At 44.6% G+C, this 115,248-nt stretch overlaps 1 protein-coding gene and 1 pseudogene across 1 annotated transcript; both read left to right on the top strand.

The window, feature by feature from the left end:
• Positions 1 to 10,142: 10,142 nt before the first annotated feature.
• On the top strand, positions 10,143 to 20,993 carry LOC118394707 (serine/threonine-protein kinase Nek8-like; annotated as a pseudogene).
• Positions 20,994 to 21,135: 142 nt separating this feature from the next.
• LOC118365170 (TNF receptor-associated factor 4-like) lies at positions 21,136 to 70,474 on the top strand. Its single transcript, XM_035747190.2, has 7 exons — positions 21,136 to 21,737; positions 58,669 to 58,720; positions 62,182 to 62,286; positions 62,638 to 62,799; positions 65,904 to 66,065; positions 66,948 to 67,103; positions 67,856 to 70,474. The coding sequence occupies exons 1-7, from the start codon at positions 21,595 to 21,597 to the stop codon at positions 68,486 to 68,488; spliced, it is 1,413 nt and encodes a 470-aa protein (XP_035603083.1). The 5' UTR covers positions 21,136 to 21,594; the 3' UTR covers positions 68,489 to 70,474.
• The last annotated feature ends 44,774 nt before the right edge of the window (positions 70,475 to 115,248 follow it).

Raw genomic sequence — 115,248 nt, 5'->3', positions numbered from 1 at the left:
GTCATTTAGCAGACGCTCTTATCCAGAGCGACTTACCATATGCTGGTGCGGTTGGCCCTGGGTTCCTCCTAATGCAAGACAATGCTCGACCTCATGTGGCTGGAGTGTGTCAGCAGTTTCTGCAAGAGGAAGGCATTGATGCTATGGACTGGCCCGCCCGTTCCCCAGACCTGAATCCAATTGAGCACATCTGGGACATCATGTCTTGCTCCATCCACCAACGCCACGTTGCACCACAGACTGTCCAGGAGTTGGCGGATGCTTTAGTCCAGGCCTGGGAGGAGATCCCGCAGGAGACCATCCGCCACCTCATCAGGAGCATGCCCAGGCATTGTAGGGAGGTCATACAGGCACGTGGAGGCCACACAGACTACTGAGCCTCATTTTGACTTGTTTTAAGGACATTACATCAAAGTTGGATCCGCCTGTAGTGTGGTTTTCCACTTTAATTTTGAGTGTCACTCCAAATCCAGACTTCCATGGGTTGATACATTTGATTTCCATTGATAATTTTTGTGTGATTTTGTTGTCAGCACATTCAACTATGTAAAGAAAAAAGTATTTAATAAGAATATTTAATTCATTCAGATCTAGGATGTGTTATTTTAGTGTTCCCTTTATTTTTTTGAGCAGTGTATATAGGCCTGAGGCATACAATGTTGGCTATGACATGCTGTGGGTGTGATTTTTGAGTGTCTTAATGCCTATTGGTCCACATATTTCATTATAGTGATTGTGTTCCCCATACTTAGGTTCCCGAGTGGCGCAGTGGTCTAAGGCACTGCATCTCAGTGCTAGAGGTGTCAATACAGACCATGGTTCAATTCCAGGCTGTATCACAACCAGCTGTGATTTGGAGTCCCGTAGGGTGGTGCACAATTGGCACAGTGTCGTTTGGGTTTGGCTGGGCTAGGCCGTCATTGTAAATAAGAATTTGTTCTTAAAACAATAAAATGCAGGTCTTAGTAGTAAGGTTCCTTTTCAAGTGTGAGCAGCCGTGTAACCTGATGCTTGAGTTTCCTGCTTCAGCACACTCCCTTTGTCATCAGCCTTCACACAGCGAGAACTGCAGTATTGCTCAGGGCAGATCTCACACTGATAGTATCACCGAAACCTACCGGTGCTGGCTGTCTGTCTGTCTGTTGGCACATTTCTATACAGGATTTACCCTGTTATCGTTACTCATTGTGTACTTTTCTATTATTTCTCCATTTTCTTTCTCTCTGCATTTTTGGGAAGGGAAGGGGCTGTAAGTTAGCATTTCACTGTCAGTCACAAATGTATGTGATGAATAACATTTTATTGAAATGTTTTATTTAATCGGCTTATGTTTAAAGTTTTAATGTCACATGCACATGTAGAGTGAAATGCCTTTCTTGCATGCTATTTTACAGCAATGCAGTAATCGATAAGAGTAGTGCTATGAAGTAAAGTAGAACATAAACATACAAGAAATAGAATTAAGAACACAAGAAACCCAAAAGGCTCACACTTTTCTTTTTCCATCTTTTTCCATCACTGGGCCATGGCTCCGGCAGACCTGCTCTGACTTGAAGCAAAAGCCAGGCCACTGGTACTTTTCAGCTTTCATTTACTTAACAGGGGCTCCTGAGTGGTGCAGCAGTCTAAGGCACTGCATCTCAGTTCTAGAGGTGTCATTACAGACCCTGGTTTGATTCTAGCCTGTATCACAACCATCTGTAATTGGGAGTTCCATTGGGCGGTGCACAATTGGCCCAGCTTCGTCCGGGTTAGGGTTTGGCCGGGGTAGACCGTCACTGAACATCCAAGATGGTGTAGCAGTCAGATGTCTTTGTGCTGTCTTGTCCCGTCCCACGGATAATCGTTTTCTTCATATATATTTTGTATTTATTAAAAATCTAATATACAAATATTAAAAGTCTCAACATACCCTCCTGCAACCTGCCTCACCCAATGTGGTATGGATCTGCTATTTTTTTATACTTTAGAACCGGAACCCCAATCAGCATCTAGCCAGCTAACTAGCTACTAGCTAGTAGTCAGTTAGCCACTGCTAGTGGTCATCACCGTTAACTAGGACATCAGCCAGCCTCAGCCCAGTCAATTCCTGCCAGTCTGCACAGCGTGATATCAACCCAGAGCATATTGGACTGCTTTTTCTCTACCTCATCTCTGGATTCCTACCGCAAGCTTTGAACCTTTACACCGGATCATCGCAGCTAGCTAGCTGCTATCCGAGTGACTACTCCTGGCTACCGTCTCTGTCCCGAAGCAAGCACCAGTTAAGCCTGGAGCTAGGCCCATCTCCCGGCTAGCCAAAAATATCCATCAGACAATTCCTGGGTTTCAATAACTATTTTGTCAATTGGCCTGGACCCTTTGCTGCCGACACGGAGCCCCGCCGATCCATCGTGACTGGTCTGCCGACGTAGCCATTCGAGGGGGTTTCAACAGGCTCTCCCTTTGCGATGTCACCCTAAGGCCTGTTAACCTGCTAGCCCCGGCCTGCTAGCTGTCTGAATCACCATGTCTCCAGCTCGCCTAGCTACTCACTGGACCCTATGATCATTCAGCTACACATGCCTCTCCCTAATGTCAATATGCCTAGTCTATTGCTGTTTTGGTTAGTGATTGTCTTATTTCACTGTAGAGCCTCCTGCCCTGCTCAATATTCCTTAGCTTGCCCTTTTGTTCCACCCCTCACTCATGCAGTGACTTCACCTGGCGTAAATGGTGCCTCTGGAGACAAAACCTCTCTCATAGTCACTCAATGCCTAGGTTTACCTCCACCTCCACATCCTACCATACCCTTGTCTGTACCCTTGTCTGTGCCTTGAATCTATTCTTCCACGCCAAGAAATATGGGCAATTTTACTCTCTGTTCCGAACGCACTAGACAACCAGTTCTTATAGTCATTAGTCGTACCCTTATCCTACTCCTCCTCTGTTCCTCTTGTAGTGTCTTAACACTTAGTACTTATTTATGTAATAAGAAAGACTCTGAATACAAGCAATTGAACTGGAGCTTCACATTTACTCAAACTAGTTAGTACCAGAATAACATAGAACAATACTGCGCATGACCAAGGGCGCTCCATCCTTAAAGGGGACATCAGTAATTAACAGAACATAACATTCCTTCTCTTATACAATCAGAGTTACTTTTACCAAACCACAACTGAAACATTTCCCAGAACTTGTTGTAGTTATTTTGCATCTTTTAATTTGAACTTGAACAGTTAGTTTTTGTTTGTTTGTTTATAAATCTAGTCTGTCTGGTGGACGGTGCCTTCGTTCTGGGTAGCGCCTCAGAATGTCTGGAGGCTCCTGAACATCCTCAGTGTCTCCTTGTTCCATTATAGCGTCTGCTATAGCAGCACCTTCATCAACACGTTCCCTTCTTTCAGCCTGGAGTCTCTCTACTGCCCCACCGTCCTCTACAGTTCCCTGTGTGTCACTCTCAGGAGCTCTCTGTGCCTGTTATTTCTCGATTGTTGTGCTGTTTTCCGTGGAATGCATTTGGTTAATGTGACGCCGCCACATTATGTCTGGGCTCACTTGAACCTGGTAAGTTCTGGGTCCCGTTTGTGTGTGTACGGTCCCTCTTGTCCATTTCCCTCCTCTTCTGTAGTCTCGCACCATCACTTCCTGTCCTGTTTGGAGATGGCGCTCCCGGCCACCGGAGAGCATCTTGGCTTGTTTGTTCAGCACTTCATTACGCCTGTTTGGCTTCATGATGTCCAGCTGTGTGCGGAGAGGCCTCCCGAACATCAGTGCAGCTGGGCTTTCATTTGTTGTGGCATGTGGGGTGTTTCGGTAGGAGGCCAGGAACTTGGCCAGTTTTGTTTGCAAAGTCCCTTCGTCTCGTTTTGCTGCACGGAGTCCTTGCTTTAGGGTTTGCACAAAGCGTTCTGCCAGCCCATTGGTGGCAGGGTGGTACGGAGCTGAGGTTGAGTGTTTGATTCCATTTACTGACATGAATCTTGTAAACTCGTCACTTACAAAAGCTTGCTCGTTGTCACTTACCAGCTGCAGTGGCAAACCGAAGCGTGCAAACGTTGTTCTGAGACACTCTATCGTCTGAGCTGAGGTGGAGGAGTCAGTGCAAAACACCTCTGGCCATTTGGAATGGGCATCCACTATAACCAGAAACATGTGCTTTTCAAAGGGACCAGCGTAGTCCACATGAATTCTCTGCCATGGCTCTGCGGGCCATTCCCATGGGTGGACTGGGACAGGAGCAGGCATGTGAAGGGTTTCCAAACATCCACTACAGTTCTTTGCCATATTTTCTATCTGTTGGTCCAGACCTGGCCACCAGAAGTGGCTCCTTGCGAGCAGCTTCATTTTGACAATTTCAACATGACCTTCATGTAGTTGCTGTAAGACTAGATGTTGGCATTTCTGGGGTATCATGACTCTCATTCCCCACATCAAACATCCTTGGTACGTTGTAATTTTGTTTCTCCGCTGGAAATACGGAGTCCGCTCCTTTCTGCAAGTAGCTGGCCATCCTGACATGGTGTAGGTGTACACTTTTGACAAGGTCACATCTTTCCTTGTCTCATGTTTGATAACTGTGCCTGTGACCGGTAGTGCCTCAAGCTGAGCGGTATGGAACATGTCCACTGCATCCACACTCCTTTGTCTTTCTCTTGTACACAGCAGTCTGGATAATCCATCTGCATTTGTGTGGAGGGATGACGGTTTAAACTCAATGTCATACATATGACTGGCAAGGAACAGGGCATATCGCTGTAACCTGGCTGCTGTCATTGCCGGAATGCCTTTCTTTGGACTGAAAATGGAAAGCAACGGCTGGTGATCTGTAACCAGTGTGAAACGCTTGCCATATGGGTATGCGTGGAATTTCTTGACGCCCCACACTAGTGCCAGTGCTTCTTTGTCGATTTGTGAGTAGTTTTTCTCTGCATCATTCAATGTTCGTGACGCAAATGCAACTGGCCTCTCTGACCCATCTTTCAGTGTGTGTGAAAGGACTGCCCCTAATCCATAGGGGGACGCATCACAAGCCAACTTCACTGGCATTTCAGGGTCGTAATGCATCAGGACCTGTTTAGATGTTATGAGCCGTTTTGCCTCCAGAAATGCATTTTCACACTGCTCTGTCCACCGCCATGTCCTATTCTTTTCCAGGAGCTGATTTAGAGGCTGGAGTACTGCTGAAAGGTTTGGGAGGAATCTTCTGTAGTAATTGATCAGTCCCGTGAAAGATCTCACTTCTGTGATATTTTGTGGTCGTGGTGCCTGTACCACTGCCTCAATTTTGTCCTGTGTTTTGTGCAATCCATTGCAGTCAATCTCATGTCCACAGAAGACAATCTTGAATCCTGGCTTAGGAAGGCCACCAAAAATCTTGAAATGTCCATCCCTAACTATAACATTTCCCAACTAGATAGAACTGCCAAAGGGGGTGGAGTTGCAATCTACTGCAGAGATAGTATGACAGAACTCTGCAGGCTATCCAGGTCTGTGCCCAAACAATTTGAGCTTCTACTTTTAAAAATCCACCTTTCCAGAAATGAGTCTCTCACTGTTGCCTCTTGCTATAGACCCCCCTCAACCCCCAGCTGTGCCCTGGACACCATATGTGAATTGATCACCCCCCATCTATATTCAGAGTTCGTACTGTTAGGTGACCTAAACTGGGACATGCTTAACATCCCGGCCGTCCTCCAATCTAAGCTAGATGCCCTCAATCTCACACAAATGATCAAGGAACCTACCAGGTACAACCCTACATCCGTAACCATGGGCACCCTCTTAGATATCATCCTGACCAACTAGCCCTCTAAATACACCTCTGCTGTCTTCAACTAGGATCTCTTCGGTCACTGGCTTATTGCCAGCGTAACGTAATGGGTCCACTGTCAAACAACCACCCCTCATCACTGTCACACGCTCCCTAAAACACTTCAGTGAGCAGGCCTTTCTAATCGACCTGGCCCGCATATCCTGGAAGGATATTGACCTAATCCCGTCAGTAGAGGACGCCTGGTTGCTCTTCAAAAGTGCTTTCCTCACCATCTTAAATAAGCATGCCCCATTTTTAAACAAAATGTAGAACTAAGAGCAGATATAGCCCTTGGTTCACCCCAGACTTGACTCCCCTTGACGAACACCAAAACATCCAGTGGCATTCTACATTAGCATTGAATAGCCCCCGCGATATGCAACTTTTCAGGGAAGTCAGGAACCGATTTACTCAGTCACTTAAGAAAGATAAGGCTAGCTTTTCCAAACAGAAATGTATTTCCTGTAGTACTAATTCCAAAAAGTTTTGAGACACTAAAGTCCATGGAGAATAAGAGCACCACCTCCCAGGTGCCAACTGCAATGAGGATAGGAAACACTGACACCACCGATAAATCTACGATAATCGAGAATTTCAATAAGCATTTTTTCTACGGCTGGCCATGCTTTCCACCTGGCTACCACCACCCCGGGCCAGCATCTCACGCCCCCCTGCAGCAAAATTCCCAAGCCCCCCCCCGCTTCTCCTTCACCAAAATCCAGAGAGCTGACATCCTGAAAGAGCTGTAAAGTCTGGATCCCTACAAATCAGCTGGGCTAGACAATTTGGACCCTCTCTTTCTAAAATTATCCGCCGAAATTGTCGCAACTCCTATTACTAGCCTATTCAACCTCTGTTTCGTATCGTATGAGATTCCCGAAGATGGGAAAGCTGCCGCGGTCATCCCCCTCTTCAAAGGGGGAGACACTCTAGACCCAAACTGCTATAGACCTATATCCATCCCGCCCTGCCTTTCTAAAATCTTCGAAATTCAAGTTAACAAACAGATCACCGACCATTTCGAATCCCACCTCAGCCACGCTCAAGGTCCTAAACGATATCATAACCGCCATCGATAAAAGACAGTACTGTGCAGCCGTCTTCATCGACCTGGCCAAGGTTTTCGACTCTGTCAATCACCGCATTCTTAACGGCAGACTCGATAGATTTGCTTCTCAAATGACTGGTTCACCAACTACTTCTCAGATAGAGTTCAGTGTATCAAATCAGAGGGCCTGTTGTCCGGACCTCTGGCAGTCTCTATGGGGGTGCCATAGGGTTCAATTCTCGGGCTGACTCTTTTCTCTGTATATATCAATGATGTTGCTCTTGCTGCTGGTGATTCTCTGAACCAACACTAAGCAGACGACACCATTCTGTACACATCTGGCCCTTCTTTGGATACTGTGTTAACAAACATCCAAACAAGCTACAACGCCATACAACACTCCTTCCGTGCCCTCCAACTGCTTTTAAATGCTAGTAAAACTAAGTGCATGCTCTTCAACCGATTGCTGCCCGCACCCTCCCGCGCAACTAGCATCACTACTATGGACGGTTCTGACCTAGAATATGTGGACAACTACAAATACCTAGGTGTCTGGTTAGACTGTAAACTCTCCTTTCAGACTCACATCAAGCATCTCCAATCCAAAATTAAATATAGAATCGGCTTCCTATTTCGTAACAAAGCCTCCTTCACTCATGCTGTCAAACATACCCTTGTAAAACTGACTATCCTACCGATCCTTGCTTCGATGTCATTTACAAAATAGCCTCCAACACTCTACTCAACAAATTGGATGCAGTCTATCACAGTGCCATCTGTTTTGTCACCAAAGCCCCATATACTACCCACCACTGCAACCTGTATGCTCTCGTTGACTGGCAGCGTGACACTAAAGACTTGGCAAGCAGAATCAACAACCTTTGCATCACAAGAATGTTGCTTTGTGAGGTGTTTAAGTTCAGTTAGCCATTGTTCTGTAAATACCAGCTGAAAAGTACCAGTGGCCTGACTTTGGGCCTAAGTCAGAGCATGTCCGCATAGATGGAAACAGAAAAGTCTGAGCCCTTTGGGTAAAAAAAACACTGGGGTAAATCCTCAGTGGAAATGTGCTGTGATTGGCTTTCTTGTAGAGGCTAATGGAAGAAATACCTCTTTGTGTCTGTCCAAAGTAGGTGTTCCAATCCTAATATCATGTGGTGCGGCTGAATGGAATCTTAGTGCCTGGTTCAGTGCTCATTTGGCTGTATTGATTCTAGCGTGTGTCCCAAATGGCACCCTGTTCCCTATACAGTGTACTAACCCATAGGGTTCTGGTCAAAATTAGTGCAATATTATAGAACAAAACGTGTAATTTGGGACGCACCCCTAGTGTCACAGAGAAAAAGTACAATGGAGATTTTGAACAGCCAATGAAGTGAAAAATTGAAGGGTTCATTTATTTCTGAGGGTCGTTAGTGCATTTTAATAGACAAACACAAATAAGCCTGTTTCAGTGGAGGATGGGGAAGATTCATCCGAATGCACAGCTGCCAGATTTACCACGGAAAACATAGTCAGTGCCTAATGTAGTGTGTGCATATTTCTCTTAATTTGATGTACAGAAAGAAGGCCTGTATAAAAATCAATGAAGAAATTTAAATGATAGCATTAAAATCAATGAATGCCACATAAAAGGTACTCAGTGAACGTCAATTGATTTCCCAAATGGAGTTCCAATGAGCAAAGGGTTGTTATGTTTGTACTTTAAGTCACGGGTGAGCTGATGGAAACAAACGTGACACATATTTCTCTGCCTGTTAATGAATGATGGTTTCTTTTGTTAACAGACTGACAAAGAAAGGTGTTTAGGCTGTAACAATGTTGTTGACTGAAATCAACAGAAACCCATCACTCCATGAACACACACATAAGAGCTAAACCAACTCAATAGAGCCCTCACTTCACTGCTGTGAATAGAGTCATACCCCCATGAACACAGCGGATAAGAACACAGCGGATAAGAACACTGCACCTCTATCATGTAGACAAAGATGTAGGTAAACTACACATTGTCTGGGTCAGCAAGTCATCCTCATTATAGACCTGAACCACTAACGAGACAGGCACTGGCTGAGTTCTAAATGGCACCCTTTTCCCCTACATACTGCACTGCTTTTGGGCTCCAGAGTGGCGCGAGGTCTAAGGCACTGCATCTTAGTGCAAAGAGGCTATCACTACAGTCCCTGGTTAAAATCCAGGCTGTATCACATCAGGCTGTGATTGGGAGTCCCATTGTGCGCCCAGGTTTAGCCAGGGTAGGCCGTCATTGTAAATAAGAGTTTGTTCTTAACTGACTTGCCTAGTGAAATAAAGGTTCAATTAAATACATTTAAATTGACCAGAGATATGGCCCCTGGTCAGAAGTACAGTAGTACACTATGTAGGGAATATGTACCATTTGAAATGTAACGACCCTCTCTAGTTTCCACATCTAGTAAACAATCTGCAGTGGGAAGTGGATGTTAGGTAATAACATATTTTGGATTTGATTCTGACTTCCACCCATTGATTCCTGGCACTTTTATGAGGTGTCTCTCATCTCATGAGATCTCATAAATGTGATGATCTCTACAGATTGATTTACAACCAGTCAAGCAGTTTATTGTTCTTATCTTCCCACTCAGGTACATACTACGTGATTTAACGTCCGTAGTTTCGGTGTGCACACTACACCTTCAGATAGTGCATTCCTGGACATTGACATCCATCCATCCAGTGACACATACACAAACACCCCCAGTGATAGCACACAACTCAAAACAAAATATGTCACCCAGCAGGTCAAATATGTCACCCAGCAGGTCCAGGTAGTGTGAGAGAGAGTGCACATTTCAGTTCAGCAAGGTCAACAAACAGTGTAAAAAGACATTGATTACAATGATTTTCAGATCAGCATGTGGTGTTGGAAGATGTACCTGAGAATAAGCAGAAAATGTGCTGCTTCAAATGAGGGCTGTGATGTGTAACCAGAGCATTACAGACCTGACAAGGCCTTGTCATTGAGACTACAATATGTTTGTTGTGGCCTGCATTAGAGCAGAGGCGGAAGCAGAAGGGACAGGAGCAAAGCTTGCCAGCTGCCTGCTTATCTCAGCCAAAGGGAAGGCGCTCCATAATTACATGCCGTCTAGACACTGTTATCTACAGCCCTACCTGGGAGAGAGATAATATGGGAATTAACACTCACTCACTCACACACACACAACAGTATTTATGATGACAATGTCTAATTTAGTAAAATGATATGAAGGAGCATTCAATAATAGCCTACAACAAAAAGCCTTTGTGTAACCACAAATAGCCCTAGACTCAGGCTCAAGGAAAACAGAAGAAGCTCGCTTTCAGACTTGCGTGCCTTTTGTCCCTAGTTGATCTCTGTAGGAGCAGAGGAAGTGTTACCTGGAGACGACTTTGGATGTTTTTTTACAGCCTCGTCTTAACAGAGATGGAGAAGTATGAGAAAATCAAAGTGGTCGGAAGAGGAGCTTTTGGGTAATCCGAAAGCATGTACTTTGAACTTCTAGATGAAACTACATTGCTAAGGCACAGTACTCTTATTCATACTGTAATGAAACAGCAAGAAGCAGATATCGAACCCTCGACCCCGAGGTCGGGTGCGCTATCGACTGTACTGCAAAAGCATGCTCGAGCGCAGAGTCGATTTCCGCGCTTAAAAGGCCAGGGTCGTTACACCACTCACTCCCTTCAAAGAGCGCGTCCTCGAGCTAGTTTGCGACTCTACGTCTTACAGGAACGCGCTCACTGGCCAAGTACACGCACTGTCGTGGATGCAAGGTCCGATCACTTCTGACACCAGTGTAATGAAACAGGCAGGGAGCAGGTCACAAACACTCGACCTTCTAGCCCGAGGTCCGGCGCGCTATCGACTATGCCGCAAAAGCATGCGAGAGCGGCAGAGTCGATTTCCGCGCGTATAAACCCAGGCTCGTTACAATACTTTGTGATGTTTAATTTCTCTCCCTGTCAAACTTAAATCACGGAAAGCATGCACATTGGTTCAGGCGCGCCCATCTTTAATTAAATGTCCCGCGCTCATAGAATTCGAATTATGCCCTCATTGTATTTCTATCGCTGCCCTTATCAATATTGTACAATACTAGTACATGACGAGTGCAAAGCTACTGTGTTGTCTTTTTAGTCATAACTAACTGTGATGTGTAATGTTATTTGCCCATTATATAAATGGTCAAATTCTAGTTCTAATGCCCACATGCATGAATGCATTCGTATTTATTACCCCATCTTCCTGGGGTCCAGCAAAATTAAGGCAGTTTATACATTTTTAAAAACTTTACAATACATTCACAGATTTCACATTACATAGCAATTTTCAATAACATCTGCCAAACACATGTGACAAATACAATTTGATTTGATTTAGCATCCACATCAGTAGCAATAATGTACAAGAGCATACAAGCAAGTAGGCCCACTGTAAGGGGATAGCCTACACCAAAACACACTTTCCCAACTCTTCACCACGCTACTCATTCTCCACCTTCCCATGTCATGTGTGACAGGATAGTGCACCTGTGTCGACCTGCGCAGTGACAGGGCCTTTGTGATCCTGAAGGAGATCACAATAGATTAGATGTTCAGTGATGAACGCCTCAACGCCCAGAACGAGTGCCAGGTGCTAAAGCTGCTCAACCACCCCAACATCATAGAGAACTATGAGAACTTCCTGGAGGACAAGGCTCTGATGATCGCTATGGAATATGCACCAGGTACTGTCACATTACCCCCCCATTAGGTACATAGCTCACTGATCTCATGAAAGTCTGACACCTATGCTGTAACATAGGGTGTCATATGTTTTGCTTGTCAGATGTTCCCCATGAGGTCTCATCAGATGTCAGTCCCTGTTATAAAGCTTCAGAAGATATATGATAAAGGGCACTGCATTATGTTATAAAACTCGGTGGCCTGAGAGCATGATCTATTCTACTGTAACTATTATTTCCCTGGTTTCTTACTGTAGGTGGAGCCCTAGCTGACTACATTCAGAAGCACTGTAACTCCTTGCTGGATGAGGACGTCATCCTGTAGTTCTTAGTCCAGATCTTGCTGGCCCTGTACCATGTGCACAACAAATCCATCCTACACCGCAAGCTGAAGACCCAGAACATTCTGCTTGACAAGCATCAAATGATTGTCAAAATAGGCGACTTTGGAATCTCCAAAATCCTTGTCAGCAAGAGCAAAGCCTACACTGTGAGTGGACATGATCTAGTATTGGTCACCTGACTACATAGTAACAGCAAAAATGCTTACGCTGATGATAAGCATAGTCATAGGCAGCACTGAGTTTATCCTTTGTTTTATTTCCATTCAGGTGGTGGGGGTCCCATGCTGCATCTCTCCGGAGCTGTGTGATAGAAAGCCCTATAATCAGAAGAGTGATATCTGGGTCCTGGGCTGTGTTCTATATGAGCTAGCCAGCCTCGAGAGCCTTTGAGACTGCTGTACACATTTCTTTCAAATGCACTTCGTACATTGCCATTACAAGTTCATAAACTGTCCTTGCACAGGATCCAAAAGATCCAAAAATAGCATTGAAGTGAATCATATCTCACATTAGTTTTTGAAGCACGTATCTTTCCATCTCCATGTAAAATGTATTTCATTTGTTGGATGATGCATAAAGCTTACTGGTCCAAAAGTAAACCCATAAAGAAATCAAGGCATTAGTGTTGTTTTAATATTTAATTCCTCTCCTTGGTCTTCTTTTACAGAACCTACCTGCCCTAGTGTTGAAGATCATGAGCGGTACCTTTGCCCCCATCTCAGACTGGTACAGTCCAGAACTCAGGAAGTTCATAATGAACATGCTCAACCTGGACCCATCCAAACACCCACAGCTCAATGAGATCATGGCCCACCCCGTTTGCATCAAACCCCTGCTCAACCGCTTCACTGATATAGGCAGGTGCAGGTAGGGAATGCCACAAAAGTCTATCCCAAATGGCACACTATTCCCTATACAGTTCACTATATAGGGAATAGGATGCCATTTTGGACACACCCAAAGCCTCGAGCTTCTAGTCACCAGAGTCATCGTAAGAAAACAACTATTTATCTCATGTATACATACATACATTACCATTGATGGAAGTGTATGTATATAATATTCAAATACATTTTGATTTCTGGTCCATAATTGAGAAACCACTGTCCACCGTGCAGTCAGGAGGTCATGGTAAACCGGGAGGGCGAATGACCGGCACAAGGTCCTTCAGAGGTCAGTGACATTCCTGCCACATCTATGATTGAACCGGTTCTGTAATAATTAACACCCTTTAGTATAATGTTTTGTCCTGTACTAGATGGACAGATGGGAACAGGAAAATTGCACTCCCTCCTGCTTTCATCAGTGTACACATGGGGCAGTGGCATCCCTGCGTCTGCCCATGCTCAACACAGAGGTGCTGTAGGTGGCCCTGGGACGCACACAGAAGATGGGCGTCCCAGGGCCATAGGGCTCGGGTCAAAGTAGTGCACTATATAGGGAATAGGGTGCCATTTGGGATGTACACCATCGCTTATTGTTTCCTGCTGGGGGGCACAGCATCTGTGTCAGGTCAGTAGGGGAGCTTCACTATAGGAAATCAATATTTATTCACTGTGTGTTTTTGCTACCGCACACAGACACTGCAGTATATAGTACTATCATAAAGCACTGGAGCAGCATTGGAATGTAAGCTGCACTTGGAAGTGTGGATGTAATCACCTCTTTTACAGAACATTCATCAATGTTTGTCCTCCCCTACAGAATGTAATCTCCACACTGCTGACCTGGCGTTTAGTAGGTATATTTTCTCTAACTGGGATACACCGTTAGTCACAGTCATAGTCTTGAGTGAGCTGTCATTAGTCCAATACCAAAAGCAGATAACACAGGATTAAAGTCCCAGCTCTATTTCCTGCTCACTTATCACCATTTATCACTGTGGTGGAGCAGATTATTATTCCCTTGTTAGGGATTAAAACACACACTGTGCTATAGCCACACCCATCAGCTCATCGTACCTATAATCTCCTCTTTTTATTTTCAATTTGCAGAACGAGGTGTTATTATGACGTTTGGAAGCGGAAGCAATGGCTGTCTCGGACATGGAGAATTTTAATGATGTAACACAGGTAAATGTCTATGATTTTGAGGTTTGTTATAAACGTTGTCAGTCGTTCTGGGGGAAAGCTTGATATTATTTCTCTATATGTATGTATGCCCAGCTCAAGATTGTGGAGGCCTTACTCGGATACGAGCTAGTCCAGGTGTCATGTGATGCTTCCCATGTGCTTGCTGTGACCAATGACAGAGAAATATTCTTCTGGGGAAGAGGTGACAATGGTAAATGAGTAAGTTTATTTTGGGGGTCGTCAATCACTCTGTCTTCTTTGATTATGTCAGCAGTGGCTGTGGGAGAGCTTGGCATTCTAACAGAATGTTTTGCTTTCTGCACCCTCATGTTCCCTATCTGTTCTGTTCCCCTCTGTGTCAGGTCGCCTGGGGCTGGGCATCCAGGACTCCCACAACTCTTCCCAGCAGGTGTGTGTGCCAGGGGAGTTTGAGGCCCACAGAGTGCTGTGTGGAGTGGATTGCTCCATGGTTATCAGCACCCATAACAGCATTCTGGCCTGTGGCAGCATCGGGTAAAGTTACCTTCTCTTATAGGCTACTTAGAATATTTGAGTTCCAATTTAACAGTAAGCAAAAATCCTCTAGTAGGATCAAGATATGAGCTATAATGCATGTAACAAACTAGTCCACATTTAAAATCAATTTCCTCTTCTGAACAGATGCTTGTTTTATAGCCTAAATATTGTGCATTCATTAGGATAAACATTCCCCTGGAATGTAGTGACAACAAAATTAACGTTTTCAGTCATTGCATGAAAGTGCTGTGAAATTGTACTGGCATTCCACAGAGGTTACTATTAATGCGATCAATCCTTTTCATTAACAACTCACTAAAGAGCAGCGCTCACGTTAAAGGTGAAACATGCCCTTTATTTCCATTGCACCACCCTGCTTGCTTAAGCACTGACATAGCTCTTCATTGACATGCTTTTTTTGTGTTAAACTAATGCATGGGTTTATAGAGGTGGTGGATGCCATTTTCCTCTGGGCCAATATCCAGTGAGGCAGCATTCTCTTACGGTGACAAACACTCTCTCTGATAGTTAACCCATCTACCAGAAATCCTCATGGGCAGGAAACAGGGTTCTATTAGAGCGAGGGTTAGGAGAATGAGCACAGTGATATCTGATCTGGGTTCAAATACTATTTGAAATAATTTCAAATACTTGATCTGTGCTTAATTGAGTTTGCGTGGTTTAATGGACCAATATAATATTCTCAAAACTGCTGTATATAACTATAATATTCTCAAATCTATCACTACAGACAGGTTAAAGCTTACAGTCATAGTATTTGAAAGATTTCAGATAGTATTTGAATCCAGGCCTGAGTGCTATAGCAGGGCATAGTGTGATGCTGAGTGGAGACAGCACTGCCCAGATACCTGTGGTTTACCTACTTCCTGCCCTCCCTAACTCTCTTACTCACTCTACTCCGTACTGAATATTTTCTCTGCCTTGAACACAGAACAAGAAACTCCCCCTCAATGAATTCTTACAGAACATGACACAGCATTTCCTCCTTACACTTTTGTAGTGTGAAATTGTAGAAAACACATTTCAGCTGATAAGGTCAACTGGATCTAGTTTACTTTTAAGATATCAATGTTTCCCTTTTGATACGATTCAAACATTATTTTTAATTAATTGACCAGAATAGTAGATTGATATTTTCTTCTAAGGCTGTGTTTACACAGGCAGTCCACTTGTGTTAGTTTTCCAATAATTGGGTTTGGACCAATCAGATCAGATCTTTTGCATTTGAGCAAAAGATCAGAATTTGGCTCCCCATTATCATTTACATTTAAGCCTATAAATGTGTTGCCATGAAAACAATTGTGACTCCTCTAAATGTGCTTGGTTAGGTTCAACAACCCGCAGTTGGATAAGATCAATGCTGCAAAGGGGCCAGACCCCTGTGACCAGATTGAAGAAGTCCACTCGTTCAGTCTTGTCCAATCAGCACCGCTGAATGTGGACAAGGTTCTTTACATTTATATTGGAACAGCCCACTCTGTTGCTGTCAGAGGTTAAATTATATTGTGTCTCCACCTGACACGTCACCATGCAGTTCCTGAACCCATTGTAATTAGAAACCCAAAGTTCCTATAAGCTGCAAGGACGTGACATCCCCCCCGTGTCATGCCTAAATAGTAAAACATCTAGATGTATTGTAATATATAGTATTATCTAATATAGGATGCTTGTGCTTCTATGTGTCTTTTGACAATACAAAATAACAATCTTCTTCACACATTTAATTCCCCTGTTCCGTGTGTCCAGAGGAGGGTCAGTGTTTCACATTTGGTAGTAACCAGCATGGTCAGTTGGGCTGTAGCTCCCGTCGGACCAGTCGTGTGCCCTTCCTGGGCCTACAGGGAATCACCATGGCAGCCTGTGGGAAAGCCTTCACTCTAGCCATTGGATCAGGTGTGTAGGGGGCATTAGCAATCAGGGAATATGCTTTAAGCGGACATTTTCAATTTATATAAAGTATTGGAGAAATGTGATGTCCTCAGTACACTTTGGATGTTAGATAACGCACTTTATTAGAAGAGCTAATTGAACACTGTACCAATCGGTTTCTGTGCTTTCAGCAAATGCTTTAACATATATGTATTCAACATTTTCCAAAGGGTAGAAAGTTGTGGAGAATGCATGTCAGAATGAGTCAATGATCAGCATGACCTCTCATAGGGAGATTGCAGGCACAGTCACCTCATTGTTTAGGGCTGTCTTTGTTCAGCTCTGCTCTCCCAGGGATAGAGCCATTATGCTGGCATGGCAGGAGCAGGGAGGAGAAGAGAGGGCAGGTAAGACGAGGGAGAAGAGAGGGCTGTCTGTTAAGGATTGTGCAGATTCATGAATCCTGGGGTGTGCGCTGAAGAACGTAACTATTCTCTTCACTCTATCTTGGTGTAGAAGGGGAGGAGTATATCTGGAGAAAGGGGGCCCATGGCCGCCTCGGAAGAAAAGAGGTGGATTCTGGGATACCGAAAGCAGTGCAGCTCGACGAGAGCCACCCGTTCACTGTGACGGTGGCCTGTTGTCATGGCAACAGTCTGCTGGCAGTGAAACATAATATTTTTCCTATTACCTTTTTGTTAAACAAAAGTATGTGAAATTGCCAGTAGCACATACTGTTTGTGGTGAAATCAAACAGAAGTCAAAGGTGAAACTTGAGACAAGCTCCCTTAGATGATGCTGACAGAGATCCATGTTTTTTTTCCTTGTAGAACAGAAGGTCTGAAAGAGCCTATTTGTTAATATCTTGATAATTAGCTAACCCCACCATGCAGTTTTTCCTGTAGCTTTCTCACAGTCAGTTAATTCAAAAGTGGCCACCAAGCCCAATGTTTGGCTTTTTGTGTCTCCATCGCCTCAGGGTCTGTAGTAACAGAGGCTCATTAACGTGGATGAGGCAATCAGTTGTGCCTTGCTCTCCACAAGCAATAAAATGAACAACAGGGGCCTGCCTCCCTGTCATGCTTAGCTCATTAGGCATTGGGGAGATGAGCTGGGGTTAGCTATGTTTATAAACCTGAATGTAACAAACCAGTGTCTCTGATAATAGGCATCCTCTGCCATCTCCACAAAACCAGGCAGAGGGTTGGTTAGGTTGAATGTCTGTATCCATTTACACCAGTAATCATTTACTCACATTTCACTATTTACTATACATAGTGCACATTTATAGTTATTGATTTCAGTTTGCTTGCATGCAGTGTATGGATCTTCATGTAATGTGAATATTTCCCCAACCTCAACAAGAGAATGTATTATCCAACCTGTGAAAATAAGGAAAAGCAAACAAGCTAGCAATTCCTCTGCTTTAAAACAATCATGGTTTCACAAATGGCACCCTATTCCCTTTGTAGTGCACACATTTTTTTATTTTTTATTTTACCTTTATTTAACCAGGCAAGTCAGTTAAGAACATATTCTTATTTTCAATGACGGCCTGGGAACAGTGGGTTAACTGCCTGTTCAGGGGCAGAACGACAGATTTGTACCTTGTCAGCTCGGGGGTTTGAACTCGCAACCTTCCGGTTACTAGTCCAACGCTCTAATCACTAGTACTGCACTATATAGGGAATAGGGTGCCAAATGGGACGCACCCAATATCTATTAAAATGCAACCCTCCCATTGAAAATATATGGCTTTTGTTATTTTATCAGTATATGAGTAGTACATTAGTCCAGATACAGTATGACTAAATCCATGGTAGACAATGGCAGTGTGTGGGCATTCAAAACATTCTTGTGCCACCACACCTACTGCATTGTGAAGTAACCAAGAAGAAATGTGGGTGTATCTATATCTAAAATACAAGAGGGAAATAATTCAATACCTGTCCTGAAACCTTTTACAAGACCCAGACCCCTTATTGCATGCAACTGTACACATGCATGCATTGGGTAAGATGGTATATTCTTGTCTGTCTTTAGTGCTAATATAAGTGATACGTTGATGGCTTCTCTGTTTCCTCTTCTTTTTCTCAGCTTTGCTTGAGGAGCCCGTCCCCAGATGATACAGCTCTGTTAACCATTCCACCACCGTCCAGCCCCTCGCTAGCTGTCAGGAGAGAAACAGTGGCACATGGTGAAGGACTACTAGCCTCTCCTGAATAACCTCTTCCAGTGGCCTGTCCTTTACTAAGCCTTTAGAGGATCCCTGCACATCTTAAATAGTTTCAGTTGCTCTGTCTCAAGTCAGTTTGTATTAACTTTTAATGTTGTGTTTTTCATATAGTATTGTGTAAATGTTGGTACCTTATTAATGGCACAATTTATGGAACAAATGCAAATCATTCCATTTTAGAAGCTAAACTCAGCAAAAAAAGAAATGTCCCTTTTTCAGGACCCTGTCTTTCAAAGATAATTCGTAAAAATCCAAATAACTTCACAGATCTTCATTGTAAAGGTTTTTAACACTGTTTCCTATGCTTGTTCAGTGAACCATGAACAATTAATGAACATGCACCTTTGGAACGGTCATTAAGACACTAACAGCTTACAGACGGTAGGCGAATAAGGTCACAGTTATGAAAACTTAGGACAGTAAAGAGGCCTTTCTACTGACTCTGGAAAAACACCAAAAGAAAGATGCCCAGGGTCCCTGCTCATCTGCGTGAACGTGCCTTAGGCATGCTGCAAGGAGGCATGAGGACTGCAGATGTGGTAAGGGCAATAAATTGCAATGTCTGTACAGTGAGACGCCTAAGACAGCGCTACAGGGAGACAGGACAGGCCGTTGACCGTCCTTGCAGTGGCAGACCACGTGTAACAACACCTGCACAGGATGGGTACATCCGAAAATGACACCTGCGGGACAGGTACAGGATGGCAGTAACAACTGCCCGAGTTACACCAGGAACGCACAATCCCTCCATCTTGGGGGAATGTCCTTACAAGCCCTTAGTCGAGACTCTTTTTTTGCTGAGTTTATTTAGCTTCCTAAGCTTGTGTAGCTAATATAATGCTCTACCAAAAGTATTGGAGTGAGATTGCAGGAGGAGGTCATTGGGGAGCTGTCGTGCAGTAAGGTTTTGTCTTCTCTCACTAGTGAGGTTAGCATGATACAACACACAGTCCCAGGATGTCTAACTGGTTTGGTAGCTTTATTTACCCAGTATTTAGTTAGACAAAACAATGTTTAGGACTGCCACTACAGTGTGAGCCTACTAACTGACTTGTCAGTCAAATGAAGCAAACAAGTACGACACTTTAAATCTTGAGCACATTATCAGTGGCTCTTATTGTGCTTTTAGGATTAGTCCTCATCAATTGGATTAGTAACTTTTGTTTTCATTTACAATGACACGTGGTTTGTGTCATTGTAAAGTAAGGTACTTACACAACACATGAACAGTGAACGTTTCTTTAAGGCTGACTAAAGGAGGCCACTGCTATAGTAAATGCAATTCAAGACACATGGATCTTTCGATCCTCAAGTGTTCATAGATTGTTTAAGTTTTTGATGTGGAAGGGTCACTAGCAAAGCATGGCACAGGTATAAGAGACACATTAAGAGTCAATCTTGTCTCTTCAGCTGTGTGTGTCATAGGCATGAGTCCGTTTGATATGATGTGCTTAATTATAACACTGGCTTCATCCCGAAGGTCACCCTATTCTCTACATAGTGCACTACTTATGAACGGAGCCATATAGGCCCTGGTCAAAAATAGTGCACTATATAGGGAAAAGGGTGCGATCACTGGCTTGATCTTACCGTTGGAAAGCCTCCAAACAGGCTGAGATGGTGAGTAAACTGTTGTGCAAAAAAGGTGGGTCACTGTCTAGTATATAGATATGTACATGGTTATTAACGTCACGCCAGGGTAAGCCTACACAAAACACAGTCCTGATTTTAAGTGTTTCTAAAATCCCATATGGGAAAAATGAATGCTGGAAAAACGATTGCAACCATTTCCCTGTTTGACCGCTAGGTTGTATGGGTAATTATGATTCATACTGTGGTACTATATTGTTGACAGGGTCTATGATTTAGTAATACTACAAGGCTGTAGCGGATTTTCGCCAGTTATTTGAAGAAAGAGTATGTGCCTGTGTGATGATGTAATCCTGAAGCAACAAGGTTGGTGATGACAACCTATGGCTATTGAATATTTGTAAATGGACACAATTGTAAAGGTTGTAAAGACAAGTTATTGTCCTGTCATTCGAAACCACTTCCGACAATTATCGAAGTCAATGTTTCATATTGATGATCATATTTATCTGCAACCATGAATATCAGGCTCTTCTTTTTCAGTTTCACCACCAGAGGGCAGATTTTCCTAATTAGTTATTAATGTGTCTACCTAGGGTCAATTCATCAATACATGTCATGTTTTCTGTGCAGACTTTAGGATGTCAAAACATTTCACTTTGTGATTGAACATTAGATACTGTACCTGTACCCTTTTTTAAGTGAACATGCTCCTTTTCAAGCTATTTTATTAAAGTCACAATTTGCAGGTGAAAGCATACATTATTTCCATTAATTTTTAGATTATCATTCATTTAATAAAAAAGAGAGTTGAATTAAATAGCTGACAAATAAATCAAATCAAGGGAGGAAATATCATTGACCCATAGCATAGAAAAGCAGATAGGCTATGTTGAGTTCACTTTCGACTCCTCCCGCAAGAAAAATAGTAGGCGGGGGTATGTACCTAAACAGATGGGATGAGAGCATTGTCTTTAATCTGTCACTGTTACCTCTGCATAGAGACATGCGGACGATTTTCCTGCATTTATAGACCCAGATGAATATTGTCAGAAGAAGACTTCGCCAGGTTTTGATGCAATAACGTTTATACTTTCGAGGATTCCCTTTGTTTCCATGCACTCGGTCACCCGGTTGCTGGAGAGACAGCGGAGCTGAATCGGTCAATAATTTCGTCTCGCAAACCGATCTGTCGCTGGCTGGCGAAGGGGACGTGAATATCTGAGAATCTCTCTGGTGACGGCCATCAGAAGAGAGACATCGGTGGCATCATACCACAAATCGCATAGGTGGACAGGACACGGGGGCGAAGGGAGAGACATTAATCAGCAGTGTATTTCTACTCCTCCTGCAGCAATGCCGGGGTTTGATTACAAGTTTCTGGAGAAACCGAAGAGACGGTTTCAATGTCCCTTATGCAGTAAAGCCATGCGAGACCCTGTTCAAGTTTCTACGTGTGGCCACCGATTTTGTGACACCTGTCTACAAGAATTTTTAAGGTAAGCTGTTGGTCTGTGTCTGTGTTTCTGTATGTCTTTCTGCGTGTGTTTGTCTCGCTCTCTCTCTCTCTCTGAATGTATATGTGTGTGTGTGTGTGTGTGTGTCATATTCCAGATTCAGAGCGATTAGCCTATTGGATTGTCATAATGATATTACATTGTAATGTGTTCTGTATACACAAAGCCTTAAGGGTAAGTCAACACCACTTCCTTTTACCTATAATATAGTTTCACCTGTGAGTGCAAAGGCCTTACAAAGGAAGGACACACCTACATGATATGTTTACATATATACTTTCCAATTGAAACTGAACATTTATGATTAGTTCCTAGAGTGTGAGACTAGACATGTAGCCTATACACAGAGAGAGAGGTCTAAAAGCAAGTTTTTTCAGTGTTCTTTAAAAAAAAAACACATATATATATATATATATATATATAATGTGCATTCGGAAAGTATTCTAACCCATTGACTGTTTTCACATTTTGTTACATTACAACCTTATTCTAAAATGTATCCAATTATTTTTTCCCCCACATGAATCTACACACACTACCCTATAATGACAATGCAAAAACAGGTTTGTAGAAATTTAGGCAAATGTATTAAAAATAAAAACGGAAATATCACATTTACATAAGTATTCAGACCCTTTATTCAGTACTTTGTTGAAGCACCTTTGGCAGTGATTACAGCCTAGAGTCTTCTTGGGTAAAACGCTACAAGCTTGGTACACCTGTATTTGGGGAGTTTCTCCCATTCGTCTCTGCAGATCCTCTCAAACTCTTAGTTTGGATGGGGAGTGTTGCTGCTCAGCTATTTTCAGGTCTCTCCAGAGATGTTTGATCGGGTTCAAGTTCTGGCTCTGGCTGGGCCACTCAAGGACATTTAGAGACTTGTCCCGAAGCCATTCCTGCTTTGTCTTGGCTGTGTGCTTATGGTTGTTGTCCTGTTGGAAGGAGAACCTTCACCCCAGTCTGAGGTCCTGAGCATTCTGGAGCAGGTTTTCATCAAGGATCTCTCTGTACTTTCCTCCGTTCATCTTTGCCTCGATCATAACTGGTCTCCCTGAAAAACATCCCCACAGCATGATGCTGCCACCATCACCATGCTTCCATGTATTGATGGTTCCAGGTTTCCTCGATGTGACGCTTGGTATTCAGGCCAAAGATTTCAATCTTGGTTTCATCTGACCAGAGAATCTCGTTTCTCATGGTCTGAGTCCTTTAGGTGCCTTTTGGCAAACTCCAAGCAGGCTGTCATGTGCCTTTTACTGAGGAGTGGCTTCTGTCTGGCCACTCTACTATAAAGGCCTGATTGGTGGAGTGCAGCAGAGCTGGTTGTCCTTTTGGAAGGTTCTCCTATCTCTACAGAGGAACTCTGGAGCTCTGTCAGAGTGACCATCGAGTTCTTGGTCACCTCCCTGACCAAGACCCTTCTCCAATAAAGTTGTAGAAACATCTCAAGGATGACCGATGGAAACAGGATACACCTGAGTTCAATTTTGAGTCTCATAGCAAAGGTTCTGAATATTTATGTAAATAAGATATTTCTGTTTTTCTTTAAACCTGTTTTCACTTTGTCATTGTGAGGTATTGTGTGTAGATTGCTTATAATTTATATATTATAATTGTTTTACTCAATTTTAGAATAAGGCTGTAACGACTCAAAATATATAATATATTTTAGATTATTCAGTGGCCACATTTTGCCTTGATGACAGCTTTGCACACTCTTGGCATTCTCATAACCAGCTTCATGAGGTAGTCACCTGAAATGCATTTCAATTAACGGGTGTGCTTTGTTAAAAGTGCATTTTTGGAATGTCTTTCCTTAATGTATTTGAGCCAATCAGTTGAGTTGTTTCAAGGTAGGAAGATAGCCCTATTTGGTAAAAGACAAAGTCCATATTATGGTAAGAACAGCTCAGATACCCGCAAAACACCAGTCTCAACGTCAACAGTGAAGAGGTGACTCTGGGATATTGGCCTTCTAGGCAGAGTTCCTCTGTCCAGTGTCTGTGTTCTTTTGCCCATCTTTTCTTTTTATTGGCCAGTCTGAGATATGGCTTTTTCTTTGCAACTCTGCCTAGAAGGCCAGCATCTCGGAGTCGCCCCTTCACTTTTGACATTGAGACTGACGTTTCGCCTGTACTATTTAATGAAGCTGCGAGTTGAGGACTTGTGAGGAGTCTGTTTCTCAAACTAGACAGTCTAATGTACTTGTCCTCTTGCACAGTTGTGCACCGGGGCCTCCCACTCCTCTTTCTATTCTGGTTAGGGCCAGTTTGCGCTGTTCTGTGAAGGGAGTAGTACACAGCTTTGTATGAGATCTTCAGCTTCTTGGAAATTTCTTGCATGGAATAGCCTTCATTTCTCAGAACAAGAATAGACTGACGAGTTTCAGAAGAAAGTACTTTGTTTCTGGCCATTTCGAGCCTGTAATCGAACCCACAAATGCTGATGCTCCAGATACTCAACAAGTCTAAAAGACGGTTTTATTGCTTCTTTAATCAGAACAACAGTTTTCAGCTGTGCTAACATAATTGCAAAAGTGTTTTCTAATGATCAATTAGCCTTTTAAAATTATAAACTTGGATTAGCTATTACAATGTGCCATTGGAACACAGGAATGATGGTTGCTGATAATGGGCCTCTGTTCGCCTATGTAGATATTCCATTAAAAATCAGCCGTTTCCAGCTGCAATAGTCATTTACAACATTAACAATGTCTACACTGTATTTCTGATCAATTTGATGTTATTTTAATGGACCAAAAATGTGCTTTTCTTTCAAAAACAAGGTCATTTCTAAGTGACCCCAAACTTTTGAACGGTAGTGTGTGTATTTTTTCTATATTTGGATATATATACACACTACCGTATATATACATAGACTTCGAGCGCCAGCTATTCTGAGGGAAACTTCGTAGGGAACCAGCTACTAGATGGTTCGATTAGTCTTATAAATATATATATTGGAACAGAAAATTAAGAGGACAGATTATTCTATGGGAAAATATACAAGCATTTAAAAAACTTAAGTGTTATTGAGTAAATGTATTTATTGGTTCCTTCTAATTTTGATAAGAGATACAAATGTAATGAGTTTAAGGTTATTTGTTCATGTAAAAATCGAAATGTACAGATTTTAAGGTTGTCATTATATTTGAGGTGGGGGTCACAATAAATTATTGCGGGAAAATAGTGGCGTATAAATGGGGAAAGAAATGGGGTCCCCATTGAAAAAGTTTGAATACACTGCCTTAAACCTTAAGGTATTTCACCTACCCAGCCTATGGTATTGAACATGTTTTTAACATATTTCAACATTCACTCCTTGGAAAGTTTCACCCATGTCAACTTTATTCCTTTAGATTAAATGTAGCCAGCCGTTGGGGGTGTTCTTTATACATGCAAATCTCTCATGAAGTCAGATTTGTTTTTCATTACTGAATTCAAATTGGCCCAACTGGCAGTATTCTGGGAGCCGCCAATGAGAACTCAAGCTCCAAAAGGCCACAAAACAGAAGAGAAAACAATTGCTTGCTTATATCATAATTTGGCCCAATGCAATTGTAATATTATACATATATGTTTCAGATAATAAACTGTCAGAGATTCAGTGCTGTGATGAGGGAGAAATGTTTCAGACTTTGCTGCCATTCTAGCTGTAGTCCCCTACCATGACACATTATCTAATGTTAAGACCTCAGGATCCGGGACAGAGAGAGGGGAGAGGCACTTTGTCTGTTTATGTGTGTGAGTCTGCATGGAAATATGTCTGCGTGTATTTGTATTTGTCCACGTGTGTATGCTTGTTAATATCTGTGTGTTTTCAACCAGGCAGGCAGAGGGGATCCTGGCCTATCTTCCTTGTCTTCTTGACTGTCTTTTTGCCCTTAGGATGTATGCCTGCCTGACTGCGTTTCGGGTCAGGGGAGGGTGCAGGGTGGTAGAGGTGCTGGGTCCGGGGCAGTCAACAGTGGCGCTGCCTTGGATGAGGGGGGATTAGACAGATTCCTTTATTGGAATCAGGGAATCAGTGTGCTGAGAGATTGGCGGACCATTCACTCGGAGGTCACCAAATTCATATCTCTTTGTAATCATTTTATTTGTCACTTGCTTCATAAACAACCAGTGACATGCTTACTTACAGGCCCTTCCCAACAATGCAGAGAGAAAAATAGAGAAATTGCACCCTATCCCCTATATAGTGCACTACTTTTGACCAGGGCCCCTTTATGGCTCTGGTCAGAAGTAATGCACTGCAGTATATAGGGCAGTGTATCCAAACCCTGGTCCTCGAGCATAACAGTACACCTTTAGTGTTGTAACCCTGGACAAACACACCTCATTCAGCTCATTGAGGGCCTGATGATTAGTTGACACGTTGAATCAGGTGTGCTTGTCCAGGGTTACAATAAAAATGTGTACTATTGGGGGTACCCAAGGACCAGGGTTGGGAAACACTGATAGGTAGGGTAGGGTGCTATTTGGGAGACATACAGTGTTTAATTTTGGCAACTATTTTAGATTTAGTTTTGAGCCACTTGAGGTTCTCATACCCCTTCACCCCTACCACATCCCTCCCAGCCCCCATTGAAAGATGGCTGAAATACTTGGGGGTCCTATTTCATGTATATTTAATTTGATTTCAATTAAACCCTCATGTAGTTGGTTATTGCAGGATGCAGGAAGCAGAGGTGGGTCTACCTGAACTTTGTGCTACGTCATCTTGGAACACAGCTTGTGTTATTGTTTGAGTAGACAATGGCTGGACATATTTCAGTTATGGCAGTTATGGTTCCCCTTTATGTTTTTGCGTTTCACTTCATTGCCAGAGACAACCAGAAGTGGGATGTTTTTTTTCACCGTATAGGTCTTATCTAGTTCTCTACACATATTTAGACTATCTTGGGCTACGTCCTAAATAGCACCCTGTTCTCTACATAGTGGAATACTTTTGACAAGAGACATTTGCACCCTGGTTGAAAGTAGTGCATTATGTAGGGAATGGGGTGCCATTTGGGATGCGTACCAGGAATGACTTGTCTTCCTCCCTCCCAGCTGCACACTGTGAACACGGCTGATGTTGACACTCTGTGTCAGTCAAATAAATAAGACTCCTAGTCGTAAGCACAGGTTTGCAGCTAGTTTGACCACTAGCAATGCCATGCTGCTTATTCATGGTGCTGTAGATATTATCATATCTCTGTACCCCACAAATGATCTGTATAGTCCCTCAGTCGAGCAGTGAATTTTAAACACAAATTAAACCACAAAGACCAGGGAGATTTTCCAATGCCTCGCAAAGAAGGGCAACAATTTGTAGATGGGTAAAAAAAACAATTAAAGCAGACAATGTTTATCTCTTTGAGCATGGTGAAGTTATTAGTTACACTTTGGATGGTGTATCAATACACTCAGTCACTACAAAGATACAGGCGTTCTTCCTAACTCAGTTGCCAGAGAGGAAAGAATCCGCTCAGGGATTTCACCATAAGGCCAATGCTGACTTCAAAACGGTTACAGAGTTTAATGGCTGTGATAGAACTGAGAATGGATCAACAACATTGTAGTTAATCAACAATACTAACCTAAATAACAGAGTGGAAAGAAGGAAGCCTGTACAGAATATAAATATACCAAAACATGCATCCTGTTTGCAACAAGGCACTAAAGTAATACTGCAAAAAAATGTGGCCAAGCAATTCACTTTTTGTCCTGAATGCAAAGTGTTATGTTTGTGGCAAATCCAATACAACACATTACCACTCTCCATATTTTCAAGGATATTGGTGGCGGCTGTATATCATGCTATGGGTATGCTTGTCATCGTTAAGGACTTGTGAGTTTTTCAGGCTAAGAAAGAAACGGATGAAGCTAAGCACAGGCAACATCCTAGATGAAAATCTGGTTCAGTGTGCTTGCCACCAGATACTGGGAGATTAATTTACCTTTCAGCAGGACAATAACCTAAAACCCAAGGCTAAATCTGCACTGGAGTTTCTTACCAAGAAGACAGTGAATGTTACTGAGTGGTCTAGTTACAGTTTGACTTAAATCTACTTAAAAAATCTATGGCAAGACCTGAAAATGGTTGGCTCGCAATGATCAATAACCAATTTGACAGCGATTGAAGAATTTTGAAAAGAAGAATGGGCAAATGTTTCACAATTAGGTGTGGAAAGCTCTTCAAGACAAAGTATTGTCTCAGGGGTGTGAATACTTATGTACATGAGATTTCATTTTCAATAAATTTGCCAACATTTCTAAATGGGATATTATGTGTAGATGGGTAAAAAAAGTAAATCAATCAAATACATTTTGAAATCAGGCTTTTACACAACAAAATGTAGAATAAGGCAAGGAGTATGAATACTTTCTGAAGGCACTGTATATAAACATATTTTAATACATTTTTTTTTTTAACTAGGCGAGCCGGTTAAGAACAGATTCGTATTTACAATGACGGCCTACACCAGCCAAACTCTGATGACGCTGGGCCAATTGTGTGCCGCTCTATGTGTCTCCCAATCACGGCTGGTTGTGATTCAGCCTGGATTCGAACCAGAGTGTCTGTAGTGATTCCTCTAGCACTGAGATGCAGTGCCTTAGACCGCTGCGCCACTCGGGAGCCCATCTTAATAAGATGTCTGAAGGCAAAGCTCTCCAAATATACTGTATCAGGATGACAAGCTCGTATATAGAAAGAGAGAGACCGTTGAAGAGTAAGAGATCATTGGTGGTCAATGCCTTTTGCCTGCGGCTTTGTGTCTATCTCAGAGGCCTCCCTATCTGTGTTCAGAGAATACAAATCCTTTACTCCCTGCATCCCACGCAATGACTCTTTTTAAAACACGAAGACGCACAGAATATAGATTTTTTTCAAGACAAAAAAAGACCAAGCCAGTGGTTTTTGTAATGTAGTGACGACTCGTGATCATAACAGACAAAGAGAGCACGATTCAACAGTCAGTTGCAGCTGCAGTATACTGTGAAGTGGGGACAACCAGACTATCAGGGAGAGCAATCATCTGCACCTATTTTGTGGATGCGTAGAGTGACTAATGTTACTACCAGTTATATTCAGAGTTAATGGGGAATTGATTGCACTATTTGTTCAGCTCAAGTTTTTATCGCTTTCCATTTCAATGTTGGTGACCTAGGATACTTCCCAAATGGCACTTTATTCCCTACATAGTGCACTACTTTTGACCATAGCACTATGGGCTCTGGTCGAAAGTTGTGCCTATATAGGGAATAGGGTGGCATTTTGGACACCCACAATGTCAGTGACTTACAATGTCAGTGACATTATTGACTTGGTAAGCTTGCTAAACTGTAGCGCAGCCAAGAGAGGGGGTTTTCAAAACACATTGTTTTCTCAGGTAGCCTAGCAAACATCACACTGTTATTCTGAATGGTATTTTGTCTTCTAAAACATTTCAGTGCCTCAGAGGTCTGTCCACAATGACTTTACTATTCATCTGTCGGGATCCTATTGGTCCAGCTGACAGGGGTTTAGGCTATTTACCAGCCAATTCACCCTTCCATCGATCTCACACAGAAATGAATCTAGTCAATTGATTAACACAGTAAAAAGCCACACGTAGCAGAGTTCACCGAGTGTGTTTCCATTTTTCCATTGGCTTAATTAGAACACTGTGCAAACTGAGGACACAGACAGTTGAGCACGCAGGGATTGCACAAAGGGCAGTTGGGATCATTCTGAAGCAAGCACAAGTAAGCCTATACCAAAGCTCCCTGAGGTAATTTGTATACATTTTGAACACAGAGTGGATCCCCTCCCAGTGAGTCCCAGCTTTTGTGTTCAGTATGTGAAATCAGTCCAGGCTTGCCAGCCAGCTTTCACTTTGACACTGATAGCTCTGCCAGCGTCTCTGGGACCCACCGGGATTCACCACTCTTGTGTAACAGGCCATAAAAATAGTTTATTACTTTAGAGCATAAATCACCAAATTAACACTTCCACATACTCAGAAGTATGAATGATCTATGGTTACATCTCAGCAGGTCTCTCCTTCATCTCTATCCAAGTTTAATCTCATCTTCAACTTTTCCTCACGGTATCCCTTGAAACAAGTGGCCTCCACACCCTCGCTTCAGGTTTAACACTTTTCATATGCTATCGTACAATAACTTTTCCCTTTTCTCTGACAGACACACTACTTTTGAACTAACACAATATTTTTTTTTTTGCTGAATTATGCCTAAATCTGTCATTCTGCCCCTGAGCAAGGCAGTTAACCCACTGTTCTCCGGGCACCGACGACGTGGATGACGATTAAGGTAGCCCCCACACCTCACTGATTCAGAGGGGCTGGGTTAAATGCGGAAGACACATTTCAGTTGAATACATTGTTGGACAACTGACTAGGTATCCCCCTTTCCCTTTGTGATGAAAAGACTTAGCTTGTCTGTCAGCGTGTTAGCATGTGATGCTAATGGGCTGTTTTCTCCGCCCATGGAGAGAGCGAGGGAGTGGAGGAATGTTTAAATACAACAGGCCAACAGGCAGAAGCCCTGGAGGCTCCCTGGCCCAGCCCTGATGTAGAGTCATGGGGTAGTAGAACGAGTACAGCCCTGAGGCTTATCACTTCTGCAATCAACTGTAAGTCGCATGCCTGTATGCTGATCTTGGTATGCATCCCAAATGGCAACCTATTCCCTACTTTTGACCAGGGCCATAAGGCTCTGATCAAAAGTAGTGTACTGTATAGGGAATAGGGTGTCATTTGGAACGCAGCCCTGGTTGCTAACGGCAAACCCCTTATCATAGGCCTTGGCAATTCGCTCAATGCTCATTAGCAAAGGAGAATAAAAAACTTCTCCCCATGATATAGGGTAAGAGCGGCCTTACATGCCAAACCCATCCCATACATGGTGTGATACATGGAGTCATGTATCTTGGGTTAGTGTGTGTGTGAGCCAAGGCAGGGTCACACTTGCACAACTGTGTCATCTCTGTGGGAATACTACAGTGCTCCGGCCTAGCCTTGACTGGATCAGTGATTGGTTTATTCTGCCCCATAAATTCTTCCTGGATGTGTTTCCTCAACAATATGATAGCCTACTGTAACTTCTTCCTGGATGTGCCTCCACAACACTATGGTAGCCTACTGTAACTTCTTCCTAGATAAGCCTCCCCAACACTATGTTAGCCTACTGTAACTTCTTCCTGGATGGGCCTCCACAACACTATGGTAGCCTACTGTAACTTCTTCCTAGATAAGCCTCCCCAACACTATGTTAGCCTACTGTAACTTCTTCCTGGATGGGCCTCCCCAACACTATGTTAGCCTACTGTAACTTCTGACTTCCTCTACTGTCCCGAGGCGCTTATGGTCTAATTGTTATGCCATTTTGGAACATGATGCCATTTGGATAATTGCCATGGGGTTTATACATGTGATGATTAATCATCCCCACCGGCCAAGGAAGTATGAGTTTGAGTGTTATGAGAGGGAAGATGATTAATTTAACATTGGCAGCATAGTGTCCATGAGATGTGGTGATTGTGCTGTTTTACTGATGCAGGCTATAGGCCTACTCCTCCCTGACTTGTCTGTATGGCTTCTCAGTCTCCCACACATGTAATAACACTGAAGTCCATTTTGATGCAGCATCACCAGCAATCTCAGTGCCTCTGCAACCTCCAACTTCCTCTCTCCTTCCCCACATCGCTCTTCTTCCTTCCATCCCTTCCGCCGTCTGGGAAAGCGAGTGCACAAAAAGCTTATTGTGAATGAGGAAAGAGTTTGGAGGGAAGAAAAGGGGGATGATTGATGTGGTCTGAGACAGTGGAGAGATAGAGGTCAGGCTCTCGTCAGCCAAGGGAATCTGGATGAGTGGTCTCCATTAAAGCCAGATGAATTGACTTCTGTCTATTGTGTGTGCAGTTTGATAGGGAAATGCAGAATAGAGGCACTTTTGGCCAGGGATTTAGCTAGTGTCTTTTAAAGGACTAAATGGGGTCCGGGAGCACTGGTGCCTTTCTCTGTGTGTAAGCCAGGCCTGCTCTGTCAGCTGGGCCATAGAAAAAGTGTGTGTGTGTGTGTGGGTTCAGCCGGACTAATAATGAATGGCTCAGTGAATGAGGATCTCTAGTTCCAAGCCCCACACCCATCCTCTAGTCTCTTCACATAGGCCTTCATAGAACCTCACAGGTGTCCAAAGACATTCATGTATGTATGGCACACAGGGATACAGAAGGGGATGCGGAAGGAATGTTTTTCTTTTGCTTCGTCTATTGCTGAGCAAAGCATAGTTCACTGTGCTTCGTTGAAGGGGGTTTAGTTAGCGGAGTGAAAGCCCCCAGGCCTCTGCTCTGGTCTACTCTGCTCTGCTCTGTTCTCTGGGTGGGTGGTGACGACCTCTCAAAGCTGAGTAGTGCTGTTCAGGCCAGCTGATGAACTGGGAATGATGAAGTTTAGAATCCTTCAAGAAACACTGAGGCAGTAGTAGCCCATACAAAGGAGTAGGGTGAAGTTGCTCCTAGACAGTGATCTTGGTTCAGTTTCCCCCACTAATGGTTCCGGTTAAGATTTACGGAGGGGAAGCTGATTATTAGACCTGTACCTAGAGGAAACTTCAACCCAGAGCTAGTACACAGAGGCAGTTCCTTACACACTGTAAAAGGGGGGCAGGGTGGACACACCCTGGAAGTATCCCAATGTAGGCTGTCACTATTGAGAGAAACTAAACCAGTACTTCCTCACACATGCATGGACTTTGAAGTAATCCATTGTGTGAAAGTCCACTGATCTTTTAAAGTTTAACATGTCAGTTACACTTCCCCACTACCTGAGCTAAGAGGCGTACTGCACCTGGTGAATCACAAATAGAGCTCTGCAAACATACAGTATGAATTATAGCTCTGCCCTTCAGAATAACTCAATGACCTATATTGTGCTCATTCACCCAAATCAACTGGTACAGTAGTCGTTACTGTACATGAATGGACACACTGATTTGATGGCCTTGGACTCTATACATACACTACCGTTCAAACGTTTGGGGTCACATAGAAATGTCCTTCTTTTTGAAAGAATAGCACATTTTTGGTCCATTAAAATAACATCAAATTGATCAGAAATACAGTGTAGACGTTGTTAATGTTGTAAATGACTATTGCAGCTGGAAACGGCTGATTTAAGAGGCCCATTATCAGCAACAAACACTCCTGTGTTCCAATGGCACGTTGTGTTAGCTAATCCAAGTTTATAATTTTAAAAGTCTACTTAATCATTAGAAAACACTTTTGCAATTATGTTAGCACAGCTGAAAACTGTTATTCTGATTAAAGAAGCAATAAAACTGGCCTTCTTTAGACTAGTTGAGTATCTGGAGCATCAGCATTTGTGGGTTCGATTACAGGCTCAAAATGGCCAGAAAAAAGTACTTTCTTCTAAAACTCGTCAGTCTATTATTGTTCTGAGAAATGAAGGCTATTCCATGTGAGAAATTGCCAAGAAACTGAAGATATCGTACAGCGCTGTGTACTACTCCCTTCACAGAACTGTCTCTAACCAGAATAGAAAGAGGAGTGGGAGGCCCCGGTGCACAACTGAGCAATAGGACAAGTACATGAGACTGTTGAATTTCAGAAACAGACTCCTCACAAGTCCTCAACTAGCTGCTTCATTAAATAGTACGCACAAAACACTAGTCTCAACGTCAACAGTGAAGAGTCGACTCCGGGATGCTGGCCTTCTAGGTATCCAATTGTTAGTAGTTACTATCTTGTCTCATCGCTCCCGTACGGGCTCGGGAGAGACGGAGGTCGAAAGCCATGCGTCCTCTGAAACACAACCCAACCAAGCCGCACTGCTTCTTAACACAGCGCGCATCCAACCAGGAAGCCTGCCGCACCAATGCGTCGGAGGAAACAACTCCGCCACAGGAGTCGCCAGTGCGCGATGAGACAAGGATATCCCTACCGGCCAAACCCTCCCTAACCGCTAGGCCAATTGTGCATCGCCCCATGGACCTCCCGGTTGTGGCCGGCGGCGACAGAACCTGGGCTTGAACCCAGAGTCTCTGGTGGCACAGTTAGCACTGCGATGCAGTTCCTTAGACCACTGCGCCACCCTGGAGGCCAAAACGAGGACATCTTTAAGTGACCCCAAAGTTTTTTATGGGTCAATAAAAAAAAACGATTGGTCTCTATTCCATTAGGTTATTCAACATTCGTCTTACTCGGGTATTCTGGGGAATGCGTGAACCCTTTGTTTGTTGTTCGTTTTGAATGACCTCATTAAAACAACAAACCAACAAGGTTGTATTTTGTCAACATCTATGGAATACAATACTTGGAATGGAACTTACAACACCAGGATATTTCTATTGCCCTGATAAGAGGTTTCTGTTGTGGGTGCAACTGAAAAACACCATCTACCCTTGCAAGGGTGACGTGTGCTTGTGTTCAGGTGTGAGTGTGCGGCTGGGTGTGAGTGTGTGTTTGAGAGAGTATTGTATACTCCCTGAACATTTGTGTCACTCACGTGGTGTGATATACTGTGTATGCTAGAACCTGAAGTCACCCATCCATTTAACTTAAGGGCACCATCTTTTCTCATTCAGCTCCTTGGCAGAACATGAGCCTTACTGTTCTCTAAGGGTTCTCCCATAAGACCTACTGTACCATGAGAGGAGTTATATGGGTGTGAGCCAGGACGTTGCAAGATGATATCATTGAATGGGGTCTCATGGGAGGAAGCTGAGGGGCTTTAGAGGTCCAGCTGTGATGATGACATCGCTGAGAGAAAGTTATCGGGACTGTTTCACACAGATGCAAAGTTGCAGAGTTCCTTCACACAGACTGTCTCCACATGGACCGGACAGCCCAGTTGTTATTGTCAAACTCCCTGGGGGTCATTTGGTTGAATGTTGAATGGCATAAGGCCTTGCTGGTGCTAATTGCTGGTCTAAGCTAGGCAAATGTGAGCAAATCTATGTACTTATTCTGGGACTAAATTTCACACCTCTCAAAGAGGGAAAGCACTTAAAATTCTTTGCTGGATTTTTCTCCCCCATTGAAATGTCCTTCCTCTCCAAACGCGCTGAACACATTCCTGAGTCAATGTCCCTATGACATTGTTCTCTGTATGTCAACTCTTTATCAACATTGTTGGTTTTATACAAAAGGAGAGTTTACAAACAAAGTGTGCACAAAGCATCCCTAGAGCAGGTTTGGGACTTGCTGAGACTTGTCTGTGGCTATGGGAGGTCTTATTCAAAGGACTCAGAATCTGGCAGCTCTTCAGGCCAACAAAGGCGATAGGCATTCCAGTTATGCAGCAGAGCACCTTGCCCCTCAAACAGAGAGCATGTTGGGGCCAAGCTGCCAGAGTCCCAGCCTTGTCGCTGGAGCCTGGCCAGTTGGCAGCCCTCCCCAGCATTGCCAGTGCCTACATGTGCATGGGTATGCATGTAAGGTGTTTATTGTGAAACATATTAGCCCTCGCGTCAGACTACGCCATAGCCACTGTCTGCCACACAACATAGTGTAATCTGCTGGAGCTTCTTCAGACCAGACAGAGCAGACCCAACCCAGGATGTGTTAGCCAACACAACAGCAAATCCAGAGAGCGCCATCTTCTCTGGGCCAGTAGTTTTTACGATTTGTACCATTTAATTGAGATCAGGATTAATGGATAATGTAGAGCGGAGAGAGACTGGGTAAAGGATTGTGGGAACTGGGAAGCGATGAGGGCTGTTAGGAGGTGGATGGATAGGAAGATTACCCAAGGTTACACAGCGGACATGGGAGGGCCTGCTCGGCCATGGCACAGCTTGTGCTTAGGTGTTCGAAACCCATTCCACTGCTCGGCAGACTCGGCTACATCTGTGCACTGCATCCTGTTGTGCTAATTGATTCCCCCCAATCTGTCTGAGTAGTCCCTGCACTGGCAGCCCCTCTGTATACGCACGCACACATACTCAGACTCCCACATATATTAATCTAGTATAATGCATTAATTAATGGATAAAATTCAGTTAACAATTTCTTCCCCCAAGAGAGGCTACTGGCTACTTTCTATTAAACCCAGTAGTCCTTAGAGCTATTAGAAACGTGTCTGTGAGGGATTGTTTATGTTGTGAGGCTCATTAGCAGTAGGCAGGCAGCTGACTGACTGACTGACTGACTGACTGACTGACTGACTGACTGACTGACTGACCACTGGGTCTGGTTGCCGAGTGGATGCCCAGGCATGTGAGGAATTTGTGTCTGGGCTTTGAAAGGAGAACAAGGGGACAGGAACATGGGGAATGGAGCAGCCCGGTCCTGCAAGGCACCTGTCTCAGTGAAAGGCTCCACTATGGAGCAAAACAGGTGTTTGCAGAGCAGTTGAGCTCTTCACTAAAAGCATACACACATCCTGAATTATAGTATTTATTTGGGAGAGGCCCCTTCAATGTTAAGGTCATTGCCATTCAACCCTAAGCCATTCCGTCCTGCCCCCCTCCCTCTGGCCAGTGAAAGGGCCATTGTGATGATGGCTCCCTTCCTTCCTGCCCTAAGTCTGCTGTCCCTTAACATCAGCTAGCTGTACTTATTGTGTTGGTCAACTAACTAAAAGCTCAATGACCTTCTCAAGTCCACCACTACCACTCTCTGTCTTTGTGGTCTCGTCCCTTCTCTCTCACAGCTCATTTCAGATATGTCAACACGGCACAATGCTCAGCCTCCTCCCGTCCTCCCATCTCCTTCCCCTGCACAGACGGGCTATTGATCCTATGAAAGAGCCGAGTGGAGGAAGTGACTAACTCACGTGCGTGGCCAGATGCATCATTCACTACCGCTCTGTTCGGGATGAGAGCGCATTTGCCTCGTTGTAGCCTCTCGTCTCATTCATATCTTAATTAATTTCCAATTTCATCCCCTCTCAATTTAGCTTTGGTTCCGTGTCTTTCCTTTCAGTCGTCATCCGGACCCGTAAATCAATACCGCTGAACAAGAGAATCCTGCCGAAGTGTTCTCTCTCACACTCACTCACTGACTTATGTACAGGAATAGTGTCACACCAAACTGGGCCATTGTGCTTTGTTTTTGTTTAGTAAAATCCACATGGCTAATTGTCCGCTCTGTTCTCCCTTGTCTCTGCCCCTCTGATTCCAAAAGCTTTGTCATTTACCTCAATGGTGTCACTCCTGGCAACAGGAGCAGCTTTAAAGAATGCATGCAACAGGAGCAGCTTTAAAGAATGCATGCAACAGGAGCAGCTTTAAAGAATGCATGCAACAGGAGCAGCTTTAAAGAATACATGTAACAGGAGCAGCTTTAAAGAATGCATGCAACAGGAGCAGCTTTAAAGAATGCATGCAACAGGAGCAGCTTTAAAGAATGCATGCAACAGGAGCAGCTTTAAAGAATGCATGCAACAGGAGCAGCTTTAAAGAATGCATGCAACAAGAGCAGCTTTAAAGAATGCATGCAACAGGAGCAGCTTTAAAGAATGCATGCAACAGGAGCAGCTTTAAAGAATGCATGCAACAGGAGCAGCTTTAAAGAATGCATGCAACAGGAGCAGCTTTAAAGAATGCATGCAACAGGAGCAGCTTTAAAGAATGCATGCAACAGGAGCAACTTTAAAGAATGCATGCAACAGGAGCAGCTTTAAAGAATGCATGCAACAGGAGCAGCTTTAAAGAATGCATGCAACAGGAGCAGCTTTAAAGAATGCATGCAACAGGAGCAGCTTTAAAGAATGCATGCAACAGGAGCAGCTTTAAAGAATGCATGCAACAGGAGCACTGCTTTCGTTTCGAGACAAAGGAGTCTTTTTGACGTCACTGCCTCGCCTGGCTAAACAAAGAAAATGCACCCTCGAAATGAGGAGTGGACAGCAGCTTGAGCTGCAGCTGAATGCTGGTTTCAAACATGTATGGCTCAAGGAGAAGGGGACAGAGCGAAGGAGAGGATTGGATTTCTCTGGCAGGTTGTTTTTGTCTCTGTCTGAATGTATATGAGCTTCAGATTCAGGCTGATAAGGGAAATGGGAGCAACAGCATGTCTGGAGACAAGCTACTGGGTTTATCGTGTTTGTGTTTGCAGTCGGTGTGTGTGTCTACGTCGCTGTTTAGATCACAGACAGCAGCCCTCTGACGGCTTTCTGAGCTCACTTCACACAAGTAGCCTTCCTTCCCTCACTGTTACCATGACCACAGCCAGCACAGGGCCCTCCCAAACTGTCACCATCAGCGAGGTGCACAGCTCAAACACACCCACTTGAAATGAATTGGTTTACTGAAAAAATAAGAAAAATAGCTTTTTCCTTCATGTCAGATCAATGGAAATGCAGGTAGAGCAGAAATATAAATTACTATTATGTAACGCTGTTTTTACTCTGAAGTGTCCCTGTAGAAAAGTGCCAGGATAAGGCATCCTTTTGATCACCTTTTTGAAGGCAAGCAGCATTTAGCGAGGGCGTTTGAAGAAGGCGATGAGGAAAGTTTGGACAGTTTTGTGGCTGTGAGCGAGGAGGAAGCCTGTGATGAGCGACTTATGGCGGATGAGGGAAGATGGTTGTATTCTGTGCCATCCGCCGCAATGATGACTGGGTGCATCCCAAATGGCACCTTACTCCCTTCATAGGCCACTACTTTTGACAATGTCCCATAGGGTCTATGGGCTCTGCTCGAAAGTAGTGCACTACTGTTACTTATGCAGAGGCAGGTCACACTGCCAGGCAGGCACAGGGAGAATCCACAATCATTAACTTCTCCCAGTGCACTCCTCCTCAGATCACCACGCCCTCACACAAGTTCTTCACAGCTTTACTTCTGTGGAGATGTTGAAGAAAAGTAAACTGCATGTTATCAGTTATCTACAAGCTACACCTTCAAGGCACATTAGGACATAAGTTTCAGCAGTTGGGGTTTATCATTTTGCCTATTTATTTGTCATGGTGAATCTTTGTGGTGTTTTCCTGATTGAAAATTCTCTCCTTCTCTTACACAACCTGCTAATGAATGAGTTCAACAACATTAAAGGCTTGGAATAATTTTTCCCCAGATGTTCCATTGGGATAAATTAAGCTCCCAGACACCACATGACATGAATGAACACACCTGGTATCTCACTCACACACATTGGCCTACTGTACAGTCAGGAAGTGAGATCAAGGGACAGAGAACAAACCCTCTGACCTCACTGTTGGTTTTATCCATAAATAATATCAATCTCTATGGGTAAAGCATTAAGCTTTGGGTAAAGCATTAAGCTTTGGGTAAAGCATTAAGCTATGGGTGAAGTACTAAGCTATGGGTAAAGCATTAAGCTTTGGGTAAAGCATTAAGCTATGGGTACAGCATTAAGCTATGGGTGAAGCACTAAGCTATGGGTGAAGCACTAAGCTATGGGTAAAGTACTAAGCTATGGGTGAAGCACTAAGCTATGGGTGAAGCACTAAGCTATGGGTGAAGCACTAAGCTATGGGTGAAGCACTAAGCTATGGGTGAAGCACTAAGCTATGGGTGAAGCACTAAGCTATGGGTGAAGTACTAAGCTATGGGTGAAGCATTAAGCTATGGGTGAAGTACTAAGCTATGGGTAAAGCATTAAGCTTTGGGTAAAGCATTAAGCTATGGGTACAGCATTAAGCTATGGGTGAAGCACTAAGCTATGGGTGAAGCACTAAGCTATGGGTAAAGTACTAAGCTATGGGTGAAGCACTAAGCTATGGGTGAAGCACTAAGCTATGGGTGAAGCACTAAGCTATGGGTGAAGCACTAAGCTATGGGTGAAGCACTAAGCTATGGGTGAAGCATTAAGCTTTGGGTAAAGCATTAAGCTATGGGTGAAGTACTAAGCTATGGGTGAAGCACTAAGCTATGCTATGGGTGAAGCACTAAGCTATGGGTGAAGCATTAAGCTTTGGGTAAAGCATTAAGCTATGGGTGAAGTACTAAGCTATGGGTAAAGCATTAAGCTTTGGGTAAAGCATTAAGCTCATTAAGCTATGGGTGAAGCACTAAGCTATGGGTGAAGCACTAAGCTATGGGTAAAGTACTAAGCTATGGGTGAAGCACTAAGCTAAAGCACTAAGCTATGGGTGAAGCACTAAGCTATGGGTGAAGCACTAAGCTATGGGTGAAGCACTAAGCTATGGGTGAAGCATTGGGGTGAAGTACTAAGCTATGGGTAAAGCATTAAGCTTTGGGTAAAGCATTAAGCTATGGGTACAGCATTAAGCTATGGGTGAAGCACTAAGCTATGGGTGAAGCACTAAGCTATGGGTAAAGCACTAAGCTATGGGTGAAGCACTAAGCTATGGGTGAAGCACTAAGCTATGGGTGAAGCACTAAGCTATGGGTGAAGCACTAAGCTATGGGTGAAGCACTAAGCTATGGGTGAAGCACTAAGCACAGTAGCTCACCTATATTCTATGTAAACCGTATCAAGGTGAAGAAAGGAGAGCAAATTGGAACTTGACCTTGGTGCTATCTCTTTTAACATAACTAGACATTTAATGGCAACAGGTTCTCCTTTCAGTGCACCCATTCAGGCTTTTTGTATCAGCAACTCCTAAAAGGTGACAAGAAGGTAATTCCTTTTCGCCATTGTTCCCTCCAGAAACAAATACAGCCTGCAATGAACCCCTCTGGTCTTTACAACCAGCAAAAGGCTTTATGGTTGTTGTGGGAATTGAGTATGAAATGGGAGCACGGTGGTGAATCACAGGTCAGATAGGTTAGACACAGAAAAAATATTGCTTTCAACAGTCCTCAATTGTATCTTATTTGCCTAACTTACTCCTCATCTATTGATGTGCCATAGAAGCAAGGTATAAATAGCTTGATGCTAATTAATTCACTGCCTTTTCTCAAAATACATTTATTACATTTTGCTGACATCTCACACAGTGAATGTTTTAAAATAAATGAGTGGTGATGAGAGGTTCTTATACTAAAATAAGTCTTACCAGTGCCGTCTTTAGCCAACGCTAGCATACTGCTGCTACATGTTGCATGTCTCTGTGCAGGCTTGAGAGCAGATGCAGGAAAATCAGAAGATATGTAGTCCATAAGACATTATTGGTAGCAGGGAGGGATTATGTGTCCAGCCCACCTGCTGTCCCTGGGACAGTGTGCTGGGGGGAAGCAGCATGGAGTTGGTGAGGTAATCCGCCTTTAGCCACCAGCTTCCTGGATTAGCACAATGCTAATGTGGTCTTGCCACCGTGCGATCCTGTTGGCAGGCCATTGTTGTTCTCCCTAATTTGTGTCAGTTTTTGTCATCGCCTAAACTTCTCCATTGACCGGTGTGACGGAAGAAGTTGACGAAGGATTAGAGGGTCAGGACACTTCAGATTGGGTTTTCTGCTTTCCTCTGTATGGTCTCTTTCTGCAGAACCTCATTACATTTACATTTTAGTCATTGTAGTTGTGGTGAGTACATTATTCCTCAATAAAGAATTTATCAGCAAAGTCCGTGCTAGTAGGAAAAGACAATAAAAAAAGGTGCAATAAAGTAAACATTTGTTTATGACTCCTTTCTCTGTGTGAGGAGTAGGAACAACAGTCACTGTTGTGTGCATTATTTCAGTGATGGACGAAGCACTGATTTCAACTCCACCATGGAGCAGATGGCTTGGCTGTGCAGGCATTCAAAGGGGCTCTGCCTGCCCGGCTCGCCTTATGCCTCAGTGAGAACAGAATAATGGAAGGAGTGGGCTCAACCAACAGAATGACTAAATGACTGTAAAATGTGCTCTGTGATGTCAGGGAGCAGGTAAATCACAGTGAACTGGGCTGGAGGGTCGATGAACCGTCACTGGTCACTAGTGGCACTGACTGTAGTGTAAAGCCTTGGACTAAGAACATTTCAAGGATGCCTAATTGAGAAACTAAACCGCTAAGTGGCTTGTGATAGATATATTACTTGTAGTTGGACAGCTGCCAGTAATACTTTATGGAGAGAATATTTTTTCTTGTCTTGGGAGTAACAGATCTCAGTGTGTTTTAAAACTCTTCACAAGCACTCAGGGGGAGGATTACTCTTTGGGGATACATGCTAATGGAGGAAACGAACTAGCCATGGTCATATTCATCACTCTCAGTTCTGTGTCCCTGGTATATTATAACTGGGCCTAGTTTATAGCTATGGACTCAAGGCTTTATCGAGATTGTATTTCACCAAACACTCCCCATGTCTAGAGCTGTTATGGTGACCGTATTACCGCCACACCGGCAGTCACGAGTCATGACGGCAGTCAAATTCGATGTGACCGTTTAGTCATGGTAATTAGGCTTCTCTAAGTTCTGATGCCACTGATGGTCATTGATAGCCTACCAAACTTGGTAACTGCCTGGTACTCAGCACTCTATTGTCCCTCTAATCACTCTGACATCAATGTAAATGTCATCGAAAATCTAATCAAACACTTCATGAGCTCATGTTGCGCAACATTTCTATAGGCTATGCAATTGTGTGAGAAAACAGAGTGATGGCCTCTATTAAAAAGAGGAGGATCCCACCAGCTTTCTATAGGCCAGGCCTACTATATTTATTTCTCAACTTTCCTAATATTAAGCTCATTGCTTCTCTTTACAATAGGAATATAGCCTACGTGGCTGGCATGAAAGTGAACCACGAGAAAAGCTTCCTCCATTCTCTATTTAAGTGCATAGATGACATGTATTTTTCCCCCTGCCCCTGTTTCCAGACAGGTGCATAATAATGGTCCATTCTAAATCAAAACAAATCTCACACATATATTATTTAGTATATGTAAAGAGAAAATGAAATCAAGAATAGTGTGATGGGTGACAATATTAGCCTATCACTTGTGAATGATATATTAGCGCTTGTGAATGATGCCCATCTTGTGTGCAGTAAGGCAAGAAAATACGCATGCTTTTTTTGGCAACTTTTTCAAATCATAATCGCACACCTCAAGTTAAAATTAAGCATATTAATCCGCTTTACAACGGTTGTAGAGCCTAACTGACACACATACGTAGTGCGTGAGTTTCAAGTTTGGGGGAGATCATTGTCAAATTGTGAATGAGAGAAGTGTGTACAGCCTGTACAAAAAAACAAAGCAGATCTCATGCCTTTCAAGCGACTTTTTTCAAATCATCATTAGAGTCGCAGCCTTACAATGTATTAAAAATCTAAACATATAGCCCAACGTTTGTATCACAACTAAAGTTACATAACTTTAAATGAAGCATATAGGAATACCTATTTCTTTGTTAACCTCTCAACACAGAATAGCCGCATGTGTGCACTCCCTCAAATCATTTTGAGAACATATCCTTTCTATTTTATTCAGCTTTGTTCAATTGTATTTTTCATACTAGAAAATAATACCATGAAATGCTCAGCAAATCTTGTCTGCTAAATGACCTAGTGTAGCCCACAGCCATATGGCATAGCCAGATCAGGACCTAACATAGGGACAACTCAGAATATGCTATTCTGTTCTTCTGAAATAGACTCCATTTTCTTCATATCATGTTTCTTAAGACCTGTCTAAAATAAATAATGGATTTATTGTAATGGTGTAGGCTATATTACATGGATTTATTGTAATGGTGTAGGCTATATTACATGGATTTATTGTAATGGTGTAGGCTGTATTACATGGATTTATTGTTATGGTGTAGACTATATTACATGGATTTATTGTAATGGTGTAGGCTGTATTACATGGATTTATTGTTATGGTGTAGGCTGTATTACATGGATTTATTGTTATGGTGTAGGCTGTATTACATGGATTTATTGTAATGGTGTAGACTATATTACATGGATTTATTAGACTTTTTAAAATGTAGATGTTCCAAAGGTCTACATCAGTGGCTTGTAGCCTAGCCAGGAGATGCTAATTGTGTTTATGTTAAAGAACGGTCGACTACTGTGAGACTGGCAGTTATTTGCTTGACAATCGGCTGACGAAATTACAGTACATGACTGCCACAGCCCTACTCATGTCTAGAGGATGATAGACATTCTACTCACAGTACTCTGACTGTGGTTTTTGGTGGTGGGATGCCTTCCGGGGGAAACCTCTAGTCTACGGTATGATATGTGTCTGCTGATTACGTCATACTTCAGTTTGGTCGTAAGTATCAAGGCAACTTTTGTGGTAAGTAGTGAAAAAGTGCAATTTTAATCTCTGTCAGTTTTACAGCTTTTTGCCTTTGTTAGAATGTGCAGAGGATTTGGGGATGCTGCAGTCTTTATCCCTAAAGTAGGCTGTCCCATGAGGTCTCAAATAGATTTCATTTCCCAATGAGGAACCATCTCACCTCTGCATTAAGGAGCTTATACCTCCAGCAGTGTCTTAACTAATCACAGGCGGTGCTTTAAGAAGCAGGGATGGAATAGTACTCTTCTGTTTCTCTCATCCCTCAGGATTAAGACCAAACCTGCACTCTTCTCATCTGCCGGATATCCTGCCGGTGAATACCAGAGATTAGTGAGGTGTTAGTAAGAGGAGTCTGAATACCTCCTGTGAGTTTGAGAAGGGGGCAGGATGTCACCTTTATGTCTCAGATTTACTGTATTGATGTATGCTTTACTTTCTGGCTCCATTAGCTCACTCAGGTTGGGCCCTGGTCAAAAGTAGTGCACTACATAAGAAATAGTATGCCAATTGTGACACATCCTCAGTGTTTGAGGGGTGATGGCAGGACAGTCTCTTAGTCCTATGCTATGTGTTTATAATAAGACAAAGTGCCTCTTTTAATAAGCCAATCAGTGCTTGGGCTAGTCATAAGCCAGTCTCTGAGCCCCTCTGCCCAGCGTTGGTTGGCATCCTTCAGGATTACTGTGGCGGCACCACAGCCCTTCAAAGGCAGCAGACGTCGCTCGTTGCGGATCACCCCCACAGCAGACATCTGCCCCCTGAAAGAAAAGCTAGAATTAGATCTACCATCTGTCATTAAAACGTCAGGAAATGCATGTGTGAGGAAATGCATTTACTGTGTGTGTGTATGCTAATTTGAGTCCAATATGTGTAAACTGAAGATTAAGCATCTGCTCTGTTTTATAGTGCCCCAGTTTACCAGAGTTGTGTGGGTGTGAGAAGTAAAGAGAGTAGAAGCAGACAGTACTGATCAGAGTGGGGAGTTTCACACCTCTAATACTTTGACAGGAGCTCTTAGCACTTCTTCAGAGGCTAGTGGCTCCTTCTCACATGTGTGCCATGTCAAACCCAGAACCTTCATTGGCCCCTGGTGGTAGCCAAGCCCTGTGAGAAGCCCAATCAACCACACTCCACTACCTCTACACCTTGAGTGCATCTCAAATGGCACCCTATTCCCTTTATAGGGCCCATGGGGCTCTGGTCAAATGTAGTGCTCTGGTCAAATGTATATTGGGAATAGGGTGCCATTTGGGATGCAGATCAAACTTAAGATCAAAGACAACCTTCTCCTTTTTATTCCCTCATCAAGTCCCCATTCTTAGATGGGTTGTCATGGATTCAACTGAAGTGCTCAGAGCAGTGATACTGCTGGTCCTGCTTGGGGGTGTGTGTACAGTGTGTGTGGCTGTAAGGGGTTTCTTGTCTCTTTGTACTTTATCTGTGCTGCGAATGTGTTGAGTATGAGGGCAGCTGTAGTCATGCGTGGTGTGCAGCCAGAGCCCAGCTAGCTCCCATTAGGATTGATGGGACCGCTCTCCATCTCAAACCCCACCCTGGACCCAGATCAGCAGGAGGAAATGAAATTCAATTGATTCACTTCTACCTCCTGCATGCAGGAAGCATATAAAAAAATGTGGGTGGAAAAATGATCTGGCAATGCATTCAGGGCTCTAAAGTGTGACCGATTTGGCCGCATATCTGACTAAATATTTTGCTGTGCGACCAGGAATTTTATTTTGGGAGCACTTTGCAACTATAAAAAACATCTCCCAGATAATAATTGTTGTAATGACAAGGCTTGGCTGTAGCCCTGGAGAAACAAGCGAGAGCAGATCCGTTAGCATCATGGTTGCACATTACTACAGCGAAAGGGACTTGCTTCTAACCCAACCAGGTCAAAAGATCATTTTTATCTTTCTATAGCGCAGGGTTTCCCAAACCCAGTCCTGGGGCCCCCTCTGGGTGCATGTTTTGGGTTTTGCCCTAGCACTACACAGCTGATTTAGATGACTTGTTTATGGGGGGAGGGGGCCAGGACCGAGTTTGGGAAACTCTGCTATAGCGGATCGCAAGGATAAATCATAAACCATGTTGTGGGCCGTTCTAGAACTACTTGCGTGTTATTAACCATTTGTTACTACTTTGTTCAGTCACTTTGTTTAGCCATTAACATCGACAGTGGAGCGGGTTGGCTGGCTAACAACCAGGTAAATGTACCAGTATATCAAAGCATTTGGGGGCACAGAGAGAAAGGAAAAGGGATAGCTTCTTCAGGAGATCAATAGAGAGAAATAGTAATGGCATCTTTTTGTAGGCACTAACTGTACCATGGTTCGTTGGATAAAGCTTATGGGAGAAATTACCATAATCCATTGCGCATCTACTGTTCAGGTCTGTTTCTTTTACGCCTGCTACGGAAGAGACCGAACAATGCGATCGTAAGAGGGTATAGAGAGCAGCTGTTGCTTCGTGAGGTATCTCTACCAGAAAATACATGATCTAAGTGATTGATAGTTGATTTTCAGAAGTCATAAAAGTGTGCTTTATTTACTTTGAAGAACTACTAAAATAGGGATTTTGGCAGACAGCACAGGCAGCAGCTCTAAAGAGATGAGATGATGACTTGGAATGAAATAATAAAGTCAGCAAATAAAACTATTGTAATATATACAGCAAATTAAATATTTTATTCAAGTAAAGTAATATGAATAAATTATGGTTAATAAGCAGTAATGGGCAGTCACTACAATCATGGGACTTGTATAATTTTTTAAATTATGTGTTGTTAACGTGATTATTTTTTAAATAATCAAACCAACCTCAAAAAGCAATAACCAACACTACGAGATGGCTTTGCATATATTTATGGCATAAGGCTAGTAGCATAGCATCTCTCTTCATTGAATACAGGTGGTTAACGTCATCAACCCTCATTGAATATTTAAAAAAGGATTACAAAAATGAAATGTATCCACCAATCCAAAGAAAGGATAGGTGGGAGCTGGACAGCCGCTTTGTGGTCAACTTCCATTGTTACGACGGAGAGACGTGTAATCTTGTCAGTATGTCCATGATCTTTGATCATAGCAATAAATGATTGACAGTTCAGTGACGGTGTACAATTTTCAATTTAATGCATCTCGATGGGAAAATAGTGCTTCTACACAATGTAGAAATCTAATATTTTACAAACGACTTTGTAATTGCAATGACGGGTATTCTTATCAACATTTTAGCTTTTATAATAAACTAGTGTGTTTGCAGTGTTACCAATTCGTTTCTAGAGCACAAAATGCTTCAACAGTTGCTAGAATTCATACAGGTCCGATATAGGCTGTACCTAAATCAATTTTTAAAAAATGTTATTTTCTGGTGCTCCTAAATTTCATGTATGCACAAGTGCTACCAGTGAAAAATGTTAATTTAGAGCCTTGGAACGCATTAAATTTGCTAATTTATTTATCCTATTTGAGTACCATCCAAGTACATGTAGGCTAAACAGTACAGGTAAATCCAGCCTTATATGCAGTCCATCCCATTGGAGAGGATTCATTGCCAACCCAATGAAGCACTTAACTCTGTCAGCTGAGCTATAGATCACCAATGAAGGTTTGCCAGTTCAAGCGAGTTCAAGGAAACCATGAAATTACTCAGTTGACAGTATTTTCATCCGATTGACTATTACAAAAGTACAAAGTCGACAAGAAAGGTTGTGCTGGGTTGGCAGTTGGTTTGGCAGTTTGCAGGCCAAGTGAGGATTCTGAGGCCCTGGTTCCCCTGATGAAGACTCCATGTCTATAGCACAGTCACATTGATGGAAGGAGACGGCAACAGGGATTGTGAAGGAGTGAAAGCTCCGTCTCCCCTCCTCCCGCACACTTAAACATGGATTATGGCGTCTCAGAGACTTGAACCCAATTTGCAGATGGCTGCATCCCTCCCTCTCTCCTCTGTGCTCTGGCAGGTGGCTGGACCCTTTGGGGGGTCCGTGTTTTCTGTTGCGCCAGAACACAATCGACTTGCATCAGAGCTGTGCCACTATGAGTCACAGTGTAGGCTAACGGTGTAGAGCAGACGCTCCTGGTTTCCAACCGATCAACCACCTCAGATCCCCCTCTGAACAGTGTGTAGAACCTATTCCATGATGTATTCTCTGAGAACTCCCTGTGGCTCAGAACATACGTCTGATATCATAAATGTCAGGGAACTATCCGTCTGTTCCTTTTCTTACAAGGATGTCAGGGAACATAACTTTGCCCTTTTTTGTTGTCAGGTTTTGACGTGCTAGCTTGTTCCCCTACGCTCTACTCGGGGCTGCTGCCATGCATGCAATTCGTAAGCTTGATTATGATTATGATGATTATTCAAAAGCTTGATTATGATGCAATTCTAAAACCCTAGGAAAATATACGTTAACACATTATTACCCTTCATCAACTGCCTGCATTAGTGCTGCTAAACAAAGATGGCATTTGAAAACAAATTGATATTTCGCTAACCTTTGAACGTGGTAGGACTGTGTGAATTAGCTCACAGATGGCTTGTGCTCACAATTGCCAGCTCACACGGAGAAACGCAAAGAAAAATGTATTTTGTTAAGTAAGCGGTGCAAACTAGTGCCGTCACTTGCATCTGAAGAACTTCCATCTTTGTACATTTTTCTAGAGAGCTGTCCCATGATCAATACCTGTGTCCGTAATGCCACCATTTCCCCCAATATAGTGGTCTACTTTTGCCCAGGACCCAGAGGGCTCTACATGTGAATAGGGTGCCATTTGGGATGCAACCAGGCTCATCCCAGCCCTCTTCTATGCCCCTGGGAGGAGAAGGAACTTCCTCCACTTTCTCTGTGCATGATCGGCATCACCGAGACCCAGTGGTAGTGCACTATATAGGGAATAGGGTGTTATTTCGGACGCACCCATTGACTCTTTATGGTTCACCTGACCCCCACCTGAGTTATGGGAAGCTCTCATTAAACACAACATTGCATCCTTACCAATACTGTTTATGAATCTTCCTGAGACACATCCTCCTTGTGTGGAATAAGGAACTGATATGATGGCCTTGGTATAGGCCTACAGTCGTGGCCTAAAAATATTGTCCCCCTTGCACTTTTTTCAAGTAACTAAGTTTAAATGAAGTATTTGGTCTCCACAATTCTTTATTTCACTTAATATTACAGAACCTTTGTTTTTTATTCATTCATAACTTAACATATCCATTTAAAATAGCCAAGACTTAATAATTGGTAGCACAGCCTTTGGTCAAAATAACTGCAATCAACTGCTTCCTATAGCCATCAATGAGCTTCCTGCACCATTTTAGTGGCAGTTTGGCTCACTCCTCTTGTGCAAAATGTTCCAGTTCTCTCAGACTTGAAGGGTGCCTTCTCCCAACTGCTATTTTCAGATCTCTCCAGAAGTTTTTAATGGGGTTTAGATCTGGACTCATTGCTGGCCACTTCAAAACAGTCCAGTGTTTTGTCTTGAAACATTCCTGGGTGCTTTTTGAAGTGTGTTTTGGTCATTGTCCTGCTTGAAGACCCATGACCTTTGAAGGAGACCCAGGTTTCTGACACTGGGTCTGACATTGCACTCCAAAATGCCTTGGTATTCTCCTGATTTCACGATACCGTGCACCCGTTCAAGGCACCCAGTGCCAGAGGCAGCAAAGCAACCCCACAGCTTCCCTGAACCTCCTCCACGTTTGACTGTAGGGAAGTTGCTCTTTTTGTTGAAGGCTTCATTTTTTTCTGTAAACATAGAGATGGTGAGGGGCCTCCTGGGTGACACAGTGGTCTAAGGCACTGTATTGCAGTGCTAGCTGTGCCACCAGAGATTCTGGGTCTGAGCCCAGGCCCTGCCGCAGCCGGCCGCGACCGCAAGGCTCAGGGGGCGACGCACAATTGGCCCAGCGTCGTCCGGGGTTAGGGAGGGTTTGGCCGGCAGGGATGTCCTTGTCTCATCGCACACTAGCGACTCCTGTGGCGGACCGGGCACAGTGCACGCTGACCAGGTCGCTAGGTGTACGGTGTTTCCTCCGACACATGGGTGCGGCTGGCTTCCGGGTTGGATGAGAGTTGTGTAGTGCGGCTTGGTTGGGTTGTGTTTCGGAGGACGCATGGTTCTCGACCTTCGCCTCTCCCTAGTCCGTACGGGAGTTACAGCGATGAGACAAGACAGTAACTACTACTAATTGGATACCACGAAATTAGGGAGAAAAAGGGGTAAAATAAAAAAATATATATATATTTTTTTTAAACATAGAGATGTCTCTCCACAGAACATTCTCCAATAAGGATTTTGGCATGTTCAGGTGAGTTTTGCCAAATTGCAGATGGGCGTTCTTATGTCTCTCTCTCAGCAGTGGGGTCCTCCTGGGGGTTATATGATAGGAGTATCATGGTGCTTGTTGAAACTGTCATACCTTGTGTCTGAAGGTCAGCTTGAATCTGCGTGGCAGTTGATCGAGGTGCTTTCTCCACCATTCAGATAATCCTTTGCTGCAATCTTCCATCAACTTTTCTCTTGCAGACACGTACAGGGAGGTAGGCTACAGTGGGTTTTGGACTTAAACTTCTTGATAATATTACGTACGGTGAAAATGTGAACATCAATGTCTCTGGAGATGGAGTTCTAGCCTTGAGATTGATTGTCCATGCTTGGCTACAATCTTGTGTCAGACCTCTTCAGATAATTCTCTGGTTTTCTTTCTTTTCTCCATGCTCATTGCGGTACACACAGTGACACAGAACAGGAGAAGGAGTCCTTTTCTCTGATCAAACTGGTTAAATGTGTGCTTTTTATATTGCAGGCACCTGCAACTCACTACAGGTGAGTTCAATTCCAAAGTAAAGGAGAAACACCTGCTTGAAATCAAATGATGTTTAACTACTTATAGAAGGTGTCAATAATATTGTCCAGGCCATTTTAGAAATGGTGTATTATTTGAAAAAAGTGCAAGGGTGCCAATATTTTTGGCCACAAGTGTATATTTTGTGTTGATCACGAAGCTCATCTCTTGGATGGGAATGTTCACTGTCTGAATGCTATGTCTGTCTGTAGGCTATTTAAACACAGTAGTTTTCCCCATGGGTTTCTTCTACCTTAGTCAATATCTTTCATCCTAGTGAGGAGAGTGGTTGTGTCCCAAAGTGCACCCTATTCTCTTTATACTGCACAAGGCCCATAGAGCTCTGTGCACTATAAAGGAAATAGGGTGCCATTTGGGACGCATCCAGTATGTTGACGGGAGAGCAGGAAGAGAGAGAGAGCCATGGAAACGCTGCCAGACAACCACCCACACACTTGTCCTTGTAGTATGAGGCCTAGTTGGCTTTCCTCCACTTGCATCATTTGTGCTATTGTAGCTGAGAACAACACTAGAGATACTCATGAAAATGTATTAAGAGTGTCTGTAGTAGAGTAGATACAGAATACATACTGTCTGGGTCCAGGCTTGAACAAACTGGATCTTGAGGAACTAGGCCTAATACCTGAGGCTGAATCAACTCTTGTTGACGTCCGTGACATTCAGATAGTCAGACATGGTCAGTTCACATTAAGCTGTCACTGACTGGACATGGACAATTCCAACACCAATGATGTGAGTCAGATATGATTTTACAAATTACATTTGCTGTACAAGCATGTCCTCTATGCATCAGTCAATCAAACCCCTATTAAAAAAGGCAAAACAAAACAAGATGTACAGTACCAGTCAATAGATTGGACACAGCTACTCATTCCAGGGTTCTTCTTTATTTTTACTATTTTCTACATTGTAGAATAATAGTGAAGACATCAAAACTATGAAATAACACATATGGAATCATGTAGTAACCCAAAAAGTGTTAAACATAGAGAAAGTGGAGGTAGTTCCTTCTCCACCCTGGGACAAAGAAGAAGTCTGAGGTGAGCCTCGCTGCTTCCCAAATGGAACCCTATTCTGATATAGAGCCCTATGAATCCTGGTCAAAAGCAGTGCACTATGTAGGGAATAGGGGCTGCATATTTGGGCTGCTGCCCCTGCCTTTGTCCAGGCTGTAAACTGAGTCCGCATTCAGCGGGAGCAGGGAATGCTACCCTCCCATTGTATCAGGTTCCATAGGTAGAAACACCTGCTTCACCCTGTGTCCTCCACCTCCTTCCTCATCCCGGGGATCCCTCTGGTTGTGTCTCAAATGGCACCCTATGCCCTATATAGTGCACTTATTTTGACTAGGGTTTAAAGTAGAGGCCGATTAATCCAAATGGCCGATTAATTAGGTCCGATTTCAAGTTTTCATAATAATCGGAAATCTGTAATTTTGGATTATTTATTTTTTGACACCTTTATTTAATCTTTATTTAACTAGGCAAGTCAGTTAAAAACATATTCTTATTTTCAATGACGGCCTAGGAACGGTGGATTAACTGCCTTGTTCAGGGGCAGAACGACAGATTTTTACCTTGTCAGCTCAGGGATTCAATCTTGCAACCTTACAGTTAACTAAATCATAATCGGTCGACATCTAGTTTAGTTTAAAGGTCTCTAGACAAAAATAGTGCACTATAGGGAATAGGGTGCCATTTGCGAAGCCTGTTCTTTGGCTCGGGGCCCTTCAGTCACTGCCCAATGACTCTCTCCATCTCCCCCTCCACTGTTCTACAGACCTCTTCACTCATGTGGATATGGAGTGTACTTCAGATCACTTCTCTAATCCCCTTTGTCTCTTCTCTGAATGAAAAGGTACAATATATATACAAAAGTATGTGGACACCCCTTCAAATGAGTGGATTCGTCTATTTCAGCCACACCCGTTGCTGACCGGTGTATAGAATCGAGCACACCGCCATGCAATCTCCATAGATAAACATTGGCAGTAGAATGTCCTTACTGAAGAGCTCAGTAACTTTCAAGGTGGCACCGTCATAGAACGACAAGTCAGTTTGTCAAATTTCTTTCCTGCTAGAGCTTCCCCGGTCAACTGTAAGTGCTGTTATTGTGAAGTGGAAACGTCTTGGAGCAACAACAGCTCAGCTGTGAAGTGATAGGACACACAAGATCACAGAACGGGACCACCAAGAGTTGAAGCGCTTAAAAATGGTCTGTTCTCAGTTGCAATACTCACTACCAAGTTCCAAACTACATCTGCACAAGAACTGTTTGTCGAGAGCTTCATGAAATGGGTTTCCATGGCCAAGCAGCCGCACACAAGCCTAAGATCACCATGCGCAATGCCAAGCGTCGGCTGGAGTGGTGTAAAGCTTACCGCCATTGGACTCTGGAGCAGTGGAAACGTGTTCTCTGGAGGGAGGAATCACGCTTCACCATCTGGCAGTCCAACGGACGAATCTGGGTTTGGCAGATGCCAAGTGAAAGCTACCTTCCCCAATGCATAGTGCCAACTGTAAAGTTTGATGGAGGAGGAATAATGGTCTGTGGCTGTTTTTCATGGTTCGGCCGTGCCCCTTAGTTCCAGTGAAGGACATCTTAACGCTACAGCATATAATGACTTTCTAGACAATCCTGTGCTTCCAACTTTGTGACCTTCCCCAACAGTTTGGGGAAGGCCCTTCCCTGTTTCAGTATGACAATGCCCTCATGCACAAAGCAAGGTCCACACAGAAATGGTTTGTTGAGATCGGTGTGGAAGAACTTGACTGGCCTGCACAGAGCCCTGACCTCAAATCCCTCGAACACCTTTTGGACGAATTGCAATGCAGACTGCGAGCCAGGCCTAAACGCCCAACATCAGTGGCCAATCTCATTAATGCTCTTGTGGGTGAATTGAAGCAAGTCCCCACAGAAATGTTCCAACATCTAGTTGAAAGCCTTCCCCCGAAGAGTGGATGCTGTTATATCAGCAAAGGGGGGAACCAACTCCATATTAATGCCCATGATTTTGGAATGAGATGTTCGATGAGCAGGTGTCCACATACCTTTGGTCATGTAGTGTATTTAGTCAAATGTGATGGAGACTCTTTATCTTTTGAAGGAGAGCTGTGATTTAGAGTCCTTTCATTAGCTCCAACTGCTACTAACATCAGCAAGAAATCTCCCAATCTGTTGTTGGTTACTACTAGGCATCGTATAAACAACTGAAAATGTAGTTTTACGACAGGCCATTTAATTCAACTGGAACGGGTTTACATTTTCTCCCTTTCAGCATTGCATAGGATAGGTTTATTGTGCATATATTATATTGTGCAAGCCAGAATGGCCCTTAGGGTCATGTTTCTGTGGTGTACAAGTACACTTCCTGGACAGGAGGCTAGTCTGTCAACGGGCTTATAAAGGGCAGTTATAATGACAGTCTCATTACTGTTGGAAACAAGAGGCTGATAATTTGATGTCAGTTATAACACATACACACACACATTCATATACACACAAAAAAAACTGTTGGATTTCGGGGATTAAGAATCTCCTGCTGAGATGAAACAAGATTCCTGTTTTCTCCCAACATTCTGGTAGCAGAAGCATGGACTTGGGATCAGCTGGGAGACTGAAAGTCAGGAAGCCTGAATAAAAGGAACTGATGGCATTTAAGATCTTGTTTGTGTAGAAGAGTTAATCTACTTCTTTACTTCAAAATAAAATGATTTTGCATGAGGATGAACATTAAACCTCAGGGTAAGCTTCCAGAGAAGACAAGCAAGCCAGGCCTGATACATCTACTTGCCAGACAACCCAGTCAAGTGTCTTGATAAGATCTCTGAGTTTGAAAATACCTCCTCTGAGTCCCAAATGGCCTATGGGCCTTGGTCAAAAGTAGTGCACTATTTAAGGAATAGGGTACTATTTGGGACAGAAGTCAACCTCTACAGCAATAGCAGAACTCTCTTTTGGACGTTAACAGGTCACAGACGTCCTGCTCTCCAGAACTCTTATAAACTCCTCTGAGGTGTTTGTTTAGCTCTACACAGCCATGCCCTTTACTATTGTAAACCTGGTTCGGGTCTGGGGTCTCCCTGGCAGCTTTCTCTGTGTGTGGTGGCTGTACGGTCCCTAGACAGCCTGTCTGCAGTCTTCGGCAGGCCAACCAAACCTGGGGGATTTGTCTTGTTCTTCTCGGCGGCCGTCTGCCTGTCACGAGGCATAAGGAGGGTGACGGTACAGTGTTGTGATTGCTGTCCTCACTTTATCACTGGGCTCAATGGATGGCTGTTTAATCTGCTCTCATGGCCTACAAGAGGATTTGAGGGCAAGAGAGAGGGTGCAATTAGGGGCTGGAGAGGGGGGATGGGTCAGGGGGGTACAGGGAAATAATAGGGTAATGCTGGGGGACTTTCACCCATGGAGGGGAAATGACCCTAATTAGAACAGGGGAGAAGGCTGTTGTCTGACCAGATAAGGGGGTGATTTTGAACATGTAATTAGGTGTGGGGCATACTCATCCAGCCTTCTGCTGTTTTGGTCCGCGGGCCTGCTGGATCGGATTTTGGCCTCCCTGCACTGCAGCACAACAGCTGTGGAGCCTAGGCTACTCTCACGGTATTTGAGACAGGGAAAGGATGGGAACCCATTGACATTTTAATGTGGTGATTATATTAAACATGCTATGTGGTTACCGAGCAGTTCTGTCTGCAGTGCTTTCCCAACATGAGTGATTGGTTAGTTTGTAGTTTATCAGCCACTCACCCTGTATAATCATTGACTTTGCTTGCTGTGTTCAAGTCAGGCACTGTTATCTCTGACCTGTGTATCGTAGTAGGCACATATTTGTCTCCTGTGAAACTGTAGCCTAGTTGGAGTGAAACTGTTGGTATCAGTAATGCCGTTGGTTTGTGAGTGGACAGGGTGCAAGGTCCCTGCGGGTGACCAGGCTGTACTGTATGTATGCAAAGTAATTTTCCCTTTTTTCAGTGTTACAATAACAATATTGTTGATCCTCTCACAGTGCTGAGTGATTGGAGGTGGGCATTGAAGTAGTCAAGGGCATTGAACAGTCATTAGTGCAACCTTACTCTCCACTGTAAGAAGGTCTTCAAGTAGTCATAGAAATGGTTTGTCAAGCGAAAGGGAAGACTTGTATAGAAGCTATTATTAATCCAATGCACCCTCCTCTCTGCTAATGTGCTGTCACAAAGCGGCAGTGAGTTCCACAAACAAGCGGGCTGTAGAGTCGGGGAGCATTATGAACAGCGGGCCAAGCAGATGAATACGTGGCTGCAGGACGTTCTCTGCAAAGCAGGGAGGGAATAATCCTGACAGGCTGTGACTACGTTTTTTCGACTGTCTGCCTCTCTGTGTCAGACAGAGCAGAGGAGCAGCCTGGGTGGGTCCTTTACCTGTAAACCCTTCTTTCCTGCACTGCTTACATCTCCCCTGTCTAGTCCAGCAAGGAACCCCTTTCTGTCTGTTCCTATTTCCTTTCTCGTTATTGGGGAAGAGTCACTACACAGCCCCACGTACCAAATGGCCCCCTATTCCCTATACAGTGCACTACTTTTGTGGGCCCCGGTAAAAAGAAAATAGTGCACTATATAGGGAGTAGGGTGTTGTTTGGGATGTAGCCCACAGCTCTGCGTCATGCAGTCCGGCCCTGTAGCTCTAAAACGCATAATCAACATCAAATAGATGAGGCTCTAATGATGGAGATTAGTAAATGATTTCACAGTACATATGAGATGTTCTGCTGACTGGGCTCTTTCACCTGGTGATCGATAGATTTTTTTTTTTTACAGACGCATTGTTTATTAATTGCTCTCCAGCTCCCTGCTGACAGAGTGACCCTAATGGACTGGAATTACTGTCGTCTCGTAATGCATTAACCTCCCCCTCCCTCCCTCACCTCCCCCCCCTCCCCCTGTCATCCCTCTGGTCTGTTGTTCTGCATGCAGCTGATTCCACAGCAGCTGGAGAGGCAGGCCAGGCAGCCCAGCCGGGGCAAAGTGCAGGATGATCACTGATCATGTGTTCCACCACCACATGGCCCTGGGTCTCTGGTCCACTCCCTGGGGGCCTCAAGCTCTGTCAATTGACATTGAGGCCAACTAGATTCCAGGGTGTAACAATGGCCACGGGGACCCTGGTCAATAGGGACGTTGTATGCATCCCAAATGGCAACTTATACCCTACATAGTGCAAAAGTAGTCCCCATAATGGGAGGCACCCATTGTAGGACCCTGGGAGCAGAGACCACTGCCCTCCCTGCCCCCTTCGGGCTCTTTGTTTTCCTATTAATCTATTAATGTACTTTATGGAGAGGTCAGCTTTTTTTTCTGTTGTTTACCTCGTACATGGTGATAGTAGGACAGATGGAGCTTCAGGGCCTTGTGGCTTCAACCCAAAACACTGAGGTTATTTTAGTCCCCCTCTCACACCCGTGGGCAATGAAAAGGTATGCAAAGCAAAGGAGCATTTCGCCATGAGTGTTACAGTACCTCTATCAATTCTTGCAAATCTCTTGCCTGGCTGCGGCCTATGAAAATTACATTACGATCCCATATATGTGCACTGGGCCACGAGGAAAGGGAAGTACATTCTCATGTCACTGACTGACTGACTGACTGACTGACTGACCCTCTTGATCCATGTCCCAGCCACCACTATGGCTCAGCAGGGGGCCTGCAGCCCACCACTTCACTACAGACACGTCTCTTTAAGGGGTGCACACATCGCACCGAATGTAGATTTCCCGTTCGTCTACCATTCATTTAGCGCGCTGTTGATGTCTGACTGCTGACATTTTCAGTTTGCACTCGGTTCCCCTGTACTCTCGCAAGGCAAAATCTCAGGGGATCTGCCACTGATGGCCCTTTAAAGTTGCTCTTTGTGTCACTTATTGACTCGCTTCGCTGTAAATAAAATAAAATGACATTGGTCACGTACACATATTTAGCAGATGTTATTGCAGGTGTAGCAAAATGCTTGTAAGAAATAACACACAAAAAACAAAATACTGCAAAGTTGCTCTGTCAGCGCCTTCTTTGTAGATCTACTGCATAGTACATCTATGGGCTCAACACGGTGAGCTTCCCCCCACTGCCTGCCTACACTACTGACGTCATCTGTATTATTTACTAGAGTGAATATTTCATGGTGGCGTCAGGACTGGGGACGTGCTGCGTTGTTACCAGAGGGCCACCACCACCCATCTCATGGCAGGCCACCCATCTCATGGCAGGCCACCCATCTCATGGCAGGCCACCCATCTCATGGCAGGCCACCCATCTCTTCCTGCCCTTGGTAAAAGGCAGCTAAATCAAGGCAGGCAGAGTGTTTCATTTTTGCCGCTGCCTGTGTGATAAAACCAGAGATCTCAGATCTTAATTTGGGTTTTATTGCCGCTGGAGAAAATAGAGAAGGGAGGGAGGGTACAAAGTTACCGGCCTCCTGCTCTTTATAGGAAGCAGGAAGCCTCTTCACACACGCTCAGATTGTCATCCCCCTGCCTTTAAAAAGAGGGGTAAAAATGAACACCTTTGACATGACAGCAAGAGAGAAAGGGAGGGGTAGGGGCGGGGGAGAGAAGCCCTTAATGTATTATAGATAGACAGATCAGGCTGCAACGTCTTCTCTTTTCCTCTCCAGTAATACAACTGGGAATGTGTGGAAATAAATCCCTGGAGGGAGGAACATGAAAGGGCAACTTCATAAAAGTTAGTGGCTCAGAGAAACTAAAGCTTTATTGTACAGTGCAGTGTGGTTGGGATGGGTGTGTGAGAGCAGAGAATGGGTGTGCGGGTGCTTTTTGAAGGCAACTGGAGGAGAGGCAAGGGCACTGTGTGTGGACCTCTTAGGACAGTGGTACCCTATCAAAGAAATGGATTGTCAATGATTATTAACGTGTCCTTTCCTTCTTATGTCTTACAGTGAGGGGGTCTTCAAGTGCCCAGAGGACCAGCTGCCCCTGGACTATGCCAAGGTACGGTTAAAACTCACTTATCCACTTTCTCACATGTCCCTGACAGTCCCACCCATTCAAGTTTCAATACAATCTGTGTGCCAGTTAACCAATACTTAAGCCTACAACCATAGTTAAGCCTACAAACACGCCCCAATCAACAGAATTCACCCTCACTTTCTGATGTGCTCCTTCTTACAAAATCATGTCTCTGGGCTACCCAGTAACTTCCCCATACAACACACGTATTATGAATGTAAATCTGTGTGTTGTACCACGTCCTGGTCAGGCTGAGATGAGGCCTTATTTTAACTGTGAATCTGAAGTGGTGTGACCTAAATGGCACTTTTGACCAAAAGTAGTGAACTATATAGGGAATAGTAGGGTGCCATTTGGGAAACCACAAGAACACATGAGTCACCATGTCCCTTACCCCAGACCCATAGACCAACAGACAGAGGGCTCAGGCAGCTAGCTAGCCATCCTCGTATAGGTCCACTAATTGCGCTAACGAAGAACCACAGGCTACTCATTCCCCTTGGAATGTCAGGGTTGATGACGGTCCGTTTCTCAGTGCACAAAACAGTTCACTCTCGCACACTACTGTCAACATGGAAGTTTTACAGTTTTATACAGTACCCATGAAAAACAAATGGGCAGACATGATTACACAACTGGAGAGTGAGTGGCTGGGGAGTGGTAAAAGCACTCTCCAGCCTAACAGCCAAAGTCAAAGGTTGTGGTATATTTTTAAGTATTGCATTGCTGGAGAAAAGCAGGGTATTGCATTGATCTGACAGAAAAGAGAGGCAAAAATCACTAAAACAGTAGCTCTCCTAAAACTCTTCATCCCAGTCCAGAGAAAGAATACCACATCTAAATCTCTTTAATTAAACTTTTGGCTTCTTACGCCGTCTTTTATTTTCAGCATTTAATCAGATTGTACAGGGGGTGTATGGTGGCAGTCTATTTGTAATGAAAGAATGACTCTCACAAACTTGATTTCCCCACTGTGCCAGAGTGTGCAGCGAAAGGATAAGGACTTAATTCTGCTCTGTGCATGAGAGGACCCCAAGCTTAACGCTTAACAAAGGTATTAAAACACCAATGACCACTAATTCATCATCTCAGTTACTGTACAGTCTCATTGGTTGGTTTTCCCATGAATTAATGAATTTCCCATACAGTAGGCCCATCCTGCTCTATACTAGAACATTAGCATGCTAAAGTGTGTTAGGAGTTCAGAGGCAGTCCAGTGAGGTGTGGAGGTCAGTGGGGTAGCGCTGCGAGCGCTAGCGAAGTTCTTAAGGAGACTGTAGTCATGACAGAGAAGCAGTACATGGGTCCCCACTGGGAGGACGTGCTCATTGCACACCTGTCAGACACTGGTATTTACTGATACCTTCACAGCCTCCCACTCACCTGTAAAATACACGCTACTGGTGATTAGAGATGAGTCCCAAATGGCACCCTATTCCCTATATCATACACTTCTATTGACCAGAACCCTGTGAGCCCTGGCCAAAAGTACAGTGCAGTATATAGGGAATAGGGTGCCATTTGGGACACAGTCCAGCTCCCTGGGTACATTTCATTACACTATGTCCCTGTCCTTGCCCTCCCCTGAACACATCTCAATTCTAATAATGCTCTCATTTCACCCAGGCAGTGCAACATGTCATTTAAGCTGTGAGACCGCAGCTGACTGTCTATTCCAAAACACAACAGACAGACAGACAGACAGACAGACAGACAGACAGACAGACAGACAGACAGACAGACAGACAGACAGACAGACAGACAGACAGACAGACAGACAGACAGACAGACAGACAGCTTTAGTTCCATGATCCTCCAGGGACTATGTTATTAAAAGGTCTTTATTGCAGTCCCCCGCAGACTCCCAGGCTGGAACAATAAGGGAGTGTTAAGGTTTACTTTAGAGGATTTGGTTTCTTTGTCATCTTGGCTCAGCACATGTGATTTCCAGTAGGAAATAGTAGTGCAGTTATCTGCTTCAATCACTCACCATGCATTATTATGCTGCGTACATGCTGCAGTACATTGTAAGAGACAGTGCTGTTCTGTAGCACAATACAATACTTGCTTTATTGGTCCATTTGCACAGATAACCTATTCTTTATTTGTTGCTGTCATAGTACCCAACCTGACACACAACACACACATCACAGACTGGGAGCAACACACACATTCTCTGCCGTAGTGCTGAGCTCTTTTCAAATGGAAAGATTCTTCTCTACTTTATATTTTGGTGACTTGAAGGCAGTTTTCATTACAGCATGGTGAATGTGATATATAATTCATCCTCACTAGTTAAACTACTGTAGCACACAGCTTTTATTTGAGATGACATAACAGTTCATGTAAGTTAATGGACCAGTAAATGTTGCCAAGTCAGGAGAGTGAAAAGTTTTACCTCAGATCTACTTTTGGCCCTAATGTATTATTCACTGGACCCTTTTCAATTCCACTGCACACTTACCATTTATAATTCTGACTATTATTTATGTCTAAAGAAAACATTTAGGCTATGGTAAAACCATAGTATCTCAATGTTTTGATTCATAGCCTATAGAGAAAGAGACCGCCTCTCGTATGAAGGTGTGTGACTACAGTTGAGCTGTTATTTGTTTTAGGGACAGCTCTGACATTTTGAGGAAGTTCCTTTTCTCTTCGTGTAACAGAGGCAGCCTGGGCAACATATGGACGGAGATTCATGCAGTGCTGCCTCACAAGGGTTGTCACGGAGAGCGTGTGTGTGTTTGTGTGGCCTAAATCTGTAAATCCAGAGGATACTGTTCTTTAGGGAGCAGATTTGGCTTGATTGGATAGAGAAGGACCTCATCCTTCTTGATCAGTGACTATGGGGTGTTCTCTCCCTCCTTCCTCACTTTAATTCTCTCTCTGATGTTTTCTACATTTCATGAACTATAATTCCATAAACATTGCAGTATGTGTTCTTGTGTTCACAGAAGTTCAATTGTTATTCCTAATTTTGGGCCTGATTCATTCGTCATTCATGTCCAGGACTTGTACTTTCAACTTCCTCTTCTGCTGTTTTGCTGTTGGTCGCTAAGACTCTCTTTGTCAAGGCTTCATTGTATTATTAATACACTTAGTTAGGCATCAACATGATAATCATTCCTAACTGCTGGGAACACCCTTTGTCTTAATCAGTGACACACTATATTAGTTTGAGTGTTGCCCTGGGTGCGGCCACTATTCCCCCACACTGTCCCCATAAAATAACCACACCATCCAGGGTTTATACTGCAGTTATCCCAGTGTGACCCGATGCCTGTGTTTTGCCGTCAGTATTAAGGAGATAGCTTCCTGTACAGGCAGTGTACTTGTACGTCAACCTGCCTCATGCTACAGAAACAGGAGATAGGCTGGACAAGGCGCATCTATACCTGTGAGCCAGTGCTGATCATGTCCTCATGGTTGTGTCATGGCTACAGATCTACCCTGACCCAGAGCTGGAGCAGCAGATCCTGGCTCTGCCCATCCGCTGCATCCACAGTGAGGAAGGCTGTCGCTGGACCGGACAGATGAAGCAGCTCCAGGTCAGTAGCTGCCTGCCTGGCTTTCTTACCCTTTTTTTTTACCTCTCTCTCACTCATCCTCTCCCTCTCTCATCCTGTCTAAGATACCTTTTTTATGACCATAGCCCTGTGTCAAATCAAATCAAATTGTATTTGTCACATACACATGGTTAGCAGATGTTAATGCGAGTGTAGCGAAATGCTTGTTCTTCTAGTTCCGACAATGCAGTAATAACCAACAAGTAATCTAACTCGTGCCTCCAGTGTGTTGGGTTATCTGCTAGCGCAGGCCTGGCTAAATGCAGGCTGAGAGAGCGTGTTGGTGTCTTGCTGCTGACACATTCCTCTCGCCCCTCCCTCCGTCTCCCTCAGGGTCACTTCTCCACCTGCGCCTTCAATGTGATCCCCTGCCCCAACCGCTGCTCCATCAAGCTGACGCGCCGTGACCTGCCTGACCACCTGCAGCACGACTGCCCCAAGCGCAAGGTCAAGTGCGAGTTCTGCGGGAGCGAGTTTACCGGGGAGGCCTATGAGGTAAATAAACAACAACAAGCAGAGACCTACTTTTTCTTTTTTCTATTTTTACAGAGTAGCACTAGCAAGTAAACAACCTGGTTAAGGCCACATTTCACTGAGTGAATAGTAGTCTTTGTAGTGTCTACTCCAGGAAGCCAAGTATGTAAATTACGCTAGCTTTTGATGGTGGCAGTGTATTTAGAAATAACACGTTTGTTGGCGTGAGGGGAGAGACGTAGAACTGTGCACCTTTCATACTGTGTTTTTCTCTCCGTCCAGAGAAGTGGTGCCTCAGGGTTAAAGTTAGCCTCTCTCCCTCTCACTAACACCTCTGGTACTGTTTACAGGCTGCCCCTCCTCTGCTCTGTTTATACAGGCCCAATGTGGCCTTTCCACCATAACAGAATTCTTAATATGGCTCCAGCTTTTTATAGGAAAGTCAGTTGTTCATTTTCAGTGGCAGTGGGATCATAAAATTGGCCCTTGAATGTTTTGGTACCTACTGGAGAGCTCTTCTTTGACTACACCCATTCAGCATCGTTCACACCCTCCTAAACCGGAACCCAAACCGTCTGCGTGTGTGCGCCATCGTGCATAAATTCATTTTGTCCACCTATACCAAACGCAATCACGGCACGCAGGTTAAAATATCAAAACAAACTCTGAACTAATTACATTAATTTGGGGACAGGTCAAAAAGCATTAAACATTTATGCCAATTTAGCTAGTTAGCTTGCACTTGCTAGCTAATTTGTCCTATTTAGCTTGCTTGCTGTTGCTAGCTAATTTGTCCTGGGATATAAACATTGAGTTGTTATTTTACCTGAAATGCACAAGGTCCTCTACTCCGACAATTAATCCACACATAAAAAGGTCAACAGAATCGTTTCTAGTCATCTCTTCTCCTTCCAGGCTTTTTCATCTTTGAACTTATATGGTGATTGGTATCTAAACTTTCATAGTATTACCACGATGACAAGCAACACAGTTCGTCATTCAATCACCCATGTGGGTATAACCAATGAGGAGATGGCACGTGAGTACCTGCTTCTATAAACCCATTAGGAAATGGGAGAGGCAGGACTTGCAGCGCGATCTGCGTCAGAAATAGAAATGACTCATATTTTAGCCCTTGGCAACGCAGACGCTCATTGGCGCGTGCGAGCAGTGTGGGTGCAATAATTGAATAACATAGATTTCTAAATGTATTATGCAACGTGAGCGGTTATTCATGGTATTTGCCCCACCCGTTAAGGATTCACACACAATCCCAACCAATACTACTAGTGATGCAAACTGATTGTCATAGCTAGCCACCATCCATGAATCTGCAGGTAGCTAAAGTTAACCAACTAAGTTCAATGTTCAACCAACTAAGTTCAAAGTTCAACATTAGGCTATAACTAGCAATGATAATGGCTTTCTGAGATACCAATAATATTAATACACAGATCATACACTTAACGTTAAATAGTGAGCCAGCCAGCTAACTAGCTAACAGTTTGCTATAACTTGCAACGAAAATTACTTTCTGACCAAATTAGAAAACAAAAGATAGCTAAAAAATGTTGCTAGATTCTTACCAGTATACAGCCGCCTGTGTTCTCTTTTCGACTTCCTTTGCATTTGCAATCATACTGTACTCTGCTTCCACTGGGAATTCCACTGATTTCAAAACTTAGTCAACTTCTTCCATGACAATAACACTGATCTCTATTTCTTCCCCATTACTTTCTTCAGAAGACTAGGTTTTTACCTAAATCAGGGATTTCCTCATCGTCTGATTCATTTTCAGAGTCCGAGAGAGTCAGCATGGCACGATCGTTCTCCAGAAAGTAGTCCATCAGGAGGCCTCCCGAGTGGCGCAGTGGTCTAAGGCACTGCGGCTAGCTGTGCTACCAGAGACTCTGGGTTTGAGCCCAGGCTCTGTCGCAGCCGGCCGAGACCGGAAGGTCCATGGGGCGACGCACAATTGGCCTAGCGTCGTCCGGGTTAGGGAGGGTTTGGCCAGTAGGGATATCCTTGTCTCATCGCGCACTAGCGAGTCCTGAGGCGGGCCGGGCGCATGCATGCTAACCACGTCGCTAGGTGTACGGTGTTTCCTCCGACACATTGGTGTGGCTGGCTTCCGGGTTGGATGCGCGCTGTGTTAAGAAGCAGTGAAGCTTGGTTGGGTTGTGTTTCGGAGGACGCATGGCTCTCGACCTTCGTCTCTTCCAAGCCCGTACAGGAGTTGTAGCGATGAGACAAGACAGTAACTACTAATAATTGGATACCACGAAATTGGGGAGAAAAAGGGGGTAAAAATATATAATAATAATATATAATAATATATAATATATAATATATATAATATATATAATAATAATATATGCCATTTAGCAGACACTTTTATCCAAAGCGACTTACAGTCATGTGTGCATACATTCTACGTATGGGTGGTCCCGGGAATCGAACCCACTACCCTGGCGTTACAAGCGCCATGCTCTACCAACTGAGCTACAGAAGGACCAGAATACAATTTTTTTTTTTTTTCCCACGGATCTTTATCGAAAGCGCCTATTAAATTCAGGGCAGCAATGTTGAGAGCAGTAGCAGAACTTTTGCAGTTCTCCATTATATCTTTCATTAAAGCAGCAGTAGCAAGGATTATCTACACATACTGAGCAGCTCATGTTATACACCGAAGCACTCTACATGGCAGACCAATCCTAACTTATCTTTTGGCATGTCCAGCCCATCCTTCTCAGCCAATCATGGCTAGCGGTTCCTGTCTTTTTCCATGGCAAAACCAACTAGGCTCGTAATTTAACAATTGTATTTGTATTTACAGATGGCGTACACGTTTGTTATTAAGGCACATGAAAGTTCACATGTTCCAGAAATCATTTATGCAAAAATAAAATAATTTAGATTTGTTTTAAAGTTGACTTTCAAATGCCTCTCCTGTGAAGTAGTGACGTGTGACATACGACTAGCTTCTTGAAACGGGTCACAATAATGATGAACTGCGCTGGAAGCTTGCTAGTTTTACTAGTAGTTTTGTTGCTAGTTTAGTTGGTTGTGATGATGTCAATGCTTGAGTTGTGACCTGTGTGTGTGTGTCCTGTCTTCTCTCCCAGAACCATCAGGGTATCTGTCCCCAGGAGAGTGTGTACTGTGAGAATAAGTGTGGTGCGCGGATGATGCGTCGGCTCCTGTCCCAGCACAGTCTGGCTGAGTGTCCCAAGCGCACGCAGCCCTGCAAGTACTGTGGCAAGGAGTTTGTCTTCGACACCATCCAGGTTAGTCAACAACATCAACACACCTCCTCTGACCGAACAAGCTCTAGGACTTCTTCCTTCCCTACATTCTCCTGCATATCCTGTTTTACAATCACATTTGTCATCACTTGATTAATGGCTACATTTTATTTTCCATCAATGTAGTATTTGTATTACTGCTTGGAAGGCCAGACCTAAATTAGTGCCCAAACTCAGACCTGTGAGAATGAAGTGTTTTGAAGGTTTATTCCGGAGGTTTGTTATGAGTCCTTCCCCTATTTCACTGTGTGTGATGAAGGAACAGTGCAGTCTGTCCTGGATGAAGGAGGGTTCTCAGTCTCTGTAGAGCGGGATGGCCCTGGGCCCACAGCTGCATGAACACTGGCTTTCATGGTGCCCACTACTCTGTGCCAGCCCGCTGTGCCTGCTGCTGTTTGTGCTGGCATTACCCACCCCCGGCAGCACCTGTCACCTCTCTGCACACATCCTGTCCTCAGGCCCAGCGGCCGGCCACTCGCACTCTCCTCTCATACCCACAGTTTATTCATCATGTCTTCCTCTCAGAGCACATGCTTTATGAGTTCAGCTCCATAATCAACTCGTTTATCTCATTCATACATTTTAATAGACAGCCATTATGATATGAAATGATACACTGCGTTTCTTAATCACTCATACAGTGATTTTGCTGTGCAAAGGGCTTCATGTTGTCTTGTCGATGCTCTTTCTCTTAATTGGTGGCAAAGATGCTTGCATGATACATGATTTTTAAAAATTGATCCCAATATATTTTTTTATCTATCTGGCTGTATAAATCTGGTACATTTCCAGAAATGTTGATTGATGTGCATTGTCTATGTCAAATTAATGTAATAAATGTAATAACTTTTTTCTACCCTCCAGAACCATCAGTACCACTGCCCTCGGTTTCCAGTCGCATGTCCAAACCAGTGTGGCACCCCCAACATAGCCCGGGAGGACTTGGCCAATCACGTGAAGGAGAACTGTGGCAGTGCCCTCATCCTCTGCCCCTTCAAAGATGCCGGCTGCAAACACAGGGTAAGGCTGACCTGCTGCTCTCTAGCTGGTTTCCATTACTTCAGACCCTCAAAGAGAAAAACTTTGATTCTAGCTTTTTGCAAGCGGCATAGTTTTATTTTTCATTACTGCCCACTGCTTTATTGATGTCACGTTTAATAATTGTTCCACTCTCGGGTAGTTTTTTGTGCATATTTCCAAAATTATATTTTGATTATTATGCTTCATGCTCTGGTTGAGTTGAAACCCTGTAACTTATGTCCAAGGGGATGATTGTTTTCAACATACAGAGCCGTCTGCCTGTCCTGCCTCTAGGCTCTATTTTAATGAGAGTCACACGTTTTCTCTGCTATGACAGCGCATTTTAGTCTATTTTTGAAAATGACGTCAATCTGAGAAAATGTGGAGAGCTCCCAGAGTCAGAGCAGACAGGCTTCATGCTTTGTGTTTCAAATGGGCGTTTGGAAAGTTCAGTCCATAGCAATGCAGATGGTCTGACAAAATGCATCAGGATAGAGAGTACAACCAAGCGTGCAGATGTTCAGTACACCAAACACAAATGTGTATGGCAGGGCTCCCAAAAGAGCAGCTGATTAGCAGACGGCCACAGGCTTGAATGTGAAACTCAAACAGACAAAACAATCTAGTGTGCTGTGCCACATTATTAAATCCAACATATTTCTATACAGCGTTTGTACTATACAGAGTTTCACCCTCCTTGCTACACACAGTGAGTGACGTCTCCCTAACTAGTCTCTCCTCTCTTCTTGCAGTGCCCAAAACTGGCGATCGGGCGTCACCTGGAGGACACGACCAAGTCTCACCTGACCATGATGTGCAGCCTGGTGGGGCGCCAGCGACAGGAGATCCTTGAGCTGCGGAGGGAGATGGAGGAGCTGTCAGTCAGCAACGATGGAGTGCTCATCTGGAAGCTCAGCGATTACTCCCGGAAACTCCAGGAGGCCAAGCTTCGGAATAACCATGAGTTCTTCAGTCCGCCCTTCTACACCCATCGCTACGGCTACAAGCTGCAGGTGTCTGCGTTTCTCAACGGTAACGGCAGTGGGGAGGGCTCGCACCTGTCCATCTACATCCGGGTGCTGCCGGGGGAGTACGACAACCTGCTCGAGTGGCCCTTCTCATACAAGGTGACCTTCTCCATCATGGACCAGAGCGACCCGTCGCTGTCCAAGCCCCAACACATCACAGAGACCTTCAACCCTGACCCCAACTGGAAGAACTTCCAGAAGCCGTGCAGCACCCGTAACTCGCTGGATGAGAGCACCCTGGGCTTCGGCTACCCCAAGTTCATCTCCCACGACGAGATCAAGAAGAGGAACTATGTCCGAGACAACTCCCTCTTCCTCAAGGCTTCCATAGAGATCCCCCAGAAGATCATGGCCTGAGGGATAACTGGTTTTGGTTTATCAGGAGGGACGGGAGGGTGAAAGACAGGCTTGAGACTGATATGACACTTACCTTGAGAACTTCACCACACTTATTCTTTAGACACAGACTGACTGTCCATATCCATATAGCCACTCCACTGTAGGAGCTGCTAGTCTGTTGGCTTGTGTTGGAGGACTGGACTGGAGGATCGCCCTATATTTAAATGGTAGAGAATTCTAAGTGTTAGGTCTGCAGAAACCATCACTCTCTTATTCTTATTTGTAAATGTTTATTTTCTAACATTTTTCTTCTCAATCTGCAACAAAAAGCCTTGGAAATCGACAGTGCCTAGAAAGTTTATTTTAAGTTATATTTAGTTGTTTTTCTACAGCACAGATGTAAATATTAAGAAATGATTGAGAGATGTTCTGGGGCTGGAAGGCATTCTTAAGCCTTTGCACTTAGAAATAATGTTTGGCTCCGGTTTGAACCATCCCATCTAATCACGAGCCGTCCAAAGAATAGGGCAAAGCTCAGGCTAGTGGAAGAAGCTCATCACACTCTCAAGCCCAACTGCCGTTTGTTTACATGCTCTTATAGTATCTCCCACTGATCCTTTAACAAATTCAAAGCTCTTGGTTAGCAAATTTGAGATTGCTGTTAAGCCCTTTGTCAGCAAACAATATTACAGCTGTGAATTAAATGTGTTTCTTCTTGTCACTGTTCTATCACTCTCTGTCTACAATTCGTAATTTGGCACATTCTATAATGCTTAGAAGGAGAGGATGATGATCTTTAGACAAAAAACAATTTGTCACAGGCAGATTTATAAGCCTCTAAAATACATCTCCTGTGGGGTCCTGAGAAGATAGATACAGTAGATGGGTTCCTATGCTTTGCTGGTCAAAGATGCTAATGTACAGTATGACGGTCTTTGAATGGGTAGAATTGAATCCACTCAGTCCTGTCAAGGGGTGATATAGTACATGTGCACTTAAGTGTGGAGGGAAAGCCATGAGGTCTTGGTATGTAGGTTGGGGAGAGATGAGCTCAAGACATCAACAGAAAAACATGCATCTGTCAATGCGATACAACGTGGACCACATTTGTGTACTGTAACCTGTATTCTTGAAATCTTCTCCCTTGATACTGAGGGCTTTTTTTGCAGTGGAGGAACTGTTAAACGGAACCAAATTCTTTTTATATTTGAAAAATGTGAGCAACATTTGTTAATAATGTGTCATAGACAGAAAGACATTGGAGTGAATTAGCTTAATGGAGGGCTATGAAGTGAAGTGCATTCGTGGTTTTTACTCAGCCCAGGTGGGCATAGGGGCTGTTTGGAAGATGCTTTATGCCTTGATCCTCTCCTGAGAGTGACGTGCGGGTGCCTCGGAAAAGACTGCATCTTAATAGTGTGGCGCTGCTGGTTACCATGGCCACCAGCGTGCATCTTCACTTCAGCACGTAAGCTTGCCATAAGGAGAGGTTGAAGAGGAGCAGCCATGTGCAATACACCAGTCAGAGGCTCCATCAGACCAGTAACACCCGCAGTGGAGGACTTGATCAAACATGCATGACATATGTGAATAATACTGATGTAAAAAATGCAGAAGCACATTCTGTCGTTTTTTTTATTCTACATGAAAATACCTGGTTTCTTGTTATAATACCAGCCAATATTTTACAGTGATTTTAAAGTAAAAAAAAAAACATTTTGTAAGATTATGTATTTTGCAAAGTACTTAAATGTTTAATACGACTTTTTGTTGTAAGTTAGGGTTGAGCTTGGGGATTTTCTGGACAGTTTTTAAAGTTGAATCTCTTCTGAATCTGAATAATTGGTTTGTTTGTTTCGTTTGGATCTCACATATATTGTGTCTGTATTTCGTTTTTAAAGTATTTATTTTAAGGCGCCATCACTTAAGCTTGATTAACTAGATTAATATGTTGATTGATGAGTGCTTCTCAATTTCTCTTTTAAAATAAAATACTATCTATTACCTCTTGCTTCAGAATGCTGCTATATATACTCTTTATGTAGTTGTATGTCTGAGTGTTTGCATCACCTACTGAGCTCTCCGCTTTCATCCACATTTTGTCAGGCAGTTTGGCCTCTCGTTGTTTACATTCCCCCCCAAAATGTTTTACTGATCGCATTGATGATTCTGCTAGGCTTGTAAGCACATACAGTAGACCAAACTAGATACAGTTCCTGGCTCAGCTGTCTCGTGGGCAGATACCTTCACTTGTCTGAAACTACAGCAAATCTTACATTAACTTTTGCTTCCTTGATGAAAAGGTGCAATTTATGTCTGAAATTCCTGCCTTTCTCAGCACTAAGTTTTTCTGAGAGAAATGTCTTGCCTCACCGTGTTTCACTTGTTTTATTTAGTCTCATGCTGAGCACCCACCATGCATCATAGTCTGAATTGACTTTTCACAGTAGAGCTGTCTGAGGAGCAGGCCCCATCAGATTACAACACACAAAGCCCTCCTGGTCGCCTCCCTTCCTCGCTCCCTTCCTCCCTCTCTGTTCCGACACCTCCAGAGATGGAGGGAACAGAGGAAAGGGGGCAGAGGGAGAGGAAGCAAGGCAGACGCTCGCCCTGCTTTGATGTGGTGCCAGGAGTTTGCTGTAGCTCTCAGCTTGAATGATGTTCAATGTGGAGTTTAGGGAAGAGGGGAAAATGAGCCTTTACCTCCGTTACTCAAATGTCCCTCAGGAAGGATACTGTCTTTTTTCACTTGTTTAGAATAGTTTGGGGAACTCTTTTTTCCAAAGTAAAACATTTGAGTTACACAAAGGGTGATGTGGAATGGTACTTACGCTCCGCTGTCAATTCTCCAGGATATTTGGTCATAGTCCTACTTACGTTTCTCTTTAAATGGCTACTTATTTATCATTATGGGAAAATTGTTCCCTTGACAAAATATGTTTCCCTGCTGTGGGTAATGTATTCAGTGGGATGATTCATCTGTGGAAGGGAGGGGTTCTCTAGGACAATCCCCTCTCTGTCTGTCCACAGACTAATGGCTTTCCACAGAGAGTGGCTTCATTCTGAGCTGCCTTCTATATAGTTAAGCATAATAACCAAAAGCCATACTGACAGCCTCAACATTTCCTGGTGCTGGGGTTCAAACAACAGCCTAGCTTGTGCTGCTTTGGGGCTGTACAGCAGCATTAAAATAGAAATGGCTAATTGCATGTTAGCTTCATGTTTCCCATGCCGAGAGTAGCGGAGCAGAGTAGTCACGTGTCATGCAGTCAATGCTCAACGTACTATACAGTACTGACCTTCTCTCTTGCTCATGTGACGGTTCGCCCGGTAAATGAGTCCTCGGGTAGCCTACACCCAAGCTCTTACACTACAGTGTTGTTCCCTATAGGTTAGCACACCCAGACTTTGGTCAATGTGAATACATGAGGGGAGTGACCGAGCAGGTTGGGTGAAAGAGGCTGAGTAAGAGGGAGGACCCAGCCCATAAGGATTTCCTCTGCCATACAACACATCAAAGAGTTGTGGTGTGGATTTGTGTAGCGTGCCATGCTGTCGTCTCATGTTGAAGTTAAACCATGACTGGTGTGGAGTGGGAGGGAGGGTAAGTGGAGTGGTGTGTGTGGCTCGGCCTGGCTGTGTCCTCAGAGCAACATATAGTTGCTCTCATATAGTTGAAGAGTCAGCTGATCGAACAGAGCTTTACTAGTACAGTACTTTACTATAACCACAATGTCAAGTGCTGGTAATTATAAATAATCTGATTGTGGATATCATGCCACTTAACTAAGTTGATTCTCTCTACCTCTGTCCCACATGTAAAAGTTGTGCTGTTCAGTGTTGTGGCTGGCTCTCCTTATTAGCACACTGGCTCTTTTTCAGTGGCAGCTTTCAGATAGATCAGATAACTGCCCCAGGAGCACAGAGAGCAGCCCTCTCACTCCATACTGTAGCCAAGCAGCGCTCCCAAGGCCAGAGACCTCGGGATAGACACTGCTTTGATTCAGGGAGTCATTCCATCCAGATGCCTCCTTTCACTCAACGTTGCCCTTGATCCCAAACAAACCGGATGACATGATCTTTATCTATAATGGACGTGGTAAAGGGCTGCGCCACACTGACCAAACTGATAACAACCACAATCATGATGGCGCCGTACTGGATGGCCGTCGTTTTCGAGCTCCAACTAAACTTAGCTATTTTCTGATTCTTCTGGCATTTAACTTTACTTTCACAAAATATATCCGTTATCATTAACTAGGAAAGTCAGTTAATAACAAATTCCTATTTACAATGACGGCCTACCCCAGCCAAACCCAGATGACGCTTGGCCAATTGTGCACTGCCCAATCATAGCCAGATATGATGTAGCCTGGATTTGAACCAGGTACTGCAGTGATGCCTCCTTCACTGAGATGCAGTGTCTTACACTGCTGCACCACTCAGGAGCCACAAGATCTTTTGAACATCAGATCGGCAGTTACTTATCCCAACTTCAACTTCGACTTATCTAACCTGGCCGCTTTCTGCAATTCCGACCCAATTTTTGATGTTTTCAAGAGGAAACGCCAGCATAACAGAGGCAAAAGAGGAAGGGGAGTACTGGTGAGATTGAGGCTAAGGGAAAACCGGCCACCACATCCCTCCATTCTATTGGCCACTTGATAATAAGATGGAGGATATCTGATCGCGGATTTGCTAACAACGGGACTCTTGTAATTGCAATATGCTCTACTTTTCTGAAACATGGCTGTTGGACAAAATACCCGACATGGGGTATCCAACTAGATTCTCCATTCAGCAAGAGGACAGGACAGGGGAGTCACACAAACTCACATACAATCTCAAATACAATCATCATAAATGCTGCATCATATACGCTGCTACTCTGTTTATCGTGAGATCATCAAGGACAACAACCACCCGAGCCACTGCCTGTTCACCCCGCTATCATCCAGAAGGCGAGGTCAGTACAGGTGCATCAAAGCTGGGACCGAGAACCTGAAAAACAGCTTCTAACTCAAGGCCATCAGACTGTAAAATAGCCATCACTAGGCGGGTTCCACTTGGTTAGGTAATCCTGCACCTTAGAGGCTGCTCCCCTATATACATAGACTTGAAATCACTGGCCACTTTAATAATGGAACACTAGTCAATTAACTAATGTTTACATATTTTTGCTTTACTCATCTCATATGTATATATTATATTCTACTGTATTTTAGTCTATGCCACTCTGACATTGCTCATCCTAATATTTATATATTCTTTAATTCTATTCTTTTACTTGTAAGTTTGTGTGTATTGTGTGTATTATGAATTGTTATAAATTACTGCACTGTTGGAGCTAGAAACACAAGCATTTCGCTACACCCACAATAACATCTGCTAAACATGTGTATGTGACCAATAAAATTTGATCAGATTTTATCCTGATGCCTAGTCACCTTACCCCTATACATATCTATCTCTATCACTCCAGTATCCCTGCACATTGTAAATATGGAACTAGAACTGACTGACCCTGCATATAGCTTACTTACTGTTGTTCTTACTTATATTTATTTAAAAAAAATATATATATAAAGAAAATATATATATATATACACTGGGGCAAAAAAGTATTTAGTCAGACACCAATTGTGCATGTTCTCCCACTTAAAAAGATGAGAGAGGCCTGTATTTTTCATCATAGGTACACTTCAACTATGACAGACAAGAGAGAAAAAAAATCCAGAAAATCACATTGTAGGATTTTTAATGAATGTATTTGCAAATTATGGTGGAAAATAAGTATTTGGTCAATAAAAAAAGTTTAACTCAATACTTTGTTATATACCCTTTGTTGGCAATGACAGAGGTCAAAAGTTTTCTGTAAATCTTCACAAGGTTTTCACACACTGTTGCTGGTATTTTGGCCCATTCCTCCATGCAGATCTCCTCTAGAGCAGTGATGTTTTGGGGCTGTTGCTGGGCAACACGGACTTTCAACTCCCTCCAAAGATTTTCTATGGGGTTGAGATCTGGAGACTGGCTAGGCCACTAAAGGACCTTGAAATGCTTCTTACGAAGCCACTCCTTCGTTGCCCGGGCGGTGTGTTTGGGATCATTGTCATGCTGAAAGACCCAGCCACGTTTCATCTTCAATGCCCTTGCTGATGGAAGGAGGTTTTCACTCAAAATCTCACGATTCATTCTTTCCTTTACACGGATCAGTCGTCCTGGTCCCTTTGCAGAAAAACAGCCCCAAAGCATGATGTTTCCACCCCCATGCTTCACAGTTGGTATGGTGTTCTTTGGATGCAACTCAGCATTCTTTGTCCTCCAAACATGACGAGTTGAGTTTTTACCAAAAAGTTATATTTTGGTTTCATCTGACCATATGACATTCTCCATATCTTCTTCTGGATCATCCAAATGCTCTCTAGCAAACTTCAGACGGGCCTGAACATGTACTGGCTTAAGCAGGGGGGCACGTCTGGCACTGCAGGATTTGAGTCCCTGGCGGCGTAGTGTGTTACTGATGGTAGGCTTTGTTACTTTGGTCCCAGCTCTCTGCAGGTCATTCACTAGGTTCCCCCGTGTGGTTCTGGGATTTTTGCTCACCGTTCATGTGATAATTTTGACCCCACGGGGTGAGATCTTGCGTGGTGCCCCGGATCGAGGGAGATTATCAGTGGTCTTGTATGTCTTCCATTCCCTAATAATTGCTCCCACAGTTGATTTCTTCAAACCAAGCTGCTTACCTATTGCAGATTCAGTCTTCCCAGCCTGGTGCAGGTCTACAATTTTGTTTCTGGTGTCCTTTGACAGCTCTTTGGTCTTGGCCATAGTGGAGTTTGGAGTGTGACTGTTTGAGGTTGTGGACAGGTGTCTTTTATACTGATAACAAGTTCAAACAGGTGCCATTAATACAGGTAACGAGTGGGGGACAGAGGAGCCTCTTAAAGAAGAAGTTACAGGTCTGTGAGAGCCAGAAATCTTGCTTGTTTGTAGGTGACCAAATACTTATTTTCCACCATAATTGCAAATAAATTCATTAAAAATCCTACAATGTGATTTTCTGGATTTTTTCCCCCTCATTTTGTCTGTCATAGTTGAAGTGTACCTATGATGACAATTACAGGCCTCTCTCATCTTTTTAAGTGGGAGAACTTGCACAATTGGTGGCTAACTAAATACTTTTTTTGCCCCACTGTATATGTATATATATTCAGATTTATTGTGTGTTTTCTGTTTTCTTTTCTGTTATTTTTAGTGGGACATTGCTATTGATTGCTGCATTGTTGCATTTACAGCTCACAAGAAAGGCATTTCACTGTACTTGTGCACGTGACATTAAGACTTGAAACGAAGCACTCTCCAGCAGACATTACCAGCTGTGTTTCTCTGACATGTGTGTGTGTGTGTGCGTACGCAATGTGTGTACTGTGCATTGAATGGAATGGGGGTAGTTGCCTAGAGATGGGAGTCTGCCTGTAGATGATACATCTTTTAAAGCCCTCTGTCTTAAACATAGGAGTGGGGAACGGGAACGGAAGCCTGAAGCCTCTGATGTATTGATCTCCCTATGCAGACTGTGATTCATCCAGCAAATGAGTGGTTGACCTGCTGTTTTGTACCTCTCAACAGCCAGCGGAGCAGGACCAGAGGCCACAGAGTGAGTCCCAAATGGCACTCTATTCACCTTTGGACTTATGTCAAAAGTGCACTAAATAGAGAATGGGGTGCTATTTGGGACATTACCAAGGGTTTCACTGACAGCCTCTCCTCTCAGCAATGCCTGCCTGGATCAATGACTGACTTGCTTTACCCATTGGGGGATGGGCTGGGAGAGGAGGCTGTGAGAGGGAGGGGAGAACTCTGAGGCCTCCCACTCCCTCCTTCACACTCCCTGCTGATCTCAATCAATACACTGCTAATCCTGTTCTGAGGTTTGGTTCTGCGTGATAGGTTAGGTGAGGGATTTGTCAAAATACACATGCACGGTGGGTACAGTGTGTGGTTATGATTTTAAAAACCATTGTAATGTGTTTGTGTTTTTATGTGTATAAAGCGGTGAATGATACTCTTCATTCATGGGTGGAACATGTTTTTTGTGCTCATTCTAATTCCCCTTGTATATTGCAAATATCTGCATTAACAGCCATAGGGGGAAGATGTGGGGGGCAAGGCTGGGTGGTAGTCCATGTGTAAGCATCTCACATACCTCACACAAAACTGTTATGTTTAATCTTACCACTATTTCTCGCCCCAGTTGGAAACACTAACACAGATTACTAAAGTTTCTCTCCTCACTTCCCTCTGTACAAACACTGTACAAAGACAGCGCATACATACAGAGGTCAGGACCAACCTGCTCCTGTCACCTGCTCCTAGTCTGCTCAGGGTACTGGGTGGTCAATGGCAAACACTAGGGATACACGACGCGAGGCTGTGAGAGGCGCTCTCTCTCTGTCTCCTGTATGGTGGTCAGAAGAACCAGTATCTGACACCTATATGAGGATTCCCCAACTGCTCAGATGCAAACAAGCAGTGAGGTGTCTGACTGGAGAGAAGCCATACAGCCCATCATGTTTAGAGACAGACAGGACTGGAGAGAAGCCATACAGCCCCTCAGGTTTAGAGACAGACAGGACTGGAGAGAAGCCATACAGCCCCTCATGTTTAGAGACAGATAGGACTGGAGAGAAGCCATACAGCCCCTCATGTTTAGAGACAGATAGGACTGGAGAGAAGCCATACAGCCCCTCAGGTTTAGAGACAGATAGGACTGGAGAGAAGCCATACAGCCCCTCATGTTTAGAGACAGATAGGACTGGAGAGAAGCCATACAGCCCCTCAGGTTTAGAGACAGATAGGACTGGAGAGAAGCCATACAGCCCCTCATGTTTAGAGACAGATAGGACTGGAGAGAAGCCATACAGCCCCTCATGTTTAGAGACAGATAGGACTGGAGAGAAGCCATACAGCCCCTCAGGTTTAGAGACAGATAGGACTGGAGAGAAGCCATACAGCCCCTCAGGTTTAGAGACAGATAGGACTGGAGAGAAGCCATACAGCCCCTCAGGTTTAGAGACAGACAGGACTGGAGAGAAGCCATACAGCCCCTCATGTTTAGAGACAGATAGGACTGGAGAGAAGCCATACAGCCCCTCAGGTTTAGAGACAGATAGGACTGGAGAGAAGCCATACAGCCCCTCATGTTTAGAGACAGATAGGACTGGAGAGAAGCCATACAGCCCCTCAGGTTTAGAGACAGATAGGACTGGAGAGAAGCCATACAGCCCCTCATGTTTAGAGACAGATAGGACTGGAGAGAAGCCATACAGCCCCTCATGTTTAGAGACAGATAGGACTGGAGAGAAGCCATACAGCCCCTCAGGTTTAGAGACAGATAGGACTGGAGAGAAGCCATACAGCCCCTCAGGTTTAGAGACAGATAGGACTGGAGAGAAGCCATACAGCCCCTCAGGTTTAGAGACAGACAGGACTGGAGAGAAGCCATACAGCCCCTCATGTTTAGAGACAGATAGGACTGGAGAGAAGCCATACAGCCCCTCATGTTTAGAGACAGATAGGACTGGAGAGAAGCCATACAGCCCCTCAGGTTTAGAGACAGATAGGACTGGAGAGAAGCCATACAGCCCCTCAGGTTTAGAGACAGACAGGACTGGAGAGAAGCCATACAGCCCCTCATGTTTAGAGACAGATAGGACTGGAGAGAAGCCATACAGCCCCTCAGGTTTAGAGACAGACAGGACTGGAGAGAAGCCATACAGCCCCTCAGGTTTAGAGACAGATAGGACTGGAGAGAAGCCATACAGCCTCTCATGTTTAGAGATAGATAGGACTGGAGAGAAGCCATACAGACCCTCATGTTTAGAGACAGATAGGACTGGAGAGAAGCCAAACAGCCCCTCATGTTTAGAGACAGATAGGACTGGAGAGAAGCCATACAGCCCCTCATGTTTAGAGACAGATAGGACTGGAGAGAAGCCATACAGCCCCTCAGGTTTAGAGACAGATAGGACTGGAGAGAAGCCATACAGCCCCTCAGGTTTAGAGACAGATAGGACTGGAGAGAAGCCATACAGCCCCTCATGTTTAGAGACAGATAGGACTGGAGAGAAGCCATACAGCCCCTCATGTTTAGAGACAGATAGGACTGGAGAGAAGCCATACAGCCCCTCATGTTTAGAGACAGATAGGACTGGAGAGAAGCCATACAGCCCATCATGTTTAGAGACAGATAGGACTGGAGAGAAGCCATACAGCCCCTCATGTTTAGAGACAGATAGGACTGCAGAGAAGCCATACAGCCCCTCGTGTTTAGAGACAGATAGGACTGGAGAGAAGCCATACAGCCCCTCATGTTTAGAGACAGATAGGACTGGAGAGAAGCCATACAGCCCCTCAGGTTTAGAGACAGATAGGCCTGGAGAGAAGCCATACAGCCCCTCATGTTTAGAGACAGATAGGACTGGAGAGAAGCCATACAGCCCCTCATGTTTAGTGACAGATAGGATTGGAGAGAAGCCATACAGCCCATCAGGTTTAGAGACAGATAGGACTGGAGAGAAGCCATACAGCCCCTCAGGTTTAGAGACAGATAGGACTGGAGAGAAGCCATACAGCCCCTCATGTTTAGAGACAGATAGGACTGGAGAAAAGCCATACAGCCCCTCAGGTTTAGAGACAGACAGGGCTGGAGAGAAGCCATACAGCTCCTCATGTTTAGAGACAGACAGGGCTGGAGAGAAGCCATACAGCCCATCAGGTTTAGAGACAGACAGGGCTGGAGAGAAGCCATACAGCCCCTCAGGTTTAGAAACAGACAGGACTGGAGAAAAGCCATACAGCCCCTCAGGTTTAGAGACAGACAGGGCTGGAGAGAAGCCATACAGCCCCTCAGGTTTAGAGACAGATAGGACTGGAGAGAAGCCATACAGCCCCTCAGGTTTAGAGACAGACAGGGCTGGAGAGAAGCCATACAGCTCCTCATGTTTAGAGACAGATAGGACTGGAGAGAAGCCATACAGCCCCTCAGGTTTAGAGACAGATAGGACTGGAGAGAAGCCATACAGCCCCTCAGGTTTAGAGACAGATAGGACTGGAGAGAAGCCATACAGCCCCTCATGTTTAGAGACAGATAGGACTGGAGAGAAGCCATACAGCCCCTCAGGTTTAGAGACAGACAGGACTGGAGAGAAGCCATACAGCCCCTCAGGTTTAGAGACAGATAGGACTGGAGAGAAGCCATACAGCCTCTCATGTTTAGAGATAGATAGGACTGGAGAGAAGCCATACAGCCCCTCATGTTTAGAGACAGATAGGACTGGAGAGAAGCCAAACAGCCCCTCATGTTTAGAGACAGATAGGACTGGAGAGAAGCCATACAGCCCCTCATGTTTAGAGACAGATAGGACTGGAGAGAAGCCATACAGCCCATCATGTTTAGAGACAGATAGGACTGGAGAGAAGCCATACAGCCCCTCATGTTTAGAGACAGATAGGACTGCAGAGAAGCCATACAGCCCCTCATGTTTAGAGACAGATAGGACTGGAGAGAAGCCATACAGCCCCTCATGTTTAGAGACAGATAGGACTGGAGAGAAGCCATACAGCCCCTCATGTTTAGAGACAGATAGGACTGGAGAGAAGCCATACAGCCCCTCATGTTTAGAGACAGATAGGACTGGAGAGAAGCCATACAGCCCCTCATGTTTAGTGACAGATAGGATTGGAGAGAAGCCATACAGCCCATCAGGTTTAGAGACAGATAGGACTGGAGAGAAGCCATACAGCCCCTCAGGTTTAGAGACAGATAGGACTGGAGAGAAGCCATACAGCCCCTCATGTTTAGAGACAGATAGGACTGGAGAAAAGCCATACAGCCCCTCAGGTTTAGAGACAGACAGGGCTGGAGAGAAGCCATACAGCTCCTCATGTTTAGAGACAGACAGGGCTGGAGAGAAGCCATACAGCCCATCAGGTTTAGAGATAGACAGGGCTGGAGAGAAGCCATACAGCCCCTCAGGTTTAGAAACAGACAGGACTGGAGAAAAGCCATACAGCCCCTCAGGTTTAGAGACAGACAGGGCTGGAGAGAAGCCATACAGCCCCTCAGGTTTAGAGACAGATAGGACTGGAGAGAAGCCATACAGCCCCTCAGGTTTAGAGACAGACAGGGCTGGAGAGAAGCCATACAGCTCCTCATGTTTAGAGACAGATAGGACTGGAGAGAAGCCATACAGCCCCTCATGTTTAGAGACAGATAGGACTGGAGAGAAGCCATACAGCCCTCATGTTTAGAGACAGATAGGACTGCAGAGAAGCCATACAGCCCCTCATGTTTAGAGACAGATAGGACTGGAGAGAAGCCATACAGCCCCTCAGGTTTAGAGACAGATAGGACTGGAGAGAAGCCATACAGCCCCTCATGTTTAGAGACAGATGGGACTGGAGAAAAGCCATACACCCCCTCATGTTTAGAGACAGATAGGACTGGAGAGAAGCCATACAGCCCCTCATGTTTAGAGACAGATGGGACTGGAGAGAAGCCATACAGCCCCTCATGTTTAGAGACAGATAGGACTGGAGAGAAGCCATACACCCCTCATGTTTAGAGACAGATAGGACTGGAGAGAAGCCATACAGCCCCTCAGGTTTAGAGACAGATGGGACTGGAGAGAAGCCATATAGCCCCTCATGTTTAGAGACAGATAGGACTGGAGAGAAGCCATACAGCCCATCAGGTTTAGAGACAGATGGGACTGGAGAGAAGCCATACAGCCCCTCATGTTTAGAGACAGATCGGACTGGAGAGAAGCCAAACAGCCCCTCATGTTTAGAGACAGATGGGACTGGAGAGAAGCCATACAGCCCCTCATGTTTAGAGACAGAAATGACTGGAGAGAAGCCAAACAGCCCCTCATGTTTAGAGACAGATGGGACTGGAGAGAAGCCATACAGCCCCTCATGTTTAGAGACAGATAGGATTGGAGAGAAGCCATACAGCCCCTCATGTTTAGAGACAGATAGGACTGGAGAGAAGCCATACAGCCCATCAGGTTTAGAGACAGATAGGACTGGAGAGAAGCCATACAGCCCCTCATGTTTAGAGACAGATAGGACTGCAGAGAAGCTATACAGCCCCTCAGGTTTAGAGACAGACAGGGCTGGAGAGAAGCCATATAGCCCCTCATGTTTAGAGACAGATAGGACTGGAGAGAAGCCATATAGCCCCTCATGTTTAGAGACAGATGGGACTGGAGAGAAGCCATATAGCCCCTCATGTTTAGAGACAGATAGGACTGGAGAGAAGCCATACAGCCCCTCATGTTTAGAGACAGATAGGCCTGGAGAGAAGCCATACAGCCCCTCAGGTTTAGAGACAGATAGGACTGGAGAGAAGCCATACAGCCCCTCATGTTTAGAGACAGACAGGGCTGGAGAGAAGCCATACAGCCCCTCATGTTTAGAGACAGATAGGACTGGAGAGAAGCCATACAGCCCCTCATGTTTAGAGACAGATAGGACTGGAGAGAAGCCATACAGCCCCTCATGTTTAGAGACCACAGGACTGGAGAGAAGCCATACAGCCCATCAGGTTTAGAGACAGATAGGACTGGAGAGAAGCCATACAGCCCCTCATGTTTAGAGACAGATAGGACTGGAGAGAAGCCATACAGCCCCTCATGTTTAGAGACAGATAGGACTGGAGAGAAGCCATACAGCCCCTCATGTTTAGAGACAGATAGGACTGGAGAGAAGCCATACAGCCCCTCATGTTTAGAGACAGATAGGACTGGAGAGAAGCCATACAGCCCCTCATGTTTAGAGACAGATAGGACTGGAGAGAAGCCATACAGCCCCTCAGGTTTAGAGACAGATAGGACTGGAGAGAAGCCATACAGCCCCTCATGTTTAGAGACAGACAGGACTGGAGAGAAGCCATACAGCCCCTCATGTTTAGAGACAGACAGGACTGGAGAGAAGCCATACAGCCCCTCATGTTTAGAGACAGATAGGACTGGAGAGAAGCCATACAGCCCCTCATGTTTAGAGACAGATAGGACTGGAGAGAAGCCATACAGCCCCTCATGTTTAGAGACAGACAGGGCTGGAGAGAAGCCATACAGCCCCTCATGTTTAGAGACAGATAGGACTGGAGAGAAGCCATACAGCCCCTCATGTTTAGAGACAGACAGGACTAGAGAGAAGCCATACAGCCCCTCATGTTTAGAGACAGACAGGGCTGGAGAGAAGCCATACAGCCCCTCATGTTTAGAGACAGATAGGACTGGAGAGAAGCCATACAGCCCTCATGTTTAGAGACAGATAGGACTGGAGAGAAGCCATACAGCCCCTCATGTTTAGAGACCACAGGACTGGAGAGAAGCCATACAGCCCATCAGGTTTAGAGACAGATAGGACTGGAGAGAAGCCATACAGCCCCTCAGGTTTAGAGACAGATAGGACTGGAGAGAAGCCATACAGCCCCTCATGTTTAGAGACAGACAGGACTGGAGAGAAGCCATACAGTCCCTCATGTTTAGAGACAGACAGGGCTGGAGAGAAGCCATACAGCCCCTCATGTTTAGAGACAGATAGGACTGGAGAGAAGCCATACAGCCCCTCATGTTTAGAGACAGATAGGACTGGAGAGAAGCCATACAGCCCCTCATGTTTAGAGACCACAGGACTGGAGAGAAGCCATACAGCTCCTCATGTTTAGAAACAGACAGGGCTGGAGAGAAGCCATACAGCCCATCATGTTTAGAGACCACAGGGCTGGAGAGAAGCCATACAGCCCATCAGGTTTAGAGACAGACAGGACTGGAGAGAAGCCATACAGCCCATCAGGTTTAGAGACAGATAGGACTGGAGAGAAGCCATACAGCCCCTCATGTTTAGAGACAGATAGGACTGGAGAGAAGCCATACAGCCCCTCATGTTTAGAGACAGATAGGACTGGAGAGAAGCCATACAGCCCCTTAGGTTTAGAGACAGATAGGACTGGAGAGAAGCCATACAGCCCCTCATGTTTAGAGACAGATAGGACTGGAGAGAAGCCATACAGCCCCTTAGGTTTAGAGACAGATAGGACTGGAGAGAAGCCATACAGCCCCTCATGTTTAGAGACAGATAGGACTGGAGAGAAGCTATACAGCCCCTCATGTTTAGAGACAGATAGGACTGGAGAGAAGCTATACAGCCCCTCATGTTTAGAGACAGATAGGACTGGAGAGAAGCCATACAGCCCCTTAGGTTTAGAGACAGATAGGACTGGAGAGAAGCCATACAGCCCCTCAGGTTTAGAGACAGACAGGGCTGGAGAGAAGCCATGCAGCTCCTCATGTTTAGAAACAGACAGGACTGGAGAGAAGCTATACAGCCCCTCATGTTTAGAGACAGATAGGACTGGAGAGAAGCCATACAGCCCCTCAGGTTTAGAGACAGATAGGACTGGAGAGAAGCCATACAGCCCCTCAGGTTTAGAGACAGATAGGACTGGAGAGAAGCCATACAGCCCCTCATGTTTAGAGACAGACAGGGCTGGAGAGAAGCCATACAGCCCCTCAGGTTTAGAGACAGACAAGACTGGAGAGAAACCATACCATCCATCATGTTTAGAGACAGACAGGACTGGAGAGAAGCCATACAGCCCCTCATGTTTAGAGACAGACAGGACTAGAGAGAAGCCATACAGCCCCTCAGGTTTAGAGACAGATAGGACTGGAGAGAAGCCATACAGCCCCTCATGTTTAGAGACAGATAGGACTGGAGAGAAGCCATACAGCCCCTCAGGTTTAGAGACAGATAGGACTGGAGAGAAGCTATACAGCCCCTCATGTTTAGAGACAGACAGGACTGGAGAGAAGCTATACAGCCCCTCAGGTTTAGAGACAGACAGGACTGGAGAGAAGCTATACAGCCCCTCATGTTTAGAGACAGACAGGACTGGAGAGAAGCTATACAGCCCCTCATGTTTAGAGACAGATAGGACTGGAGAGAAGCTATACAGCCCCTCATGTTTAGAGACAGACAGGACTGGAGAGAAGCTATACAGCCCCTCATGTTTAGAGACAGATAGGACTGGAGAGAAGCTATACAGCCCCTCATGTTTAGAGACAGACAGGACTGGAGAGAAGCTATACAGCCCCTCAGGTTTAGAGACAGACAGGACTGGAGAGAAGCTATACAGCCCCTCAGGTTTAGAGACAGACAGGACTGGAGAGAAGCTATACAGCCCCTCATGTTTAGAGACAGACAGGACTGGAGAGAAGCCATATAGCCCATCAGGTTTAGAGACAGATAGGACTGGAGAGAAGCTATACAGCCCCTCATGTTTAGAGACAGACAGGACTGGAGAGAAGCCATACAGCCCCTCATGTTTAGAGACAGACAGGGCTGGAGAGAAGCCATATAGCCCATCAGGTTTAGAGACAGACAGGACTGGAGAGAAGCCATACAGCCCCTCATGTTTAGAGACAGACAGGACTAGAGAGAAGCCATACAGCCCCTCAGGTTTAGAGACAGATAGGACTGAAGAGAAGCCATACAGCCCCTCATGTTTAGAGACAGACAGGACTGGAGAGAAGCCATACAGCCCTCATGTTTAGAGACAGACAGGACTGGAGAGAAGCCATACAGCCCCTCATGTTTAGAGACCACAGGACTGGAGAGAAGCCATACAGCTCCTCATGTTTAGAAACAGACAGGGCTGGAGAGAAGCCATACAGCCCATCATGTTTAGAGACCACAGGGCTGGAGAGAAGCCATACAGCCCATCAGGTTTAGAGACAGATAGGACTGGAGAGAAGCCATACAGCCCATCAGGTTTAGAGACAGATAGGACTGGAGAGAAGCCATACAGCCCCTCATGTTTAGAGACAGATAGGACTGGAGAGAAGCCATACAGCCCCTCATGTTTAGAGACAGATAGGACTGGAGAGAAGCCATACAGCCCATCATGTTTAGAGACAGATAGGACTGGAGAGAAGCCATACAGCCCCTCATGTTTAGAGACAGATAGGACTGGAGAGAAGCCATACAGCCCATCAGGTTTAGAGACAGATAGGACTGGAGAGAAGCCATACAGCCCCTCATGTTTAGAGACAGATAGGACTGGAGAGAAGCCATACAGCCCCTCATGTTTAGAGACAGATAGGACTGGAGAGAAGCCATACAGCCCCTCATGTTTAGAGACAGATAGGACTGGAGAGAAGCCATACAGCCCCTCAGGTTTAGAGACAGATAGGACTGGAGAGAAGCCATACAGCCCCTCATGTTTAGAGACAGATAGGACTGGAGAGAAGCCATACAGCCCCTCATGTTTAGAAACAGACAGGACTGGAGAGAAGCCATACAGCCCCTCATGTTTAGAAACAGACAGGGCTGGAGAGAAGCCATACAGCCCATCATGTTTAGAGACCACAGGGCTGGAGAGAAGCCATACAGCCCATCATGTTTAGAGACCACAGGGCTGGAGAGAAGCCATACAGCCCATCATGTTTAGAGACCACAGGGCTGGAGAGAAGCCATACAGCCCATCATGTTTAGAGACCACAGGGCTGGAGAGAAGCCATACAGCCCATCATGTTTAGAGACCACAGGGCTGGAGAGAAGCCATACAGCCCATCATGTTTAGAGACCACAGGGCTGGAGAGAAGCCATACAGCCCATCATGTTTAGAGACCACAGGGCTGGAGAGAAGCCATACAGCCCATCAGGTTTAGAGACAGATAGGACTGGAGAGAAGCCATACAGCCCATCAGGTTTAGAGACAGATAGGACTGGAGAGAAGCCATACAGCCCCTCATGTTTAGAGACAGATAGGACTGGAGAGAAGCCATACAGCCCCTCATGTTTAGAGACAGATAGGACTGGAGAGAAGCCATACAGCCCCTTAGGTTTAGAGACAGATAGGACTGGAGAGAAGCCATACAGCCCCTCATGTTTAGAGACAGATAGGACTGGAGAGAAGCTATACAGCCCTCATGTTTAGAGACAGATAGGACTGGAGAGAAGCTATACAGCCCCTCATGTTTAGAGACAGATAGGACTGGAGAGAAGCCATACAGCCCCTCATGTTTAGAGACAGATAGGACTGGAGAGAAGCTATACAGCCCCTCATGTTTAGAGACAGACAGGACTGGAGAGAAGCCATATAGCCCATCATGTTTAGAGACAGACAGGACTGGAGAGAAGCCATACAGCCCCTTAGGTTTAGAGACAGATAGGACTGGAGAGAAGCCATACAGCCCCTCATGTTTAGAGACAGATAGGACTGGAGAGAAGCTATACAGCCCCTCATGTTAAGAGACAGATAGGACTGGAGAGAAGCTATACAGCCCCTCATGTTTAGAGACAGATAGGACTGAGAGAAGCCATACAGCCCCTCAGGTTTAGAGACAGACAGGGCTGGAGAGAAGCCATACAGCTCCTCATGTTTAGAAACAGACAGGACTGGAGAGAAGCCATACAGCCCCTCATGTTTAGAGACAGATAGGACTGGAGAGAAGCTATACAGCCCCTCATGTTTAGAGACAGACAGGACTGGAGAGAAGCCATACAGCCCCTCAGGTTTAGAGACAGACAAGACTGGAGAGAAACCATACCATCCATCATGTTTAGAGACAGACAGGACTGGAGAGAAGCTATACAGCCCCTCATGTTTAGAGACAGACAGGACTGGAGAGAAGCCATATAGCCCATCAGGTTTAGAGACAGACAGGGCTGGAGAGAAGCCATACAGCCCCTCAGGTTTAGAGACAGACAAGACTGGAGAGAAACCATACCATCCATCATGTTTAGAGACAGACAGGACTGGAGAGAAGCCATACAGCCCCTCAGGTTTAGAGACAGACAAGACTGGAGAGAAACCATACCATCCATCATGTTTAGAGACAGACAGGACTGGAGAGAAGCTATACAGCCCCTCATGTTTAGAGACAGACAGGACTGGAGAGAAGCCATATAGCCCATCAGGTTTAGAGACAGACAGGGCTGGAGAGAAGCCATACAGCCCCTCATGTTTAGAGACAGACAGGACTAGAGAGAAGCCATACAGCCCCTCAGGTTTAGAGACAGATAGGACTGGAGAGAAGCTATACAGCCCCTCATGTTTAGAGACAGACAGGACTGGAGAGAAGCTATACAGCCCCTCAGGTTTAGAGACAGACAGGACTGGAGAGAAGCTATACAGCCCCTCATGTTTAGAGACAGACAGGACTGGAGAGAAGCCATACAGCCCCTTAGGTTTAGAGACAGATAGGACTGGAGAGAAGCCATACAGCCCCTCATGTTTAGAGACAGATAGGACTGGAGAGAAGCTATACAGCCCTCATGTTTAGAGACAGATAGGACTGGAGAGAAGCCATACAGCCCCTCATGTTTAGAGACAGATAGGGCTGGAGAGAAGCTATACAGCCCCTCATGTTTAGAGACAGACAGGACTGGAGAGAAGCCATATAGCCCATCAGGTTTAGAGACAGATAGGACTGGAGAGAAGCCATACAGCCCCTCAGGTTTAGAGACAGACAAGACTGGAGAGAAACCATACCATCCATCATGTTTAGAGACAGACAGGACTGGAGAGAAGCCATACAGCCCCTCATGTTTAGAGACAGACAGGGCTGGAGAGAAGCCATATAGCCCATCAGGTTTAGAGACAGACAGGACTGGAGAGAAGCCATACAGCCCCTCATGTTTAGAGACAGACAGGACTAGAGAGAAGCCATACAGCCCCTCAGGTTTAGAGACAGATAGGACTGGAGAGAAGCCATACAGCCCCTCATGTTTAGAGACAGATAGGACTGGAGAGAAGCCATACAGCCCCTCATGTTTAGAGACAGACAGGACTGGAGAGAAGCCATACAGCCCCTCATGTTTAGAGACAGACAGGGCTGGAGAGAAGCCATACAGCCCCTCATGTTTAGAGACCACAGGACTGGAGAGAAGCCATACAGCTCCTCATGTTTAGAAACAGACAGGGCTGGAGAGAAGCCATACAGCCCATCATGTTTAGAGACCACAGGGCTGGAGAGAAGCCATACAGCCCATCAGGTTTAGAGACAGATAGGACTGGAGAGAAGCCATACAGCCCATCAGGTTTAGAGACAGATAGGACTGGAGAGAAGCCATACAGCCCCTCATGTTTAGAGACAGATAGGACTGGAGAGAAGCCATACAGCCCCTCATGTTTAGAGACAGATAGGACTGGAGAGAAGCCATACAGCCCCTTAGGTTTAGAGACAGATAGGACTGGAGAGAAGCCATACAGCCCCTCATGTTTAGAGACAGATAGGACTGGAGAGAAGCTATACAGCCCCTCATGTTTAGAGACAGATAGGACTGGAGAGAAGCTATACAGCCCCTCATGTTTAGAGACAGATAGGACTGAGAGAAGCCATACAGCCCCTCATGTTTAGAGACAGATAGGACTGAGAGAAGCTATACAGCCCCTCATGTTTAGAGACAGACAGGACTGGAGAGAAGCCATATAGCCCATCAGGTTTAGAGACAGATAGGACTGGAGAGAAGCCATACAGCCCCTCATGTTTAGAGACAGACAGGACTGGAGAGAAGCCATACAGCCCCTTAGGTTTAGAGACAGATAGGACTGGAGAGAAGCCATACAGCCCCTCATGTTTAGAGACAGATAGGACTGGAGAGAAGCTATACAGCCCCTCATGTTAAGAGACAGATAGGACTGGAGAGAAGCTATACAGCCCCTCATGTTTAGAGACAGATAGGACTGGAGAGAAGCCATACAGCCCCTCAGGTTTAGAGACAGACAGGGCTGGAGAGAAGCCATACAGCTCCTCATGTTTAGAAACAGACAGGACTGGAGAGAAGCCATACAGCCCCTCATGTTTAGAGACAGATAGGACTGGAGAGAGCTATACAGCCCCTCATGTTTAGAGACAGACAGGACTGGAGAGAAGCCATATAGCCCATCAGGTTTAGAGACAGACAGGGCTGGAGAGAAGCCATACAGCCCCTCATGTTTAGAGACAGACAGGACTAGAGAGAAGCCATACAGCCCCTCAGGTTTAGAGACAGATAGGACTGGAGAGAAGCTATACAGCCCCTCATGTTTAGAGACAGACAGGACTGGAGAGAAGCTATACAGCCCCTCATGTTTAGAGACAGACAGGACTGGAGAGAAGCCATACAGCCCCTCAGGTTTAGAGACAGACAAGACTGGAGAGAAACCATACCATCCATCATGTTTAGAGACAGACAGGACTGGAGAGAAGCTATACAGCCCCTCATGTTTAGAGACAGACAGGACTGGAGAGAAGCCATATAGCCCATCAGGTTTAGAGACAGACAGGGCTGGAGAGAAGCCATACAGCCCCTCATGTTTAGAGACAGACAGGACTAGAGAGAAGCCATACAGCCCCTCAGGTTTAGAGACAGATAGGACTGGAGAGAAGCTATACAGCCCCTCATGTTTAGAGACAGACAGGACTGGAGAGAAGCTATACAGCCCCTCAGGTTTAGAGACAGACAGGACTGGAGAGAAGCTATACAGCCCCTCATGTTTAGAGACAGACAGGACTGGAGAGAAGCCATATAGCCCATCAGGTTTAGAGACAGATAGGACTGGAGAGAAGCCATACAGCCCCTTAGGTTTAGAGACAGATAGGACTGAGAGAAGCCATACAGCCCCTCATGTTTAGAGACAGATAGGACTGGAGAGAAGCTATACAGCCCCTCATGTTTAGAGACAGACAGGACTGGAGAGAAGCCATACAGCCCATCATGTTTAGAGACAGATAGGACTGGAGAGAAGCCATACAGCCCCTTAGGTTTAGAGACAGATAGGACTGGAGAGAAGCCATACAGCCCCTCATGTTTAGAGACAGATAGGACTGGAGAGAAGCCATACAGCCCCTTAGGTTTAGAGACAGATAGGACTGGAGAGAAGCCATACAGCCCCTCATGTTTAGAGACAGATAGGACTGGAGAGAAGCCATACAGCCCCTTAGGTTTAGAGACAGATAGGACTGGAGAGAAGCTATACAGCCCCTCATGTTTAGAGACAGACAGGACTGGAGAGAAGCCATACAGCCCCTCAGGTTTAGAGACAGACAAGACTGGAGAGAAGCCATACAGCCCCTCATGTTTAGAGACAGACAAGACTGGAGAGAAACCATACCATCCATCATGTTTAGAGACAGACAGGACTGGAGAGAAGCCATACAGCCCCTCATGTTTAGAGACAGATAGGACTGGAGAGAAGCCATACAGCCCCTCATGTTTAGAGACAGATAGGGCTGGAGAGAAGCCATATAGCCCATCAGGTTTAGAGACAGACAGGGCTGGAGAGAAGCCATACAGCCCCTCATGTTTAGAGACAGACAGGGCTGGAGAGAAGCCATATAGCCCATCAGGTTTAGAGACAGACAGGGCTGGAGAGAAGCCATACAGCCCCTCATGTTTAGAGACAGACAGGACTAGAGAGAAGCCATACAGCCCCTCAGGTTTAGAGACAGATAGGACTGAAGAGAAGCCATACAGCCCCTCATGTTTAGAGACAGACAGGACTGGAGAGAAGCCATACAGCCCCTCATGTTTAGAGACAGACAGGACTGGAGAGAAGCCATACAGCCCCTCATGTTTAGAGACAGACAGGACTGGAGAGAAGCCATACAGCCCCTCATGTTTAGAGACCACAGGACTGGAGAGAAGCCATACAGCTCCTCATGTTTAGAAACAGACAGGGCTGGAGAGAAGCCATACAGCCCATCATGTTTAGAGACCACAGGGCTGGAGAGAAGCCATACAGCCCATCAGGTTTAGAGACAGATAGGACTGGAGAGAAGCCATACAGCCCATCAGGTTTAGAGACAGATAGGACTGGAGAGAAGCCATACAGCCCCTCATGTTTAGAGACAGATAGGACTGGAGAGAAGCCATACAGCCCCTCATGTTTAGAGACAGATAGGACTGGAGAGAAGCCATACAGCCCCTCATGTTTAGAGACAGATAGGACTGGAGAGAAGCCATACAGCCCCTCATGTTTAGAGACAGATAGGACTGGAGAGAAGCCATACAGCCCCTCATGTTTAGAGACAGATAGGACTGGAGAGAAGCCATACAGCCCCTCATGTTTAGAGACAGATAGGACTGGAGAGAAGCCATACAGCCCCTCAGGTTTAGAGACAGACAGGACTGGAGAGAAACCATACCATCCATCATGTTTAGAGACAGACAGGACTGGAGAGAAGCCATACAGCCCCTCATGTTTAGAGACAGACAGGACTGGAGAGAAGCCATACAGCCCCTCAGGTTTAGAGACAGATAGGACTGGAGAGAAGCCATACAGCCCCTCAGGTTTAGAGACAGATAGGACTGGAGAGAAGCCATACAGCCCCTCATGTTTAGAGACAGATAGGACTGGAGAGAAGCCATACAGCCCCTCATGTTTAGAGACAGATAGGACTGGAGAGAAGCCATATAGCCCCTCAGGTTTAGAGACAGATAGGACTGGAGAGAAGCCATACAGCCCCTCATGTTTAGAGATAGACAGGGCTGGAGAGAAGCCATACAGCCCCTCAGGTTTAGAGACAGACAAGACTGGAGAGAAACCATACCATCCATCATGTTTAGAGACAGACAGGACTGGAGAGAAGCCATACAGCCCCTCATGTTTAGAGACAGACAGGACTGGAGAGAAGCCATACAGCCCCTCAGGTTTAGAGACAGATAGGACTGGAGAGAAGCCATACAGCCTCTCATGTTTAGAGACAGACAGGACTGGAGAGAAGCCATACAGCCCCTCAGGTTTAGAGACAGACAGGACTGGAGAGAAGCCATACAGCCCCTCAGGTTTAGAGACAGACAGGACTGGAGAGAAGCCATACAGCCCCTCAGGTTTAGAGACAGACAGGACTGGAGAGAAGCCATACAGCCCCTCATGTTTAGAGACAGATAGGACTGGAGAGAAGCCATACAGCCCCTCGTGTTTAGAGACAGACAGGACTGGAGAGAAGCCATACAGCCCCTCATGTTTAGAGACAGATAGGACTGGAGAGAAGCCATACAGCCCCTCATGTTTAGAGACAGACAGGACTGGAGAGAAGCCATACAGCCCCTCATGTTTAGAGACAGACAGGACTGGAGAGAAGCCATACAGCCCCTCATGTTTAGAGACCACAGGACTGGAGAGATCAGGGTGGATAGATATACAGTACCGTTCAAAAGTTTGGGGTCACTTCGAAATGTCCTTGTTTTTTAAAGAAAAGCACCTTTTTTTGTCCATTAAAATAACCTCAAATTAATCAGAAATACAGTGTAGACATTGTTAATGTTGGAAATGACTATTAGAGCTGGAAATGGCAGATTTCTTTGGGAATATCTACATAGGTGTACCGGGGCCCATTATCAGAAATAAAAATGAACCCAACTTATTGTGGGAAGCTTGTGGAAGGCTACCCAACACGTTTGACCCAAGTTAAACAATTTAAAGGCAATGCTACCAAATACTAATTGAGTGTATGTAAACTTCTGACCCACTGGGAATGTGATGAAAGAAATAAAAAGTGAAATAAATCATTCTCTCTACTATTATTCTGACATTTCACATTAGACAGGGGATTTTTACTAGGATTCAATGTCAGGAATTGTGAAAAACTGAGTTTAAATGTATTCGGCGAAGGTGTATGTAAACCTCCGATTTCAACAGTACATATTTGATGCTGTTTAGTTTATTGGGGAATAATATTTTATTCACACCATGAACAAACCATAAACAATGAACATAGTTACAGGCAGTACATGCTCTGCACATGCAAGAGAGTCCCTACATCCCAAATATATTAAGACGATCTCACAGTAATTAATACAAAAGCTAAAGCCCCGTAAAGACACAAAACTGACAATGGTGTGATTAAGGACCGCTCTGTGAAGACAATAAGGCTGTGATTCGGAGGGGCTGCTGTGTGTGTGTGTGCTGAGATGACAGGGAGGCTCTGAGAGATCCTTATATAGGGAATAGGGTGCCATTTGGGGCATGCACAACTTCATCTCACTAGAAAGAGAGAGAGACAGAACAGCACTAGTGTCAGGCACAGAGGATATACTGTAGCCTGAGAGGGAGACAGAACAGCACTAGTGTCAGGCACAGAGGATATACTGTAGCCTGAGAGAGAGACAGAACAGCACTAGTGTCAGGCACAGAGGATATACTGTAGCCTGAGAGAGAGACAGAACAGCACTAGTGTCAGGCACAGAGGATATACTGTAGCCTGAGAGAGAGACAGAACAGCACTAGTGTCAGGCACAGAGGATATACTGTAGCCTGAGAGAGAGACAGAACAGCACTAGTGTCAGGCACAGAGGATATACTGTAGCCTGAGAGAGAGACAGAACAGCACTAGTGTCAGGCACAGAGGATATACTGTAGCCTGAGAGAGAGACAGAACAGCACTAGTGTCAGGCGCAGAGGATATACCGTAGCCTGAGAGAGAGACAGAACAGCACTAGTGTCAGGCACAGAGGATATACTGTAGCCTGAGAGAGAGACAGAACAGCACTAGTGTCAGGCACAGAGGATATACTGTAGCCTGAGAGAGAGACAGAACAGCACTAGTGTCAGGCACAGAGGATATACTGTAGCCTGAGAGAGAGACAGAACAGCACTAGTGTCAGGCACAGAGGATATACCGTAGCCTGAGAGAGAGACAGAACAGCACTAGTGTCAGGCACAGAGGATATACTGTAGCCTGAGAGAGAGACAGAACAGCACTAGTGTCAGGCGCAGAGGATATACCGTAGCCTGAGAGAGAGACAGAACAGCACTAGTGTCAGGCACAGAGGATATACTGTAGCCTGAGAGAGAGACAGAACAGCACTAGTGTCAGGCACAGAGGATATACTGTAGCCTGAGAGAGAGACAGAACAGCACTAGTGTCAGGCACAGAGGATATACTGTAGCCTGAGAGAGAGACAGAACAGCACTAGTGTCAGGCACAGAGGATATACCGTAGCCTGAGAAAGAGGCAGCTGCATGAGTGGATACAGTAAGAATCTTCACTGTCAGGACCACCATACCAGGAGCTCCATACCAGGAGCTCCTTACCAGGTTCTCCATGAAGCTATGCCCTGAAGCTACTGAAAGGAGAGAAACAGACAGTGCAGAACAGAACAGGTTTTTCCCAAATGCAAAATACTTCTCTGTACCCCACACATACAATTATCTTTAAAGTGCCTCAGTAGTGCAATGAATTTCAAACACAGATTCAACCACAAAGACCCGGGAGGTTTTCCAATGACTCACAAAGAAGGGCACCTATTGGTAGATGGGTAAAAAAAGCTGACATTGAATATCCCTTTGAGCATGGTGAAGTTATTAATTACACTTTGGATGGCATATCAATGCACCCAGTCTCTACAAAGATATAGGTGTCCTTCCTAACTCAGTTGCTGGAGAGGACGGAAACCGCTCAGGGATTTCACCATGAGGCCAATGACGACATTAAAACAGTTACAGAGTTTAATGGCTACTAACCTAAATGACAGAGTGAAAAGAAGTAAACCTGTGCAGTATATCATATTCCAAAACATGCATCCTGTTTGCAATCTGGCATTAAAGTAAAACTGAAAAAAATGTGGCAAAGAAATTAACTTAATGTCCTGAGTGCAAAGTGTTATGTTTGGGGCAAATCCAACACAATGCATCACCGAGTACCACTCTTCATATTTTCAAGCATGGGGGTGGCTGCATCATGTTATGGATATGCTTTTCATCGGCAAGGACTAGGGAGTTTTTTGGGGATAAAAATAAATGGAATAGAGCTAAGTAAAGGCACATTCCTGGAGGAAAACCTGATTCAATCTGCTTTCCAACAGACACCGGGAGACAAATTCACCTTTCAGCAGAACAATAACATTGAACACAAGACAAAATATACACTGGAGTTGCTTACCAAGACGACATTGAACGTTCCTAAGTGGCCTAATTAAAGTTTTGACTTAAATCAGCTTGAAAATCTTTAGCAAGCCTTGGAAATGTCTGTCTCACAATGATCAACAACCAACCTTGCAGAGATTGAAGAATTGTAAAAATACTGTGCAAATATTGTACAATCCAGGTGGTGCTAAGCTCTTAGAGACCCATAAAGACTCACTGTCAAAGGGGATTTTAACATGTATTGACTCAGGGGTCTGAATACTTATGTAAATAATTTGAAATGATGGGGCATTGTGTGTAGTTATGAGGTATTGTGTGGAATTATGGGGCATTGTGTGGAATTATGGGGTATTCTGTGTAATTAATTATGAGGTATTGTGTGTATTTATGGGTGAGATTATATTTTTGTTATCCATTTTTAATTCAGGCTGTAACACAACAAAATGAAAAATAAGTCAAGGTGTAGGAATACTTTCTGAAGGCACTAAGGTACACTACTTTTGACTAGGGCCCATAGTGCTCTGGTCAAAAGTAGTGCGCTATATATGGAATAGGGTGCCATTTGGAATGAATTCTATGAGATGTTCTAAGGACTCTACTGTAGCTGTCTCCATTCCTGGTTATCTTTTGTCTCATTGTTTCTCTTTCAAAAAGTCTGTAATGACAGGATTAACTATTTAGGCCCTATTTGTTAAAGGTGCAATATGCATAAATTGCTCAGCTATTTCCTGTTTGCTAAAATTTGAATAGTTCGCCTAATTTCAGTTTATCTGACAAAAAAGCAATGTGTAGTGTGAAGACTCATTGTACCATCTATACTGCTGTGAAATATATTTAATTAACCAAATATATTGTATTTTCAGCTGTTTGAAGCTGGTGTACAAAAAAAGAAAGTAAAAGACGCAAAAATCAAACTTAAGAATGGGAAGCATAGAAAAAGATCACATAGAACAGATCTACCACTTCTTAGACTTGCGTTCAATAAGAATGACAGATCTATAACCCACATTTCTATGTGAATTTGGTCAGGTCACCCAAAAAGTTACATCTTTAATAATAATAAAACCTTTTTGCAACGAAAAACAAAAACAAGTGTTTCTTATTCTTCTCTCTCTCTCTCTCTCTCTCTCTCTCTCTCTCTCTCTCTCTCTCATATAACCCTGAGCCTCTTTTCCTGGAGACATTAGAAACTAATCTCATTAGTCAATTCAGGTCAAGTAGACAAACAGGAGCAGTGTCAATGCTCCACAGGTGTCTGAGTCCTCAATATAACCCAGTTTCACTTATAACCAGCAGCAATAATGGCTGCTTTTCCAGGGAAATTTTATTTAGTTATTTTTGCTATTCAAATGTGTGTGTGTGTGCACGCACGCACACAAACACACACTCACTAACACCACAAAGACAACAGCTAGACACCTGCCAATCCATGGTATGTAGTTTCTTGCCTGTTCTATGCTAATTACCAGTGTTTTCATGCTCTTTGAGTGATGAGCTGTAGTAAGTTTATTACACTTCTGCTGCACAGAGGTTAATCCTATTACAGCCACTTTCATCATAACCATAACATCTAGAGTAGATTTCCTCGTCTCTCCCCACTACACACACATCTTCCTGTGTGGCGTATCAGAGAGGAGCTACAGTATCTGTAACTAACAACACTAATATTATATGATATTACAGTATACAGTACGTCTGGGACTCTTCTCCTACAGCTGGGAATCAAGCCAGCCAGTGGTGTGACATGTTCAGTATGCCACCAGAGGATATGAGAGCTCTCCAACCTGTTCTAATATAATAATAATAATATAATATAATAATAATATATGCCATTTAGCAGACACTTTTATCCAAAGCGACTTACAGTCATGTGTGCATACATTCTATGTATGGGTGGTCCCGGGGATCGAACCCACTACCCTGGCGTTACAAGCGCCATGCTCTACCAACTGAGCTACAATTACACTTTCAATTTCACATGTCCCAAATGTTGTACTTGTTCTCCTGCAATGATAGGAAGAAGAGGTCAATCTAATCCCCGCTGGCACTTGAAATAGTTTCAAATTGCTGTCAGTGATTACAAAGGGAACATTTTATTTTCGTTTTGGAAAAAGGGAGGGAACCACAAATACAGAGAAAATAGAACATCTTGAGCAGATGTTCAAAGGAAGATTATCCACAGAACATGGCCTGCCTGGCTCTCTGAGCCCCTAATAGGAATACTGTCATTCAGAGCAGGGATATGCTGAACTCATCATGAAGGGCCACAGTTTCTCGCGGGTCTACGTACCCACATCCACATTTCTAAATTGCACCTTGTGTATTCTACTTTTTTAACTTGTGACCCCGACTGAGTTTTTTTCCAAGGGCCCATCCCTGATTAGAGTAATCAGTAGAGGAGCAGGCAATACTATGTTGATATAGAGGAACAGCCCACTCCACTATTGGCCAACAATGAAGAGATGGCACAGTGCATGTTATGATTGTTCGTCTGTGAGTGTGTGTGTGCTTGGAATCATGCGTGGGATGTATGTGTGGGCATATGCGTGGAAATGCTTAGATCATTGTGTGTGTGTGTGTGGTGTGTGTGTGTGTGTGTGTGTGTGTGTGTGTGTGTGTGTGTGTGTGTGTGTGTGTGTGTGTGTGTGTGTGTGTGTGTGTGTGTGTGTGTGTGTGTGTGTGTGTGTGTGTGTGTGTGTGTGTGTGTGTGTGTGTGTGTGTGTGTGTGTGTACATGCATGCGTATGTGTTTGGTAAGAGAGGAGTTACATCAGAAGATAGTGATTTGGTGTTTAGATGTATTGAAACATGCAGCACCACCCATACATGTCTTGAACAGTTTTCCTACGTCTGTGCTGAAGCTCAAATGTCACATCTTCCCCCACGAGCATCTGCTACAGGCACTGAACTCACCCATCCCTGTTTAAATCTGGCTCAAATCTCATATTATCCCACCGTATCAGTCTGAAGCCAAAAACAAAGTTATCAAAAAATAATAGTGTGGATTATGTATGATGTAGTTTTCTGACGGATGACATATCAAAAGATCCATCTTAACTTTAAATATACAGTCATACAATGTGAAAATAAAAAAAGCTTTTATTTCCACGGATGGAGGGGGGAGGAGGGGGGGTAGCTACAGTTTTGATAAATGGGTTAATTCAATGGTAAATAGTGTGTTTTATTACCACCCCCCCCACTCTGCCACATAACCTGCCCTACAGGGTCGCAATGCTACATGAATCAGTGTTCTGCACCTTTCCCTGCCAGCTCTGCCTTCAGGGTTTTTTGGTTGGCCAGTGTGTGTTGATTTTGACCATCTGACAGATGGAGTGGGCTGACTGACTGTGGGAGAAGAGAACACATCAGCTGGGAAAAGGTAGAGTGGAGTGATTGGTTGCCAGGGAGAGCATAATCTCTTTCACAAAGATGGCCTCTGATAGGCCAGAGCTGCCACTGATGGAAAGAAATCCCGCCAATTGAAAACAATTGATGTTTTGTTGCCGTGCCAAGCAGTCCCAACGCAAAACTGACATTTATTGGCAACAGGGCTGGCCTTCAGTGTGACACTTCAAAAACAACACTGGTCACTCAGCTCATTAGTTAACTCTGTGAGAAGCAGACAGCCTTTTTTCCACAGAAACTGCACAGTTACCTGTTTCATCTTGTTAGAACCAACATCATCTTTTAACTCTTAACATTGTTGATCTGTGCCATTTGGGAGGCACCCCAAGAGCGCAACACCGGACTGGGCGCAACTCACAACCTCCCAGCAGCCAGCAGCCAATGTTAGTAGAAGGAGGAGATTGTGAATATTATTACAGATTTAACAAGAGTCTGATGCTTGTGAAAAGGATGTAGCTGGACCTCCTTCTACCTCAAACAGAACCACAGTGTGCTGTGGAGCATTGGATTGTAGCTGGACCTCCTTCTACCTCAAACAGAACCACAGTGTGCTGTGGAGCATTGGATTGTAGCTGGACCTCCTTCTACCTCAAACAGAACCACAGTGTGCTGTGGAGCATTGGATTGTAGCTGGACCTCCTTCTACCTCAAACAGAACCACAGTGTGCTGTGGAGCATTGGATTGTAGCTGGACCTCCTTCTACCTCAAACAGAACCACAGTGTGCTGTGGAGCATTGGATTGTAGCTGGACCTCCTTCTACCTCAAACAGAACCACAGTGTGCTGTGGAGCATTGATTGTAGCTGGACCTCCTTCTACCTCAAACAGAACCACAGTGTGCTGTGGAGCATTGGATTGTAGCTGGACCTCCTTCTACCTCAAACAGAACCACAGTGTGCTGTGGAGCATTGGATTGTAGCTGGACCTCCTTCTACCTCAAACAGAACCACAGTGTGCTGTGGAGCATTGGATTGTAGCTGGACCTCCTTCTACCTCAAACAGAACCACAGTGTGCTGTGGAGCATTGGATTGGCTCTATTTACATATTTTATTGAATCAGAGCCCCTTTGCAGACAAACCCCCTCTCTCTCCATGTATAAAACAGAAGATAACAATACCCCCCCCTTTGATTTCCTGCTTTTTGAAGTCACAGGACTGTTCTTAGGGCTCTATTCAATCCGTAATGCAGAAGGTCAGCGTTACAGCGTGATTGAAATTTAAAGGCAAGGTTCCCCCTTAAGCGGACACTGCATTCACGGTAAAAGCTGCATATGCCGGCTCAATCGGAAATTACCTTTAAATTTCTAACGCGATGCAGATTGATTAAATCCCTTAATCTAGTCAGTGAGGGAATCCAATTGTAGTACACTGTGACATTATGACGTGTACAAAGCAGATCAAAACAATAGTCAGCACGTTCCTCTCTGAGCTTGCCATCCATCAGCATTTTTCAGTTTTGCTTCTACAAGTGTCTCGCTCGCTCACCCAAAAAGAGGATGCAATCAAAAATACCGCAATCTCCTTCTTGTGGTAAGAATCTCCAGAGTTTATTGTACGTAGTTTACGTCTGGGTGCAAACGTGTAGTTTACGTCTGGGTGCAAACGTGTAGTTTACGTCTGGGTGCAAACATCAGTAGCTGTGCTGTTGCACTGTTCAAACGCTCTGTATCACTCAGCCATTCTCATTACAGCACGATGCTAGCTGGCATTAGCAGAGAGAGCATCAAAGCCAACTCTATCTCTCTGATGACAATCCTCAGTACACACAACAACACCCAAGTACATTACACTATCTCTCTCTACATGTAATTGACCTCCTGATAATGAGCAGTTTTATTTTAATGAATACATCGGCTAACAACCCTAATCTAACACGAGGTGGCAGTGCATCCTGATTTGTGCATCTAAAATTGCCAGACAGTAATTGTCAGCTGCGCATGAGTAATTTAATTGAGCATGCACACTTAAACAATGGGCTTTAATTGCATTACTCTGTCGGGCCATGACAACAGTGGGTAGACTGTGCTAATTGCATATGTAAATCAGTAATGTTTGGTCCTAACAAGGAGGGAGAATGAATGCCCTATAGACAGATTACTCTGATCCATGTAAAGCAGGACTGGCAAGCTGGCAAGCCTTCATTTCTCCCCCCCCCCCCCCCAATTTCATGATATCCAATTGGTAGTTACAGTCTTGTCTCATCACTGCAACTCCCGTACGGACTCGGGAGAGGCGAAGTTCGAGAGCCGTGCGTCCTCCAAAACACAACCCAACCAAGCTGCATTGCTTCTTGACACAATGCCCACTTAACCTGGAAGCCAGCCACACCAATGTGTCAGAAGAAACCCTGTACACCTGGCCACCATGTCAGCGTGCATGTGTCTGGCCCGCCACAGGAGTCACTAGAGTGCGATGGGACATGGATATCACTGCCCGCGAAACCCTCCCCTAACCCAGACGACGTTGGACCAATTGTGTGCCGCCCCATGGGTCTCCCAGTTGTGGCCGGCTGCGACTGAGCCTAGACTTGAACCAGGATCTCTAGCAGCACAGCTAGCATTGCGATTCAGTGCCTTAGACCACTGCGCCACTCGGGAGGCATGCTTTCCTTTCACTGGCGTTTAGTGTGAGAGAGTGAGGCTGAGCCAGTTCCAGCTATCATCTGTGTTTAACTTGATCTGATTGTCACATACATCGTCACATGTTCAAAGGGCAAGAATATTTTATGAGCTCCATTTTGAATGATTTAGTGAACGAATCCAAACTTCCCATGTCTGACTAATGTGTCACACTAGGTGAAGAGAGAGAGTCAGTGGGGAGTAAGAGGGCACAACTCTCCATGAATTCCCCATAAGAATTCTACCACTCTCTCTCTTCCTCCTCCCTAATTTTTCTTCTTCTTCTTCTCCTTCTCCTTTCAGCCCTGCTTGGAGCCAGCACCACATGCACACACACACACACACACACAAGTCACTCGACCCACAAGTCACTGATGCTACATGGCGGTGACACTGACTGGTTGGGTTACCATTCAAAACATTATTGCGTCCCAAATGGCACCCTATTCCTTATGTAGTGCACTAGGGTGCCCTTTGGGACACAACCATTGATTCTGGGTTTTAATATTCACACTTTATTCATAATGTATGAAAGCAGCAGTCTGGAACTTCTTGTATTTTTGGTCAAACAAGGAGGACCCATTTTCATGTTGCTTAAAAAGGCAATAAAGCACGGACTTACTCACTTGCTTCACATAAACATACACTGAAAGTACCCCTAAAAGCTTCTCTGATTAAAACATTTACCTCAGCTTAACAAGCCAATATACACATTAAGAGAAGTACTATTCCTAGATCTTTTAGGCCAGTCAGACCCACATGCATGTTAATTGTTCACAGCTTTTATATCAAATCAAATCAGATCCAGTCTGTTTTAGATTATGATGCAGCCATGTGTCTCTGGTGTTGTAGATACAGGATCTGCATCTCAAATGGCACCCATTTGCACTACATTCGACCAGGGCCCATAGGGAATGTGGTGTGGGAGAGTCTTTGGCTTGTGGGATCCAACACCATTGTCTTTGTGGACTGACTGACTGTATCCTCCCTCCTTTCCACAGAGCTGTGATTACTGCTAATTCGCCGTACAGAAGGAATACATGGTGAAGATAACTCTATAATTAGTCCTGTGGAAAGATGGACTGAATTTTCACTTCTGAAGAGAATATATTGGATGTTCATAGTGCTTTTTAATGGCACTTGCCACTCTAGACTTTTAATCCGACACCTCCCGTAATCCTCAATGCCGTTTGGAAATTAAATACATTTGTCAGTTGAAATGTTAGTGTCCATGTCAGTCTATGCCTTTGTTTGTCAGTAATTAATTTGGAAGGCCATTAGAAACTAAAGAGGAGGGAAGATTGCAAGCAGTGCTAGGAAACAACACAACTGCCAGAGAGGTGTGTCTCTGTGTCTCTGTCTCCCAAAAGCCTCTACAGAACCACAAATCATGTTTCCCAGCCCTCTCACTCCCTGACAGTCAATGGAAGAACATCGAGGAGACACAAGAGGAAGCCACAAGGAGGGAGAATACACAGCCCTCTATCCCCCCAGCCAAGGCCCTCGTCTTTTACAGCCCATTTTACAGTTCATTTGGCTGTGGTGCAGCCCAGACAGACGGCTCTGAATCCAGGCTCTCTGCGGTCCCTCTACCTAGTCCCTAGTTGCGTCCCAAATGGCACCATATTCACTATATAGTAGTGCACTATATAGGGAATAGGTGTAATTTGGGAATAAGCCACAGTGTGTATGGGTCCAGGGTAGTGTAACGGGTGCTGGAGGCTGGATCAGACCAGGCTAGAGGAGGACGGGGGGAGGGGGGATGGAGACGGGGACCTGGTGGTTAAGCAGCGGCCAGCAGTTCTCAGGGCTGATGGGACACCAGGGAGCCCTCCATCACTAGCATGGCTCCCCATCCTGTTGTGCCTCAGCACTCCCTCCCGCCGTGTCTGTCAGGTTTCAAGCACATGGAGTGAATTATCAGTGTGCCACTAACAGGGCATCACCAACAGGGCATCCACCACCACACACACACACACACACACACACACACACACACACACACACACACACACACACACACACACACACACACACACACACACACACACACACACACACACACACACACACACACACACACACACACACACACACACACACACACACACACACACACACACACACACACACACACACACACACACACACACACACACACACACACACACACACACACACACACACTGCACACACACACACACACACACACACACACACACACACACACACACACACACACACACACACACACACACACACACACACACACACACACACACACACACACACACACACACACACACACACACACACACACACACACACACACACACACACACACACACACACACACACACACACACACACACACACACACACACACACACACACACACACACACACACACACACACACACACACACACACACACACACACACACACACACACACACACACACACACACACACACACACACACACACACACACACACACACACACACACACACACACACACACACACACACACACACACACACACACACACACACACACACACACACACACACACACACACACACACACACACACACACACACACACACACACACACACACACACACACACACACACACACACACACACACACACACACACACACACACACACACACACACACACACACACACACACACACACACACACACACACACACACACACACACACACACACACACACACACACACACACACACACACACACACACACACACACACACACACACACACACACACACACACACACACACACACACACACACACACACACACACACACACACACACACACACACACACACACACACACACACACACACACACACACACACACACACACACACACACACACACACACACACACACACACACACACACACACACACACACACACACACACCTGCCCTGAGCCTGGGCCTCCCAGTGCCTGGTCTGGTCTGACTTGTTGTTGCAGGACAGGGCAGTGTTTACTACCGCTCAAACCGGGTGGTAAAAATCAATTGAGGAATGTTATTGGTATGTGGAGACACTCATTAATGATGGTAAATTGTTTCATTTGGAGTAAACATTTCAAATTGAGTACAGTAGTGATGGATATTATCATCAAATACTCTGACTCAGAGGTCAGTTCATTTGGCTAACCAAACGTCAAAACGTTTGTCCACAGCTGTGGACAAAAAAGGAAGAGCTCAAAACCCCTTGGTTGCATTCTCTTGTCAGTTTTATGTCATAACAGTGAAATCCCATCTGATTCCTGTCGCATAACAGCCATGTTCATCTCACAGTATCAACAGGCACTGAGGCACCACTCCCTCTCCTTGGCTCCATCCCAAATGGCACCCGATTCCCTTTATAGTGCACTACTTTCCACCAGGGCCCGCTGATGAAAAGTAGTCCACTATATAGGAAATAGGGTGACATTTGGGACAAATCCCTTGATTCTAATGTAATTGAATAACTCTCCAATGTCCTCCCCCTCTTCCTGAATAAGCTGCCGTCGCCACAATCAGTAACTCAAGGGAGGAGAGTAAAGCCCTGTAACATGTGGTCCACTACTCAGTTACTTGTGTCCATTACTCATACACTGATTTAGGCTTTTATTAGTGGAGGTAAAAGTACAAAGGTGTCTCCATCCATCAGCTTGGATTGCTCCCAACACTCTCCCTCTTTAGCTAATGACTTCACTGTCCTTTGTTGTATACTCTCACCTTGATTCCATCTGATTCCATCACATTCCATCTGCATAGACTCACACTTCATCAGCAGGAGAACAGTTAAACATTAAACCATGTTAAACTTAACAGGGGAAAATCAGGGACTGTTCTGCTCTTGTCAGTTACCCTGACCTTGATGCACACCTATAAACTCACATCATTACACCAGTGACCCTCTCCCTCTGTATTCAAATGCTTGGCATGAACCCCAGGTACCTCACTATTCTTGACTCTGGTCAAAAGTCGTGTACTATATTGGGAATATGGTGGCATTTGGAACTCAGAATGTACCTGTAGCTGAAAAAGAAGCACTTTAGCAGTGCATTATGAAGAGGTTGATAAAGGAATATGACAGCTCGGTCAGCTTACACAGGAGGTAACACCTGTTCCCCTAGTCTGCAGCACTGAGGAAGGAGAGAGGTGGAGGGATGTGACTTTGAGAGAGAGGCCATTGTGCTCCAACCCAAAGCCTACAGTGTAACGCTAAGTGTCCAATTTCATGCTGTAAACAGTGTGCAGCTGAACACAACCCCGTCTCTGCTTTGGGAGTTAAACGGAGGGAGGAAGCGGTCTTATGAATGCTGTAAGGGGTTTTACTTCAGTAATGTGTAAAAAGCACCATGAAGCCATGCTGTCATTATCAGAACGAGGGCAAAATTCAGAAGTGGAAGAATGGGGACCAAACCTCGGCAAGTGACTAAGTACTGCAATTAAATCATCATCCTGCACATGTCAGCCTCAGACTGTTGCTGTTTAGCTGCCTATCTGGCTGTAATCATTGTCATATTAGAGGAAAACAGTCTGGTGATCTGATCTCACCTGAGAGACAAACTGATCAGACTTCTGCTATTCTGCCCCTAGAGTGGAGAGCTGTGTCTCTGAAACATTTCCTCCGCCCGCCTAGATCCCTGTCTCTCTCTCCGTCTCATGAATGCCTGTCTCTCCTCTCCTCTCCTCTGCATCGCCGCTCTAAATGCATAATCATAGGGTGGCTTATGCAGAGCCCGCTCAAAATAGATAATGATGTGTAATCTCTGTCGTGATGGGCACGTCAGCAAGAATGTACATAATGATGCCAGTTCCTACGGGGAACGTGAGTGAGGAGAGGAACGCTGCTACTGGTTTCGCCCACCGCTGGATGACTGGCTATAGTCATGCACATGTTCTGTTCCTTAACCTGTTGAGTGTAGGGGGCAGTATTTTGATGTTTGGATGAAAAATGTACCCAAATGAAACTGCCTACATCTCAGGCCCAGAAGCTAGAATATGCATATAATTGTCAGATTATGATCGAAAACACTCTAAAGTTTCCAAAACGGTCAAAATATTGTCTGTGAGTATAACATAACTGATATTGCAGGCAAACACCTGAGAAAAATCCAACCAGGAAGTGCCTCTTATTTTGAAATCTCCCTGTCCCATTGCATGCCTTCCCACCATTTAAAGGGATATTAACCAGATTCCTTTCCCTATGGCTTCCACATGGTGTGAAAAATCTTTAGACATAGTTTCAGCCTTTTATTCTGAAAAAATGAGCGAGAACAATCACATCGTGTCAGTGGATGGCTGGGTGCCCCCAGAGTTTTGCATGCGCCAACAGCTTGGAGCAGACATTTTCTCTCACTCTCCTAGCTACGGTCCGATTTAAATATGATTGATTATTTATTGTAAAAAACAACCTGAGGATTGATTATAAAAAACCTGTGACATGTTTCTACGAGCTTTATGGATACTATTTGGAATTTTGCCCGTCTGCCCGTTGTGACCTGCACGAGCCTGTGGATTACTAAACAAAACGCGCCAACCAAATGGAGGTTTTTGGATATAAAAAGAAAAATAATCTTTATCGAACAAAAGGAACATTTATCGTGTAACTGGGAGTCTCGTGAGTGTAAACATCCAAGATCATCATAGGTAAAATATTCATTTTTATTGCTTTTCTGACTTTCGTGACCAATCTACTTTGCTGCTAGCTGTTTGTAATGTTTTGTCTGCTGAGAGAGATGTCCTCACATAAACGCTTGGTCTGCTTTCGCTATAAAGCTTTTTTGAAATCTGACACGCCATGTGGATTAACAACAAGCTAAACTATGTTTTGCTATATTGCTATTGTGATTTCATATTTTTAGTAATTTAATTTGAATTTGGTGCTCTGCAATTCAGCGGATGTTGACAAAAATGATCCCTCTAACGGGATGGGTGCGCCAAGAAGTTAAGGCTGCCTTTTTAGGTCTTCCCTTCTCCTAACAACGCCTCCTCCTATGTTACAGTGAAAGGGTGTATGTGTGGATGCGGAGAGAGCTAATACGGTTGATGTGGGACATCAGGACTTAGTAATGAATGACTCAGACAATGTTATCTTTAGTATGACAAGCAGTGGTTGAGGTCAACCTATTTTCTACCTCCCCTCATTCTCTTACACTTTCTTCTGCAACAATGAGTCTGTGTGGGACTTTTGTTTGCTGTGTGAGATGTGGGGGCATTTGTTTTTCATTTCTTGGGTTGATGATTAAGAAGTGCTGCTTGCATACATCATGAGGTTTGTTTTGTCAAGTGCTGAAAAAGTTCCTGTATTTTTCCTGGGCAGAAACAAACTCCCATGTTGCTTGCATGATACCACCATACCAATTGTAACTGTGTTGTTCATGGGCCATTAATAGTTGCTTAGAACTGAATTCAAAGTTAGTAATACCAGGGTGTGCTATAACGTTGATATCATCTTACAGCTCGTAAAACATAGCAGGTTTTTACGACCTGAAAGTGAGAGTTAATGGCCACCACCCCATAACTATATAGTGGAGAGACATGAGGGTCAGTGCAGGGCAGAAACCATCCAATTAAATCACCCTGCATATTTTTGGGAGGCAGGTGTTAAATTTGATAGCTTTTCTTGGGTTGGTTGAACACAAGTTATAACAGATAAATCAAAGGGGATTAATCTAGCTATTATGTTACTGCACTACTGCTTTTTCGAATACACCATAGTATATATTTTAAAGGTCCCACGGTTTAATTTTATTCCTCACTCAGACATTTATATTCCCAATGCCAACTTGACAAGCAGTATTGTCTGGAAACTGTGCTATTTCAGCAATCAATATACAACAGACAATACATTTCTATGCATTTCAATAGAAAATGTTGGAGTAAGTAGAGCGAGAGAGAATGAGAACATGTTATGTTCTGCTACAGCTGCAGTCTCTGAGCCCTTTTCAATATAGCTACAGCTTTGCCTACTACCAAACCCACAGCTGAATTAATTAGCATTTTTATAGATTCATAAACAGGTTGGATAAATTGTCAGGGAGGATCGTTATTATTGTGGAAGCTTCAATTACTTTGGGAGGAAACGCAATACCTTGACCTTTCAACTGTCACTGCCACCTTCCATGTGTTTCTCTCCCTCTCATGTCAACTTCCTTGCTCGGTCTCTTTTCACACAGAGATAATCTATGTTCACACTGTAATCATAATACACCAATCTCTCAGGGGCGCTGCAGATTATAGCAGTTCTGTGATGATGAGACAAAGTTCTGAAGTATGTGAGAGAGAGAGCGAGAGAAAGAAAGAAAGAGAGTGGCTGGTTGAGGAAATAGACTTGTGTGGTCAAACGAGGTTAGAGAGAGTGAACCTCAAGAGAAGTGCCCCCATGTGCTCAGTTACTGCTGGATGATCGACTCGATAAGTAATATGTCAAGAGGCAGTGAGAGATTGGGCAATAACGGTGTAATGGCCTTGAGTGGGTATAAATCTGAGGCAGCGAGGCTTTCTGCAGACAGCTGAGGATGAAGGAGCTGGGGTGCGGAGGTTGTGACCTGTCTTTATGAGCCTGCTGGTGACAACTGGAATAAAGATTGATGAAGGCTAGAGGAGGTGGCTCTGTCCTCTGCCCCTCCCCCTATCCTTCCTCTCCTCTGTCAGCGGCCCTACTACTCCCCCACCCAGATACAATAGGACAGGCACTACTCCCCCCACACAGATACAATAGGACAGGTACTACTCCCCCCACACAGATACAATAGGACAGGTACTACTCCCCCCACACCAGATACAATAAGACAGGTACTGTCTTCGCCCCTCTGGACAAAAACAGAAAACAGCAAACTGGGACAGAGTGGAAGCTCTGTATAAAGGACCCCTCTCTCACCACCCACAAAGCTTGCACAGTAAACAAGCAGCCATGTTTGAACTGTAGGAGCCGGAGAGGAGACAATAGCAGGAGGAACTTGTTTGTGTTTCAAATTCCACCATTTTTCCTATATAGTGCACTATGTGGCCTGGTCAGAGGGTAGTGCACTATAAAAGGAAAAGGGTGCCATTTGGGATGCAGCCCTCATCTGTAACGTGAGCTCCCTATACAGCCCTGCAGCCTGTTGACAGATTGATTTCAGCCTGCAGATGGACAGAATGCTCCTCCCACCAGGCAGACGGGCAGGGAGGGCCCTAACCTTTCACCCCAGCAGGACGCCTCCATCCTGGGACGCTCTTCTGCCCCAGACCCCTTCTCCCCCATCCTCCCCCTGCTGCTGCAACACTGCTGTTTGGACAACATGAAGAACACCGGGAGAATGGCCATCGGTCTTCAAAATGTACAGTCAGCTCGTCGCAAGTTGCTGAGCCCCCGTCCGCCCACAGAACCTGCCTGGCTGGACACATTGTTGATTATTCTGAGAGTTCTATGACATCTGTCAGATGTTGAATTAGAATTATGTAATGGCAGAGGGATGATCTTGCGTCCCAAATGGAAAAGGTGGACTAGTTTTTTTCTTCTGGTTGCACATGTGACATGCTGGTAGAAATTGTATTGTATTTAAATTTGCCTGCATTAAAGTCCCTGGCCACCAGAAGTGCCGCATCTAGATGAGCATTTTCCTGTTTGCTTGTGAACTTATACAGCTTGTTGAGTGTAATCTTAGTGTCAGCATTTTTGGTGGTAAATAGACAGCTACGAAAAATATAGATAAAAACTTTTTAGATAGTGTGGTCTACAGTTTATCATGAGGTACTCTACTTCAGGCGAGCAATACCACGAGACTTCCATAAAACTAGACATAGCTTACTAGCTGTTATTGACAAATAGACATACAACCCCACCACTCGTCTTTCCAGACGTAGCTGTTCTGTCCGGCAGATGCACAGAAAATGCATGGAAAACCCAGCCAACTGTATATTATCCGTGAATATATGTGTATTATCCATGAATATCATTGGGATGCAGCCATGGTCACAGGGGTGAGTTGACCCGCTCTGGTCCCAGTATGCTGATGAATAAATCCCAGTGGATGATGTCTAATGGGTACATGTAATCTGCAGGGGAAATGTTGAACATTGTCATTGTGAGGATGGGATGGGATGGGGCATGCAGATAATGCCACTGTGAGTCATAATCTAATCCCTACCTGTAATGAATGCACTGGGATCTTGGTAATCCAGGCTCTGCTGTGCAGAAGCAGGCTCATACATGCAAAGCATTATGGGAAAACTACTGAACAGGTTTTTCTATAAGGCTTCCAATAAAGGACAAAACATACCGTGCCAACAAACTACTAAAAACAGCATGCTGTGGTGTGTTAGAGATCACCATCTGGGTGTCGACGACCAGTGGCCATTCAACATGTAGAATCGTCTGGAAATTAACAGAAAATGATGGCCGATGTTCTAGTCAGAGGCGAAGGAATGGCTATGAGCAGCTTTTAACTGTTCGTTGACACAGTGTGTTTGGTCTTTAAGCCCCCATTCTGACCCACAGAGTCATTGTCTAACAGGTCCCACAGCACTCTTTTAATGACTTACAGTCTAAATGAATGATCAGTGATTCATGGACTGACTATGCCCTGGAAGAGAGTACTTTGATAATCTCTCTGTGTGTATTAGGGGGACTCTGGGTTGATCGACCGCCTCACTCTATGGAGCACCACTTCACATGCACTTGGGCAAAGTGGAGCTGAGTTCATGGAATAAAACCAGCCATAAACATGAAAGAAAGTTTACAGTTAAGTGGCCTAAAGCCAGCTTTTACAAACCATCATGCAACAGTAGTAGGCTACAATCCGTAACAAATCCGTAACAATCCGTAACAAACTGCCTCATAACTATGGGAGGCCATGGCATCAGCATTTTATCCTCCAAAATGCTTTTCCTATACTAATGTCATCAGCTAGCAGTGTTTGTTTATAACTGAATGTTTTGTACAAGAAGGAGACAGCTTCCATTTGAACTGATAAACAGACGCAGGCAGGTATAAAACACTGGTGAGGGTTGTCATCTCCTCAGGTATAAATCACTGGTGAGGGTTGTCATCTCCTCCTGAATAAAACACTGGAGAGGGTTGTCATCTCCTCAGTTATAAAACACTGGTGAGGGTTGTCATCTCCTCAGGTATAAATCACTGGTGAGGGTTGTCATCTCCTCCTGAATAAAACACTGGAGAGGGTTGTCATCTCCTCAGGTATAAAACACTGGTGAGGGTTGTCATCTCCTCCTGAATAAAACACTGGAGAGGGTTGTCATCTCCTCAGGTATAAAACACTGGTGAGGGTTGTCATCTCCTCAGTTATAAAACACTGATGAGGGTTGTCATCTCCTCAGGTATAAAACACTGGTGAGGGTTGTCATCTCCTCCTGAATAAAACACTGGAGAGGGTTGTCATCTCCTCAGGTATAAAACACTGGTGAGGGTTGTCATCTCCTCAGGTATAAAACATTGATGAGGGTTGTTATCTCCTCAGGTATAAAACACTGGTGAGGGTTGTCATCTCCTCAGTTATAAAACACTGGTGAGGGTTGTCATCTCCTCAGGTATAAAACACTGGTGAGGGTTGTCATCTCCTCAGTTATAAAACACTGGTGAGGGTTGTCATCTCCTCCTGAATAAAATACTGGTTCGGGTTGCCATCTCCTCAGGTATAAAACACTGGTGAGGGTTGTCATCTCCTCAGGTATAAAACACTGGAGAGGGTTGTCATATCCTCCTGAATAAAACACTGGTGAGGGTTGTCATCTCCTCAGGTATAAAACACTGGTGAGGGTTGTCATCTCCTCAGGTATAAAACATTGATGAGGGTTGTCATCTCCTCAGTTATAAAACACTGGTGAGGGTTGTCATCTCCTCAGGTATAAAACACTGGTGAGGGTTGTCATCTCCTCAGGTATAAAACACTGGAGAGGGTTGTCATCTCCTAAGGGTATAAAACACTGGTGAGGGTTGTCATCTCCTCAGTTATAAAACACTGGTGAGGGTTGTCATCTCCTCAGGTATAAAACACTGGTGAGGGTTGTCATATCCTCCTGAATAAAACACTGGAGAGGGTTGTCATCTCCTAAGGGTATAAAACACTGGTGAGGGTTGTCATCTCCTCAGGTATAAAACACTGGTGAGGGTTGTCATCTCCTCCTGAATAAAACACTGGAGAAGGTTGTCATCTCCTCAGGTATAAAACACTGGTGAGGGTTGTCATCTCCTCAGGTATAAAACACTGGTGAGGGTTGTCATCTCCTCAGGTATAAAACACTGGTGAGGGTTGTCATATCCTCCTGAATAAAACACTGGAGAGGGTTGTCATCTCCTCAGGTATAAAACACTGGTGAGGGTTGTCATCTCCTCAGGTATAAAACACTGGTGAGGGTTGTCATCTCCTCAGGTATAAAACACTGGTGAGGGTTGTCATCTCCTCAGGTATAAAACACTGGTGAGGGTTGTCATCTCCTCAGGTATAAAACACTGGTGAGGGTTGTCATCTCCTCAGGTATAAAACACTGGTGAGGGTTGTCATCTCCTCAGGTATAAAACACTGGTGAGGGTTGTCATCTCCTCAGGTATAAAACACTGGTGAGGGTTGTCATCTCCTCAGGTATAAAACACTAGTGAGGTTTGTCATCTCCTCAGGTATAAAACACTGGTGAGGGTTGTCATCTGCTCCTGAATAAAACACTAGTGAGGGTTGTCATCTCCTCAGGTATAAAACACTGGTGAGGATTGTCATCTCCTCAGTTATAAAACACTGGTGAGGGTTGTCATCTCCTCAGGTATAAAACACTGGTGAGGGTTGTCATCTCCTCAGGTATAAAACACTGGTGAGGGTTGTCATCTCCTCAGGTATAAAACACTGGTGAGGGTTGTCATCTCCTCAGGTATAAAACACTGGTGAGGGTTGTCATCTCCTCAGGTATAAAACACTAGTGAGGTTTGTCATCTCCTCAGGTATAAAACACTGGTGAGGGTTGTCATCTGCTCCTGAATAAAACACTAGTGAGGGTTGTCATCTCCTCAGGTATAAAACACTGGAAAGGGTTGTCATCTCCTCAGGTATAAAACACTGGTGAGGGTTGTCATCTCCTCAGGTATAAAACACTAGTGAGGGTTGTCATCTCCTCAGGTATAAAACACTGGTGAGGATTGTCATCTCCTCAGGTATAAAACACTGGTGAGGGTTGTCATCTCCTCAGGTATAAAACACTAGTGAGGGTTGTCATCTCCTCAGGTATAAAACACTGGTGAGGATTGTCATCTCCTCAGGTATAAAACACTGGTGAGGGTTGTCATCTCCTCAGGTATAAAACACTGGTAAGGGTTGTCATCTCCTCAGGTATAAAACACTGGTGAGGGTTGTCATCTCCTCCTGAATAAAACACTAGTGAGGGTTGTTGTCATCTCCTCAGGTATAAGACACTGGTGAGGGTTGTCATCTCCTCAGGTATAAAACACTGGTGAGTGTTGTCAGCTCCTCAGGTATAAAACACTGGTGAGGGTTGTCATCTCCTCATGAATAAAGCACTGGTGAGGGTTGTCATCTCCTCAGGTATAAAACACTGGTGAGGGTTGTCATCTCCTCAGTTATAAAACACTGGTGAGGGTTGTCATCTCCTCATGAATAAAACACTGGTGAGGGTTGTCATCTCCTCCTGAATAAAATACTGGTTCGGGTTGCCATCTCCTCAGGTATAAAACACTGGTGAGGGTTGTCATCTCCTCAGGTATAAAACACTGGAGAGGGTTGTCATCTCCTCAGGTATAAAACACTGGTGAGGGTTGTCACCTGCTCAGGTATAAAACACTGGTGAGGGTTGTCATCTCCTCAGGTATAAAACACTGGTGAGGGTTGTCATCTCCTAAGGTATACAACACTGGTGAGGGTTGCCATCTCCTCAGGTATAAAACACTGGTGAGGGTTGTCATCTCCTCATGAATAAAGCACTGGTGAGGGTTGTCATCTCCTCAGGTATAAAACACTGGTGAGGGTTGTCATCTCCTCATGAATAAAGCACTGGTGAGGGTTGTCATCTCCTCAGGTATAAAACACTGGTGAGGGTTGTCATCTCCTCATGAATAAAGCACTGGTGAGGGTTGTCATCTCCTCAGGTATAAAACACTGGTGAGGGTTGTCATCTCCTCAGGTATAAAACACTGGTGAGGGTTGTCATCTCCTCAGGTATAAAACACTGGTGAGGGTTGTCATCTCCTCAGGTATAAAACACTGGTGAGGGTTGTCATCTCCTCAGGTATAAAACACTGGTGAGGGTTGTCATCTCCGCAGGTATAAAACACTGGTGAGGGTTGTCATCTCCTCATGAATAAAACACTGGTGAGGGTTGTCATCTCCTCAGGTATAAAACACTGGTGAGGGTTGTCATCTCCTCATGAATAAAACACTGGTGAGGGTTGTCATCTCCTTCTGTATAAAACACTGGTGAGGGTTGTCATCTCCTCATGAATAAAGCACTGGTTTCATCAAAGCCCACAGAGAGGGTTACTTCATTATTCAACAGCTGGAACATTTAGTAGATTACAGTACCGACTGGGCTGTTTGTGTGAATGTGCGTGTGTTACGCCCCTGAAGACAGGGGAGAAATAATCACAACAGTGATACGGTGTTGTATTCTCAATTCAACGTATAGTTCAATCATTTCACAAAAGTAACACATTACATAACAACAGAAAACCCATTGTACAAATAACACAGCAAAATATCTTATTAACAACGCACATGTTCATTCACAATCGACATAAGATGGCAGCTACTCTCAGTACGATGCTATTCTTCACTTCAACCGAGC

This window comes from Oncorhynchus keta, chromosome 1, assembly GCF_023373465.1.
Source record: "Oncorhynchus keta strain PuntledgeMale-10-30-2019 chromosome 1, Oket_V2, whole genome shotgun sequence".
NCBI lineage: Eukaryota > Metazoa > Chordata > Actinopteri > Salmoniformes > Salmonidae > Oncorhynchus > Oncorhynchus keta.
Note: the sequence above shows the minus strand (reverse complement) of the source record. Positions and strands in the feature narration are given on the sequence as shown.

Excerpts from the sequence above, each read along its gene's own strand:
- LOC118365170 (XM_035747190.2), top strand. The coding sequence starts at position 21,595 with ATGCCGGGGTTTGATTACAAGTTTCTGGAGAAACCGAAGAGACGGTTT. Across the intron at positions 62,287-62,637 it reads GACAGATGAAGCAGCTCCAG|GGTCACTTCTCCACCTGCGC; the intron begins GTCAGTAGCTGC and ends CGTCTCCCTCAG. Across the intron at positions 67,104-67,855 it reads ATGCCGGCTGCAAACACAGG|TGCCCAAAACTGGCGATCGG; the intron begins GTAAGGCTGACC and ends CTCTTCTTGCAG.